Below are 118,190 nucleotides of genomic sequence, written 5' to 3'. Positions count from 1 at the left end.
AATTTGCAATTAGGAAAAAAAAAAATAGGATTGACTTTTCTTGAATATGATTTTGATTGTTTAAGATAAGATTTGTCATATTAACGACCATGATTAACGGTATGATAGTGAATGGTAATAATTATCTTTCTTTTCGTTTGACACATGTACACTAATGTATACTTTTTACGGTTTTACCAGAAGAATCTCCTAGAAGAAGGAAAGGATGGGACAAAAAGTAACAACAACAAAAAAAAAGAGTAGTCAAAGCTTGGTCAACATAAAAGACTGTGGTCCCCACATATCCGATGGTGACCTGAGAGAGCAGTGGAATCCGTGTGGGGACACACGGAAGTCTGAATACAGCTTCCCACTTACTACCACTCTCCACGTGGCTTTTTTGTTCTTATTTACCCACGTTTTTCTTTCAGTGGGCCTTCTGTAGCTTGGCGGCCCAACTTCCAGTTTCTCCTCACATCTCATCTCATATCGCCTGAGGATCTCGGGAGAATATCGCAATCCGCACGCGGTTTCTACGTGATATCCGTTTATATCGTGGCGAGATGGTTTTGAAGTGAGCTTTGATGAATACTAAAATGGAATTTTTATTGGCCGACTTTATTTTTAAATTTCCATTTGTCTGTCACAATCTGTATAACAAAACAATTATGCTAACGTCGGTTTACTAGTAAGAAAAAAAAGGCTTTGCCAAATCCATTAATTGCGTAGCAGTGAGATTGGAAGCCGTGCAGTTATCCTCTTCCCATATTTTATGTTATTATCGTACTATTTCATGTTATATAATTCCCTGCTCTTTGTTTTTGTATTACGGTGACTAAATAGTCATAATTTAAAATTATGAATTTGTAAAATAGTTAAAATTTATTTTAATTTATTGAAATAGCTAAAATATATCGTAAGCTGATTTTAAAAAAAAATTGAACCAAAGATTAATTTTTTTGAAAGTGATAAATTGCTTATAATAATCGTAAAAAAAAATTAATCTTTGTTGTCAAAAAATTTTGAAAACGTAAATCTGGCGACTTTGCTGAAAAATTGAAACTTTTGTTATTTTGCTAATCAATAAATTTCAAATAGTTATTTTGTAAGATTTTTCTTTTTTAAAAGACAATTCTCTGCTCGTTTTCATACTTTCTCTTTTTTTTATTAGAAGAGACTCAGCAACCATATTTTTGAAAGGCCAATTTAAGATATTATTATTAAAAGAATTTAAAATATCAAGAAAATCTTCTTAAATCGAATGTTGAAAAGTCCAATTTAAACATTAGGTAGTAAACATAAATAATTGGATATATTTTATTATTTTAATATATGATAAACTAAATAGGGAACAATAATAATTCACAAAAATTAAAATAAATGGGTATCGTTCTCAAAAGATTTAATTCAACTACTTAATGTGATGAGAAAAGTATGACCTTATAAATTCTATTTATTTGTTTTTTGTTTTTTTAAACCTTAACATAACTTCTAGAGAAATTCTCAATGATTTAACTTAGATGACACTATCTCTTTGTGAGATTTTCTCGTATGAGGACATAAGCTCGATTATCAACTTTATAAAAAAAATGTCTTTAATATTTAACTTTAATGGATTGTTTATACTTTGTGCTTAAATGTCAAATGTAATAATCTATACCCATATGTGTGATATATGATGTTGCATTCATTATCTTAAGTTTAAATTCCAAAAATTGATACGAATATCCAAAAGTCTCGAATAATGATATCTTATCATGATAACATCATGTTGAGTATCATGAATTTCTATTTTAAATGGCCTAAAAGACAAGCTCGTGACCTTTCCGTTAGTTTTCATTTTTTTTTTCATCGTGGGAATCCTTGCATAAGTGGGTCTACAATGTTAAAGTTCATTTAACTCATCAATTTGAATTTGAATAGAACATTTTATGATACACTGAACGGGTCTTGTTTTTTAATTTTTTTTTATCCTCCTTTCAAGTTCATTGCTCCGTAAGATATTCACGACACAACACTTGAGAGAGAAAGTGACTAGTATCTCTTTGGTGGTCCATCTAAATCTGTACGAGAAACACTACATTTTGGAGAGACACCACACCTTTTAAATTGACGTAGCCCTCTACATCAATTTAAAACTATGTGTTCTTATAATGTTACTTCTTGTGATCAAATGTTGACCACCAATCCCGTGGCGTTGACTGATCGATTGGTGGGAGAAAGACATTGTTAATGTCACCTCAGTGCAAAGAGGTTGGCCCGCAAATATCATCCCACCCGGAGCCAGGCTATTGTTATATCGTTGCACCTAATTTTTTTTTTTGTTTTTTTTTTATGGCTGTAATAGTATGAGGAATCATAGGAAGGTGGTGATGCATGAGACAAAGATGAAAGCTTTCATCAATCTTTTGATGAATAATGAGGTAGGTACATGAATTATTTATGAAGTGGGGTTTATAAAGATAAAGAGAGACTAATTTGTTAAGATTTCTGGTGATAATATACGTCAAGAAGCTTTTCAGTGTATTCTCCGAAAGTAAGAGATCCGCACGATGAAATCAGCTGGACAGAAATGACAGAAAAAGAATATAGTTAAATCATTAAAAAAAAAACACATTTTAAGAAAATAATTAAATTCATTAGCAGAAACGACAAGTACCTCTTTGTGGATATGCACGTCCTCTGGAAAATTGAGTTTTTCCTCCCTGTATAGCATGAAGAAATTGCAAATTGCAATGAATATTTTATATAAACGCAAAGCAAAGGCCATTTAATATATAATAAAATTATATATAATTGATTGGTACTAGGAATCTTTTTCATGATAATTTTCTGCAAATGCGTCAATGTGACAAGCAGATAAAACGTATTAATCAAACTGAATTTGATGATTTTTATTATTTATTTAAGTACTATTACACAGCTTGCACAATTAATTAGGTAGTAGTAGTAGTAGTAGTACAAAATGATAACTACGTACCAATCAGGTTGCATAAATAAAGCAAATGTTGACCTCTCAAGACCAGAAGCGTCCTCTCCTTCAGGAGCCTAAAATTATCAAATACAAAACCCATAAAGATTTACGAAAATTAAAAATTAAAATAGAAGATTGATTAAACATGAAATTTTTTTGATAATGTAAATGTAACTAAATACCCGAACACAGTGAGGTGTTGCACAGAGATATCCCCTCGAAAGTAATTCAGTGGTTTCGCCAATCTGGTACGCAATTTCGTCTTCCCCGAAAACGGCCTAAAGTAATGAGAAGCATATTTACAGCAAGATACTTTGATTTCATAACAAAAGCCTCAACAATATAATCTTTACTGAGGAAGACGATACCATTCCTTATTAAGTAGGACCACTTATTTATATCACCAAAAAATAGCATTCTGAATGAGTAATTATGTAGCACAAGAGGAAGCTTAATAAAGCGTACTTTGACGATTTGACCAGATCGGGTTTTGATATAAAGACCAGCAGTACCATCGGGACAAGTTATTTCTACATCACCCCTCTTATATATAGCGCACGTCAAACCTTCATAATGAGATGAGGCAAGATTAGAGTACAAAATTATGCGTTTTTCAAATCCCGACGAAGTAATAGAAAAGTAGAACTATCAACTTGCTTGTAAAAAAGAAACTGAAAAATGGCTACCTGTGAGAGAACCATGGTCTGTGTGCCAACCACACCAAGACGACATAGAGCTGTCATCGTTACTGCAAATTATATCCCACTAGTTAACATACATTTCACTTTGCTTCTCAATCAAGCTTCTAAGTGTGAACAACTTACAAAACTTGTTAACAAAGAACATACAAGTTCATACCCAATATATATATATTTTTTTTAAATCATGCACTTCAAGCTGTCTCGTTGATTGAGTGGCTTACTCTGTTTATTATTATTTCCTTTATTAAAATAATAGACATTGTCTCACCTCTTTTTGGTCGGAAAATAATACAGCAGACGTCCTTTATGACACCGGGAGCGGAGAAGTATCTTTTCAAGGCCTTCATCCTCGCTCATTTTCATCGCTTTCAAAACTGATCAAGAGCATATAAAAAAAAAAATCATGATCGTAAGTAACAAGAAGTAATCAAGAACTAAAAGCCAGTAATATTTTCTTAAAACTAAAAGATAAATGCATGACAGTGCCATTTTTCAGGAACTGTATATTCATGGACAGGTTCAAAGTTGAAATAGATTTAGGATATACAAAGCATGAAAGCTTACCATATTGATCACAATGGTATGCCAAGATGAGCCCAACATCATGCATCAACTTGCCAAGAGCTTTAAAGGCTACAAGTGAACGTCGATAATATTACTCTTATATGAAAACAAAAAGCTCGAATATCATCCAGATTTCAGTGAAGACCAATGAGCACCAATCAAATGTCTATGATTTGTGACGAGTGACTCATAGAAGCCAAACCACCGTGCTGTGACATACCTGCCTCAAACTCTGGCAATGAATCGTCAGGCCATATATTTGACCCACAATATGAAGGATACCTATAGTTAACAATTCAATAAAATTATAACTTAATAAAAAGGGTCGAATAGCTTCTTAAACTGGCTTCATACGAATGACCATATTATTCACGAATACTCTGCCAGTAGAATAAATTTGCAGCCAATCTACCTTTGGATTAGAAACGCATCTGTTGTAGGTCTATCCAATAAGGGATTCGCATAGAAAGAGCCTTTCAGCATATCTGTTTTTGAATAAGAAAAAACACAGATTTGAAGAACTTGACATGTTTCAACCGCAAAATATTGTTCATATCAGTACCCGAAGAAATCATAAAATTGCCCCTCAACAAGAGGAAAGACATCCACTATCAAGTTTTTCTTTTTCATAATACTTTATTCGAAAGAATGACAAAAAACACTGCTGATTCAAAAATAAGAGAAAATTTTACCAAGCTTCCCTGATTCAAGCTTCTCTTTCCCATGACTCCATCCAAAGTTGTACCTGCAAACCAATGGCAGACGAAATACAGCATAAATCATTTGTAGGAAAAACCAACACAAAAACAGACACTGTATCATTAATGAATGCATTTCTGTTCTAAAATCAAAATAAATCGATAAATGTATATATCAGAACCTATAGTCCATATGTCAAAATCCAAAATAAATATAAATCAACTTAAGGAATAATTAGAAAGATTATCGACCCGTCTCCATGTTCATATGAACATTCACATATGACTGCTAAAAAGCACTATTATATTACCTACTACAAGGATCTTCAAGCTCCCTTTTCACTTCTTCAGGCAGGTTGGCTAATCTAACAAAATGTAAGGAATGATTAGACAGAATAATTAAAATTTTGCATCTTTTGGGCCTGTTTAAAAATAAAGAGGAACTATATTTCAGTATGTTACTTTGGAGATAAACGCAAGAGATTTCTCCGCAGTGATGAGTATCCCGGCACCTACAACACATAAAAAAAAACCTACGAACTAAATTTACATAAATGTCATTGGTATTAACTTCAACGTTGAAACAAGTAACAAAAATGTATTTTTCAGAAAGATAAATAAGCGATAATAAAACAACTTACGGCTTAGTCACAGATTAAGGTGCCTAACATGCTCAACTACAAACATTTGAAGTTGGAGGAAATAAAAAGATTTAAATGAAGAAGTAAGAAGAATCGAATTAAGGCGCCGAATCAGTTTACATGACTCATTTCAATAAAATGACAGTCTCTCTATCAAACAATCAATGAGTCAACATAAAACTCTTCGTATCTAGCAAATTAGTGAGCCAAAAGCCAGTAAAAATAGGTATTGATTTCAACGTCAATGTTTATTGAACTTGTTCAACTTCAATGCTAAGGAAATAACAAAAAATGTCTATGAAAAAGAAATATCGAACATAATACACCGAGAGAGTACAGATTAGCATAACACAGGAAAACTGATTAACGAAATTCATGACATACACCGGTTACGGAGAGAATTCCAAGTCCGTTTGGTCCGAAACCTTCCTCAATCGTCGCGGACACATCGGCGCTCTTGTTCTGCTTCGATCAAACCGAAGGTCATTGAAAATCGTTAACAATCGCAGTAAACAAGAATACATAAATTTGCAATACAAATACAATGTACGTGTATGTTAAAAACAAGTATGTATACTGTTTGGCTACCGAGAGAACATATGAAAATTCACTTCGAAGAAGCAACAAAGCAAGGAACGGAAAAAGTCAAAATAAAGTCAACCGAGCCGAGAAAGGCCATGCAATCAGGAAATAAAACTTTGAATTTTGCTTTCGTTTTCGTTTTCGTTTTCGCTATAGACTCGGCAACCAAAAATTTAGGCGAAAAGAGAGAGCAATTGATTGCCTTGAGGTCTGAGTATGAGACGGTGACGGTTCTGAGGGTAGGACAGGCGGTTTGCGACGGACCAGTCATGTTCTGACACGTATTCGATATGGCGATTCGGCGATGGAGCTGTGACGGAGAAGACGATACCGCCGGGGCAGACAAGTAAAGAGGAAAAAAGGTATAGATATTCGTTTCGAGAGAGGTTTTGCAGAGAGTGAAATATGTTGATTCTGTGGGTTTCAATTTCAAGTTATTTCTAGAAATGGAATTAATTGAAATTTATTATCAGGTAGTGCTTTAGCGCCGAAAATACGCAAGTTGATATGTTAACGACGTGTCGTTTGCATTCGATTCTTTGTTTGATGACGATAAGAAAGGAAAGTAAAAGATAAGGCATTTCCGTGACAAAAACTAACAAAAAATAGCATAAAAACATATGATTAAGGGGGTATTTCATGCTATTTTTACAAAAAAAAAAAAAAAAATATAGACTACCATCCATATTCTATTTTTACAAAAATTAGACTATCATCCATATTCTATTTTTACAAAAATTAGACTATCATCCATATTCTATTTTTACAAAAATTAGACTATCATTCATGCTATTTTTCAAAGTTCAAAACGCAAAAAGGTATTACTCTTCAGGCCGTTCTTTATCATTATTTTTTCATGTACAACCGCACTAGTCGTACGTTACATCATCATACGTTATATATTACGTTACGTCCTACATTAAATTTCAATATTTTTTCATGTGTGCAAATATTTTGGTTTACTGAGTCTTGTGACAAAATAACCAAATATAGAATCACGTAGAAAGTGTCAAAAACATATGTCATAAACAAGAAGGTATCCAAAGATAGGAAATGAAAAATGAGTATTCTTCGTCAAAAAAAATAAACGAGTATTCTTAGTCAATGACATACAGATTAGTTTACCTCGGCATGCTGTTAATTAATGAGAAGAATCATCTCATTTATGTGATCATTCATGCTTGTAAATATCAAATATCCTATTTGATTCTACAATGATTTTTGCCTTCTTATGCAACTAAATAAATATTATGATGGACAAATAAAATTAATTAGTCTCTCTGCTATAAGTAAATTGAAAAATCGGTCCGCTTTCTGAAGAAAAAAAAATTGAAAAAAAAATGTAAAAAAAGTTTCTCGTTTTCTAATAATAAATTGTCCATCTTCGGGTGAAAATTAGCGTGTAAAATTTTGTGGACGAAAATAAGAAATTAAAAAAAAATAGAGAAATTTGTTTTTAGGAAAAAAAAAAGTCAAATTTCAAAATATCTTGATGATTTATTCGGATCTATTTATAAAATGAAAATTTCTAATTTTGTCAATTGGGCAAGTGCATATCAAACATAGCATGAGAAACGGAGAGATTAAGATTTAAGCATGCTTCAAGAGTTTGGTAGTATTTGTTATTGCTTTACATAATATTATTATGCACATTGCTTGGATTTCATTAAACTAGTTTTTGAAATGTAAATTTGTTTTGAATTCTACCATAATGAGTTATGTTGAACTTTTTATGAATCCTAAGTATCATTTCCAACAAAATTTTATGAACCGATATACAAAATACCTATTGAAAATTAATTGATTAGCAAGTCAAAGTTATAAGTATTAAGCAAAATAATCAAAGTCACGTTGTCACGATTGTTTGATTTTTTTCGTTAAAATTTTAATGTTGCACATAAAAAATTTACCACTTTCAAAAAATGTAATTACATGGTTAACAAAATTATTGAGACCTCGCATATTTTTGTAAATTTCAATATATCATTGATTTTAAATAAACTTTGGCTATTTAGAAAATCCATTCATTTCAATCAATGATCAAATATCGGTGACCGATTTCGTGTTCATGATACAAAAAATTTCAAATTATTGTGTCACATGAAATTTGAGACACGAAAATATTTATAGAAATGTGAAAAAAAATGTGTCCATGGAAGTTGTGGCTAAAAGAATATGTTGTGACTGATGAGAATTATGACGGAAATAAATTGCTGAATTTAATGAGCGAAATATATAATAAATTTCAAAAATCAAATTGAATGCACATTGTCATGTTCAAAAAAATTATATTTTGCCATGAAGGCAATGACAATTCGCGAAATTTAAAATATTGATGGGCCATTAAGTTATAACACCGATAAATAAAAACAAATGGAAAATTTCAGAAATAATGCTTTTAAAATGTAACAATTGTAAAATAGTGATTGTTTTAAGTCATTTCAAAAACAGTATTTTTTTTTAGAAAAAAAAAAAGAATTATCTGAGATTGTTTTTATTATAAATGAAATTTTAAACAGTAACTAAATCTTAAACATCAAGAAAACTATTATTTACAACTTAAGAACACTCATTAATAATAAAAATTTCTAAAAAATGAAAAAAAAAGGTGGTGTCTCTATTAATAAAATATGTGACACTCCTTTGGAAATGACAAGAGTTAAAAAAACGACGGTCTTTAATTTGGCAACTGAGACTGAGATTCCTCTCTCTCTCTCTGCGTTAAGTCCCGATGGCTTGTATCAGTGCTCATCTCTCCCACCGCCTACGACGCTCGCTCGCTGCCATCGGAGCTTCTCCGACCACCCTCGCGACGCCGTCGTTTCCTTTCCCTCTTCGCACCCCAATCATCTCGCTCTCAGCTTCTCGTTACAGCACTACCGCAAAAGCGACGACGACAAGCTTGTCTTGGAACGACATCGTCCGTATTTCCCAACCCCAATCCCAACCCGACGACCCGTCCGATCTCAGCGGCTTCTCCGACAAGGTCAACTTCTGCAATCGCGGCTCGGTAACTAAATCTCTCTCTCTCTCTCCAAAGTCCAAACACGTGTTTGATTCATTCAATCGCAGGAAACGCTGTTGGAGTTCATTCCATTCGTGGTCGAGGATCTCACAGTTGGCCACATTCACAACCTGTAAGCTTTTTCTTTTTATGTCCAAGCACTGCCATTTCTTCGCACTCTAAAATACCGAGTCCTTTCAGCTTCGCAGAGCACTTGAGGAAGTTTGAGAACGTGTTTACCTTCTCAGCAAATGGGCGTAGCCGAAACAGCGTATCGTTGAATCCGTCGCTTGGGACTCCGGAAGATCGGACGAGGGCTCTAGGAGATGTGGTTCGAAGCTTAGGGGAAGAACTCATCCCGGGTTTCCGAAACGAGGTACCGAGTCAAATCAAAGTCAATCAACCAACTAGTCTGTGTTGAGAATTGTAATTCCTTTCTCTATGTATATATATTGGTACACATATACTTGAATTGGAGTTGAAAGAAAGTTCTTCATATAGCTTTTTGCCAATCTATTTTACGGGCTGTCCTGGTTGTTTCATTCAGTTATACCCTGTGAGTTCTTCTTTTGGCGGACCAACCTTATTCTCGCTAGAGCGCGCTGCAGCTCCGTATTTTGGAATCAAGGTACGATTTTGAGAAACTTTTTTTTTTTTGGTGAATACTCGCCGAGGAAAGTGTAACCAACCTTGTTTTTAAAAATGACAGGCTTACGGAATTCATTTGAATGGTTATGTCGAGAAAGGAGGCCAAAAATACTTGTGGGTCGCAAAGCGAAGTGAGACAAAATCCACTTATCCAGGAATGCTCGATCACCTTGTCGCCGGAGGACTGGTTTGTAACTATTTATTTATTCACTCTGTAGATCACACAAGGCCTTCAAAGAGCCCTTTATTCCCGATTCATGATGAATGACGTGAGAAATTATTGATACACTTTTTAAGGCAGAGTCCTCTATGGAAGGTTTATTATGTCAGTTTTTTTTTATATTTTTTTTTATGTATTTCCTATTTTTGTATATTTAGCCTCATGGGATTGCTTGTGGAGAGAACGTCGTGAAGGAATGCGAAGAGGAAGCTGGGATTCCCAGATCCATTTCTAGCAGGTAGTTCCTGGATCACCATTAATTCTGTTTAGATGGGTTTAGAAAATACTCGTAGTTTTTAGGACTCATGGGTTTTGGTATCGTTCACGTCTCTGTGTAGTGCCATACCGGTCGGCGCTGTTTCATACATGGATATTGATGGGCACAGATACAAAAGGGATTTTCTATTTTGCTACGATTTAAAGCTTCCTGAAAGTTTCGAACCGAAGAACGAAGGTGAGCACTTTAGGACTCACATTTCTTGCGCAGCAAGTAATAACACTGCAATAGGTTCTCATCTCATGTACTCTTTTGTGTGCTTAGATGGAGAGGTCGAAAGCTTCAAGTTGATCCCGGTGACTCATGTTGCAAATATTATACGTCGGACATACTTGTACAAGCCAAATTGCAGCCTCGTCATTATTGATTTTTTGTTTAGACACGGGTCTCTCTCTCTCTCTCTCTCTCTCTCTCTCATCCTTGTGTTTTAAACTGATCTCATAGTCCGTTATTTGCATTCTAACCATTCTAATTTGGTTTAATTTTTCATAATCAATTGGCTCAGGTATATTCGTCCAGAAAGTTTTGGATACTTGGACCTGTTGCAGAGTCTGAGGAGCGGTGACTTCGCTTAGTGAAACCACTCAAATATCCTAGGTCATTAGTACTGATTTTTGTTTTTCTGCTATGAAATCTCAGAGAAAAAGGGTTTAGGATGTTGGCGGACTTTAGTGTGAGTCTAAACGCAGCTGCAAATAGGAGAGGTTTGAAACTTAAAAGAGCATGTTGGTGTATCAAGAAACTTCAGGCTGAAACATCAAGAAAATGCAATTATTTAATGTTAAATTTGTCATTACTCACTCTTAACAGATGACTGAACGGATAAATATGTCCTAAAAATCTCATTTATACGACACAAGTTGTAATAAAACAAAAGCACCTTTATTTCCAAAGTCGGTAAAATATTTCCATGCGGCAACTCTGTATGAAAGTGTTTCATGGAAAATCAGATAACCAGTTCATCAACATTTGGGCTCAGCGGTTCAAAGATGGCTTCAACTTTTCCGTAATCAACTTCCTCTAAGCTTTTAGGATCCCATTTTGGATTCTGCAAGAAGAAAACAATCAAGCTTTTATCTTTTCTTTTTTTGTACAGAAAAAAAACCCCCTGTAACTCCGTGCGAAGACAGAATGGCAGGGATGCCATAACATTGCTAAGTAATCATATCAATAATTTCCAACATGAAACCATTCATATCAACACAACTCCAGATTCAACTAGCTTATTTCAGACATTCAATTTTTAGTTTGGCATAGAGATTGAGCATGATAAGAATACCTGATCTTTGTCAATCAAAACTGCTCGAACACCTTCAGCAAAATCACTTCTCAAAGATGATCTTAAGGCGATGCGATATTCCGTTTTCATTACACCAGTTAGCTAGATCGTGTCGAAGACATAACACAAGCAACCTTAAGGTTAAATAGTATAACTATTGATTAAAAGACACCAAACAAGATGCGACATATATATGATGATGAAAAAAGAAAGCCAAAACTCACCGTAGACAGTTCATTGTCACTCTTTCCATGTGCAGATGCAACTTTTGAGAAATACTTCTGCGTTAAGCAGTGTGAAAATGGAGCTCCTTTTGCAATGCCTTGAAGGGCTTCGTTTGCCCACGCCACCACTGAAGGTTAAAATACAGAGATAAGCCACACCACTACGTAAACCAACTCTCATCATTTACATAAGAAATCAAATTTAGAAACACACCAGTTGGATCTGAACTCTGTGTCTGTCTTTTGAGTTCTTCAACCGTCTCAATGACTGACTTATTTAGGCCAAAGGAAGAAGTAATCTGAGGTAGAAGCAAACTCAGTTGGGGCTCAGCCTCAGGCTTGCTACTAAAATTTCCCAAAAGTGCATTGACGTCTTGTTGTGGGTCCTGTGAACTGGTTAAACAAGCTAGTCAGCATCGAATGGAAAGTGAAGGTGTAGGACGGAAAAAAGGGAAATCTGAAAAGATGAACGGACACGTACAAGGTAGTCGACAAAAGAGCTTCTTTCAGTGAAGGTAAATTTCCTGATGGAACATAATGTGATCCAAGGCCTACGTATAGAGCATCTGATGGCGTACTAATCCTTTTTCCAGTTATCCCAATGTAAGCACCTAGAGATATAAAATTCTCTTAAGACAATCACAACTTAAGGATCTAATACACAAATGGAAAGAAAGATTTTTCCAAATATCTCATACTCCGTGAACAAACAAACTACGAAGCAGAAACCATACCAACAGATCCTCCTCCAGGACTTTGAGCTGCTATATATGAAAACCCCACATCGGGGAACAAACCAATCCCATTTTCAGGCATAGCCATAACGGTTTTCTGGAGCATATCATAATGACGCACGGATTAAGAAAAACCTTCAGAAAAGACCATGAGTAGCTCATAATATCAGAGATATTATTTATAATGTAAAATACCTCTGTTATGATTCGATAGCGACCATGGCCTGATAAACCAATACCAAACCCCATTGTGATTCCATCCATAAAGCTTATATATGGTTTCTTATACTCGGAGATTTTGCATATCAACGAGTATTCAGCAGAGAAAACCTGCAATAATGCCAATTAACCTATCAAAATATGATTCGGTAACAAGGAGCATCTTAAATTCACAAATTTGAGTGAGGGGAGCAACTTAAGAAAGCAGAGCACCAATAATATTAAGAGAATGTTTGGAAATTATTATTATCTGCCATATTGTTTGGCAACATGCCAATTTAGTATTTGGTTTAGCCATATTGATCAAGCTATAAAACATCTAGAAGTGTTTTACCCATACTGAAAAATTAATAGAACCTAATCTTATTCTACATTTCACATTTATTTTCTTTCCTACTAGTGATTCCATGTTGTTATCTTATAGAACCCTTGACATTCTTCTCCCACCCCTTAAATCTTATAAATACTTTGTTGAAGTAAGTAGTCTAGTCGTAATTGATATTTCTATAAAAACAACATTTTTCAAACGTCAGACAATCGCACACGAGTCAACATCTCGGGTTAAGTCAAATAAAAAAGTAAAAGGTTATTAATCCAACAATATACAGTTTGAAGAACACAACAAGACCTCAATCATATCTGACAGTTGGTTTTTAGTGGAAATCTGCTTCACATCACCACCTGCAGATAAACTAAGATATGGGTTATCATAACAAACAACCATAGAAAATCTTAGGTTGTTCTCAACCCACATCAAACTAAGCAATCGGAAAGGAAAATGAAAAATAAGCTAAAAGTCAGATAATATACACATAACTTAAGAATCGCGATCGAACAACAGACCCGGAAAGAAATAGGCAACTAAACCAAAACAAGCGTTATGAAGAAACCTTTTGAACAAGAGGAGTGTTCTTGTCCTTTTGAATTTCAGCAACAACCCCTTTTATATCCATACCTGCATCACCCATGATTGATTACCCTGAACTTCTCTCTACCACTCGGCACCAAAATAATCTCTTTGAAAACAAGAAACATGCTCATCAAGTTTTATTCAAACAAACATAAAATAGTACTTGGGTCAAAGCATAGCGTCATTTCAAAATTCATCTATAACCAACATTAAAAAAAAATGAAAAACAGAATCTATACTATTGAGTGTTTACCGGCACAAAAGGCACGTGGCGAGCTGCTATTAACCAGGACACATTTCACGCTTGGATCCGACTCCCACTCGTCAAGATAACTTTTGTATTTCACATCCATATCTGCATTATTAAACGAATTCCACTTTATTCCGCAGTGCATTTAAAACAAAATTCATCGTCAAGTTGGTTCATTATTTGCCCTGGTTCTTGTTCCTACCCTAATTCACTCAAACACGGCTCAATTTCTACAACAACTGAACCTTAAATACGAATCTAAATCGGCGAAGTGATAGCCTTTTAACATGAACTCCCATTTCCACAAGTTATAATTTGTCTGTTAATGTAATATCAATATCATCAGATACAACACAGTTATAGTCAAACTTGATATTCATGAGGCAAAAACAAAAACCTAAGTTCATGGCGTTGAGAGCTTTCGGGCGATCGAGAGTGATGACGGCGAGACCGTTGGGGTGGACGGTCCCGATAACGAAGTCGCCGGACCCGGAAGCCATGGCTGAGAAGCTTCGAATCGAGGGTTTGCTAAGAGAAATATGCTTCGGAAAGTCGCTGGGCACGAAAAGAGAGGTCGATTTGGTGATGAGAAATCGGGAAGCTCTGAGCATTATTTCTTCTTCCAGATTTTATTTGATTCCGATATCAATACCTATTTGTCATTCTCATGTTGTGACACGAAAAAGAGGGGTGAGCTCGGTAGGAACGAGAAATGTATGACCTGACGTGTCAAAATGTAATTAGTTGAAAGAGTAATGCTATTTGTCCCGAATCGTAAACCGTGACGATCCACTCACGTTCTGACACGTGGCAACTAGTTGAAAAGAGAAAAATAAGCGGCAAATGTTTCGTTTTGTTTTTACTTTTTTATATTTTTTTATTTCTTATTTATCCCACAGGCAGGGATCAACCTGACTTATTGGAAATTTCGGCCTTCCAATAAGCCGATAATGACGGCTTAATGGCTTATCGGAAATTTTCCTTCCGTTAAGCCATTAAGCCGTTTCCGTTTCTTATTGGAAGCCATTATTCCGTTAAGCCAATAAGCCGTTTTGATTTCAATTAAAATGTAAAATCAAAAGGACTAAAATGTTACGTTTTTAATAAAAATGGTTAATATGCAAACTAAATTTTATCTTTACATACAAACTATATAATGAAAATATTTTCGAGACGTTTTTATTTTAAGTAAGAAACGTGGACGGAACCACGAAAATTTTATTAATGAACCCTCACTTGTGGCGGAGGAAAACCGTGGTTACAATAAATATCATAAAACGAAAGGATTACAAAAATAAACCGTGGTACATAAACTATATTTTAGAAACTATATTATATTAAACTATATAGAAAATTTAATTTAGAAACTATATTATATAAATTACATAGAGCTTGATGAGATTGTAGAGAGAATTGTAGAGAGAAGTTGATGGATGATGTTGTGAAAAATTGGATTGAAATGAGTTATATTTATAGAGAAAATGATGAAAGTGTAAAAAAATTAATAAATCCGTGTATAAACAATAAAATAACGGAAACCGCGGAAGCCGAATTTCCGTGTAAACGGTTCCGCGGAAGCCTTCTTTCCGTATAGACGGAAGCCGCTAAGCCGTTAAGCCGAGCCACGCGCGGAAGGAAGGAAGGCTTCCGCATTTCCGTCTCCAACAAGCCAGGTTGAGGCAGGGAACAAAAATAAATCAAAAGATTTTTTATTTTCTGTATTCTCACTTACGTATATAACCTTATAAATATAATAAAATTGTTTTCCTTAATTATAAATAAATAGTCATGCATTTTTATTCATATGACCAAATTTACGAAAATAATAATGAAGAATTTGTTACAACCAGTCAATTTTTTAGTTTTTTTTTTAATTTTAGCTCAAATTTTATTTTATTAAGAAAATAGTCCAACAGATCGAAGTAAATTAAATTAACTAAATCAATTAATTTAATCTACTTCGATCCGGTGAACTATTTTCTTGATAAAATAATATTTTGACTATTTTTTAAAAAGAGTGTGGGTTATTATACTAGTGGCCTAATTGGTCAAATAATAAATTTATTTAATACACAAAAAAATATATTTAAATGTTCGACTTAGATAATGAGATATCATACAAATAGCTATTTATTGGGGAATTGACACTAATAATACCATCTCAATTTAACTTATCAAATTTAGCCAAAAACCCACAAATTGATAAAAGTAGTACTTGTGATCAATGTTTAAAATATCGATACCGATACTCATACCGAAGTTCTGATTTTACGAATATATCAAGTATCGACGGATATATCGACGGATATTCTATAACAATTTTAATACCGACTACCGATTATATAGGTGATATATCGATGATATATCGATTATCGACGGATATATTGACAATAATCCTATAAAATGTATATATAATTTAATGATACATATAACAATTATATTTTAAATATATATATATATATATAACATATCTATATATATTTATATCTATATAGATATATACGTATATTTATATCTATAAATATACGTAATGAATGAATATATAACATTTATTTAGCTAACAATAAAGTTCACCTTATTATGAAATTAATAAATTTTAAAAAATCACTCCATATAAACCTATGTAGTTCTATGAATTTTAATAAGCAATAATGGGTCTTCATCCTCCCAGGAACTAAAGTTTAAATTTTGGGCCTGTTTAGAGCTATGAAAATAGGTATTTCAGGAATAAGTTTTCTGTTTTGACAGTTGTAGGAATTATTTTTTATAAAAACGGTATTTCGGGAAGAAAACGATATTTTGGCTGTTATATTAGTTTTTTACCGAACTTCTCATTTTTCCTTGATATCGTGGATATATCGTCGGTATTTTGAACCTTGCTTGTGATAGGTGAGAGAATTTAATTTTTCCCCAACTACCCTCAACCATACTATCTATTCACTTACGTTTTTTTCTTCTGAAAACCAAGTTTGGCCGATTTTTTTTCTCTCCTTCTCCCTCATTTGGGTTTGAACTGGAGAACTTCACGAAGATTGCTTGAGTTCTTCATCACTTCGGTCGCCGGTATCTTGCTCGCCGACGGTAAGTTTCCTAAACCCATTTTAAACTCATTTTGCAATAATGGTAAACTCATCTTAAACCCATTTTGCAATCATGTTTGAAGAAGTTTCCTACAAATCCAAGGTTATTCATCAAAACTTTAAGATCCAAAGTTCTTCTTCTTGCAAATCCAAGATCCAAAACTTCTTCAAACATATTTTGGTAAGTTCGTCCTATTTTTAGCATATAAGAACATGTTTAATTGTTTTCTTTCATTTTGAAATAGGTTCCATTGTGTTTGTGTGTATTTAGTTTTCAAAAGAGGCGTTTTTTTGTTGATTTCCCGATTTTTCCAAGGTGGACGGAGTGAATCCAGTTTGTGACACATGTGTCACGAAGTGGATTCACTCTGTGACACATGTGTCACGAAATGGATGTATTTCGATGTTAATAATCGTATTTTCTGCTTATGTTTTAGGTCTGACCTTCTGCAGTATACGAATTCGAGGTTTTAGACACAAATGGAATACCATGAACAGTGAACTTGATTGATAAGACGTGCTCATGTCGAGAATTTCAAACTGATCTATTTGTATATGCCCATGCTATTGGGGCTTGTCGCTTACACAACCTTCCTGTTGAGAGCTATTGTGCGCAGTACTACATGACCGAGTATTGAAAATTGATGTATGCATGGGTTATTCATCCTCAAGGAAGTGAATCGTCATGAAATTTTCCCGAGAAATCAAACAGATCAAAGTAAATCCGCCCAACTTCTTACGTCGTCCGGCGGATAGACCTAAGAAGAGAAGGATTCCCTCTCTAGGAGAATCTGATGCCTTGCTTCGTAAATGTTTCCGATGTGGAGGTGTATGCCACAATAGAGCTACGTGTCGCAACCCAATTCCACCAGAATTGAGGGCTCCAGGGATGGGTCATTGGTTTGGTTTGTAATTCGACACGTATCTTGTTTTATGTTTTTTTGTTTATCCTTGAACGTTTAGAACTTCCTTCGTTTTTTGGTATGTATTCCGTTTTGAATGTTTTGAATTTTATTGGTGTTGGGTTTATTGTTAAGAATTGTTTATAAAGCAACAAATCAATTGATTTCGAGACAATATATAAAGGTCTAAACACATACGTACAATCAAACACACATACATACAATTAGAAACACATACGTACAATCATAAATACATGTATATAGTCATAATCACATACGTACAGTTATACAAACATAATTTTAAGTTCAACGTTGGCGTTTCTGCGTGTGTGTAGTTTTATCGAATTTGAATTCCTCGTAGTCATCAACGACTCTAAGGAATGTAATCTCTTAGAAGTCTTTCTTCGTAAACTCCCGAGCTTGGCCTTCAATCTCAATTAGGAGCCCGTCTTTGGTTACTCCCTCGAAGCTCCCGGTCTTCAACACCAGGTGGCTTATAATCGCTGATGACCGGACTATTCGTGGTTGCCCCACAAACTGCACAAAATATGATTGGGCGAAGCCAGCTTGAGTTTCGGTGCTGCGGGCGAGTAAGAGAATGAGGAAATTGTCCAATCCTTCGTGGAAGTTAAACTTGAAACCTTCAATGTTGGCATCGGGTATACATTGTTTCCACTCCTACACATATGATTAGTGAAACAATTACATAAAATCAATTACATCAACTATGTGGCCCGAACTGATTGAGTTCGTGGCTGAGGTGTCATGAACTCGCCCACTCTGTGACCGATATGTCACAAACTCATTCACTCTGTGACCGATGTGTCACGAAGTGGGCGAGTCCGTGACACATGGGTTACGAAGTGGGTGAGTCCATGATACATCGGTCACGAAGTGGGTGAGTTCGTGACACATCGGTCACGAATTCAATCAGTTTGTTACCGATATGTCACGAACCAGGATCCAAATGGGTTTGTGACACTTACCTTTCGGGAGATCGGCGTTGATGGACTCTCCGAGGCCGCTGCAACGCCTGAAGTTTAGTCTGAAAATCTGACAAACAAAGTCATACCTAAAACAGAGCCAAAGTTCAAGTTGAAGCCATTCGAACCTATCATTTAATCTTAGACACTGGGCATCCATCAAAAACATGCTCCGCCCTCGAGCTCCAACAACGCTCATCACATGATCACCCATTCCAAACACAGCAAGCCCAAAGCTTTCCACGCAATCTCTGATCTTCACCAACATGAACCAAACAGTGACATTGAGGCCGTCTAATCATCACATTGGGTCGATGCTATGAAGAAAAAGTTACAAGTCCTCCACAAAAATCACACTTGGTCCCTCACCACGTAGCCCGCCAATCGGACTGTTGTCGGGCGCAAATGGATCTATAAAATCAAGCGCCATGTCGATGACATCATCGCTCGCTATAAAGCTCGCCTCGTGGTTAAAGGATTCCACCAAATAATCGGCTTTGACTTCGATGAAACTTTCAGCCGGGTTGTGAAGCAAGCCACCATTCGAGCCATACTCAATTGCCCAAGCTCGTCGATAGACTCTTCGGTAACTTGACGTCGACAACATGGTATGTTGGATGAATAAGTTTATCTCCAACAGCCACCATGTTTCTCAATGTCCCATCATCTGGCGCTTGTTTATCGTCTCCATAAGGCCATCTATGAATTGATGCAAGCTCCGCGTGCTTGGTTCGCTCGTCTTAGCACCTCACTCCACGGCCTCGACTTCACTTTCTCAAAAACAGACACGTCCTTGTTTCTCTGTTTCCACCAAGACTCCACCATCTTCATCCTCGTCTATGTCGGCGACATCATCATCGCCGACAACAACGACACCGACATCAAAACCCTCATTCGACTTCTTCGTCAAGACTTCTCCCTCAAAGACCTTGGAGATCTAAATTACTTTCTTGGAATCCAGGCCATTCGTCATGGCTCAGATAAGATCTTAGCCCAAGAAAAGTACATCACTGACCTCTTAGCTCGTGCCAACAGTGTCACCACACCAATGGTTACTGGTCTGCCCCTCTCAAAAACTCGTGGTGACCCCATCGAGAATATCACCGCATATTGTAGATTGGTCGGCGGTCTTCAATACGCCACCATAACTCAACCCGACATTGCCTATAGTGTCAACAAGGTTAGTTAGTTCATGCATAATCCACTGACTATTCATTGGAATGCAGTCAAATGGATCCTCCGCTATCTCGCCGACACTCGACCTCTCGGAATACGTTTTTTTCGATCTTCTCATCTAAATCTCATCGCATTCTCCGTCTCTGATTGGGCCACCGATCCCGTCAATCGTTGCTCCACCTCCGGCTTTTGTGTCTATCTTGGTCATAATCTTCTTATTTGGTGCTTTAAAAAGCAATCGATCGTCTCCCACTCAAGCACAGAGGCCGAATATTGAAGTCTCTGCAGCCAGAGGTCGGTGATGTACTTTGCTTGGACTAAATACACCACACTGCAACCAGAGTGCCAACAGTGTCGATCTTTAAAAAGAAATTGATCGTCTCCCACTCAACATTGTCTCTCTGTAGCCACTAGAATTAAAGGGGGATGCTGATAACCAACCGAAACTCAAGTTGACGATCCAACCCAAACAAACTCTGGCCCAACTCTCTCCGATCTGAGAACATAGAATTCTCTAGCAATGAAAACCCAACGTCGACACTTTGTCACAGTTGGTTCAAGGCTGATTAATAGCAGCAAGGCGTAACTATTCTATTATTTCTCTGATTGGATATTGTTGTGACAATGTATTGTCATTATATATTGCCATTATTACTTTCATTTTCAATGTCTTTTGCTTTGTATGTATACATGGTTATACCGTACTCAATGGGTCGATTTAATAGAATAAAAAGAAGCCTTTATCTCTTTCAATACCTTTCTACAAGGCCGTTCTGGTTTTGATGAAGGTTGTAGATCGATTGCTGCTCTGGCCATGGCCTCGCTCCGTCGCGGCGATGTTGCTCCGACAAACAAGATGGTGTCGAACAATGTTGCTCCGGCACGAGTTCGATCTGGTTTCGGTGAAGGTCGCAGAAAACCTCTAATGCATTGTCGGAGCAAATATGTATACTAGTCATGGAAAACCACCGAAGTTGAGATCGGAGATCTGTATACCTTTCCAATGCCTCTTCCACCTTTGCAATCATCTTCGTCATTCGTCACCAGTATCACGTGGTCGCTTCGGCGTCCTCGATCTACGGAGCTGAGATCCGATGGCTAACGAAGCGATGTCGCATCAACAAAAAGAATTTCTCTTAAATCACATCAGGATGGCAGCGCTGCTAAGAAAGATCGACGGGTTGGCCGTCGGGGCAAAGGAGATTTGTCTCGCATAAGTTTCCGGAGCTTCTCTTGACGTCGGAGAAACTACAGTTGGAGCCAAGGCACGAGGCGACCATAGATCCTGTAAGTCTCGCAAAAGGAAGGTACATAAGAAGAAAGCAGTAGTCTATACAATATGCAAATTTGTTAATATACAATATACAAACATATCAATATATAATATGCAACTATATCAATATAAGTTTTTTTTTTATACTGTTAACAGAGAATTTTTGTCTTAAATATAGTAATTCCGTTATTTTTGTAAGGTTTAAAAAAAGAAAAAAAAAAGAAAAATAGCTAATTTAAACGTTTGACATTGCTAAATAACCAATGTTTGCTAAATCTTAAGTAAATAGCCGTAAATAATGATGTGGCCTAATATTTGGAGGTGGCTATTTATCTAAAAGTTACGTATATAAATACATGACAATCACTATTTACCTAAGATTTATCAAACGTTAGCTATTTAGCAATGTCAAACATTTAAATTGGTTATTTTCCTAATGAACCTTTAAAAAAATTCACAGTTTTGGTAAGTTCTCATCTAAAAAGTAAAAACGGCTATTTTTTAGTTTCTCACTTTCTCCTATATAATGTTCATGAAAATATTTTATCTCGAAGTTATTTAGTGCCCTCAACAACACACAAAACTATAATAAATCATTCTATTTTTTTTTCCTAAGGATAGATGTCATTCTACTAAAGTAGTTAGCCAAATAAGCCACCAAAAGTCTAAGAATTGATAGATAGCCAACCTTTTTATAATAGTCAGCTCAACTTATTTACGACACTAAAAAAAGACAAAAATACACAAAAACATTCCCGTCTATTTTGAGTTTTTTTTTTTTGGTCTTTTTGAATGCCGTAAATAAGTTGAGGTGGCTATTTACAGAAAATTTACAAAAAATTGGCTATCATACAAAACGCTATAAGTCAAATGGCTATATAGCAAAAAGACTAGTGGCTATATAGCCATATGAAACTTTAGAAATTTCTAAATAGCCAACATTTTTTTAATTTTTTGTAAATAGTTACGTAAATCTATTTATGCAGAGTAAATTTTTAGTAAATATGTGTAAATAATGTTGGTTACGTCATATTTTTTGCTATTTACGAAATATATTTGATTATTTACGAAAAATTTACAAAACGTTGGCTAAAATACAAATGCTTATGTTTTTGTGGCTTACATCGCTAAATATTTGTAACTTCACTAGATCACATGATAAATTTTTAACAATTGATAAAACATAAGAGAAACATAATGTGGATTCATTATTAAATAGTAAATCGTTCCAGGAGAGATAGATCTTATCGACTTGAAAATGCAAACTATGAATGCAATTTAATATCTTATACGATTATAGGAAGGGCATTGCCATCACATACGCAAAATAGCTTGGATTACAGTAATTAACACATAATTTACATATCTTCGATCGCCCTAACCAAATCCCAATGCACACGTAACTAACTTAACTTAAAAAAAAAAAAAAAGCTAAAACTAAACTCCAACATACCCACTTGCCATTTATACTAATAAATCAAGATGCACATCAACTAAGCAAAGAACAGACAAAAAAAAAAAAAAAAAAAAAAGCAAGCCTGTTTTGAGAAGACACAATTTGTTTGACGAAATTATGAATCACGAAGCTGTATAAATTCCCAAAACAACGCTGAGCGCGTCAAGAAGCTCAAGGTGAGCGGTCAACATCGGGAAATGGCCGGTGGTGCTTCCGATGATCTCGACCGTAGATTTGGCGTTGACCATCTTCTTCTGCATGTAGAATCCGACGGCTTCCGGGACCACCACGTCGCTCGCAGACTGGATGATGGTGCAAGGGACCGTGACCTTCTCCAGCGTGTCGCGCTCGTCGCAGTAGAACACCACCTTGGCCAATGGCAGCGCGACATGTGGCAGCATCCGCGTGAGGCACTTCTCGAACTTCTCCACGGAGTGCGGATCCGCTGCGTCCACCACCATGGCAGCGAAGTGCGACGCCCAACCGTAGTAGTTTGACTCGATGCTCGATAGGATGTGCTCTATCTCTGACTTCTCGAACCCGCCTTCGTAACCCTCCGTGTTCGTGTACCTGTTTTGCAATTTTTTTTATTTCTTTTTAGTGATAAACAAAAAATTAAGTAATTATTCATAAAAAAAAATGGAATTGACTAGCTCAGCATAAATAACGCTAATTTCACTGTTTTATAGTTTTATTTTTATAAATTATATATACTGATTGGCTATTGCAATAAATTTTCAATCAATTGGATTAGTTTGCAGAAAGGTATTTAAAGTATAGTATGATCAGAATTAGGTCATGGTCCATTGGGAAGATAGAGATCTATACAATACAAAAAAAAGTCGTCTAAAATAGGAATGATTCTAAGGCTGGCCTGTAAATTAGAGTGGTCAACGAGAAGCTTAATAACTACAAAAATTAAATAAACGAGCCATGACCAACTACATAATAAATTAGCTCACAAGCGTACAAAAAGTCTTAAAGTGTATCGATTATCTTATTTTCAAGGAAAGGAAAGACTAATTATCTTATTTTCTTTTCTTGTTTTTTGTTTCCTAATACAAGCTTGTTCTTTCTTTTTTTTTTTAATCGAAAGCTTGTTCTTTTAATACTAAGAGTTGTTGAACAACTCTTAGTAATAAGTTATTGTGATTTGTGAAGCTCAGAAGATTTCCATACGTTCACATAAAATATGGATTTCGTTGTACATGAAAGCCACTTAAGTGTGTTAGGTCTTGTCTTTGCATTTTAACAGTGAGGTTATTAAATTATATGTCAATTGTCAAATCCAGAAACTTCATACATATATATATATACATATATATATATATATATATATATATATATATATATATACTGGCTTTTTTTATATTTTGATCCAAAAACTAGTTTGTCGAGCAATATACTCCTCAAAAAATACTTTAAGTAATCAAACATAATAATTCTTTATTATGAAATATTGCACACCTTAACAATTTTTAAGAGGCTTACAAAATAAATCGTTTGTTTATAACTTTAAAAAGCATCATTAAATTATTATATTACAATTGACTTTGTTTATTCTATTAGATTAACATGTTACTTCAAGTCGTAAGTATCCTAGGTGTTATTAAATAAAATAAAATTTTCGCTAGCATAATGGTTTAAATATAAATTGAGCTAAATTAATCAAACTATTATAGTCAGTAAAATAAAAAACAAATAAACAAATAAAAAGTAAAATTGTATACAGGTAATAAAAATTGAAATAAGGGCTTTTCAGGATGAAAACCACATCACTAAATGCACGCCTTTGTTTATATATATATATATATATATATATATATATATAATATACACATATATATATATTTATATATATCTTATACTATTTTTTTTATATTTTTTAAAATTCGATAGAAACATGAATTAAAACGAAAAGTTGAAACAGGATCAAGAAATGAAAATAATCTGATGAAAAGCAATAGGACAAGACATAACCTTCAACATGAATAATCATGAACTTATATATATATATATATATATATATATATATATATATAAATATATAATAGGTTTAAATATGTTGTTACCTTGGAGAAGCTCCAATGAGCGCAAGGGACTTAAAGAGATCAGGTCTTTTAATGGAAGCTATACATCCAATCATGGCAGACATAGAGTGACCAACGAAGACGACGGATTTGAGGGCCAACTCGTCAAGAAGGCACACCAAGTCATCGGCAAAGGCGTCGTAGGAACAGTACTTCTCCGGCGAGAAAAGGCCACCTTTCACGGCGGCGGCGCCGGAGAAGAGCCAGTCGAAGGCCACCACTCGCCGGTGCCGAGCCAAATACGGCCCCACTTTCTCCCACACCGATTGGTCCGCCCCAAACCCGTGGGCCAGCACCACCACGTCAGCGCTGATGTGGCACTCTCCGAGTATTGTCGCGTTCATCGCCGCCGAGAGGGGCTGCGCCGGGAGGTTCTCGATCATCCTTAAGAAAGAGAGAGAGAGAGTCGTGTGTGTGTGTGTGTAGTTGTGAGGAGTGATTATTGGGTATTTTTTTCGTGCTTTTATAGAGGGAAAAAGAGGAGGTTTTGTGCTGTGAATTGATTGTTTGTGGGTGAGGAGATAATAGTAATAATAGAGGATGAAAGGTTAATAATAATACGAGAGTTGATATGATATTGTCTGATCAAAGATTCAAAAGTAATAAAATATGGTTTTTTGTTTAATTATAGTTATTCGTCGTAAGTTTATTCTTTCTCGCTGTGTGTTCTTACGGTGTCCTAGATATACTTGTAATATACTTTTTAGTATTCATAAATATTTATTTATTTTTTGTTCAAAAGGATCAAAATTTGTCTGTTCTTAGGGGTTAATTTAAGAAGCTGGAAAGCGTCTTTGAAATTGCCAATATTACGGATTTTTGGCATTCACCGTTTTTTTTTTACTCAAACCCATCTCATTTTTTGGGATGAGGTCTTACCCTCACACTGAGTTAGTCTTTAATTAACTATACTACTGTATACAGTGACGGAGCCAGAAAAGCCCATCAGGGGGAGCTAATTTGAAAAAAAAAATTCAGGGGGGGGCTTGATTGTAAAATATTTATAAAAATTGGGCTAAAAGTATAAATTTTCAAAGGAAAAAATGTAATTTTTTTTAAAATGGACAAAAAGTGCAAATTTTTTTTTTTGAGGGGGGGCTTAAGCCCCTATTGGGCCTATACTGGCTCCGTCATTGACTGTATAAGGAAGAATTAAAAAATGACATGATTATATACTGCAAATTCCATCCATTAATTATGCTGTTACATATTTTTCAATAATAAAGAATTAAGATTTTAAGTTACTCTATCATACACCAAGTACAGTAGCTCAAATATTGAGGCCGTCCTCAGCCACACCCACACAAAATAAAAAATTTTACAGTTATGGATTCGAGTCACAATTGAGATAAGTCCTCCTATAAAAATACATTTTTTTTTTACATATGAAAGGCATCAAATAAGTATATATTAAAAAAAATCATACTAAAACCCACCTCGCATAAAATAATTGTTTTAAGGCCTGTGACCGTGAGTGATATGTCTAGGAAAATCAAAATTTTAAATGCCATTTTCGTTGCCGTTTCGAGCCTCTTGATTTACGGAAAATCGACAAGCCGATGGAAAATTGAACGAAAAAATGTGAAAAAGGGCATTCGATTTTCCGTTTTTAAATGCCGTTTTCCATGAAAAACGGACAAGCCGATGAAATTCGAACGGAAAAATATGACAAAATATATTTAAAATATATATATGTAATACATACATATATTTTTCAATTTTTAAACATATATAAAGAAAATACATTATGTATATAATTTTTTTTAATAGAAAATTATATATATATATATATATAATATTTTATAAATGTGTGCTATTAATGTATATAATATTTTTTATAATTTGTTTCAAAAAAACGATAGCAAAAAACGAAAACGACAACAAAAAAAAACTACAGGGAAAAATAAAAAACAACAACAAAAAAAAAACGACAAAAAAATGACAGCAAAAACGACGAACGACGAAAATCGATGAAAAATGACAAAAAACGAAAAACGGCGACGAAACGAAATAAAACTGCCTTCGTCGGCCGGACACCTTCCGACAGCGGCTTTTTCGCCGAAAATCGCCGAAAATCGTCGACATTTAGAACCATGAAGAAAATATGTCCTACACATGTCATTATCAGATAATATTATAATCAGTTGGTGGGTAATACCGAAAAATAAAATGAGCAGTTGAAATATAAAAACTCATAGAGCTGAATAAAGTGTAATTACAAGTTTTTCCTGTTTCGAATTTTCTTGTGCGGCAAAAATACATCCTTGTATTTATCTAGAATTAATTTTCATTGGATTTCTTCTTTATTCTTTTGACCGTTGAATTAATAATTCAAGCACTAACATCATCTCCAACCCACTCTATAATAGAGTAGAGTAGAAAATGACAAAATGAGGTTTGATATGCTCCAATTTAACCTCATTTTTCACTCTATTATGAAGTGAGTGAATAAAAAAAAACCTCAAATATGGAGTTTCACTATTTATTCTACTTCATTTTGGAGTGAGATTTTAATATTATTAAAATAATTAAACTAATTACAAAATAACCCAAAACTTATTATTATTTTATTATTTATTATATAATTTTATTAATTTATCACAAAATTATTTTATATTATATTCTAATTTGGTATGAACATCAATCAAAAGTCATTAAATTACATGACATATATACAAATTAAAACCCTAAAAAATAAATGGCTAAACATAATACATTGCAAAGTCATGTGCAAATGCATTGATAGATCATGTGTGGGAAAAGTATACGAATGAATAAGACTAAATAATAAATATTTTATGTTTTTGTATTTTTGTGATCAATAGTTTATGTTTTTTTTTATATGTAAAGTTTTAATTAGTATTTTAGTATGATAAACTTCACTTCATAATTGGTTGTCAAGGTATTTAAAATATTAATTTTTGAATCAAACATTATAATCTTACATTCATATGAATCTGATTACTTTAGAGTGTGTTTGGTTGCGGGTAATATTTATCACATTCCCATAAATTTTAATGATTGTATTATTTGGTGTGAGTTAATGTTAAAAAAAAACATTAATAGGAATGTAATTAAATAGGTAATGAGATTACCTTAAAATGAGGTAATCCTAATACCACCAAATATGTGTTATTCAGATTACAATCTCCTAGAATTTTTTCTTATTATTATTTTCTTTTATATGCGTGTATGCTTTTTTACCTACACATTTAGTTTGTTTGCTCAGACGTACGTGTTTTGTTTAAAATACATATATATTTCTAATATATTTTTTTTTATTGTTTAAGAATAATTTATTTATGTTTTTATTTAGTCTAATGTGTAATGATTTTTATCTAGTCTAATGATTATTAAAAATTATTTGATTTTGTCAAATCAAATACAATAATGTCATATTCTCAAGAATCTACTCAAAATATTAATTTTAGAACCAAGCATTATAATTTTACGTTTTCAAGAATCTAATTACTTTAATCATATTCTTAAAAAATGTGATTACCCTGCATCATCTTCAATCAAACACACTCTTAATAAGATTTTTGAGGATGTGATTATATTGCATTATCTCTGATTAAACACACTCGAATAGTTTTTTTTTTGAGCAAACACACTCGAATAGTTAAGAGTTAGGATTTTAAAAAGACAGTGTCAATGTATAATATTAAATACGGGTGGTGGAGAAAAATGACATATTTTATATTTTCCTCCTCGTCTCGTAAGAAAAAATATCGATGATGATACTGATCGGAAATAGTGGGACCCACGTGGCATGACACAGCGCAGAAACATGTGGATATTTGCGCGAGACGAGACAGAGCCAAAACCCACAAAAAGGACCATTTTGTCTTCTAGTGTGAAGCACTAAGTTACTAACAAAACAAATAATGCCTTTTCAACGCAGTATACTCCAAGATCTGCCTTTCTCCATTCATTAAAGCCATATGAGTGTATGACCCACCACGTTCTCTTCCATCTTCGCCTTTCTTTATAATATAAATATCTTAATATTTTATTAGAAAATTTTTATTTTCTGAACTTTAAAAGTGAAAATATATCAAAGTCACTCCATAATTGAAAAATATTTAAAATTCGACTTTTGATTCAAAATTCGAGCTTTGGACTCGATCGCATCGCCTCGTGTCTCTTCCGGAGAAGCTCGCACCGGTTCTCCTCACCGGTAGTTCCGAGGTTGATTATGACGTGATTGTCGTTTGGTTCGCCAAATTCCGGGTTAAATCGAGTGTCGAACTCGAGGACGGCGGACGCGACGGTGGAGGTGCGATTTCAGATTCTATGATTTTTCGTTCGACAGTTAATTAGATTAACTATCACAGTTAATTAGATTAAAATATTGGAATGTTATTATAGCAAATTGACTACTTTTTCTAAATATGTCAATAGTTGAACTATAATTTTAAAATATAAGAGTTGTTTGGATTAGATACCTAGTGTGTAAAAAAAAAATTGATGTTTTTAGTTTGTAACTTTCGCATGAGTTCGAGAAGAGAGAAAATGACAGGCTAACTAACATTACGTGAATTTATTTTCCCTTTTGATAATTACTAATATATGTCCATGTGTACCAGCCACGCAGTTATTGCGATAACGAATTCATAGAAGTATATTATCACACTAAGCATAAGGTTTTTATTTATATATATATATATATATATATATATATATATATATTATATAAAACATATATATTATTGATGGAATGCAATTTGAACTTTTCCTACCTCTTTAAATCATATAAGTTTTGTATCAAGTCCAGACCATTCAGCTGAGCTGACATTAGATTATATGTCCGGTGCTCCACATGACCGGTCAAAATCACACTCTCATAAGATTTTTATTTTTAAAATTAAAAATCTAAATCTAAAAAACTAAAACGTGTATTATTACGGTTAAATATGCATGTATATAAACTTAAAGAATATATCAGATCAAAATAACGATATGTTGGCGAAATAAATGGCGGCTGACACGTCTAATCACAGCAACAAGGATAACAGTATTTGTATTTCAATTTTCAACAATTCAATATATATACGAAGGAAAAAAATTCAATATGTATATGGTTGTGAGATATATATTGAATATAAATAATGTTTACAACGTATCCAATCAGTTTTTACAATTGCTCTTCATTTTAAAGAAATTTGAATCGGATGAATTCCAATAAATATCGATTAAATCCATAGAAATTCACATTTTTAAAAATAACGATAAATAATATTTTTTTTTTCAACTACTAAATACATATAAGTAATTTAGCTAATAACTATGAAATGCAGAGAGTGAAATTTCCTTTTTCAATTCATATTTTCAGAATTGCTATGCTATAGCTAATTAATTACTGGTAAATAAACATAAAATGGTAAATTTGTTTATGATTTCGTAATATGCCCGAGAAAAATTAGGAAACCGGTTAAATGATTTTTTTTCCCTACTTTAAATTAAAACCTAGCCGTTCTATTGTAAATTAACTCTTCCTAGTTGATGTTGATAACCAAAAATATCCGAATCATTTGACTCTGAAAACAATATATTGAATATATTATATTTATTTTGAGAAAGGTATGTTACATGAGATTATAAATTTCAAACTATTATAAAATTTGAGGTCAATAAACTACGACTCATCAACCAACTTCATTTAAGACTGACATCCATTTCTCCATGGATATATAATTCAGATTAAATATTAAAAAGAAAATCCCCTAAAAAAAAAAAAATTAAAAAGAATATACTAGAGTCTAGACCAATACGCTACAGCGATATAAATCAAATTTATTGATTGGCATTTATTTATTACGTATAATAATCGAGAGATAATCAGCTCATATTTTGGCCTGTCTCTTTGTGTTTTTATTGTTTTTGCTCGTTCCTAGCTAGCTAGTAAGATACTTTTTGTGTAAATTTCAGAATGAGGATATAGAAAAAGACAAAAATATGGACAAATATAAAGACAACAATTAAAAAAGAATATATGGTTTAAGTTTTGTTTTATCATTTTACGGCTCTACCCAATAATGTATGAGGTAGGCTAAATTCATGACAACTTCTCAACTATTAAAATTTGGGTTGGAGCTATATAGAAATCATAAATTTGCAAAATAATAAATACTTTGTTAATTATAGCTAATTTAGTTTAAATAATTCCCGCCTATTGACAATTAATAGGGGAGAGTTATTTAGACAAAATTGTTAATTAATTATTATTAATAGAATCAGTTGCTAATTATCTATACTTAATCGTATATTGGTTATTTAACAAACAATAAGTTTGATTTAAGTTAATTTTTTTTTTTTATGTATTTCTTAAAATACTAAGTGTAATTAAAAAAACTGGAAGATCTAAGTTTAAGTTCGACTAGGGAATCAAAATGGTAGAAAAACTTGGTAAACTTTTATAATTATGTATATTAATAACTTATTTTTTACACACGTTTCTATTATTCCGACACTTGATTTCGAGTGCCGATTGAATCTTCATTGTTTGCGTCAATAATTATCATGATTTCAATAGTTTTAGCTTCTCATTAGCAACTAAATAACTGAATTACCATGATTTAAGTAGTTATCGAAACACTTATGGTATATTTACAGTTAAAACTTAAAACTGCAATAGGCTGATACGCAATATATTTGAATATATATTCAATAACTGCATTTTGAATAAGGGTAGACAATGTTAACGCAATTACTACATTTGGCTTTAGTCTTATCTTATGGTCCGAATTTTATTATTTTTATTTTTTTCGAAAAGTTTTATGGTCCGAGATTTAATAAGAGAATCAATTTATATATGGAAATCTAGATACATCCAATCACAATTGCCGACACGACAGCCCTATATATATTAGTGGCCAAAAAAGTTAAGTTTTCCTCTGGAAGGGAAAAGTATCCTTTCTTTTCCTTCTAAAAAAGAATCCTCAACGACACTCTTGTTGTCATGTTTGTATGATATATCTATTCCAACCATCTAGATGCCTATAAATTTAGGCCACATTTTTTTTTCAGAGATTTTTGCCCATATTCTCCTCATAAGAAAATGGGTAAATTTATGTGGAAATAAAAATGTATATATTTGTAATAAGTGAAGCAAATATGGAAAAAGAATGAAGCTAATGAAGGTATAATTTTAAGTATGACATCCCTTTAAAGCATTTAAATGCCCCGTGAATTTAGGCCATATTTTTTCTTGATGATAATTTTTTTCCTTTTTTTCTTTCGTTTTGTATAAACATTAAAGTAGTATCCTCTTAAAAAAAATGGGTAAATGTGGGAAAAAAAATTGTTGTGTTTATATGTAGTAAACACAAGTGGAAAAAGAAGAAAAACTACTTTTTTTAATCGAAAAAACAATGCTACTTGATGATGTAGTATTGATGGCCCGAGAAAAATGATATAATGGCATATCTAGGACTAGCACGAAAAGAAATATAAAATGAAAAAAGCAAATAAAATGTTGGTCGCATTAATTATGCACCTAGCAAGTCCCAACCGACAAGTGGTTTTATTTACCCAACAATATTGTGTGTGTATATATATATACATATCCAACATATATAGTTAATATTGACCGCAATTATACCATGTGAGGTAAGGCCTTGGGTGCCAAATGGATAGCCAACAAAACATGCACTAGCCATAAATGATCAAAGTACTTTGGATAATCATATCATGACCTCAAAAATTTCCCATACATTACAACAGAATTTGACTTTTCAACCACCTTAAAAATATAGTTTCGAGTAACCACCGTTAAAAATTATCACGCCGGAAATTTGTGTATAGATTAATGTTAGAACAAGCCGAATACAGTGAAGATTAATTGTTCCCATAACAAACTAATTTAGTTACAAGAAAAGAACATAAATGAAAATACTGTGTGTGTTGATCTGATAAGTGAAGAATTCAATGGCTGGATGTGAAAAAAATATGTGTTTTTGTGTGAAAGGGATAGAGTTTTTTCTTGTCCCCTCTTTTCTTATGTCGATCGTTTTTTTTTTTTTTATCAGATTCTTTTGTCGATCGTTGATCAAGTTGATGATTAAGGCCCTCAATTTGACGGTTGTGCGGTCATAACCATCCACGTACTTGCGTAGCAGTTAATAATATAATAACTCTTTGTCTCGTGGCAAACAAAAAATTATCTTGTTTACGTAGTGGACACTTGGATATTTTATTGGTAAGCTTTTTATCTAATCGTTAATTTCTTCGATATTTTTAGTTTAGCTGGTCGATAATCACCTGTACTTTTTGTTCACAGTCATTTTTCTTTATATTTGGTCCTCGAGTTTTTTTTTCTCAGACATTGTTGTCAAGAGAATACCAAACAAAAACCACTTAATCTATTTGTTTACCCTTATAACAATATATATATATATATATATATATATATATATTATATATAAACTACTGTTAAATAGAATATTAAACTGACTAATTCTTTACTCATATTATAAACTCAATTACTTAAAAGCTACTTTTTGGCTCACCACGTGCGTTGAAAAATATGGGGTAGTTTCTTGAATCTAGTTTGCACTGTTAGATAGAATATGAAACTGACTAATCCTTTACTCATATTTTTAACTCAATTACTTAAAAGCTACTTTTTGGCTCACCACGTGCGGTGAAAAATATGGGGTAGTTTTTTTAATCTAGTTTGCACTAATGTCAACAACAATAATTTGGAGAGATCAAGACAAAGAATTCTCTAAATATTTGAATATGCATGGATATTAATGAGTCAAATATGATAGGCTATAGAGAAAATAATGATGTCACGATTAGCTCCTCTCTTAATAATGAGGGCCCTAAATACATTCACTGTTTCTGGTGTAGACACAAAAAGTCGATACATACATATATAGAAATCGTAACTACTTTCAAAAGAGAGTTCACCACTTAAGTATTACACGAATGTATAAATACGCCGATGGAGTTTCATATGTGTCCATACCTGAATCTGACTGATTATGATTAAGAAGATCGATTTTTGACGCTCAATCAGATTTGTGGGTCCATTTCTCAAACTTATATGGGGAACACTTGGAGATCTTTGATATTACAACCCATCTCTCATCATAGATATTACGAGACAAAAATGAAATAAGTAATCATGCAATAATGTTTACCCTAGCTGGATCATTAAGAGACGTAGTAATAATTACATGAAAGCTAGCTAGTGAATAATGTTCACGTGCAATTCTACTGTTGAGCATGCGTTAACTGATGATCAAGGTATACAAAAAAAATATGATAATTGTTGTAAGAAAGATAGTAAAGTAACATTCAATTTTAGTCTTCCATACACATAAATTCATAATACAGATACATTAAGGGTTATATTAAATTCCAGCCATGAATGGTACTACGTTATGTTAGATGTTCAAACATTTGACATAATGAATTGATTATGAAAGCGAAAGTCACCTACCTAAACCTATAATTCCCAAAAGGTTTTCAAGGGGGATATAAGATAAAAAAATTAGTTAAGTAGTTAACTAAAACGTTTGAGATTGCCAAATAACCAACGTACCGTAAATCTTAGGTAGATAGTCATAAAGATGATGTGACATTCTTGATTTTCTATTTTATTAAAATAAAAATGTAGAGTATTTACGTCAATTTACACGTGTACATGATTATTTATCTAAGATTTACAAAACGTTGACTATATAACAATGTGAAATTGTAAATATATGACTATATACCTAATGGACTTCTATTTCTATATTATTTAATTGACATATAACTCTTAGCTTAAAAGTTTAATGACGCTTCTTAATTATCGAATGTGTAACTTATTGGCACCACTCAAAATCAAATAATCCAACAATTGAATAACTAAATGCATGGTCATTAAAAAAAAAAAAGAAAAGAAAGAAAAGAAGTACTCGCTCACGCGATCATCACTTGCTCTTACAGATCAGATCAAACATAATTCTAAATAAACTAATAAGCTTAAATTATCACTATCAGGCAGGTACATATTAGTCAATGGTACTATTTTACAATGTAAATTTCTCCATCATCAAAATTTACTGTCGATTCAGTACATAAATATAAATTTTATTTTACGAATCTGAAAGTTATAAAAATATCAAAACTAGACCCACGAATTAAAAAATTAACTGTTGATTCAGTATATATATATATATATATATATATATATATATATATATATATATATATATATATATATATATATATAGCCTGATTTTCACTAAATAGTAGTAGCAGTAGTTTAATAACAATAATCAATATTATGTATTGATGTTTTTATTATCTACCCTTCTTTTTTTTTTTAAACTAATCTTTGCCTTTTCAATTTGCTAACTACAAGCTTTTGTCATTAAAAAAATCTAGATTTTTTTCAAAAGCTGTCTCAGGCGTGCGTTTTGAGCATGCACGATAAAGGAGGGAAAACGACCTTTAACAAGAAACATTAAATAATTGTTATGAACGTGAGAAAGAAACTGAAATAAGAGATCTAGGGGTATTAATTAGTCATATGGTTTGATAAAATAAAATAAAAAAATCTCAGTTATATAGTCCTTTGCAACTTGTATCTCCCCGTTGATATTGAACAAAAAGAAAAAAGACTTTTATTTCTTTCGAATACTAACACTAGTATGTAGTTATTGAAATATCTACTACTTAGTTTTTTTTTTTTTTTTTTTTTTTTTTTTTTTTTTTTTTTTTCTGTACTTGCATCTACCCTCGCAATTTTTATTTACAACATTTTTAACCACTCTAAAATCTCCATTGGTGGAAATTTACATATTTTAAGTTTATAACGAATAATTAATTTTTTTGCGAAGTTTCATGTGTATTTTTTATATTTAATAATAGAAATTAGTGATATTGTTAAATTACTAAAATTAATTACAAGCTTGAAACATTTAATTTTCCGTTGAAGATATATATATATATATATATATATATATATATATGTATATGCAGGTATTTCAACAAATTTTAGAGAGAAACTAAAAGTTCTCAATGAAAAGTTCCATGGTACAACATACAAATATAGGTTTTTGGGGCAAATAGTCTATGAACTGTTGTGATTGTACTATTTTAATTAGTCTCTAACTTTTTTTTGGTGCATTTAAGTGTCTAACCTATTGATTTAGTAGCTTTTATTCCAAAAACAACTAATGTTTGTTTATAAAGTTTAACAAAAATATATATATTTTGATCCTAAAACTACTAAATGAAAGTTAGATAATTTAAGATTTTTAGTATTATTCAATCTAAATTATACTTTTTTTAAAAGATAAAATTTTTACTTTAGTTTATATCTTAGTCTTACGTTGTTTATTTGTTTGATTTTTTTTAAATAATCAAAAGAGCTACTATATCTATATTAATAGGTTTAGGGATAAAAATGCTCTAAAGATAAACTTGAGGACCTATATATAACACAACCAATAAATTCAGGGACGTGTATAAAAAAGACAAATATATATATATATATATATATATATATATATATATATATATATATATATATATATATATATATGTGGGTCTTCCCAATTAATTTAGGTCAGCAAGTGTGGTGTAATAAAAGCGAAAAGATGCAAAGAACCTTCGCGAAGTTCATTCATTTGCTTCTCAGCAATCAAGATTCAAAGACAAGAGGAGGTAGTTTGAAATATTTATAATGCCTTTTCTCTCGTGGGGAAATTTAAGCCAAATATAGAAATTCCATATAATATGAGAGCGAGAGAAAGAAAGAAAAGTCTTGAAACCACATTTATTATTTGTAGGTCCTTGAGGCTTTCAGACAATAAATTACGTGTAGTTCAACGAGTAATATTATTTGATAAATCAAATCAATAAGTAATCTAAAAGCATGAGCGTTTTGACGATGTATGCTGATGGCACACACCGTGAATGGCGGCCAATGATCATGGAGCAAAGGAATGCGTAATTACAAGTTTTACAACCTGGAAAATCTAACGGGGAAATTACAAATAAAATAGGGTTATTAAATTATATAGCCACACGGTTATAGTGAATTGAGATATAGCCCACATTTCGTTAATTTCTTGTAAATAGCTAAGTTAATTTATTAACAGATTAATAAAAGACTTATTTAATCCAGCCAAACATATAAAAAAAAAGGTAGTCAATAGGCTGCTACGTATGCAAGTTGACTATTTATAAAGTATTTACTAAAGGTTGACTAATTTACAATTCCTATAATTTAGGTGGCTTAAGTAGCCAATTTTTTGAATAAAATATTTTAAAGCATAATATTTCTAAAATAGTGGTTATTTTAAAATCTTTTCAGATATAACATTTTTTTCAAACGGTAAATAGTTATTTTTCTTATAAATTTTTATAAAAGACTGTATAACATCAAGAGCTATTCTTAATATTAAGCATAAAACATGGCTACCATGATCAATTATCACAGAATTAACTGAAAGAAAAATGAGAATCCATTTTTTGTTTTGTTTTGTATTTTTTTTTTTAAAAACGAGGGAAATAAAATTAAAATAAAACGTATAACTAAATTTTATTTTTTTAGGAATTCCCAAAGTGGAGAACATATATGTCTCTATTCTTATTTGTTAAAAAAAATACCTTCAAATTTCTGCAATTGATATAATAAAGAATTTTGAATTTTAAATTTTCTATTTTTTTTAATCATAAAATTCCGATTCCAAACATGGTCAGATAAGGTTTCCTCATAAATAAAATGAAGGATGACAGGTACTGTCAAAGTTGGTGCACACATTAATAGGCCGGTTTCCAATTAAAGACTAAAGTTTGTCATTTAATAATAACAATAATAAACCATTTGAAGGGGCTATCAGAAGATAAAATTAGATAAATATATAGATAATGACGTAACTGGCAATTGGACTTGGACCATACTAAGTTTAATTCTTTCTTATCAACAAATTGAGTTATCACTGATAGAGTATAAAAAGCATGTGAAATTGTATTACAATCTCGGTCATGCTTTGTAATTTTACTTATTGTTAATTCCTTTTCTTCTGTTTGGCAAACTAAAAACTATAACTGTTAATATGCGATTTTTCAAATATGAGTTGATTTTTTAAGTTAATTTTTTTTATTTTTATGTAATAATGATTTTTATCGCTTTATGTGATATATTGAAAATTTTGAATGTAAAATAACTAACATAACATATAACAATCGTTGATTGATATCCATCGTGGTCAAAATGTCAAATACTCTTCATTGGTCCTCAGATGTTTGCAATTGAAACTAAACAATATATATATCAACCAATATTAACTTTTGAAATTGGAAATTTGAAGGATTTTTTATTTTTATTTTTATAAAGGACTCAGCAAAAAGATATATTGATAAAAGCTAAAGACTTAAATTACAAGAATAGCCCAGTAAAAATTCAAGATTTTCTATAAGAAGAAGATAAAAAGTGGATCACAAACAATCATAAATACAACAAAATAATATGTGAGTCACCTGTTTATGTAGGTAACCAATCATTATCATATTACTATACGAATTCTGAGCGGAAACGTCGGTATTCGCCTGTTGTAGATTACGGTTTTAGTGATCTTGCCCTACTGAGATCCACGCATAAAGAAAATCATATCTTATATATGAGATTTAGATCTGAAGAAATATTCAAAATCACTCCAATTAAAGATCGAGCGACACATAAGCTAGATCTTATAAGTCTGTATTATTGAAACATAATCAAAAGAAAAAGAAAAACATGAAAAATAAAATAAAGATAAAATAGTACCTTCTCCTAAGTTGAGAATATTCTATTGGCCGAGCAGTAGAGTCTCCATATCTCAAGAGAGGCGACGACACCGAAAATTGAGAGCCAAAGTTTTAGATTTTTGCTAGGATTTAGGAGAGAGAGAGAGAGAGAGAGAGAGAGAGAGAGAGAGAGAGAGAGAGAGAGAGAGAGAGATGACAATATAAAAGTAACTCAGTAATTTGAAGTTTTAAATGAGTTAGATAAATTTATCTGTTTTTTTTATTTGTTTCCGTATAAGACTGGTTATTTACTTATCTTCAATTTTTTTGTGATTTTAAAATTTTGAAAGTCAAATAGGTAATTTACTTTAGTTTTTTTTTTTATTTTCTTTTTTAATTTTATTTGGTACTTAATAACAACGGTTATATTGAAAACTATCCCGTTTATTTTGGCTAGTAGCTGTATACCCAATTACAAAACTCGAGTTTCAGTTTGATAAGTTTAGCTAAAAGCATCCGAAAATATATTAAAATCATTACTTTTCGACTTACACTTCTAAAGAGTAAATACCATGCAATATAAATTTCTACCTTGCATTGTACACTTTCTTGTACCATATTGTCACAATTAGCCATATAATTTAAAGAGGGGTTTATTAGGTAAATAGTCATATTTACAGTTTAACATAATCAACGTTTCATCAATTTTAAGTAAATAGCCACTTTCATATATTTACAGACGTAAATCTTAGGTAAATAATCGCTTCTATTTATTAGGCCACATTATCTTTATGGCTATTTATCTAAGATTTATGAAATGTTGGCTATATAGCAATTCCAAATGTTTTAGTAGCTATTTACATTTTTTTTTGTTTAAAGATAAGGTTGAAGAAATTAAGTAAATAGCACATCAATTAAAGGCTATTGCTAAATAGTTTGCTGATTACCATTTCCTGATTCAACAAATTAGCCGTCTTCATTTTTGTGATTAACATAATAGTCATTGTTCGTGAAATTACTAAACGTGATGTAAGACGATTGTTTAACTAGTGGGTGAAACAACTTATTGAACAACTAATTATTTTTAACAAGATTAATTAAATTAACAATCAAACAAGCAATCACAAACGGAAAGCAATAAAGGACAAACTAAATTGGTAACTATGTTCGGTGATAAAGAATTTGCTCAGGGGACTGATACGTCCGGTGGTGAAAAGCGATCCACTACCTCAATAATCAAAAGTACATGACTTAGGTTTGCAGACTCCCTCTCAATCTCATAGCTTCTTTGACTTTTCCAATAAATGACATTGACATTGTGTTTTCAGCGGCAGGTACATATACAAGTTGAGAGGGTAGGGCTATTTGCTGGGTTTGAGATGGTGACAGACCTAGAACAGGTGAGGTGCCTGCATCAAGAGAACCACAAATAGATGGACACGACAAGTTTTGCCCACACTGCTGCTAATCGATCAAGGGTGTAAAGCCAAAAGATGGAAGAACAACGTGTTCAGACTGAGATATGTTTTCATCAGGATCAAGAAAAAGAGTGAGATAAGGAAATTTTTGTTCATTAAAAACTGCATTCCTGGTTATATACAACCTTCTGAAGGTTGAAGACATTTATATCCTTTGTGAAGAGAGCTATAACCAAGAAAAATACACTTTGAAGGCTGGAATTGCAATTTATTTGTGTTGTATGGTCTGAGATGTGGAAAAACAGAACACACAAACACTTTTAGAAAAGAGTAGCCATGAGTCTTGTTAAATATGGGTTTAAAAGGACCAGACCCTTCTAGGACATCTATTGGAAGAGTGTTAATGACAAAACAAGCAGAGGCAAAGGCATCAAACCAAAACATGATAGACATATGAGCTTGAGTAAGCATTGTGAGTCCAAGTTCAACAATGTGTTTATGTTTGCGTTCTACTCTATCATTTTGACCATGCACAAGAGGACATGAGTGTCTAAATTGAATACCATGACCTCTCAAAAAAGGTACAAACACATGATATTCCCCACTCCAACGCCTATGAACAACACAAATAGAAGTGTTTAGGAATTATTCTACAAACCTTGAAATTTTCGAACACTTTTTAAGGCTTCAGATTTAAGAGTTAAAGGATATATCCAGGTGAACCTTAAAAAATCATCAATGAAGCTTATGTATTATTTATAGCCCTAAGTGAAGAATGAGGTGACGGTCCCCAAAAATCAGTGTGGACAAGTTGGAGAGGCCTAGTAGCTTTTGAATTTGACAATTTGAAAGGTAAGGAATGACTTTTTCCATACTGACAAGCATCACAAAAATATTGTGCATCTTTTATTAATTTATGAATTTTACATTCTTTCAAGACATTTGATACAACTTTATTAGATGCATGACACAAAGTCTATGACACAATTGAAATTGATAAGAAAAATTACTAAGAAAGCATTGAGAAACACGAAAGCAAGACTTGACACTTTGAGGGCTCAGTTTAATTGGTAACAAGCTTTGTATCTTTAATTGGCTCTCCGAAGGCATAAGCTTCATAGAGATCTCATATATTCTGGCACTAAATTCTCAAATCTAGTGATTAACATTCTGAGACGTTGAGACTTGACTTTATATGTTCCCTCATGAGCGACTAGAAGAATATCCCATGCTTCCTTGGCAATTTCAAAGTTGGAGATCAGTTTGAATATAGATTCATCGACAGCAGAAAAATATGGCGTTCATAGCTCTCGAGTTTTCCATGGCATCTCTATGTTGATCTGCTAACCGCTTTTCTTGCGTCAACATGGTCGTTGTTCCCTTATCATCAGTTACCGTGTGAGCAGTCCAAGCTTTCTCGATAGCACTCCAAGATTCCTCATATATTGCTTTGAGAAACGCTTTCATCATGGCCTTCCAGTAGCCATAGTTTGGTCCATCCAAAAGTTGAGGTCGACCAATGCTCTGTCATTTTTTCATGTTCATCTTACGAAAAACTAGATCACACTCTGTGAATCAAGTGATCCGCTCAAATACTAATTGAAATGACTAAACGTAATGTAAGATGGTTGTTGAACTAGTGGATGAAACAACTTATTGAACAACTGGTTGTTTTTAGTGGGATTAACTAAATCAACAATCAAACAAGCAATCACAAACATAAAGCAATAAATTACACACAAAATTGGTAACCATGTTAGGTGATAAAGAACCTGCTCAGGGGGAGACTGGTAAGTCTGGTGGTGAAAAGCGATCCACTATCTTAATAATCAAAGGTATAGGACTTATGTTTGCAGACTCCCCCTAAAACACCTAGCTTCTTTGACTTCTCCAATAGATAGCAATTTAAGCTCCCCGTAGATCAGAGACTCTCTCTCTCTCTCTCTCTCTGACTCTTCTTCTTGAAGATCGCACGAGCCTCTCCCAAAGATCTTCTCAGCGTATCAACGCAAAACACCCACCACAAGCTCTGTACAAATAAAGTACAACACCAGCAAGTTCCTTGAAGTAGTTGTCGATAAAGATCTCCTAGCAGAGAGACCGGTTCTAGGTTAATATCGGCGTGAATTGACCAAACTAGAAAAATAGTTAATAACCTAATTCGACCCACAATGAGTTTTATTAGGATAACACCAAATTTCTCGCTTTCTCGCGAATCTATTATTTTCGGAAACCAAATATCTGGGAATATCTTTTCTTAATATTCTGAATTGAAATCATTAATATTTCCAGTAATTTTCGTGTAAGAGGAAAGTACCTTTGAGTGACCCGAGTCTTGAACATCGTCTTTCAGTTTGTTCTGTACAACTTCAACAAAATTGTTTTGCCAAACTAAATCATGCCACAGAAGTACCAACCGTTTGAGAAGTTATTAATATTTTGCCACAAGTCATCAAAACTGTTTTTATTTGTCAATTGTTCCATTTGTTGATTAGAAAAGAAAACAAGATAAATTTGAATGAAACAATTTTTGGTTTTTTTTTGTTACCCTGTTGAGTGGATTTTCTTTGAATTATAGGGATTCAAAATTTTTATTTGAGTTACGCAGTATCCTTTGTATTTCTTTTTCATTTTTGTGGGTGATTTAAAGCACGGATTTAAATGCCGATGAACTTCCTGGATTTTCGCTGAGAAATTCGTTTCCGGTGGGTCAACGGCCGACGAAAGTGTATTGTTCGTTCGTCGTTTTTTACCGAGCGAAAGTCGTGGAAACGGCTTGTCATTTCGCTAAAAAACGACCGCCTGTTTTCGTTTAGTTTGCAGTATAAAACTCAATTATTTTCCAGAAAAATCTCCGAAAGTCAGAGAAAAAGGAAAAAAAAAACAAATTTCGGGTGTGTAGAGCAGTGAAGAAGGCGACCACTTTGCCGGCAACAAGGCCAGGATTTTCGTCGACTTTCGTTATTTTCGGCTCAGTGACGTTCAAAATCAACATTATTCGGGGAATTTCGAAGAACATCCAGGAAATTCGATTTCCTTTGTAATCACTATATCCGAATTTTTGGATCTTGATTTTACTGAGGAAATTGATTTTTTTTTTTCATAAAATTTCCTTCATGAATGTTGTTTGTAATGTGACGATGTATTATATATATTTTTTTCAGATTTTTTGGAGAACTACTGGAGAACCACTATTTTCCGGCGAACCACCATTTTTCCCGGCGAACCTCCATTTTTTCCGGCGACTAAAAATCCAGATTTCAACTTATTTATGTATTTAAATTTTATATTACATATACTTATGTTTTGAATTTATTTCCATATATGTTGTGCTGAACTTGAATTGATGTAGTTTGATTTTGATATGAAATTGTAATTCTTAGACTTTGAAATGAAATATTTAGACTTGGAATTTGTTACGTTTTGAAATTGAAATAAAATTAGTTTGACCTTTCCTTTGTACTCACTCAGACTCACATCATTTCCTCGGATATCGTGAAAAATAAACCCAAATTACCATAATTGGATAGAGGAGAGATTATATTTTGAGACAAAAAAAAAAAAAAAAAAACACCCCTCTCTAGTCAAATCTACAAATTCTCGGCTAAAAATCAAACAGAAAAAGACTACCCCAAATAAATTGATATTAAAATAAATCTATTATCATAGGACTCAGCAAAAAGATAGATTCTTTAATTGTTTAAACATTACATAAGAATAGAAGTTCAAATTTTAGTCTAATTGGAGTTTGACCTGTGAAGTAAAAAAAACATGTAACAACAATGAAGAAAGGAAATGAAAAGGAATAGGAATTTGATGCAAACCTTGACAGTGAAGTCGTAGACGGATTTGGGAGCGTTTACAGAGTCGGCCATTGGAAGAGAAGGGTGATAGTTGCGGAATTTATTTCCATATATGTTGTGTTGAACTTGAATTGATGTAGTTTGATTTTGATATGAAATTGTAATTCTTAGACTTTGAAATTAATTTATCATGTATGCTAGAAATTTGTTACGTTTTGAGTTGAAATGAAATGAAATATTTAGACTTTGAATTTGTTACGTTTTGAAATTGAAATAAAATTAGTTTGAATTGAATTTATTGACATGGTGAAAGAAATTTATTGACATATTGAAATGAAAGTAGTTAGAGTATGAATGGAAATTGTTTGAATTGAAGTTATTTGAATTGAAATGAAATTAGTTTGAATTGAAATGAAAGTAGTTAGAGTATGAATTGAAATTGTTTGAATTGGAATGAAATTCGTTTGAATAAAATTTATTGACATGTTTAAAGAAATTTGTTGACATATTGAATTGAAATTAGTTTGAATTGAAATGAGTTTGAATTGAATTTATTGTCACGGTGAAAGAAATTTGTTGACATATTGAAATGAAAGTAGTATGTTTGAATTGAAATGAAATTAGTTTTAATTGAATTTATTGACATGGTGAAAGAAATTTGTTGACATATTGAAATGAAAGTAGTTTGATTAGAATTTTTTGACAAGTTGAAGTTGGATTGAAATGTTGAATTCAATATGCAGGTATATCGAAGATGAGCGAGGAAGGAGATCGTAAGCATTGCACCTCCGCTGCAACAAACCCGAACTACTTCAGGTGCAACTATTGTGGGCTGTTACGAGGGAGGAGGGGAATCACACGGATGAAGTTACACTTAAGTGGAAACGATCCGAAGAAAAACGTGAAGAAATGTCCGAGTGTTCCTACAGAAGTACGCAAGGAGATGTTAGCGTTACAAGCGGCGACTCTCCAAAAGAAGAAAAGCAAGGCCGTCCTTGATGAAACTGTTGGTGGATCGAGCGCGCATCGGACACGAACGATCGCTCCGATGCGACTCGTTTAAGATGATTCCACCATATAACCATATTAATGCGGAAAAATAATTAATTACGCTGATCATAAGCTAATTAAATTATGGTTATAATTAACAAGATCTAGTTATGTTTAATTAATTTAATTCACGTGAGCATATAAGTCAAGCAACCGATATAAGAGTAAACGAGTACTTACATTGATTTTCGGTTCAGCTACAGAACGCTCCAATCCAATCGCGTACTCCTTGCGTCGTCTTGATGAAGGACTCGAGGATGACACCTTAGTCTTCCGAAACGTAATCTCCGAGACGAATAAGAAAGATGAGTGGGCACAGTCTTTATCTCACTAGATCACGAAACTAGGTGTTTCGAGATCTCTCTTATTTTTCTAAGAATGGAAACGAATTTCCGAGGGGAGGGAGAGGCAGATGCACGGCCAAGGGAGGCTAGTGATGCACGAAATTTCTCTCAAAAAATTCCTTAAAATAATTGCTTATTTTTGCCTTCTCATGAACCCCTATTTATAGTAGTAAAAAAGAGATATTCATGGAATCTTCCAGAATATTTTATTTCCTTTTATTGTGTTCACACTAGTGGATTAAATCTAGGCCATTGGATCTCAACAAGTGAATCCTACTTTTTCTCTCATCCTAAATACTTTTCTTTAAATAAGGAGAAAATATAGGACAATATCTTATATTTTTCTCTCTCCTTTATTTAAACAACTAAAGAGAAAATATTGGTAAATACCAATTATGTATTTTCGAATTTGATGGCACAAGGCCAAGGAGATTTGCGCAAACCCTAGTGCCAAATAACCAAATTCGAATTTTCCATGTGTGCAAAGTCCAATTGCTTAAAACCCAATTAATCATTTATTTACTTGGTCTAACAATAAACAAATAATTAATAATTGTTTATTTACTTGATCAAACAATAAATAAACAATTCTACCATAAATATTTATTTAATTATGCGAATACCCGTTTTCCAGAATTAATGCTGTCAATCACAATTACAGCAAGTGAGATTAATAATGATAAACATTATTATACGAAAGTTCTTATCCGCCTTTATCAGAGCCGAATCGGGGACTATGGACCTAGTAATAGGAGCTTAACAAATCTGATGAAAAAGACGAAATAGTCCTTTCTCTTTTGTCAATCGATTCGTCTAATCTTGGTCAAATACTCCACCTTGTAAGCCAAGACTGAACTCTCCTTTATACTGGAATTATATTTACTCATCGTGACGAGTGTCCACTGATATAGTCAGTTCGTGATCAAGATCCTCCAGGTTCAACTCGTGTCAAGAGAAGTCAATTTTTCCGTTATACTTCTCTTGATACATATCAGCCCTAAGCATTGTTGCTTCCCCAGCGAAAGATTCTTTCGAACGTTACTTACTTCGAAAGTGCTAGCAATCTATCGGTTTTGGAATCAATCCTTAGGTGAGTGAACATTAACCTTCTTTCAGGAAGGCTGGATTCCGTATCTGTAAATCACTTCCCACTCGAATCATGCTCTGAGAAAACTCCCAAGACATAAGCTATGATTAGCATGAATAGCCTTTTAGCGAATGAGTCAAAGAGCTCAGTAACATAACCCAGTGTCCATGATCACTTCAGGATTTAGATCAAGTCTCACTGTGACCATCATAGTGACCTCGGTTAGTGTGTCGTAACGGTCCTTAAACGACACATCTACAACCAAGACCTGTCCAAGTCGTACACTTACCACAAGTGTAGAATGCTCCCACATAGTGATCAGCCTTCACCTATGTGTTCCAAATATATGACTTTAGATATAGCTTTCCAGGCGTATATCAGTCATCGACCATGTTTTAGCACACCGCCCGAACTCAGGTGCCCAGCACGTGACTCAGTTAGATACGGAGACTATGGAAGATAGTTGTTATTGATTCTAATTGTTTAGAACTCAACCCAATAATCATATAATGCTAATAAAGTAATCTTATTATCGAATTTAGTAATCATTATCTTCAAGTGGGCAATATTTCCAACAATCTCCCACTTTGACCAGAGAAGATAAGTTTCCTTCAGCCAATTTAATTCTTTGCCATCATTATAGACGGTTTAGACTTTGACCCAGGATTGAGATTCCCATCATATGGATTCCCATTTTATCTATACTCTATCATTTATGTCGATCTGACATATGTCCCATTATTCTAGTTCATGCATTTTTGCAAGTGATCTTTGACTTACCATTTAAGGTCAAGTCAAATTGTCCATAGTAAATAAATTTACTTTAGAACAAATTAACACTTCGCATACCTTTAGATTATACACCAGACTTTATATCTAAAGATAACAAGTCTCTCTATCAAGGTGTACATCCCTTTTGTGCCAAAACAGGTTGCACCATTGCATGGTTTGATCTCATCACCACTTACTATAGTGTGATTTATTGAACGTGTTTAAATAAGAACTTTATTGACCTATTTCCATTACTTGGTTATTTATAGTTCATCCTTGTTTGTCGTGTTCATATTCAATATATACACAGGACTTTAAGGATTTACTATATTTAAATAACTAAGTATCTCAATATTTCCAAACATTACAGTGTTTACAACACATGTAGTTATTCTCGGAAATACGACATTGTCTAAGGTCTAATTATTAGTCCTTTTAAAGACAATGTTGATAGCCTCAACATTGAGCTCGTACCTTATATCAATAAGTATGTTTGAGACATAATGGAACGAGCATGTCGTTTCTAAATTTAATTTTAGAAACAGTTAGCTCAGTCAATTTACTTGTGTCATAATGAGGTCTAGAACTATAATAGTAATGACTTTATTCATGACACTTGTTTAGGAGCTATACTTATCGATCATTCTCAAAATATCGATTATAACAAACATCCATGTACAATCATGACTAGTTTGTTAAGTACTTAGGATCTACCTTTCATATTTCAAAATGTTTAGTAGTATAACTACTTCGATCCATGTCTTTATGTTATTGGAACTTCATCCTCAAAGGATAGTTCATCTTCAATTTTGAAGATCCCTAATGAAGTGGTTCGTGGTATCAGAAAGAAGAGTATCATTGATGATAATGTCTCTCCTTAAGGGCTCAATCCCTTACCTTATAGCTTATTAAAGCTTAAACCATTTCATTAATCCTTTTATAGATCTCTATATTCCTTTAAGCTAATAGCTTAACAGGTAGATCTTTTAAATATGGGCTAATGACTTTCAGACAAGTTAGTATGATCGAGAGTGATATCTCAAGATCATGTCTTTCCATTTAAGGAAAGTTTATTGTTGATGAGAGTGACAAGGATCCATTCTAGGATGCTCCCACTAGGTTATTGATTTTAACGACAAGATAATTCAAAATTATCCTTCCTTTCAATTCATTGATTTATGTGGCAAGGTAATCATTGATTACTCTTTCACTTTAATTATTGAATAATAGCATATACATTCCGGTTAAGGATGCCATCTTCAATGATGGGTTTAATCCTGTGAAGGATGTTGCTATTTATTGAACAACAAGTGGCTAGATTTCATTAAAGAAAGCTCTCACTCTTTTATTGAACAATAGTGACTAGAATCCAATTAAGGATGCTCCCACTCAATAATATTAGTTATTTAGTGGCTAGGTTCCATTTATGGATGCTCCCACTATGTCAATGAATAAGAGTAGCTAGGTTCCAGCTAAGGATGCTCCTACTCGATTATTGAATGTTAGACTGGCTAGGTTCCAATTATGGATGCTCCCACTCAATCAATAAATCTAGAGTGACTATGTTCCATTCAAGGATGCTCCCACTCAATCAATACGAATATTAGTGACTAGGTTCCAATTAAATAAGCTCCTACTAATTTAATTCATCATCAACACTAACTTTTAGTTGTGTCTCCTTTATTACTTATTATTCGCACAAGTCATTGTCGAATAATGGTAATATTTATTTAGACGCTTTCAAAGCTCTAAATAGTTCTTAAACAATAAAACATATTCAACATAAGAATTTAATGAAGCAATAAAAGCTAATTAAATTCTAACAGAGATAATAACTTAGAAAATATTTATATTTATTTATTGTGCTTCTATATAGCATATGAACGGAAAAACGTGACCTTCATATTCTATATCTTTTTCATAAGGACATAAGCATTCATGCATATTCAAATATCATAAAAGCAATCAAGGCATTCAATAGAAGGAAATATTTAAAGACACAACCTTGTGTTCATAAATAATGTAATAAAACATAAAGAAAGAAAGATTCATCCTTTCTGGAATAGCCATAAAGGCTACAATCCAGAAAACCTCGGATTATTAAATGAAACATCCCATGTTCAAAAAATAAATCCATAAATGAAAGTAATAAAACTAGTGGGAAATTAGATCTTCAAACGGAGCATGAGCTTCTCTACAATTCGGGCTTGAATCCGACATTGCTCAGCAAGCTCGTCTACACATGTGTGCTCCATCAGATCTGCTCTGCAACAAGAAAAGAAGTATGCTCATGAATAATTATCCTCAAAACATTTTTAGGATATCTTTAATCATGAATTTTAAGGTACCATACTAGCATTCTTCTTGTTTTTCTCAAGCTCAGCCAAGCACAGAGGACAATGCCTCTTCCAATGGCCTTCAATGTTGCAGTGGTGGCATTTACCAATGCTTTCACGCTTCTTCTCTTTTCCTTTCCCACTTCTCTTGAAGTTCTTCCTTTCCTTCTTAGCGGGACCTTTCCCCTTTGAAGTATTCGGACGTGCCTTAGATGACTCAGCACCAGAAGTCAACATCTTCTTGGTTTTATTCGAAGAACTCTTGTCAGCATAGAGAGCTGACCCTTTGTTCTTCCCATGTCGAGTGATAGACTTGAAAGTCTATAGTTCATTCAACAGCTGAGACAGTCCATACGTCCCACTCGAATCATGCTATGAGAAAACTCCCAAGACATAAGCTGTGATTAGCATGAATAGCCTTTTAGCGAATGAGTCAAAGAGCTCAGTAACATAACCCAGTGTCCATGATCACTTCAGGATTTAGATCAAGTCTCACTGTGACCATCATAATGACCTCGGTTAGTGTGTCGTAACGGTCCTTAAACGACACATCTACAACCAAGACCTGTCCAAGTCGTACACTTACCACAAGTGTAGAATGCTCCCACATAGTGATCAGCCTTCACCTATGTGTTCCAAATATATGACTTTAGATATAGCTTTCCAGGCATATATCAGTCATCGACCATGTTTTAGCACACCGCCCGAACTCAGGTGCCCATCACGTGACTCAGTTAGATACGGCTATGGAAGATAGTTGTTATTGATTCTAATTGTTTAGAACTCAACTCACTAATCATATAATGCTAATAAAGTAATCTTATTATCGAATTTAGTAATCATTATCTTCAAGTGGGCAATATTCCCAACAGAAACCGTAGACGAGCACTTGGCCGGACGCTTCGGTCCGACTCACGTAGAGCTTGACCCTGACCAACAATACGAACGTGATATGATGCAAGCTCTTAAAAGAAGCCATCAAGAGACACAATCGGATGCTTGAAGATCTGGCCCTGGTGGGGGTTCCGGGATTTCACCACCACCACCTCATTTTCGGCCAGATAGTGGATGACAGCCTACTATTCCGAAAAACACGAATCCTAAATTGAAGCAACGTCTAGGACAAGCCGTTAGCAGCTACGTCATCCACGAAAACATACCAGCGAACAAAGTGAAGTCGCCACACTTTCGACACATGATCAATGAAGCCGTGGAAGTTGGTAAGACTTGTGTATTTGAATTTTAAACTACCAGTTTTAATTTGACAAGTATTGTGGTGTCCAACTGTACTTTCATTTTCAAACTTCACAGGTCCAGGTATCCCGCTTCCGACTCCGTATGAGATTTATAACACGTACTTGAGAGCAAATGTTGCATCCGTCAAGAAGTACATCGACCAGCAACGAGAAGTGTGGAAAGAATATGGATGTACCATAATGTCGGACGGATGGACAGGACCAACGCGTTTAAGCATCATAAATGTTATGGTGTACTCGGCAGGTAAGACTATTTTTTTGAAGTTAGTTGATGCGTCAGATGAGATCAAGAACTATTTATACAACTATAAGATTCTGTCGCCCATGGTGAAAGAATTCGGAGAACACAATGTTGTTCAGATTATCACTGATAATGGTTCGGCTTACAAGAAAGCCGGAATGAAACTTGCTCGTCGATATAATTTGTATTGGACTCCGTACGCTATACATTGTATAGACTTGATGCTCGAGGACGTGGGAAAACGAGGGACTGTCGCCGAGGTTCTTAAGAATTGTAGAGAAGTGATGAAGTTCATCTACAATCACGGGGTACTCCTCTCAAAGATGCGAGAAGAGGGACAAGGAAAGCTAATCCGTCCAGGTCCCACGAGATTCGCCACGAACAACTTGGCTCTAACGAGTCTCATGAGCATTCGACCGGGGTTGAAAAAGATGTTCACGTCAGATTGGTAGGACCGATGTTCCTTCCGTCAAACTGCAGCTGGGCAGTTTGTGGAGTAAAAAATATTGGACAACAACTTTTGGCTCCATATTGATAGAGTGTGCAAGGTTTTCGAGCCTATATACTCTGCTTTGCGTCTCGTTGATACAGAAGTTGTTCTGACGATGGGTTTGCTGTACCACGTCTTCGATTTAATGAAAAAGAAGTTGGAAAGAATCACAAACAAGCAATGGGTGGTTGACATTGCGATTGAGAGATGGAATAGATAACTTAACCATCCGTTACACCAAGCATGTATTACTCATTTCACTTATTCTTTGTGAGCGTCGTTGTATCATTTTTAATTTATATATGTGATTATTTATCTTGTAGCTCACTACCTAATTAAATCCAAAATTTCAATATACTCCGGAGATCATCAAGCAACCCGAGCATCTTACGGCGGTTACACAAGTGTTTGAGCGGTTATTTCCGAACGATGACTGCGACAACATAGGGAACGAACTTCTAGCATCCCGCGACGCGAAAGGCATGTTCAGTAATAAATCCGCAGTAGCGGGAAGGACGAATATGACTTCTGGTAAGAACTATTTCTTATTCCCGAGTTTTTAATATATCATAGTTTCATATTTACGGAGTTTCTTCATTTTCTTAGGAGAATGGTAGGCGATGTTTGGAATCCAAACCCCCATGTTGAGAAATTTGGCGATAAGAATCCTTTCTCGGACCGCATCATCATCGGCGTGCGAGCAAAATTGGAGCACGTTTGCACTTGTCCACACTAAGCAACGAAACCAACTGGCATATAAGAGACTGGAGGAACTCGTCTTTTGCAGCTACAACATGAAGCTGCAATTACGAGATATCCAAAGCAACGCCGTCGACAAGAAGGATCTGTTGGATATGATCCAAAGATCAATGGATGTAATGGGCGACAACGTCGACGATGATGAACTCCTAAAATGGATCTGCCCAGTTCACCTTGACGATGAAGACCGGAACCCCGACCCGCACGTCGCCTCACAGGCCTGGGCGGAAGGTGTTGATGTCAACACCATATTGAGCGAAGACGTCGGTCACAGTTCGCATGGATCATCAGACGATGGACGTGATCCTAACGACGGTGACGATGGTGGAGACAGTGGTGAATTTGGCGGTTATCCTGCTAGTCAAGATGTTGGTGGTGGTAGTGGTGGTGGCCAACATTACGATCCGTGGACTATGGAGCAAGGTTATCAAGCCACGTAAGATTCAAATCACAGGTCATGACGTCAAAGATCTGACATGTTAGTGTATTCGCATTTATTCATTTCGGAGATCGCAAACAATGTACGTATGATGAATATGGAAAGTAATATATTATATATTTAACAGACCCGGAGAGAACTTCGACTTTGAGACCGGATCGTATTACGGTGGTGGAACACAGAGAGCACCAATGCATTACATGTCTTCTGGTAGTGATTACGGTAGTGACTTTCAACAAGGATATGGAGCGTACATGTCCTCTGGCAGTGAATACGGTGTCGATCACTTGATGTCTCAATTCGACACAATGTCATTCACTACGTCAGACACACAGAGTGACGGTTTGTATACTTGTCCTTACCGTTATCCTAATCCGATAGGAGTGCCACAACCACAAGTGAATCCGCAAGGACGTGGACGTCGTATATTCGGTGTACGCGTAGATCGGTTCGGTGCCGAGCACATTATAGTATGTGGTCCAGGATGTACACTAATAAGTGAAAGCTGTGGGATACGATCAAGCCGACTACGACAGGCATGTTCAAAACTTCCAACAATCGTACCAGGAGAATTTCACTTGGTCTCAGTATTGCGAGCTTCAAGAAAACCAACCGAGTTTTATCCAACCGGGACATCCATCGGGATTCTATTGATATATTTAATTTTATATTGTAACTATATGTTTGTAAAACATATTTATTTCATGAACAATTTAATTGTATTTCATTTATTATGGAACATTTACGCTAGATATGTATGATTTGAAGTGTTTTAAATTTGAACTACATTTAGAAATATATATATATATATATATATATATATATATATGTATTTGTTTATTTCGCCACATTATTTCCGTTCGGTTTTCCGTCGGCACGTCGGTTTTCCATCGAAAACGGCATTTCACTTGCCCTTTTCCACAATTTTTCTGTTTGGTTTTCCATCGGCATGACGATTTTTCGTAAATTAGGAGTCTCGAAACGGCAACGAAAACAATATTTTTTTCCTTGATTTAAAGTTGGCCTAATTTAAAGTTAGCAATTAGTAGATATTTTGGCCAGATTTTGGTTATATACATTGGTTGATGGCTAGGTCATGAACGTATTTGTAGTTGAGTGTCAACTGGTTCAGGGTTTTTTGGTTTACTTTTTGAACTTCTGGAGGGAGATTCATATAGGTAATTGATTTTCAGTTTTACATACTGGCATTTACCTTGATGATTTTATTTCTTTTCTTGTCGTCTATTATGACCTTTATAACCCCGTACTTTCTGATCTTTTTTTTAAAAAAAATTGTTGTAGGCTGTCCAATATTAAAGGAGAAACAGCTAAATCGCCCACATGATTATCACTGTAAAAAAATTGAGGCTTGAACCAAAAAATCTAATTAAAGTTGCAGTTCTTTTTCGTTTTTTTTTTCTTTTGTTCTGTGAGAAGTGTTGTAGTTAGACTGATCAATTTTCCGGAGCTCGCATTTTGGTCGACGGATGAAGCGTCCTAAGGTGAGTTTCCAAACTCCAATGAAGCTAAGGAAACTATTGGGATGTAGACTAAATGGTATTTGATTCAAGAGTTTAAATGAATTATTCGAGAATACCACCAAGACCATAGAAAGCAACGGAGATTTCGAGGCTCTTCAACCGTTCCTGGAGGTCGATTTGGTCGAGTTCTTCAACAATCATCCAAAGCTTCGAAGATTCGATATCCATGGAGCCATGTTTGCGGCCCTATGCCAAAAGAACAGCCTGAAAAACGTGCATAAATTAAAAAATGAAAAAAAAAACTATATATAGATTCCTTTTTTGGTGCTTAGTTTGTTTCATGTCCGATTTTCAGGTCGACGGTGGATTTGTTATCCCATGTTTGGAAGCGGTCGTTGTCACAGTTCAATCGCCTTTGAATGCCGAGCAGAAAATGAGCACGTTGGAATCTCTACTCAAGTATGGAAAGAATCTTAAGACATTGGCGATAAAGATTCTTCAGATGAAGAGTAGTCACAGCAGCGCCGATGATTTCTTCGACGAAGTTTGCAGGTTCACGTACATGAACCGCAAGACTGTACGGATTGAAATAAATTATTACATAAAACTGAAAACTCAAAAAATGTGTATGCACATTGAATCTCAAAAAATGTCCCTGTGAAGTCATCTTTTACAACATAAAGAAAGAAGCTAGAGGTCTACATTTAAAATAAGAATTGACAATGTCTTTTGGGTGGATCAGGGGCTCTTTTGAAAATGGACGAGATTTAAACATCAAAATTAAGGGAAGTTTGCTGTACACCACAAGCTGCTCGAGCCTCTCCGTCGACGAGACCATCCTCCGAACGACCTCGTCGGAGCTCTCTCTCCCCGTGTGGTTGTCGAACGAGTTCCGCGGGAAATAGAGGCTTCTGATGCAAGGCACCGAGTCCTTCCACCGCTTCGACACGCAGTTGCAGACCGCCACGTCACGGGCGTTGTTCATGTGCGAGAGTATGTATTGCACGATCGCATCGGGGAGTGATTCCATTCTGTTTCGGCAACATTCAATCGAAACTGGTCAGACTCAGGACTCAAGCTCGTAGCTTTGATTCAATAACAGGAATATTATCGAACATGTGGTGGGCATTGAAATGGGCTGTGGATAAGTCTACAGCTCTGTGGGGACAATTATCAAACAGGTGGTCCGCAATGAATCATAGACATGTTTTTTGGGGCATAAGATTTGCCATTTGTGAATCCTAGCTCAAATTGTTTAAAATTCAGAGCGAAATCAAGTTACCCAAATAATTAAGAGCATTATACAGCATAAAATCGAAGTAAAATCAGCTCAAATGCACAAACTGGTTCGCATCAAGTATCGTTTACGTCGGATTCGAAGCTTAAAAACAGAACACAAATAGAATCAACAAGATATCTCCATGTAAACACACAGAGATAGGCAAATGAAACTACCGAAAATTAATAGAATTCCCAGACTGAGTGAGAGAGAGAGAGATCTTACAGCTGAGAATTTGAATGAAGCTGAGAGTGGGAGAGAGAGTTTCTAGATTCGTCAAAATCACCGAAAGCCATCCTCAGTTATATATGTAGACAGATAAGTAAATAGACAAATCATAAATCTACAGTTGTAAATTATAAATTTTACAATGACTAATTTTTTTTTTTTTTTTTAGAGCAGTGAATGGTGTTGCACCATATTTGGCGCAACATTAAAATCATTTAAACTTTCATGCCATTTTGACGCGGGATATGGCGTACAATTCGACTCTACCCTGATGTCATTCAGTGGGAATGACGTTCGGGTGGAGTTGATCTTAGAAGCCTCTTTTTCTTCAATTAGCCCAAGGGAACAAATAAGGTACTATTGATACCTTACTTAAGTCATATGGTACTCAATAAATGAAACATTTTAAAAATCACTTACCCCGGTCCAATGATAACACAGAGCAAGATAATGATAATAAGAATGTATATACAACAAATGGCATACTTCAGCATCTCTCTCTCCAGCTGGATCTGCTCTTCAGCAGACCACTGGACCACCTCATCGCCGCTCGTCAACAGCCCCGTAACTGAATCGATTTGGAGCCATTTCGAACCTTCTTCTCCACCACGAGAGCCCATCGCCAAAGTGTATAGAGAGTGAGAGAAAGAGAGTTTCTTTGGCAACGCAATAGAAGTAGTGTGAATGAGAGAGTGTTTATTCGGCACTTTTAATAGAGTGTATGTGTGTGTGTGAGAGAGATTTTTTTTACCGAGGGGGTGATAATAATGAGAGAAAATTACCTTGTTGCTTTCTCTGAAGGAGTACGTCGTGAGGTGAAAAGTGTCTGTTGCTAATTCATGCTATGAAGAAACCTAGTCTAACAAATTAATACTTATAAATTTGATATGACAAAACCCACTGAAAAGATTCTGTCGCAAACCATTATTCCTTCGTTTCTTATTGATTTTATCGCTGACTAAGAAAGAATGGACCCAAAAAAATTCATTTTCATTGTGTAGTTCTTACTTTTGTTTTTTTTTTTTAACCCAGTATGCTTAATATCATGTAGAAATCTCCAATGCTTATGTATTGTAATTTTATTTTCAATTTTATTTTGTTGTATTGTGTTTTTTTAGTGTCTTTTTTTTTGTATTTCGATATCGTTGTAATGTAACTTCGTTTCGGTATTAATATTAATGTCATTTTAGTTTTTCCCAAACTCTAAATGTCAATGTTTTATTTATAAATAAATTTAAAATATAAAATATGAATAATTTAAGGATAAATATAATATAAACTATAAATTTTACAATGACTAATTTTTTTTTAATGTAGTGAATGGTGTTGCACCATATTTGGCGCAACATTAAAATCATTTAAACTCCCAAGCCATTTTGGCGCGGGATATGGCGTACAATTCGACTCCACCCTGATGCCATTCAGTGGATATGACGTTCGGGTGGAGTTGGTCTTAGAAGCCTCTTTTTCTTCAATTAGCCCAAGGGAATAAATAAGGTACTATTGATACCTTACTTAAGTCATATGGTACTCAATAAATGAAATATTTTAAAAATCACTTACCCCGGTCCAACGATAACGCAGAGCAACGTCCCGAACGCTTTTGTCGTCAAACACGGCCGCAACCTTCACGTACTGCTCGATGGTGGGTTGAGTACCATACCTAGAACTCACATAGAAAATCAACACATGAAGCTATGAAGCTAAATGATACTGATAATGATAATAAGAATGTATATACAACAAATGACATACTTCAGCATCTCTCTCTCCAGCTGGATCTGCTCTTCAGCAGACCACTGGACCACCTCATCCCCGCTCGTCAACAGCCCCGTAACTGAATCGATTTGGAGCCATTTCGAACCTTCTTCTCCACCACGAGAGCCCATCGCCAAAGTGTATAGAGAGTGAGAGAAAGAGAGTTTCTTTGGCAACGCAATAGAAGTAGTGTGAATGAGAGAGAGTTTCTTTGGCAACGCAATAGAAGTAGTGTGAATGAGAGAGTGTTTCTTCGACAATTTTAATAGAGTGTATGTGTGTGTGTGAGAGAGATATTTTTTTACCGAGGGGGTGATAATAATGAGAGAAAATTACCTTGTTGCTTTCTCTGAACGAGTACGTCGTGGAGTGAAAAGTGTCTGTTGCTAATTCATGCTATGAAGAAACCTAGTCTAACAAATTAATACTTATAAATGTGATATGACAAAACCCACTGAAAAGATTCTGTCGCAAACCTTTATTCCTTCGTTTATTATTGATTTTATCGCTGACTAAGAAAGAATGGACCCAAAAAAAATTCTTTTTCATTGTGTGGTTCTTACTTCTTTTTTTACCCAGGATGCTTAATATCATGTAGAAATCTCCAATGCTTATGTATTGTAATTTTATTGTCAATTTTATTTTGTTGTATTGTGTTTTTTTAGTGTCTTTTTTTTTGTATTTCGATATCGTTGTAATGTAACTTCGTTTCGGTATTGATATTAATGTCTGAAATTCTGATTAGTTGCAAAGGCAAGATGTCGCACACAATGTGTTGACAATGTGTCCGACAACTTGCTTGAACACAGATATGGATAAACAACAAAAGTGCAGTAAACAAAGTACACATGATATGGTTACCCAGTTCGGTGAATCACACCTACATCTGGGGGCACGCTGCCAGTGGAAAGGATTTTCACTATCTTGTAGTCAATAGTACACACAAGGTTATATCTGATTACAATCAACAAATCAATAAAACCTAGAGACTATTACTACCAGTGATCGCCTAGACAGGGACTCCCCCTGAATTTGAGCTCCGTCTCAATTCCACTCTTCGAGCAACCTCCTGGCTCGGATGACCTTCAGTCTTCAGTGGTACGTGAACCTTCAATCACGAAAAGCACAAGGACCCAACTCTCACATACACTCAATCTGTGGAATAGTGTGTGAGAGAATACACCACTTAAAACCAAAACACACAGCCTCCCAGTCCGCCGGTCTTGCACGTCTAAGAGCTCTGAGTGTTTGATCAAAAGTGTCAAGGCTGCTAAGGGAGAGCGCATGGCTTTTATAGCAGCTGGACAATCCTGGAAGATATCTCGGGTTTCCTTACCCGGCCTCAAACGAATATCACAAAGTAAAGACACATCAAAGTGAATATTCGAGCAATGAAGCTAGCAGCAAATGATATCTTGCAATGAAGGCTCCAGCGAGGCAGATATCTTGTAATGAAGACAGCAGCGAGGCAATAACTCTGCAGTAAGACGCCAGCGAAGCAAACTGACGAAACTGGAAACTTGCCTGAAATACTGTCTGCACACACGAGGAAAGATGTCAATCCAGAAGTGGAAACATAACACTCGACATCTTTCCATACCACTTGCACTAAAAAATAAAGCCAATAAAACAACGTAACAACAATCTCCCCCTTTGGCTATTTTTTAGGCAAGCACTTCCAAGACCAGTTCTCATACAAGCATCATACCCAGAAAGAGAGTCAAAATAAGTGACCTCATGACGCCTTTCCCCCTGATTGCCTCAAAAAGATACCAAAGGCAAGGATCGACGAACACAGAGGGAGGAACAACAGCCTGAAAAGGGAATGAGAACTAGAGAAAACAGCATAACATTCAACAGACAAAAGTACGAAAAAGCTTTCTTACAAAGCATCCAAAACGAAACACATCAGTCTGAAGCACAAAGGAAAAGAAGCAAAAGATGTCTAGAAAAGAGAATATTACAGACCAGAAACGAATCAACCAACAGTATCTTGATCATTCTCAGAGACATACACATCATCTTCAGAAACAGAGTCTTCAGTGGCTTCAGAGACATGAGATCCAGCGGCTGGACCTGGCTGAGAAGAGGTGGCAGAGCTCGGGGCAGTAAGGTCTTTGAGAAGAGCTTCACACTTGACTTTCCTGGATGAGAGAGTCTCGATGGTCTTTTTCAGAATCTCAACCTCTTCAAGGAGTTCCTTCACCACGTTTCTCTGAACATCTTCAGACATGGAACTCAAGTGAAGTTTGCTCGCAGGTGCGTCAGATGTCTCGCCAGAAGGTCTGACAAGATCCTGAACATGTTTCCCTTCAAATAATTTGGGACTATCTGAAATATGAGCCGAGCAAGATCTGCGGTGATGCTGGACCCATGAGAGGAGGGAGCCCAGTTGGCGATGCCGATGCGATACAGGACAGAGTACTTGACAGTGAGTTCGGCAGAGGGCAAAGTTCCCTTTGAGGGCCAGACCTTGGTCTCATTACCAGTAATTTCTTGCACGATGATGTCTAGAGAAGGAACTCGATCAGCTGTGATGATCTTCCCACGGCCCAAAAACTTGTTGATCACATCAGGAGAGACTTCGAAACAGTGACCTCTCACAATGACTTTCCTGAACTCTGGGTCTTCTGGAGAATCAAAGGAAGAGGAGAGATTAACAATGAACTCTTTAACCAGCGCCGGATAGAACACTCCAATGCCAGTGACAGTCCTCAGCATCTCTGCGTCGTGAAGGAGCTCCATAATTGCATCAATCTTCAGCGCCTCAGTGGACAATTCTTTTTCAGGAAAGATGGCGCGATGGTACACATATCTCCACTTGAGTACACCATCTTCTTTGTGGAAGGAGACATTATCCATGGGGGCAGCGGGGATATTCTTCGGCAGCTTTTGCCCTCCTACAGACCTCTTGTTTCCCAAACCAAGAGGGATTACAGAGTCTTCTTCTTCAATCACCTGGTCCTCAACAACTGGAGACAAGGGAGTCTGAGGCGACTTCTTCACTCGTTTCTTGATCATGCCCATCTTTTCCTTTTTCTTTTTCTGAGCCGGGATGGGGACAGCCGAAGAGCTTTCTTCTGGAGACTTCTTCTTCTTCCTCTTCTCAGACAGAAGAGTGGCTAAGCACACATCATCATCTCTCTGAGTCTTCTTCTTCAGAGATGCGAGAATGTCCTCTGCAGCCTCCTGGACCTGATCTCCCTTCCTCTTTAGCCCCAGGGAAGATGTGGGCACATCTTTCGTGACATCTTTATTCAAGCCCATCATCCCTCGAACAATCTTATGGGGGCTCTCGATAGGGGACTCTCCAGACCTAACTTCTTCTTCGCGAACAGCTTTGTCTTGTCCCTTTTCTGAGGAGGAACTGCTGGAGCTTGCTTCTCCTGTGATGTCGGCGATGGAAAGGGCAACTTTCTTCAGAATAGCGCTTCTGGCGGCAGAGAGAGACGGGTTCTTAGGAGGAACCGATGACCCAGCGTTCGCACCTCCGGCCTGACCATCGGCGCGTATGCTGGGTTTCAGACCTCGAACCCAGACACCATGCATGTTACTCTCAGCCCCAGGTTTCTTTGTGGCGACATGTTTCTTCTTCATCGTGGCTTTCTCTGACGGAGTGGTAGTACTGATCCCACTTCTTGTCCCAACCATTTTGAATAAGACTTTAGGGAAACTGCCACAAGGATAACTGTCAAAATGGGTAAGAAAGCAAATTCGGGAAACAAATCTTAAGGACGCCGAAGAAGAATAGGAAATTTCGAAATTCAAACAGGAAATAACTTCCCCTTCTTTCTCGGGAGAGTAACCGTCTGCATGAGAGAGATCATGGCAAGAAAAACGACGTCGCGACTTCAAGTGGGCTTTGATCGTTCCTAGGCTTAGAGAGACAACACTTGGCATTTTAGCCCGGCAAATCAGTCGAATGGGCCAACCAGATACATGGGCCCATGAGAGAAGAAACACATCAGTAACACAAACAAGAATCAGCGAAGGATTAGAACATAGGTTAAGACCAAAAAATCCTCCGATAAACAATAATTGCTATTGATCAATAACACATAACCCAAGAGAAGATCTGAGATTTTCAAACCGGTTAGCATCCAAAGCCTTGGTGAAAATGTCTGCAAGCTGTTTCTCGGTGTGAATGTATTCGAGTTTGATCTTCTTTTCTTCCACAAGATCTCGAATAAAATGATGTCTGATCTCAATATGCTTGGTCTAACTGTGTTGAACAGGATTCTTTGAGATGTTGATGGCGCTAATGTTGTCGCAGAATAATGTCATGACATCTTGTCCAACATCATACTCAGCGAGCATCTGCTTCATCCAGAGGAGCTGAGTGCAACTACTCCCAGCAGCGATGTATTCAGCCTCAGCTGTGGACAAGGAAACATAGTTTTGCTTCTTGCTGAACCAGGAGATGAGATTGTTTCCAAGATAGAAACATCCACCAGAAGTACTCTTTCTATCAACCGTGCTACCTGCCCAGTCAGCATCACAGTATCCCACAAGCGTAGAAGAAGTATCATAGGTATACAGTAAACCAAAATCAGCAGTTCCTGAGATGTACCTTATGATTCGCTTAGCTTGAGCTAGATGACTAGCTTTGGGGTTGGCTTGATAGCGCGCACATACACCTACTGAGTAGGCTATGTCTGGTCGGCTGGCAGTGAGATAAAGAAGACTGCCAATAATACTCCTGTAGAGGCTTTGATCAACAGATTATCCATGCTCATCCTTAGTGAGTTTGATGTGAGTAGCAGCAGGGGTCCGCTTGTGAGAAGATTTCTCCAGGCCAAATTTCTTCACCAAGTTTTTGGCATACTTACTTTGGGAGATGAAGATACCATCAATCATTTGTTTGATCTGAAAGCCCAAAAAGTAGTTTAACTCGCCGACCATACTCATCTCAAACTCTGACTGCATTTGTCGAACAAAAAGATCCACCATCTTGTTTGACATTCCTCCAAAGACGATGTCGTCAACATAAATCTGAGCTATCATGAGATTGCCATTCTCCTTTTTCACGAACAAAGTCTTGTCAACGCCACCTCGGGTATAACCATTCTGCATAAGAAATTGGGTCAGTCTTTCATACCACGCACGAGGAGCCTGCTTAAGGCCATAGAGAGCCTTTCTGAGTTTGTAGACATGTTGTGGAGAGCTGGGATCTGTAAACCCTTTTGGTTGTGCTACATAAACTTCCTCATTCAGGTACCTATTGAGGAAAGCACTCTTAACATCCATCTGATAGAGCTTGAATTGTAGGTGACATGAGATGCCAAGCAAAAGTCTGATAGCTTCAAGTCTTGCAACAGGGGCAAAGGTTTCATCAAAATCTACGCCTTCAACCTGAGAATAGCCCTGCGCCACAAGTCTAGCTTTGTTCCGAGTTATATTACCATGTTCATCAGATTTATTCTTAAAAATCCACTTAGTTCCAATGACATTCACATTGTCAGGTTTGGGAACCAGCTCCCAGACTTCGTTTCTTTCAAACTGGACCAGTTCTTCTTGCATAGCATTAACCCAGTATTCATCATCAATAGCCTCATTAACATTTTTTGGTTCAATCTTGGAGACAAAGCAGAGATTACCAATCATTTCCCGGTAGTTAACAGGAGGTTTTGGACGAGTCTTTATTCCTTCACTGATTTCGCCAATTATCTCATGAGCAGGATGATTTTTCTGAATTCTTCGAGAAGGAATTCTCTGTTCAGTCTCAGGAGGGGATCCTTCATCTGGAACAATGTCGCTAACTTTGTCATCAGCATCAGTCCTGACATTTTGATTTCCAGTGGAGATGTCGTCCAATGGGTTATCAGCATCTGTACTAGGAAAAACTTCATCCTCATCATTAGGACTGTTAGTAACATCATGATCATCATTTATCACCACATTTATCGATTCCATTATAGTCTTAGTGCGTTTGTTAAAAACACGGTATGCACGACTATTTCTAGAGTATCCAAGAAATATACCTTCATCACTTTTTGGGTCAAATTTACGCCGTGGATCTCTGTCAACAAGGATATAACAAACAGAACCAAAGATATGGAAGTATTTCACATTTGGCTTTCTCCCCCTCCATATTTCATAATGAGTGCTGGAAGTACCTGGACGAATAGTAACTCGATTGTGAATATGGCAGGCAGTATTGAGAGCTTCAGCCCAGAAGTGTGATGGAATATTCCTGGCCAACATCATTACTCGAGCCATCTCTTGGAGGGTTCGATTTTTCCTTTCAACAATTCCATTTTGTTGAGGTGTGATAGGAGCAGAGAACTCATGTGCTATCCCTTCTTCAGTACAGAACTTAGCAAAGCTCATGTTCTCAAATTCCCTCCCATGGTCACTCCGGATTCTGATCACTTTGCCTATGCTCTCTCCTTTTTCTCTCTGAACCTTCTTACATAGAGCTTCAAAAACAGCAAAAGTGTCAGATTTCTCACGAATAAAATCAACCCAAGTGTACCTGGAGTAGTCATCCACACAGACAAACACATATCTCTTCCCTCCAAGGCTCTCGACCTGCATCGGTCCCATCAGGTCCATGTGGAGGAGTTCCAGAACACGAGATGTGGTAAGATGTTGCACCATCTTGTGGGACTTCTTGACCTGTTTCCCAATCTGGCACTCACCACAAATTTTCCCTTCGACAATCTTCAGGTTTGGGACACCGATGATGGCATTCTCAGAGACAATTTTCTGCATACTTCTGAGATTTAGATGGCCAAGCTTTTGATGCCACAGCTTGGTTTCGTCAACTTTGGTCAAGAGACAATTGCTGGTTGGTACGGGGGACCACATATAGCAGTTGTCACGAGATCTGTTTCCTCGCATAAGTTCATCCTGATCTTCATTAATCACCACACACTTATCACGAGTAAAGTTGACATGTAAATTCAGATCACAAAGCTGACTAATTCTAATAAGATTAGCAGTAAGTCCTTCTACCAACAAAGCCTCAGTCAGACAAGACATACCATGATAGTTTAATTGACCTTTACCCACAATTTTGGCTTTTACTCCATCTCCAAAGGTAACATGGCAGTTGGAGTAAGGTTTCACATTGGTCAGGAAAGTGTGATCCTCAGTCATGTGACGAGAGCAGCCACTGTCGAAATACCAGTCATTCCCGGTGGAAGCACTCAGAGATGTGTAGGCAATATTTGCACGATAAGAGGCATTTTTCACTCTTCATTCCAGCCGAGTAGCAGGTTGTTGGTGAGAAGAGACATTCCTGTGGATGGACCTGTGCTGACGGACATTCCTCCCATACAAACGATAGCAAAAAGGACGGATATGTCCCTTCCTACCACAATAATGGCATACCCAACGAGGTCTGTTGACAAGAGACCTGTTTGGTCCAAACTGATGATATCGAGAAATGTTATGAGACTTGTTGTTACCAGATGGTTGGGACAAGTTTCGCGACATCTGGCTAGTCTGCTTTTGAGGAACGAACGTAGTCTGGGATGATGAAGCTCCATGGGTATATCCAAGACCCTTCATGTTCTTCGCGGGTTTGCCGATGGTGAGGATTTTGTCAAGGCTGTCAGTTCCAGAATTCAGCATTCTAACAGTTTTAGTCATGTGCTCGAGTTCGCCATTCAGACGACTGACTTCCTTCTTCAGATCCACAATAGTCTCCAGAAGCCTTGCCTTATCTTCAGTCAGGGTAAGGATGAGAGCACTCTGTTTGTCTAGAATCTGGGATTCCTCAACCCATTTGGTGTGAAGGGTATTGTAGGCTTCATTCATAGCATCGTCAGATAGTTCATCATCAAGAACATATTTCTGAGAGCATTCACCAAATTCATTAGTAGACTCATGAGTATGGACAGAAGCAGTAAAGGCTACAAAATTACTTATCTGATCTGAGTCGCTCTCTTCATCTTCTTCATCCGAAAGAGTAGCGTTGTATCCCTTTTTCTGCTTCTTGAGGAAGTTGGGACACTCCTTCTGAATATGTCCAAAACCTTCACACTCGTGGCACTGAATGCCTTTGCCTTTTCCAGATCGTTCACCACTTTTATTATTCCCGTGAGGATAAGTGTTTTTCTGGAAACGTTGTTGGAAATTGTCCTTGACATCTTGTGAGACATTTTTCCCATTCATCTGGTTGAGTCTTTTCATGACCCTGCCATAGTTTTTTGCAAGCATAGCAATAGTATCGTCAATATCATTATCAGAGTCTGAATATACCTGATCCCTTGGTTCATGAACAGAACTTTTGAGGGCCATCCCTCTTTGTTTCTTTTCCACCTTAGGAAGGGAGAGCTCAAACGCCATGAGAGATCCCATAAGCTCGTCGAACTTCAATGTCTTTAGGTCATGAACTTCCTCAATGGCCGTGATTTTCATCTTGAACCTAGAGCTCAAAGCTCTCAGGGTTTTTCGAACAAGATCTTCATCTGTCATTGGTTTTCCGAGAGAATATGATTCATTGGCGAGATCACGAATGCGAACGTTGAACTCGGCGACCGTTTCATCCTCGAGCATCGTGAGGGCTTCAAAATTGGTTGTGAGATACTGAAGTTTTTGTTCACGGACCTTTGTAGTTCCCTCATAGGCAACAGCGAGGATTTCCCAGGCCTCATTGGCAGTAGTGCAAGTATTTATCAATCTGAAAACATCTTTATCGACACCGTTAAATATAGCATTGAGAGCACGAGAGTTACCAAGGGCCGCCTCATCCTCAGTGGGGGTCCAGTCCTTTTCGGGCTTTGTGCCAGTACGGGCTCCTTTGTCATCAGTAGTCACAGGAGCTTCCAACCCATGTATCACAACTTTCCATGTTCGACTATCCAGGGACTTCAAGAAGGCGGTCATGCGTGCCTTCTAATATCCATAGTTGGCTCCGTCGAGTACTGGAGGGCGATTGACAGAACCTCCTTCTCGGGAACTATCCGTAATAGGCAATCAGAAAGAAAATACAGGAAACCACCTAAGAGATCAAGGTGCCTGCTCTGATACCAATTGAAATTCTGATTAGTTGCAAAGGCAAGATGTCGCACACAATGTGTTGACAATGTGTCCGACAACTTGCTTGAACACAGATATGGATAAACAACAAAAGTGCAGTAAACAAAGTACACAAGATATGGTTACCCAGTTCGGTGAATCACACCTACATCTGGGGGCACGCTGCCAGTGGAAAGGATTTTCACTATCTTGTAGTCAATAGTACACACAAGGTTATATCTGATTACAATCAACAAATCAATAAAATCTAGAGACTATTACTACCAGTGATCGCCTAGACAGGGACTCCCCCTGAATTTGAGCTCCGTCTCAATTCCACTCTTCGAGCAACCTCCTGGCTCGGATGACCTTCAGTCTTCAGTGGTACGTGAACCTTCAATCACGAAAAGCACAAGGACCCAACTCTCACATACACTCAATCTGTGGAATAGTGTTTGAGAGAATACACCACTTAAAACCAAAACACACAGCCTCCCAGTCCGCCGATCTTGCACGTCTAAGAGCTCTGAGTGTTTAATCAAAAGTGTCAAGGCTGCTAAGGGAGAGCGCATGGCTTTTATAGCAGCTGGACAATCCTGGAAGATATCTCGGGTTTCCTTACCCGGCCTCAAACGAATATCACAAAGTAAAGACACATCAAAGTGAATATTCGAGCAATGAAGCTAGCAGCAAAGGATATCTTGCAATGAAGGCTCCAGCGAGGCAGATATCTTGTAATGAAGACAGCAGCGAGACAATAACTCTGCAGTAAGACGCCAGCGAAGCAAACTGACGAAACTGGAAACTTGCCTGAAATACTGTCTGCACACACGAGGAAAGATGTCAATCCAGAAGTGGAAACATAACACTCGACATCTTTCCATACCACTTGCACTAAAAAATAAAGCCAATAAAACAACGTAACAACAATGTCATTTTAGGTTTTTCCAAACTCTAAATGTCAATGTTTTATTTGAAAATAAATTTAAAATATAAAATATGAATAATTTAAGGATAAATATAATATAAATTATAAATTTTACAATGGCTAATTTTTTTTTTTTTAATGTAGTGAATGGTGTTGCACCATATTTGGCGCAACATTAAAATCATTTAAACTCCCATGCCATTTTGGAGCGGGATATGGCGTACAATTCGACTCCACCCTGATGCCATTAAGTGGATATGACGTTCGGGTGGAGTTGGTCTTAGAAGCCTCTTTTTCTTCAATTAGCCCAAGGGAATAAATAAGGTACTATTGATACCTTACTTAAGTCATATGGTACTCAATAAATGAAATATTTTAAAAATCACTTACCCCGGTCCAACGATAACGCAGAGCAACGTCCCGAACGCTTTTGTCGTCAAACACGGCCGCAACCTTCACGTACTGCTCGATGGTGGGTTGAGTACCATACCTAGAACACACAGAGAAAATCAACACATGAAGCTATGAAGTTAAATGATACTGATAATGATAATAAGAATGTATATACAACAAATGACATACTTCAGCATCTCTCTCCAGCTGGATCTGCTCTTCAGCAGACCACTGGACCACCTCATCCCCGCTCGTCAACGGCCCCGTAACTGAATCGATTTGGAGCCATTTCGAACCTTCTTCTCCACCACGAGAGCCCATCGCCAAAGTGTATAGAGAGTGAGAGAAAAAGAGTTTTTTTGGCAACGCAATAGAAGTAGTGTGAATGAGAGAGAGTTTCTTTGGCAACGCAATAGAAGTAGTGTGAATGAGAGAGTGTTTCTTCGACAATTTTAATAGAGTGTATGTGTGTGTGTGAGAGAGATATTTTTTTACCGAGGGGGTGATAATAATGAGAGAAAATTACCTTGTTGCTTTCTCTGAACGAGTACGTCGTGGAGTGAAAAGTGTCTGTTGCTAATTCATGCTATGAAGAAACCTAGTCTAACAAATTAATACTTATAAATGTGATATGACAAAACCCACTGAAAAGATTATGTCGCAAACCTTTATTCCTTCGTTTATTATTGATTTTATCGCTGACTAAGAAAGAATGGACCCAAAAAAAATTCTTTTTCATTGTGTGGTTCTTACTTCTTTTTTTACCCAGGATGCTTAATATCATGTAGAAATCTCCAATGCTTATGTATTGTAATTTTATTGTCAATTTTATTTTGTTGTATTGTGTTTTTTTAGTGTCTTTTTTTTTGTATTTCGATATCGTTGTAATGTAACTTCGTTTCGGTATTGATATTAATGTCTGAAATTCTGATTAGTTGCAAAGGCAAGATGTCGCACACAATGTGTTGACAATGTGTCCGACAACTTGCTTGAACACAGATATGGATAAACAACAAAAGTGCAGTAAACAAAGTACGTAGGATATGGTTACCCAGTTCGGTGAATCACACCTACATCTGGGGGCACGCTGCCAGTGGAAAGGATTTTCACTATCTTGTAGTCAATAGTACACACAAGGTTATATCTGATTACAATCAACAAATCAATAAAACCTAGAGACTATTACTACCAGTGATCGCCTAGACAGGGACTCCCCCTGAATTTGAGCTCCGTCTCAATTCCACTCTTCGAGCAACCTCCTGGCTCGGATGACCTTCAGTCTTCAGTGGTACGTGAACCTTCAATCACGAAAAGCACAAGGACCCAACTCTCACATACACTCAATCTGTGGAATAGTGTGTGAGAGAATACACCACTTAAAACCAAAACACACAGCCTCCCAGTCCGCCGGTCTTGCACGTCTAAGAGCTCTGAGTGTTTGATCAAAAGTGTCAAGGCTGCTAAGGGAGAGCGCATGGCTTTTATAGCAGCTGGACAATCCTGGAAGATATCTCGGGTTTCCTTACCCGGCCTCAAACGAATATCACAAAGTAAAGACACATCAAAGTGAATATTCGAGCAATGAAGCTAGCAGCAAATGATATCTTGCAATGAAGGCTCCAGCGAGGCAGATATCTTGTAATGAAAACAGCAGCGAGGCAATAACTCTGCAGTAAGACGCCAGCGAAGCAAACTGACGAAACTGGAAACTTGCCTGAAATACTGTCTGCACACACGAGGAAAGATGTCAATCCAGAAGTGGAAACATAACACTCGACATCTTTCCATACCACTTGCACTAAAAAATAAAGCCAATAAAACAACGTAACAACAATGTCATTTTAGGTTTTTCCAAACTCTAAATGTCAATGTTTTATTTGAAAATAAATTTAAAATATAAAATATGAATAATTTAAGGATAAATATAATATAAATTATAAATTTTACAATGGCTAATTTTTTTTAATGTAGTGAATGGTGTTGCACCATATTTGGCGCAACATTAAAATCATTTAAACTCCCATGCCATTTTGGAGCGGGATATGGCGTACAATTCGACTCCACCCTGATGCCATTCAGTGGGAATGACGTTCGGGTGGAGTTGGTCTTAGAAGCCTCTTTTTCTTCAATTAGCCCAATGGAACAAATAAGGTACTATTGATACCTTACTTAAGTCATATGGTACTCAATAAATGAATCATTTTCAAAATCAGTTACCCCGGTCCAACGATAACGCAGAGCAACGTCCCGAACGCTTTTGTCGTCAAACTCGGCCACGACCTTCACGTACTGCTCGATGGTGGATTGAGTACCATACCTAGAACACACAGAGAAAATCAACACATGAAGCTATGAAGTTAAATGATACTGATAATGATAATAAGAATGTATATACAACAAATGACATACTTCAGCATCTCTCTCTCCAGCTGGATCTGCTCTTCAGCAGACCACTGGACCACCTCATCGCCGCTCGTCAACAGCCCCGTAACTGAATCGATTTGGAGCCATTTCAAACCTTCTTCTCCACCACGAGAGCCCATCGCCAAAGTGTATAGAGAGTGAGAGAAAGAGAGTTTCTTTGGCAACGCAATAGAAGTAGTGTGAATGAGAGAGTGTTTCTTCGGTAATTTTAATAGAGTGTTTGTGTGTGTGTGTGAGAGATTTTTTTTTACCGAGGGGGTGATAATAATGAGAGAAAAATACCTTGTTGCTTTCTCTGATGGAGTACGTCGTGGAGTGAAAAGTGTCTGTTGCTAATTCATGCTAAGAAGAAACCTAGTCTAACAAATTAATACTTATAAATATGATATGACAAAACCCACTGAAAAGATTCTGTCGCAAACCTTTATTCGTTCGTTTATTATTGATTTTATCGCTGACTCAAAAAGAATGGACCCAAAAAAATTCATTTTCATTCTGTAGTTCTTACTTTTTTTCTTACCCAGTATGCTTAATATCATGTAGAAATCTCCAATGCTTATGTATTGTAATTTTATTTTCAATTTTATTTTATTGTATTGTGTTTTTTTAGTGTCTTTTTTTTTGTATTTCGATATCATTGTAATGTAACTTCGTTTCGGTATTAATATTAATGTCATTTTAGGTTTTTCCAAACTCTAAATGTCAATGTTTTATTTGAAAATAAATTTAAAATATAAAATATGAATAATTTAAGGATAAATATAAAATAAATTATAAATTTTACAATGGCAAATATTTTTTTTAATGTAGTGAATGGTGTTGCACCATATTTGGCGCAACATTAAAATCATTTAAACTCCCATGCCATTTTAGAGCGGGATATGGCGTACAATTCGACTCCACCCTGATGCCGTTCAGTGGGAATGACGTTCGGGTGGAGTTGGTCTTAGAAGCCTCTTTTTTCTTCAATTAGCCCAAGGGAACAAATAAGGTACTATTGATACCTTACTTAAGTCATATGGTACTCAATAAATGAAACATTTTCAAAACCACTTACCCCGGTCCAACGATAACGCAGAGCAACGTCCCGAACGCTTTTGTCGTCAACCTCGGCCGCGACCTTCACGTACTGCTCGATGGTGGGTTGAGTACCATACCTAGAACACACAGAGAAAATCAACACATGAAGCTATGAAGCTAAATGATACTGATAATGAAAAAAAGAACTTATATACAACAAATGACATACTTCAGCATCTCTCTCTCCTGCTGGATCTGCTCTTCAGCAGACCACTGGACCACCTCATCGCCGCTCGTCGACAGCCCCGTAACTGAATGGATTTGGAGCCATTTCGAACCTTCTACCCCACCACGAGAGCCCATCGCCGAAGTGTATAGAGAGTGAGAGAAAGAGAGTTTCTTTGGCAACGCAATAGAAGTAGTGTGAATGAGAGAGTGTTTCTTCGGAAATTGTAATAGAGTGTATGTGTGTGTGTGAGAGAGATTTTTTTTTACCGAGGGGGTGATAATAATGAGAGAAAATTACCTTGTTGCTTTCTCTGAAGGAGTACGTCGTGGAGTGAAAAGTGTCTGTTGCTAATTCATGCTATGAAGAAACCTAGTCTAACGAATTAATAATTATAAATGTGATATGAAAAAACCCACTTAAAAGATTCTGTCGCAAACCATTATTCTTTCGTTTATTATTGATTTTATCGCTGACTAAGAAAGAATGGACCCAAAAAAATTCATTTTCATTCTGTAGTTCTTACTTTTTTTTTTTTACCCAGGATGCTTAATATCATGTAGAAATCTCTAATGCTTATGTATTGTAATTTTATTTTCCATTTTATTTTGTTGTATTGTGTTATTTTAATGTCTTTTTTTTTGTATTTCGATATCGTTGTAATGTAACTTTGTTTCGGTATTAATATTAATGTCATTTTAGTTTTTCCCAAACTCTAAATGTCAATGTTTTATTTGAAAATAAATTTAAAATATAAAATATGAATAATTTAAGGATATATATAATATAAATTATAAATTTTATAATGACTAATTTTTTTTTTAGTGTAGTGAATGGTGTTGCACCATATTTGGCGCAACATTAAAATCATTTAAACTCCCACGCCATTTTGGCGCGGGATATGGCGTACAATTCGACTCCACCCTGATGCCATTCAGTGGGAATGACGTTCGGGTGGAGTTGGTCTTAGAAGTCTCTTTTTCTTCAATTAGCCCAATGGAACAAATAAGGTACTATTGATACCTTACTTAAGTCATACGGTACTCAATAAATGAAACATTTTCAAAATCACGTACCCCGGTCCAACGATAACGCAGAGCAACGTCCCGAATGCTTTGTCGTCAAACTCGGCCGCGACCTTCACGTACTGCTCGATGGTGGGTTGAGTACCATACCTAGAACACACAGAGAAAATCAACACATGAAGCTATGAAGCTAAATGATACTGATAATGATAATAAGAATGTATATACAACAAATGACATACTTCAGCATCTCTCTCTCCAGCTGGATCTGCTCTTCAGCAGACCACTGGACCACCTCATCGCCGCTCGTCAACAACCCCGTAACTGAATCGATTTGGAGCCATTTTGAACCTTCTTCTCCACCACGAGAGTCCATGGCCAAAGTGTATAGAGAGTGAGAGAAAGAGAGTTTCTTTGGCAACGCAATAGAAGTAGTGTGAATGAGAGAGTGTTTCTTCGGAAATTTTAATAGAGTGTATGTGTGTGTGTGAGAGAGATTTTTTTTTACCGAGGGGGTGATAATAATGAGAGAAAATTACCTTGTTTCTTTCTCTGAAGGAGTACGTCGTGGAGTGAAAAGTGTTTGTTGCTAATTCATGCTATGAAGAAACCTAGTCTAACGAATTAATACTTATAAATGTGATATGAAAAAACCCACTTAAGAGATTCTGTCGCAAAACTTTAGCCAGGTACTCAATCTCCAATTCCATCTGAGTTTAATAAATAAATTGTTATAATAATTATGTAATATGGTCTAACATTTTTTGGGAATGAGTTTTAAGTCATATATACCAAAAGTATGAATGCATTTAAATCGACTACTAAGATTGAAGTTGTCCTCAAAGTTGTAAGATTAAGATCTTTAGTATCCTTCAAAAATAGGTTTACAAAAAAAAAAAGTCATATATTTAGCGTAGATTTAATATACTGAAATTCCGACCAAACTCCGCAATTGAAGCCACTTCTCGGTAAAATCGTTTCTTCTCATTAGGGTTTGTGATCCTTGATGCCGATTTTTTTAACCAAGGAAAACATTTTAAATAGTAAATAAAATAATGTAACAATTTCATTGGCTAATTTAATAATGTTATAAGATAAGATTGTATTTTTTTTTAAATGGCAACATGGATTGAGTTTTAGTTTCATAGAGGCATTATCAAATCACCAATATACTACTACTTTTATGGAGTAAACTATGCTAAATGTATAGCAAATAAAATAATTTAATTGCAGAGTGTGAGAGATGACTCTCCATGGTCTTGGTGAAGCAGAATTCACCAAGTGTTGGATTGTTCACCCACCAATAGGGAACGTGAGCTGGGTTTAGACCGTCGTGAGACAGGTTAGTTTTACCCTACTGAAGCAGAATTAAGGCATACACCCAAAAGCCGACCTCCGATGGTTATAATAATTATTTCACAACCTTATTCTAATAGCCAACCTCCGATGCCCCGAAAGCCGCGACTTGCGGAAGACTTTAAGGGCTACTCATCGTTCACGTATTACTACACCCTTCAAGTCATTTCACAAAGTCGGACTAGAGTCAAGCTCAACAGGGTCTTCTTTCCCCGCTATAAGGTAAGGGATTGAGCCCTTAAGAAGAGACATTATCATCCATGATACTCTTCTTTCTGATACCACGAACCACTTCATTTGGGATCTTCAAAATTGAAGATGAACTGTCATTTGAGGATGAAGTTCCAATAACATAAAGACATGGATCGAAGTAGTTATACTACTAAACCTTTTGAAATATGAAAGGTAGATCCTAAGTACTTAACAAACTAATCATGATAGTACATGGATGTTTGTTATAATCAATATTTTGATAATGATCGATAAGTGTAGCTCCTAAACAAGTGTCATGAATAAAGTCATTACTATTATAGTTCTAGACCTCATAATGACACAAGTAAATTGACTTAGCTAACTGTTTCTAAAATTAAATTTAGAAACGACATGCTCGTTCCATTATGTCTCAAACATACTTATTGATATAAGGTATGAGCTCAATGTTGAGGCTATTGACATTATATAGATCATTATCAACGCCATTTAGACCAGTTTTGTGACCACAATCAGCAGTTCGAATGTTGGGACAGACATTTCCATCCTCGTCCCTGATTTGAGTTATAAATCAATAGATAAACCTAAATATATGACTTTTTTTTTGTAAACCTATTTTTGAAGGATACTAAAGATCTTAATCTTACAACTTTGAGGACAACTTCAATCTTAGTAGTCGATTTAAATGCACTCATACTTTTGGTATATATGGCTTAAAACTCATTCCCAAAAAATGTTAGACGATATTACATAATTATTATAACCATATATGAATTTGTCCACCCATCGACAACTAAGATTGAAGTTGTCCTCAAAGTTGTAAGATTAAGATCTTTAGTATCCTTCAAAAATAGGTTTACAAAAAAAAAAAAAAAAAGTCATATATTTAGCGTAGATTTAATATACTGAAATTCCGACCAAACTCCGCAATTGAAGCCACTTCTCGGTAAAATCGTTTCTTCTCATTAGGGTTTGTGATCCTTGATGCCGATTTTTTTTTAACCAAGGCAAACATTTTAAATAGTAAATAAAATAATGTAATAATTTCATTGGCTAATTTAATAATGTTATAAGATAAGATTGTATTTTTTTTTAAATGGCAACATGGATTGAGTTTTAGTTTTATAGAGGCATTATCAAATCACCAATATACTACTACTTTTATGGAATAAACTATGCTAAATGTATAGCGAATAAAATAATTTAATTGCAGACTACTTCATTATATACTTATTCCCAAAAAATGTTAGACCATATTACATAATTATTATAGGGTTATTAAGTTATATAACCACACGGTTATAGTGAATTGAGATATAGCCCACTTTTCGTTAATTTCTTGTAAATAGCCAAGTTAACTTATTAACAGATTAGTAAAATATTTATTTAATCCAGCCAAACATCTAAAAAAGGTAGTTAATAGGCTGCCACGTATGCAAGTTGGTTATTTACAAAGTATTTACCAAAGATTGGCTAATTTACAATTTCTATAGTTTAAGTGGCTTACGTAGCCAATTTTTTGTTTAACCATTTATTTATTAAACTCAGATGGAATTGGTGATTGAGTATCTGGCTAAAGGTTTGTGACAGAATCTTTTCAGTGGGTTTTGTCATATCACATTTATAAGTATTAATTTGTTAGACTAGGTTTCTTCATAGCATGAATTAGCAACAGACACTTTTCACTCAACGAAGTACTCCTTCAGAGAAAGCAACAAGGTAATTTTATCTCTTTATTATCACCCCCTCGGTAAAAAAAAATCTCTCTCACACACACATACACTCTATTTCCATCTGAGTTTGTTTATTTATTAAACTCAGATGGAATTGGAGATTGAGTACCTGGCTAAAGGTTTGCGACAGAATCTTTTCAATGAGTTTTGTCATATCACATTTATAAGTATTAATTTGTTAGAAGCACCATGGACAACCGATGGTGCATACACGATAGCGGACCTGTGGGTGGATCTGTATAACCGTATATATGAATTTAATGTGATACATGACACACCAGCAGTCGAGCAGAATAAAACTGAAAACTCAAAATTGATCACAGAAAATCGGCAATTTGGTTTGTAAAAGCAAGAATTTTTTGAGTTTCATGCACTTTCTTATGCACTAGATATATACACGGTTTTTTTTAGTTACATCTATTTTGACCTCTTTAGATATGGTTTTTCAATAATGAACTGGCCAATTCTAGTATATGTATGGTAAACAGAAAATTGATGGTGTATATCATCAAGAATTTTCAAGAGCAAGCATTCACAGTGGCGTTTCTGATTTTTTTTTTTTACATAGCGGCGCTTACACTTCGATATCCTACTATGCATTTTTGGTCTTTTCATCTTTCTTTCTTTATTTATAGAACAGATGACACCGATGCCCCCTGAACTTTTACGTGTGCAACAATATGCCCCCTGGTTAAAAAATTTTATACACACGTTTACCCTGAACTAATGACTGATTACATAAATCATCCTTCCGTTGGTTTTCACTAAAAATCATTTAATTTATGTACACGTGATTATCACGTGAGTAATTGCTCAAGGTCAAAATGGTATTTTTGTGTTAAAATGGTATTTTCCTGATTGTCGCTAATTCTTCATCTTCAAAAAAAGGAATCGCAACAGGTCTTCGTTTCTTGTTGCAGACGAGAATTGAAAAAAAAGGGTCTGACAGAATGAAGCAAAAATCTCCACCGAAGCCTGTGAAGGCAAAAACTAACATAAAAATGCCTTAATACCCCATAAACTCATAATACCCCATAAGAATTCATTTCATGAAAATTCTTACATCGCTTCTTGAATTTTGAATATATAAAAAAGCTGGATCCGACCATTATCAACGCCATTTAGACCAGTTTTGTGACCACAATTTACTATCCTCGTAAGTTTGTTGTCTAAAAGGGAAGGTTGAGTGGGATAGATGTAGAAAAGGCAAAGAAACATCGAATAATTTTGGGAGGTATTCATATAAAACAAATGTAGACTTGTGGGTGTATGGCCATTTTTACTTCAGTACAAGATTATCTGATAATTAAAAATGGCCATACACCATTGATCTATTGGATTTGGGAGGGTTTAATTTATTTCCCCATCATATACAACAAATGTAGACCTTTGTAGTTTATAAATCTCTCTCAGCATAAACCGATGTAAAAAATTTCTTATTAGAGTTCTACAACTCATTTCATGGAATTTTTATTTGAAAATTCTTAGTGGGCTTTTCTTATGTTGTTATGAACAAATGAAGAAACATCTAGAAGCATGTTCTAGAGCCCTAAATTTCGTCCAACCTAAGAAAAGAAATAGAGATTATTTTGTGCATTAATGTATGAAGATACTTGCCAAAAGAAAAAGAGGAAACAAATTTGCTTCTAGAAGCATAGGGTAATTCGGCCAAAGAGGGAGAGAACAAATGAGGAATCAAATCCATGTGGCATGAGTAACATGTTAGACGCCCAAATGAAAAAGGAAACAAAGGATTTGCTCATGAATATGTGATATTCAATAGAGAAGAGGAAACTACCTTTTGAAGGTAATTTTTCTCCTATAAATAGAGCCCTTATTCCTCTCATTTTATTCATTCCAAAGATTTAGAGATTGAGAGCTTCTCTCTCTAGACTTGGCCGCTAGACATGAATAGTCTCACTTCAATCGATGGAAAGAGTTCAAGAATGTATTATTGTATCTTGGTATAGCTCTCAGAATGATGAGCTTTTGGGGAGAAAAAGAAGAAGAAGAGACAACCATCTTATCCACTGAACTGGGTCGAAGCACTAAAAGAAAAGGACCGGGAAACGCGGCGGCATAGGAACCACGGGCTCTCTTTACACGTATTCTCCCCTAACTTACTTAACTAACAACAACATGAACTCCCTAGTTAGTTTAGTTCTTTTTTTATTTAAATAAAGGGAAGTGGCTCACGGGTTACGAAATGGGGCACTTTCCGAGCATCTAACAACTAATAACCAGAAAGCAGCGGATTGAGTCTGATACGGTGGATACGGAGGACTCGTAGTAGGCTGCATCTGCAGCCGAGAGAGGGCTGCCTTTAGAATAGAAGAGAAAAGAAGCAGTAAACCAAGAGAAACCACTAAAGACATTGAACTTAATTATGGCTCTTTCATGCAATGCAGTAAAATATGATAACTCTTCGGGAGCCTTAATGCTAGGAACGAGTTAATGCACAGGTAAGATGTCAAAGTAAAAGAGTCATCTTCGAGTATCTCTTTCTGGTATCACTTCGTTATCTCACTGCGTCATTATCTCACTAAAATCGAGCGTTCGACCTCAATACCTTCGGTATAGAATATCTTCGCATTTATCTCACTCCGTTATCTCACTGCGTTATCTTCGATACCTTGCATTCAAGGTCAGACCTAATTTGTTGGATAAGACTGCAAAGAGTTAATAGAACAGTAATATCAAAAAGAGATGTGTTGCCAGTCTTTAATAAGAGCATTTTCGGTGCCAGAACCTAACAATCGTACTGAGATCAATAGTCTTTTGATCCTTAGATTGCAAATATATTGTTTTAAGAAAATCGTGAAGAGTTTGTTCATGCAAATCTACATTTGTCTCTTCATGTGTTGTTGAGCAATAAACTCATGACTCGGCCGGCCCGTTTTAAGACTCGTGAGGCTAACCTGCAGGGCGGGGCTTGATCACGGTGAGGCTGTGGGAGGCAGGAGGAGCACGGCGGGGCTACGACGGAGCTGGAGCATGGCACGGTTTTCCTAGAGCACGGCACGGCAGAGCTGAAGCACGGCACGGCACGGCAGAGCTGTGTTCTTGTACCTGCAAAGAGGAAGAAAAAAAAGAGGAAGTCGGAGTTTGGCGAATAGTCGGGGTTTGGCTGGCCGAAAATTAAAGAGGAAGAAAAAAAAAAGGGAGAGGAAACTCACCTTTGGACTCCATCGATGCGTATAAGAGACTGGAGGAACTCGTCTTTTGCAGCTACAACATGAAGCTGCAATTACGAGATATCCAAAGCAACGCCGTCGACAAGAAGGATCTGTTGGATATGATCCAAAGATCAATGGATGTAATGGGCGACAACGTCGACGATGATGAACTCCTAAAATGGATCTGCCCAGTTCACCTCGACGATGAAGACCGGAACCCCGACCCGCACGTCGCCTCACAGGCCCGGGCGGAAGGTGTTGATGTCAACACCATATTGAGCGAAGACGTCGGTCACAGTTCGCATGGATCATCAGACGATGGACGTGATCCTAATGACGGCGACGATGGTGGAGACAGTGGTGAATTTGGCAGTTATCCTGCTAGTCAAGACGTTGGTGGTGGTAGTGGTGGTGGCCAACATTACGATCCGTGGACTATGGAGCAAGGTTATCAAGCCACGTAAGATTCAAATCACAGGTCATGACGTCAAAGATCTGACATGTTAGTGTATTCGCATTTATTCATTTCGGAGATCGCAAACAACGTACGTATGATGAATATGGAAAGTAATATATTATATATTTAACAGACCCGGAGAGTACTTCGACTTTGAGACCGGATCGTATTACGGTGGTGGAACACAGAGAGCACCAATGCATTACATGTCTTCTGGTAGTGATTACGGTAGTGACTTTCAACAAGGATATGGAGCGTACATGTCCTCTGGCAGTGAATACGGTGTCGATCACTTGATGTCTCAATTCGACACAATGTCATTCACTACGTCAGACACACAGAGTGACGGTTTGTATACTTGTCCTTACCGTTATCCTAATCCGATAGGAGTGCCACAACCATAAGTCAATCCGCAAGGACGTGGACGTCGTATATTCGGTGTACGCGTAGATCGGTTCGGTGCCGAGCATATTATAGTATGTGCTCCAGGATGTACACTAATAAGTGAAAGCTGTGGGATACGATCAAGCCGACTACGACAGGCATGTTCAAAACTTCCAACAATCGTACCAGGAGAATTTCACTTGGTCTCAGTATTGCGAGCTTCAAGAAAACCAACCGAGTTTTATCCAATCGGGACGTCCATCAGGATTCTATTGATATATTTAATTTTATATTGTAACTATATGTTTATAAAACATATTTATTTCATGAACAATTTAATTGTATTTCATTTATTATTGAACATTTACGCTAGATATGTATGATTTGAAGTGTTTTAAATTTGAACTACATTTAGAAATATATATATATATATATATATATATATATATATATATTTGTTTATTTCGCCACATTATTTCCGTCGGCACGTCGGTTTTCCATCGAAAACGGCATTTGAAAACGGCATTTCACTTGCCCTTTTCCACAATTTTTCTGTTTGATTTTCCATCGGCATGACGATTTTTCGTAAATTAGGAGTCTCTAAACGGCAATGAAAACAATATTTTTTTTTCCTTGATTTAAAGTAGGGCTAATTTAAAGTTAGCAATTAGTAGATATTTTGGCCAGATTTTGGTTATACACATTGGTTATGGCTAGTTTACAATATGAACTCGTCCTTGGTTGTTTTGCAAAAGTTAAATTTCGATATGGCTCTTTTTTGCTACTGTTGACTATTTTTTTCTAATATCTTTAAAGAAAAAAAAGAGGAGAAAATATATAGTCAAATCAAATTAAAAGTGATTTTTATAATACCATGAGATTCTAAAAATGCGTAGGTTTCCAATAAGTTATAATGACGCATGTTAGACCGTCATTTTTCTTATGGTAAAAACGACGCCTCAATTGCTAAAACGACCGCACAATGCAAAAAGAATAACTCAGTCAAATGGGCCAAAAATATGTTTGACCAAAACCGAGGACCAGTAAACATGCTTGCAGGCTATTTCATGATGGCACTTGGCCAAGCGCCAAGCGACAAGCGTCACGCACCAAGCGCCAAGTGTCAAGCGACAATATCCTATAAATAGCTCACTCACATTGCCAGAAAGTAAGTCATTTTCGACTCAGAATTCTCTCAACTTTGAATTCTCTTAACTCTCATTCCTCTCTCTACCCTCTAGAAACGAGATGAGACCCCCCACCTCTGCTAATGTTGAGCGTCGGAGCGCGTCGGGGGAAAACCCTCCGTGCCCCCTAGTTCATGTTTCTTGATTCTCAGGTTGAAGAATGCGAAGAACACGATGGCCGACTATTGACGAAGTGACGAGGAGCCGGAAACCACTTTTCGGCGAGGCAAAGACGACGAGAATAGAATAACTTCACCACACCTAACCTACGTGCGGTCATATGGTCCGACACTAGATCGAACCACAGATGATTCTGAATGCTAATCCAAAAAAGCGATTAACATTGGCGCTAGAAGGAGGGGATCTCAAGAACATCCACGAGTTCTCCACCGGCAAACTCACTTCCCCCGCAGAAGACCACAAGACTCACCAACAATAAATGGCTAGTCATCTTGCCATCTCCGAGGCCGACGCCCCTCTTGTGGGAAGAGTCGCATTCAACACTCGGGCTCGATCCCGCCAAGCCCAAGAGAACGATGCCCCTCGAGAGGAGGCTCTCCCCGCACCCGTTCAAGGTGACCAAGATTCACGAATGGAGCGAATCGAGGCGAATATCTTCCGTCTCACCGGCATTGTCAGGAGACTCGAAGGGCAAAGCGCCCTCATCGACGACATCTTCAACGATCAAGATGCACTGGAGTACATCCCGTTGGGACCCGAGATTGAAGAGTCCGAGCAAGGCGTCGACGACAACCCCGAAGGAGGAGCACCCGAGCCCATTCAAGAGGAAAGAAACGATGACCCCGACCCATGCATTCGGGACATCGCCCACAACCACCTCGAAGGGGCACGAGGAGTTTGTGAACAGCACCACCGTGAGGCTCGCCAAACAATGGTTGCGCCAAGGCCACGAAACCACCCGGCCGCCTCACAAAGCTCTCGCTCCTTCTTTGAGGAGCCACGCTTGTCCGTCTTTGATCGCCGAGACCACAGAGAAGACATGACGGATAGCGGCGGTACTCGAAGGTTTGCTCCACCGAGATGCATCCACGACCCGAGACCCGCGCCCCGCCATGACGAGAATCGAAGGCAACGACTCAACGCCCGATGGGAGATTCCATAGAATCCATCCCCTCTCGAACCAGCAAACCCTTGAGCGGGAACGGGTCCAACCCCGTACGACCCGACTCTATCACACATCACACCTCTCGACTAAGCGTCTAACAAGAGAAGACGGACGATAAGACTTGCCCCCGCGGCAACCCCCACTGACAACACAGATGTGATGACCCTATTCCAAGAGTTGAGGGACGAAGTGCATAGTATCAGAGTGGCCCAAACCTTTACGCCCGACGTCCGCAACATGATGGAAGACGTTGCATCACCATTCACCACGAATATACTTGCAGAGGATTTCGCACGCGACTTCCTTCTGTCACGCATCCTCCCTTACAATGGAAAGACTGACCCCCTCTGGCACATCCAACAGTACCAGATGTGGATGAGAGTGGGGAGACAATCATCAGCAATCATCTTCAAGGCATTTTGCCTTACTCTGAGCGGCCCCGCTTACCAACGGTTCCTCAAGCTAAGGCCCGGGACCATTCGATCTTTCGAGGAGCTGCAACAGAACTTTCTTGCCGCTTCAGCGGTTCTAGAGATAGAAAACTAGGAAAAAGCCACCTCCGGACAGTCAGGCAAAGGAGAAGCGAATCTCTGCGCGAATACTTGTCACGTTTCACTGAGGAATCAAACAAAGTTGACAAGTTTGAAGACGGCGACGCCATCTCAGCCATTCTCGATGGCCTCATACTCGGCGACTTCCTTAACTCATTGATCAAGAAAGAGCCAAAGACAATGACTGAGCTCACGACCCGGGCCAGAAAATACATCACTCTGGAAGAATTCGTCCAGATCTGAAGGACAAGCGAACAAGGAAATCGCCGAATGGAGGACGACGAGTCCGACGATTGGAAAGGGAAAAAGGCGCGTAGAGACACCTCCGGACGACTCTATACCGACTCGAATTGTCTGTTGGTGGAAAAATTTTGAGACCACTTGACCTTTACCCCGTTGAACGTCCCGCCTGAAAGGATCCTCGCGTTAGCTCGTGACAAGTTTACCGATCTCGCACCTCTAAATAACGATCCTGCTAAACGAGATCGGTCCAAGTATTGCAAGTTTCACCAGTGTCACGGGCATGTGACCTCTGGATGCATCGATCTGAAGAGACAGATCGAGTCCTTAATCAGAGGAGGAGAACTGAAAGAGTTCGTTCTCAAAATGGTCAACAACGCCGAAGCCTCGACAAGCCAACACGGTAAAGCAGTAGAGAATGGGAACAATGAGAATGGGCTCAAAAGGCAAGAGCCCCTCTCAACGTTGTCGCCTAAAAACCAGGAGCCGCCGGGCAAGAGCGATCCGCCACATATAATCCCCGCGAAGGGAAACTTTTTGTAATCCACCCAGTGGAAAGACTTTTATCAATGAAAAACAACTCTGTTTATTGCCTCTAGCATGATTAAAGCCCCCATGGCTCCAAAAATCTCAACCCCCCGTGGTTCTGGGTTGGTCGATCCCCGCGATCGAGTCGCACGGCCCCCGTGGCTCTGAAAATCCCGACACCCGTGGTTCTGGGTCGCTCGATCCCCGTGATCGAGTCGCACGGCCCCCATGGCTCCGAAAATCCCGACCCCCGTGGTTTAGGGTCGCTCGATCCCCGTGATCGAGTCGCTTAAAGCCCCCGTGGCTCCAAAAATCTGACCCCCCGTGGTTCTGGATTGCTCGATCCCAGCGATCGAGTCGCACGACCCCCGTGGCTCCGAAAATCCCGACCTCCGTGGTTTAGGATCTCTTGATCCCCGCGATCGAGTCGCTTAAGGCCCCCGTGGCTCCAAAAATCTCGATCCCCGTGGTTCAAGGTCGCTCGATCCCCGTGATCGAGTCGCTTAAAGCCCCCGTAGCTCCAAAAATCCCGACCCCTGTGGTTTAGGGTCGCTCAATCACCGCGATCGAGTCGCTTAAAGCCCCCGTGGCTCCGAAAATCTCGACCCCCGTGGTTTAGGGTCACTCGATCCTCGCGATCGAGTCGCGTAAAGACCCCGTGGCTCCGAAAAATCCCGACCCCCGTGGTTCTAGGTCGTTCGATCCCTGCGATCGATTCGCACAGCCCCCGTGGCTCCAAAAATCCTGACCCCCGTGGTTTTGGGTCGCTCGATCCTCGCGATCGAGTCGCACAGCCCTCGTGGTTCCAAATAACCCAACCTTCATGGTTCTAGGTCGCCCGTTCTCCGATTTCAGATGGCTTGGGCAAAATCATCACCAAGTAGTGTAACACCTCGTACCCAAAACGCCACGTGACGATCCAAAGATAGGCAAAGCCCTTGCCCCGAGAGATATGAGCGTGCTTAGCCTAAAACCGAGATCGTCTCTGACCGTAAGTGGTTAAGGTTGTTATGCTACTTGGAGTAAATTTCACCTAAACTTGAAGAAGATCGACTAAGACTCGGCCCCGAGAAACACAAAGGCCATAACTCCAACGATACGGAGACAAATCAAAGTTAGGCCCATCACGGTCCACACGAACGAGACAAAAAGCTCAAAGTCAGACCACTCATGGTTCAGACAAGCATGGCTCCAAAGAGCTCAAAGTTAGACCCTCGCGGTCCAGACGAGCACGACCCCAAATGACTCAAACAAGACTCCTCGTGGTCCATACAATCACATAGGCGGTCTCGATACAAATCAACCCAAAGGCAAAGAAATATCTCCGACAAGACTACAAAGTTTCATGCACGACAAGTCGCACGCGAAACTGAGGGTTAATGTTATACCGTCATTTTCTTATGGTAAAAACGAGGCCTCAATTGCTCAAACGACCGCACAATGCAAAAAGAATAACTCAGTCAAACGAGCCAAAAATATGTTTGACCAAAACTGAGGATCGGTAAACATGCTTGCAAGCTATTTCATGATGCCACTTGGCCAAGCGACAAGCGCCAAGCACCAAGCGACAAGCGCCAAGCGCCGAGCGACAAGCGCCGAGCGACAAGCGTCGAGCGTCAAGCGCCAAGCGTCAAGCGCCAAGCGCCAAGCGACAAGTGACAAGTGACAAGCATCAAGCGACAAGCAATAAGCGTCACGCACCAAGCGCCAATCGTCAAGCGCTAAGCGACAAGCGCCAAGCGCCAATATCCTATAAATAGCTCACTCACATTGCCAGAAAGTAAGTCATTCTCGACTCAGAATTCTCTCAACTCTGAATTCTCTTAATTCTCATTTCCTCTCTCTCTACCCTCTAGAAACGAGATGAGACCCTCCACCTCTGCTAATGTTGAGCGTCGGAGCGCGTCGGGAGAAAACCCTTCGCGCCCCCTAGTTCATGTTTCTTGATTCTCAGGTTGAAGAACGCGAAGATTACGAAGAACGTGAAGAACACGAAGGTCGGCTATTGACGAAGTGACGAGGAGCCGGAAACCACTGAACTTTACCACACCTAACTTTCGTACGGTCATAGGGTCCGACCCTAGATCGAACCACGGACGGTTCTGAATGCTAATCCAAAAACGCGATTAACAACACATATATTTAAATATTAAAGAAAATGATAAAATAATAGCAACATAAATCATTTAATCAATCAAAGATGTGGAAAGTACTAGGGTAAACTTGTTTTCAAATTTTTTCTTATAATATCTCCGCTTCTCATTTTTAATATGAGAATTCCTTGTTCATTGTGTATGTTTCATACTATGCACTTCTTTATCTTTGCCTAAAAAAGAAAGCGAGTTCATTTTCAGACAATATCACAATCTAAATTTATGTTATAGATATTAAATATAATTTTAATGGTATATTTGGAAATTTAGCTTGTGATGTAATTTCAAGAATTATTTGAAAAAAAAAAAAAAAAAAAAAAAACATGTATTTATTTTTACATAATGTCTCCATAGAAGATGCCACATGGCTACTTTTTTAAATAAATAATTAAAAAAAAAACTGACTCATCTACTATAGGTTTAATTGAAACTGACATATTTGGTGTCCATTCTCTTTTTTTTTTTTTTTGGTAGCATCATGTATTACACATTAATCACGCACAAATTATAATCATATATAGCTTTTGGTGAGATTTGAATTACACAAGATAAAAGAATCGCACAAGACAAGAGGAAGGTAATGATTGAAGTTTATTCTCACGCACCTTTCTTTTCTATCAGATATTTGAAGTGAAATGCCAATGATACATGAATAATTTACCAAGGATTCAATATTCTATCGCGTTACTTTATTTACTCATTCTTTTTGCTCTTTTGACTTTCTGTTTGGCTAATGAGTCGAGATCTCTTAGCACGTGGTCCTTCAATTGATGATTAATTTTGGCATTTTTTCTTTGACGTGGATCAAGAGTTTACTAATTGCATATCTCCAAACGTCAACCGTATTTATGTTCCTCTCCAAAAAGTCAAACATCACTAGATATTTATTGAAAAGAAAGAGGGACATAAAATCTGGTATAAAAATATTTCACTTTTGAATGGTCTTATACAAAGTTTACACACCTACAATCTACAAACGGATGTATTTTGAAAGAGATTTTCTCAGCCTCTTTTCATCGAGTAACTAAATGAACATTTTTAATGAAAATAATAATTGATTTTGATTTCTCTAGTCTTTATGTTGATACCTGCAGCAAGAAAAAAAGAAAGAAAAAAGAACTACATTGAGTTCTGATTTATTTCATATATATAAAGATATTGAATAACGCACTAAAATTATATTTAAAATAAAAATACTTTTTATAAATAATAGTATATTGCCTGTTAAGCAGTTAGCTCCGGAACTTCGACTAAACGCTCCATTGTTTGTAACTGATCATACGGTGCAATCTGCACAAACATTATACATATAATATGAGCAATCATTCATTTTCATGACAAAATATCGAATTCTAAACACATATATTTTTAAATCTATTGCGGCCTGTAATCTAAGTTATGAAGTTAAGCCCAGCTACATTGCCGGACTAAAAGATGTTTATTTAAGCGAGTTCAAAAGTCTACTACAGACATTAATATAGTTTTATTAACAAAAAATTGAAATAATAAATATATAAGATTGGGTTAACAAAACATTTTAGGTATATGCTATCCGTTATACAATTGATTCATGCTTTTGCACCAAGTAATGCAACAAACTTTTTAAATAATAATAATTATAGTAAAGATAGTAGTGATTAAATTTCACCTGGCTGAATCCATCGGGCCACGTAATCGAGACGGCGTAATTTCCCATAGGCCGAATTTCCTCGGGCTCGATGTCTTCTGGGATCTCGTTGTACTTCAATTTCTGCTCTCCGGTCCACTCATCCTGATTTCTCAAATACAACCACAAAATTTTAACCACGGGAAGCTACAACAAAGTGATCTTGAGTTCTCGTATTATCTTTCTAAATTACCACTCTTAGTTCTTAGTTTTTCTCACATGAAGACATTGAGCTTGGAAGACCAAATATTTACATTTCTATGGTTTTCAAAAAAACGGGTTTAATGAATGACGGAGAAAAGGAAAAATGTTTGGTCGTACCACGCTCTGAGCGGAGCGGTCATTCCGTCTGACAGTTGCCGGGTGGAGATAGAACTCTTCGTCTGAATGCGGTATATTTACTCTGATTGCCTTCATGGACTTCTCGTACGTCACAGCCGTAGCCACTGATTCAACACGGAATCAAATCAATGTTGTACATCACATTCACAGCACAGGTCTTCGTTTCAAAACCAATTGGGATTGGCAATGAGAGGGATGACCAATGATCTTATATTCCCTGCTAAGTCCATTCATTTTTTTTTCTTTCTTCTGATAAATTATCCCGGGGTGGGGCTAATTTGTAAATTTTTAAGGTAAAATAAACGAAAAAAAAGTGAATAATGACAAAAATTATAAATAAATAAGCAAATTGAGGGGAGGCTATAGTCCGCCCTTGGCACATAGTGTCCGTCACTGACCTCAAGATGGCAAAATCTCATTATTTTCGGACTGTTTGCTCTTTGTAGCTATTGGACTCTGATACCATGTTAACTATCTTGGGGTTCTATCTCAAAATCAATTAACAATGCGAGTAGTAATCTATGACCTTATATATATATATATATATATATATATATATATATATATATATATATATATATATATATATATATATATTGTTTTTGTAGAGGTTTGGTTTGGGAAGTGAGACCTTGTTGACGAATCTTAGCGCATTGTTGGACGATGCAAACCCCGAGTCCTTGGAATGTCTTTGCCACTTCGCTTAGAGGATCAGCCACAACTTCTGGGACTCCACTGTCTCCTGAAGCTGATAGCTACACAAACACACAGATTAATAAATAAATCAAACTAAAAAAAAAAAGAAAAACCTTAAATTCACTCGATGGAGAATATATGAAAGTCCATCGGGACTTACAGTTGGTCTAATTGGCAGATCAAATAAATGAGGAATGCCAAACTGTTTCACAACCTGCAACGCCAATGCAATGATTTGAAAATCATATCAGTGATTTATCTTATTTAATATAAATTTGATATTTGATTTGGTAAAGCTCTCCCACACCTCAGCTCCTGAGCCTCTACCGAACGGGTAGTAACGTTTTCCATCAGCATCGAAGTGGCACATGTTCTCAACTACGGCCACGCACGGAACCTGATCAAATATGGGATACATTAATTGGCAGAGATTTAAATATGAGAACCACAGACTGAAACTTATTTGTGTGCTCACTTTTAACTTTGAGAACATTCTGACTCCTTTGGCAACGTCGATGAATGCGAGCTTCTGAGGCGTGGTGACAATGACCGCAGCAGTCAACGGGACAACCTGAAATGAATCGCGTTAAAAAAGAATGGTTAAATTCATTCCTAAACATATCGATCATCAGATAAGATAATTTCTGAGGTGTAATAATGAACCTGACATAAGGTGAGCTGAATATCACCGGTACCCGGAGGCATATCAACAACAAGGTAATCCAACTCTCCCCTGCATTATGAACTATAAATTTGTTATTCTTCTTTTTAATTAATTATAATAATAATAATAGTAGTAGCCTTGTTGTTTATAGGTCATACCACTCAGCAGTGGTCAGAAGTTGATTGATGACCCCGGAAACCATGGGGCCTCGCATTATGGCGCGGCCTTGTCCGGCGAATCCAAACGACACTAATTTGACTCCCAAATACTCTGTGGGGATTATTGTCTTCTTCACAGGGTTCTACACAAACTCGGAAAGTCAGGCTCGGAAAGAACCGTAGACCTCATTCAGTTCACCAAATACGTGAAGAAGAAAAAAAAAATAGTTACCATTTCGAGTAGGCGGTTATCGGGGGAGACCATAGTGGGCAAGCTCGGGCCGTAGACATCGGCATCGAATATTCCCACTCTTGCCCCCATATCCGCCAATGTGTATGCCAAGTTCACCGCCACCGTCGATTTCCCAACCCCTCCCTTTAAAAAAAAAAAACAGTTGAATTGTGGAGCCTAAAATTATAAATGTAGGAGTATTTCGTGGCGGGTATTTTTGGGCTTGTATTTATTAGCCCTAGTATTTTCTCTATCTATACCTTGTGCACCGATGTTCTTTGTAGTGAACAAAAGAGAATTGCAAACAAAACTCCTGATTCGAGTTATATTGAAATACGCAATAGCAACGTTGGCGTATCTCTCGCATTGAGAGTGAATCACTATGAATCCTATCAAAAATACTACTACACATTCAATCTCAAACTAAATCATCAAAATGAAGATATGTTAGGACCCCGAATAATACAACACTGATCACTAATACTAACCGAAATTGCTCTTCCGTATTGTAACCTTAATGTCTTTCTAATCACGTAGTTATACTCGAATATGATCACATAAATAAAAATTACTAAGTTATAACTGAGAAATATATCTACCTTGCAGCTTGAAACGGCGATGATATTCGATACTTTCTGTAAGCCCAGTGGAAGCTCCTCAGCGTATAGCGGTTTCGCTGGCTGTGCTGACATAGTCACATTCACTTTTTTCACCCAAGGAAGACTCTCCACAACCTCGTTTGCTTGTTTTTCAAACTACCATGAAACAAACTTTCACATTTACACGTGTATAAACAATCTAAAATTACGAAGAATAAAAAACACTAGAGTAATTTGTGAATCATTTTCGTTACTCCGAAAACGCCAATGTTTTTGTAATTCACACTTGTCCATGTTAAGAAAAAAAAGAGTACCCTTTCATTTTCTAAAATAAACGGGCTTGTCATTTACCAGGTCCTTGATTGGACATGCCGGGGTAGTTAGCTCTAACCGAAATGAAACCTGAGATGAATAAAAAAAAAATGGGATAATGTTGTAGTAAGATAAAATCTGTTGTTACATGTATGTCATATAGTTTTTATAAATTTAATTTTATATATCTGTGCTCTTGTATAGACGACCTCTCCCAAAGCCTCATCGATGTTCAGATCCTTGACGAAACCACACGAGACAATGTCGGTCCCAAAATCGGGGTCGATGATCTGCGACAGTGCTTTCAAGACGTCGTTCGCCGCCGTTCTGTTCGATATTGTAGTCGGACCAGCTACCAAAATAATAAATAAAATAAAAACGATTCAAGTATAAAATGGATTTAATTGAAATATGAGGAGGCATGGTACGTATTCAACACTTATGTACTCCTCAATTTCAACCCTATTGAAAAGCTGAGTCACATGGTTTGGTAAGTACACAATAGTTAGTATTCGATTCAATTTGAATACTTCCCAACTCTTCTAAGGCTATACAACTACAAAGTTTGAAATTTAACTCTCACTTAAGCTAAGTTTCTTATCTTTTTAAAAAAAAAAAAAAAAAAAAAGGTTTAAAATTCCGAAATGCAAAGTCAGGAATTTCAATCTCATTTGAGCTTAAAGTAACAAACTAATTAGGATGCCAAATTCTGAAGCTGAAAGTAAGTCATTATTATTTTTACCTTCTACAGAAGAAGCTTTTGCGGTGTAAGAGCTCAAGATGGGTCGACCACGATAAGCCCATACGGAATTTTCAAGTCCTTTGGAGTTAAAACAGGAAAGACTTGAGGATAAAGGTAAATTCAGTTTCTCAGGCGAAAGCAGTCCTGCAACAACGAAACCAGCTGATTTGTGTCAGTCAGCAATACGTGTATATATATATATATATATATATATATATACACATATATAACCACGGAAATAGAAGATAAAACACAACGCTGAAACCAGGTGATTCTGTATAATGATGGACCTGTGCATGGGTGTTGTTTTGAACATAACACACGCAGTGACGACGAAGAATGAAGAAGCTGCATTTTAGAGAGAGAAAGATAAGAAGAGAGAGAGTGAGAGTTAGAGAGTGTGTATTTGTGAGCCTCATGTTTTTTTCCCCCTTTACTTTTTTGTCAACCGTCAAGGAACAAGATCATAGGGAATCCAATCTCTAACCACAACGACGACGTTTTGGGGTCGTTTTGGCTGATGTGGCAACCGTTTAACCATTTTGGCCGTTTTATTTTTTTCAGTGCACTTTCCACGTATGAGGCTGTCAATGCTTTCATAATTTAAAGAACGTAAATATTTTATCAACAATAGTTTTCCTTATCTTCATCTGCACATGGAAAATTTTCTTATTATTTGATTCTGTATAACAATTTTAATTTCCTTCTGTTCAAATGTTCCATAGGTGATAGAACTCTTGAGCATAACATTTATAGTAAATATTATCAATCATGTTTTTATTCAAAAAAACTTCAAAATACTACAATATATTCCATTCATAACTCAGCGTTGGCATTCAATATATATTCAAGAAAATGGTCAAGTAGGAGAAATTATGTAACCATTTAAAAATATTAATTCATGATCTATTCATGTACCCTTCTTTGAATTCAAGAAGGCAATAATATCAGATTACAACGCGAGATCTAAACAATTAGAAAGTAGCTAAAGAAATACAAATAAAAAGTAAAAATTCCCCTCCCTAAATGTTGATGAAACCTTACATCAAATATTCCAATGGCCTCCAAAGAAAAATCAGACATCTTTTTTTCTTTTCTTTTCTTTTTTTGTCTCCTGTGATCAGCAATCGAATTTTTAGCGGGACAATCGTGCCCATGATAGCCAAATTAATACCTTTCCGAAGAAGATTAAGAAATTAAAAAAAATAGCCTGTACAGAGACTTTTAAAATGATCAGATATTCAGAGGTCATTTACCAAAAGAACGTTGTTCAATGCCAGAGCTTGCTACAAAATCCATTCTTTTGCCTCTTGCTCGAAATAATATCGGTGAAGGAATCCACCAACTGTCCTGCCAAGCTGCTCGGATCATCGATCATGGTCTGGATAAACGTGTTGACCACTCTCCGTTCCTGTTCGGTTGACCTCAAGCTGAACCAGGTCAACAATTTCAGACGAAACTCCTGGGCAAGGTGACCCTCACACTCGAGCCACCGGATAATCTTGACACAGTACTCGAAATTTTCGTCCAACGATCTACAAGCCCCGTTGGAGATTCTGATAGGTGAAGAGCCGTTGATCAGCGTGCTGTCGCAATCATGTGCCTCATCGGCCAAAGCCCTTTTCCGGCTAAACTCGGTCCTGGAATCGACGGCTGGTACTTCTCCGGCGGGCCTGCGTGTCCACGTCTGTGAGTCACCGCTTCCGTGTGATCTCGCCAATCCGTCGTTATTCTTCAACACATCGTGAGAAGCGGAGTCGTCTTCTTCCCTGGAAGACTCGAACGGAGGGGTTAGTTCTTCATTGAGATCGGGGACGGAAGCGACATTAAGGTCAAGCCCGCGAGCCGAGGGTAAGCGTTCTTCCTCTTGGACCGTTTCCGGTTTCACCGTTTTGCTCATCGGGGCAGCGCTGCAAAATCCCTCGAATTGCTGGCCTTGCTCTTGAGCCCAAGCAAGGTGGAGTATTTTCCCTAGATCGCGGACCTTGAACTCAGAGCAAGAACCGGGCTCTTCTGAGCTGCTTTTAGGACTTGTTCTTGCGGGGCCGCTGGGTTTCTTGCTACCCAAGTCGGGCACCTTTTGCATGAGCTCAACGCTCTTGGTAAAGCACTTTGCCTCTGAGTGACCCACGTCGCCGGCGTCAGCATATGAAATTATCCGAAATGTGTACTCCGTGCAAGGCTGTAGATTAGATATCACGATCCTTCTCTGGGCTCTCGGAAATACGCAATGAGGCTCGTTCGAGTGTGTTTCGTCTCTGCTCTTGAAATACCAGAGCTTGTATCCTTTGACATTGTCTATCACCGATGATTTCAAGAGTTCAATTAGAATTATTACGACCGAGGACGGCGTTACTTCTTCAAAAAGAAACTTGCAAGCAGAAGGAATCGAATCTTCTGCGGAAGAACAAAGAAAGCATGAGTAATCAATCACAAACTTATCTCTACCGAAAACAGAACAGTTATAATCATAATGAAAACAAAGAAAAAGAAAAGGCCCGGACCTCTGCAATTCGGATCGACACTAGAAATGGTGGCCAACCTTTCATCAGCTTTCTCGATCGCAAGAGAGCAAAGCTTTTGAACATCAGCGGCAATAGAAAGTCTGCTGACAATCCCGCGTGCCATCTTGGCAGAAACTCCATTCACCGGACCCACCTCCGTTTCTAGTTTAGCCTTGGCTTCTTTAACGATGTCGTGGAGCTCTTGGAACCTTGAAGTTCCGTCGAGGAGCCTGTAACTCAAGTACGTCCTGTAACAAAGCACATCGAGACGGCGTGCATCTTTGGCCACAACTAGTTGCTTCTTCCAACAACTGCACACATTATTGTAATTCTTAACCATCAATGGCCAGAAACAGTAGTTTTAGTATCAAGTAAGCATGTAAATCCTTTGGATGCAATATACCATAAAATTACCTACAACAGTCTCGTTGGAATTTATAAAATGTCATATATGTTCAACACAATGCAGAATTCTATATCTCGTGCTATTTTAACCTGAAAACTGAGACCCACAACTAATAAAGTAAGCACGGGGTACACCAGCGTGTCTTGTATCACATTTGGTACTATGCCATTGTTTCAGATTTGAAATCAAAATTTAGAACTAGGAGCTTTTACTATCAGATTGTTTTATGTGCTATATCAAAAGTTCCAAAGGTCAATAGAGAGTCAAGAGATTAGCCAGAACGAAAAACATGTATACAAAAACAAATATATGAAAATTATGAACTCACCCCAGTATTCCTGAGACTTTACCACAAGAGGCACAGCAATAACTACCATCGAGCTTCATCAACTGTCCGAGATCAACAACCCCGACCTTTTCACGTTGAAGAGCACACTCGATGTGACAAGACAACCCGCAAGAGTCTCTTGGGCCAGAATCTGATGAGCATACCAGCCAGAGACTGGGATCCTTGTTGTCGTCGAACAAGTGGCAAATACAACAAGAGCACCTCTTGCAAAACGTGTCATCTATTGATAGGACAGCCCTACAGGCAGAGTTTTTACATATCCACGAGTTTGAGCATCCAAATTCAGAAGATTGCTCTGAAGTTGGAGGGAATCGAACGGGATTATCTCCCTTTCTGTTTTGCTTCTTGGTTGGCTGATTTCCCTGACTAGAAGAAGATTTCTTCGGGTCTTGCTTCTTATTTATCTTGTTAGTAGTCTTTGCTATGTCTGCCGCTTTGCTTTTTGATGAGACGGGGTTTTTTTTGTCCTTGTCAAAGCACGTCTTTAAAAGTTCCTTCTTGGGTCCAGATTTCAGGAACTCTTGAAGCAGCTCCGGACTTCTAGAAGCATCATCAGAATGCCCATTCTTCTCGGGAGTGCTTTGTACACTGGAAGACAGGCTCTGAACCTCTGAAACTGGCCACACAAACACAGATTACAAAACTGCACTTGAGAACATATTGAGCATAAACAAGAAAAGGGCACAATATATAATGGAAAAGGGCATAAAGAATAATAAGATGTTGATACTCGCAAACTAAAACGCGGCTTGCTCCAAAGTGATGTCTGTGTTTAAGCCACAGCATGGTTTTCAGTATACGAAACAGTTGTCACTGAGTCTCAGAGGGACGTTAGTTGCTAAAATGTCAACCAGAAAATCAGATTAACATTTAAAAGCTTGCTTCTTAAACATGCGTACATCGGAACCTCTTGTTCAATTTCATTCCATTGTTTTAACTTTACGGTAATTATGTCCCGCGTTATAGGAGAAAACGGATCGAAAAACAATTGCAATGTAAACAAATAATTGGATAAGAAACAATACCTCTCGTTACCAATTTATCTTCCAGATCCATACTTCCAATTGCAAATTATTTTTATCAGCTAGCAATCCTCCCTGGAATAAAACGAAATGTAGACTAGCATTGCACAACTGTCCCGGTAAATGGGTAAACTTTAAATCACAGAATTATGAATTTGCACAAACATTAAGTAGAATTTGACCGTCCAGAATTGGTCAAACCATGCATAACATAATAGAATGCTCATGGCCAAGTCTGGTATATATTTATATCAAAATGCTTGGTGAAAGGAAGAAAAAAAAAAAAAGGTATCTTTTGATCTCCTTTTATAATTTTGCGACAATGTAGCTCGTGACTATACCTAAACCAGCTTGAACAGAGTTCATTCTACAAAATACAGAAAGAAAGAAGCAAATTCTTATTCATCATCACCAAAAAAAAAAGGCTACTTTAAAGCTCCCCAAAAAACCCAGATAGTAGTCCCATGCAAAGCAACCAAAACAGCATACAACTTTTTCTTTTCTATCATATTGAAGTATAAAGAGATATATATATATATATATATATATATATATAAATACATATATATATTGAGCTAGTATCACGGACCAAAATGTATACCGTACTGAACCAAAGAACCAACTATTCACCAGATAAAATAAAAAGAATCTCGCTCGAAAATGCATTTGGGGAAATCAAAACAAAGCTAAACAACAAAATATATAAACAGGTAATTAAAAAAAATAGATGTTCATGTATATAAATATAAATATATATTTATAAACACACGATATGAGCACATATAAATAGTGGTCTAAAGATAAACAAATTCCGATAACGTGATATAAATAAAAAGCTGAGAAACGAAGGCATAACACGAAAGAAGTAATGGATCTGCGTTCAAAAAAGCGTTTCACAATGCCAAACGAAACCCCAAAACAAACCAAAAAATAGCAATAATTCGCACCAATATGTAAACAAATACACGAGAGCGATAACAAATCTGAGAAACGAACCTCCAAGCAATGGCCGACGAATCTAGGGTTTTTTCGATGCCTGAATCCAAGGAAATCGCCAATCAGAGAATCATGAAAAAAAAAATCCCCGAAGAGAGAGAGAGAGAGAGGAGAGAGAAACTCAAACTCTCGTCTCTGTTGTTAGTTGTGAAGGAGTCTTGGCGAAAAAACATAAAATAAAAAAAAGGTAAATAAATAAAATATTTTTTATTTTCCGTTTTCGATTGAGAAGACTTAAGCGGTGAATACCACGCTTCAAGATATCGCGTGAGCGACTTTCGTACAGTTTGAAAGTAGGTTTGTTCTGCGACGCATAAAAAAGTACATGAACCACTGTTGCACATCGCAAGTGGTGCGTGATTTCGTACTCTATCCCAACGCGCGTGAAAGTAAATATTCTATCCATTTTTTATAATTATTCCAATATATAACAACAACAAAAATGTGCAATCTCTTTCCTTATTTTTACTCAAGATACCGTGTATTTTTTTCCTAATTTATTACGGGAACTTTTTTGTTCGTATTAGAGGAAAAAAAAAAAAAAAAGCAAAAGCGTAATTAAGTCCATGTCATTCAGCGATTAGTCTTTACGAGCGTTCGAAACGTCAAAATATTAAATCTCCTACGTAGGATTATAGAAAGAAAAAAATAGTGTAATTAATAAATCAACGTTTGGGTCAACCAGCCCAACACAGCGCAATAATTATTTTTATATTATTTTTACATTTTTTTAATATTGTTACCATTTTACTTAATTATTAGGCGATTTTATTGATCAATACGCGTACACACTAGAAAGGAAAGGAATCGTGGGTTTCATACAAGACATCGAAATGGCTGAACACGTGTCAAAGAGAATCTTAAACAAAAAATTAAGATGGGAATTGGTCAGCCCAGCCGAAAGATGCAACGTCAAATAATACAACTTTAATATATATTTATAAAAAAAATACTATAAGCTTTATAAATAGGGTTAGTTTTGGTTGGTTGATATTTTTGTGATTTGTTCAACCTCGTTTGGTGGTTTGAATTTGAAACAAAAAAAAAAAAAAAAAATTGACTTTTGTAGCCTTTACTATTATCTGTACTATGGTGGTTATCAATAATTATTTATTTTAAATCGGATTATTAATTATTATATACCAACCATAAAAATGATTAACGATATAAGCCCAATACGTGTGGGAAACATTCTTAATTCGAAATCTCGAATTAATTTCAATGTGATTATATTCCTCTTCTGATAAAATATTTTTCTAATTAATATATATTATTATGATACATGTTATCTTTCGTAATGACTATGGATCATTATCAATTTCTCGATCCCCAATATTTATATTTAACCATACGATTTCCTTAGGGGGTATGAAGCAGTTAAAATTTACCATTAAATCGTTATATAATATATATATATATATATATATATATATATATATATATATATATACCATTAAATCATTCATAGTAATATAGTCTCTCTCGTAAATAAAAATTATCATGATATGGATATAAATTTATAGTATTAGTGTGCCAAGCTCATGCGTAGGTGGCAAAAATGTGCATGAGACCTTAGTTATCGTTTTTTATTTAGGAAACGGACTCGGAGCCTTTTATTAGAAAGTGAGTATAACACTCGCAAATACAACTTTAGATCTTTTTGATCCAGAGACAAATTGAGACCGAAATCGGAAAAAATCTACCACTAATGTCAAATACAAATAATAGTTCAATTTGTGCACAAGAGGCACAATAAAAATAAAGCATAAAAGTGTGGTATATAGTTTGATCTAGTTATAATCTCACACATATCTCGTCTGAGAGGTCTTGGGCACAAGCTTCATGGGTTGCAGAAAATGCCCCCTTAAGATTTATCATAAATCATGTAATCTTGGCCAATAATATCACATGCGTTTGCACTGTTAATATATCATGTAATCTTAGTCAATAATGTCACTTCTAAAAAAAGAATAGAGCATAAATCAAGCTCTTTCAGATAACTTTTGATGAATGGTGGATAGATCCAACCCATCGCGGTCCATTGACCACGATAAAGATAAGTCTTCAGGCTTTATAGGCAAAAGTCTAACATAAATTCTCAGAGCGGGAAGGTGGACGACGGCTAAACCGTCTCCAATCCAACACATAACATAACAGTACCAACTTAACTTCCTAGCACATAGAAAAAAGTGCAAAATATAAATAAAAAATAAAAAAATAGCACCGACAGGGCCATCCCCAATAAAGACCCGAAACCAGATCTATACTATAACACACAACCCATGTTCGACACGACTCCTCAGAAGGCAAGGACCACCCGACGTCGAGAACCACCGCCGCTGGAGACCACCTTGAAACCAAGAGCCATCGCTTCCTTGAGCTAAACGAGGTTGGACAACGCATATCGAAAGCCCGTCGAGGCTCTCAACCATGGCGACTCGGACCAACGGTGAGTGAACACCCGGGATGCGGCGTCGAAGGAATCATGGGAATCGGACATGGAGGCACCGCGAGGGTTGTCGCAGAGGTTCTTACAAGACGAGAGGCCGATGAGCAAGCGACGCGTGGACCGACATTGTGAATTCGGAAGCAGCAGAGGTACTTGAGTCCGATGGCGGCCTGAGAAGCGGAGAGGCGATGACAATGCGGAATGGACAACAGAGAAGACCTCCGGAAAGAAAGGAGACGGGAATCCCCCGGTTCGGAGCCATGTCGCAGGTTTGCCTAGTGACGACCCGAAACTCAAAAGGGCGGCGACAAAGAAAAGTTAGGGTTTCTTCTCTTCTGAAGAGAAAATGGGTTTCATGAGAGAGAAAATAACAATCGAGACCTTAGTGATCGTTATGGAGTATTGAAAATGAAAAGAGATTTAGACTTGAATATGTAATAGATCAAATTTAAAGTTCAATAATAGTGGAGTCTCTTTATGTCTCTTGCTTAAATGGAGAGAAAACTAATGTTGATTATTATTTTTTATAATAAAAAATATTTTAATTACTTTTGTTTGATGTATTTTAAACATGATAATATATAGTTCTATATAAACTGATAAAATTAGTGAGTCAAATTCTCAATGCACGTTGTTCGATATAGGATCGGACTTTTATGAACGAACATGAGCCGAATGATGTAGAAATCGTCTAACATCTAATTCCCGATCATCCCTTGATCGGAAAAAAAACTTTCTCATCATCACCTAAGAAGAGAGAAAAGTCAACTAAAAGGACGTGGATAGATTTTCACTGACGCATGCTTTGAAGCTAAGTGATCAAAGGGTCTATGCCTTTATTCTAGAGTAGGAGACATTAGGTGTGTTTAGTGAGAAAAAAAAAAGTGTGAAAAATAGACGCAGACTTTTCCCTGACTGAAATAATTTACTATTGGCTTTTAGGGTGGCTTGATATTTATTAGTTAGCATTTGAGATTTTAGGAGAAAAGGGGCCGTGTGGTGAGACAATGAGGAGGTTTCTAAAGAGATTTGGCACTTTAAGGCCCGGCGAAAGAAGGCTTGCCAAAGAAGAGATGGTGAGAGGAAGGCGCATGCAGCACCCGACTTGGTCTCGACATGGAGGTCTCCGCGTGAGGAGCTCATGGCGTGCGACTTGGTCTCGACGGAAGGTCTCAACAATCACGAATATATATGGAGCTTAGCCAAGCATGTAAGAACGCGTAAGGGTCACCGAGCACATATTTCCAAGTGTGAGCTGAGTGTGCCACACTTAGTGCATCTTGCATAGTAGGAAGACACGAGGCCAAAATGACCAAGTGCGTGCGAGGTCATCGAGGCCAAGTGCGTGCTAGGCTAAGTGTGCACGATGAAGAGGCATAAAATCGGCTTCGCGAGCTGCGCATATCTTGTTGGAGTCGTCAAGGCTGGGAATTGGGGGTTGTTTGTCGATACATGTATGCGAGTATGGCATGTCAAAAGGAATGCGCTCGTTGAGCTGGCTCCTTCTAGTCGAGTGTGGTACCGCATTTATCGAGACATGGTTGAGCGCTCGGAGATACAAAGAGGTTGAGCGTAATATTGATAAGCTGCGCCGCTTGGAGGCTTCGTCGAGTGGATATATAGCGATTATGTAGCGTTGAGGATGTGCTATCCGAGCGTAGTGCCTCGCCGAGGGGAGGACGCGAGGCCACCGAGCGTGGTAACTCACTGAGGAAGTAGACACTCGAGGAAAGCTTGTTGAGTTAAAACCTTGCTGAGTGCGTTTGCGATGCCGAGGGAATCAGCTTTTATTACCCATCGAGACTCTAAATTACCCACAAAGTTTTAATTAAAAACGTTCTTGGTTTGAATCCATGACCGTCGTTTACATTATGGTTGGCATATATGTATAGACACGTACACATTGTGTTTCAAAACAGTAATTTTGGGGCTACGTAGGAACTCCGTCGATAAAGTCCAAGCTCTTAAGTTATGGACAAACCGAAAATGCAATGACTTATCTATATTTAGCATGTACATGAAACATTTTCTTTAATTTGTTCTTTGGAGTCTTCTTCCATTATCTTTTTTACAGATCATCCTCCAAATTTACCAAATAATTATCATTTTAAGTTAGACTGTTACCTTTTTATCCTCAAATTATGTTTTTTTTTTCAACTCAAATCATGTTGTTATCTCAGTTGTTGCGTGATAACAACGTAAACCGTATACGTCTGTTTTTTTTCGTAAAGAACGTGTAAAATGTTTTAGAAAATTTTATGGAAACCTATTTTTTTTTCCAGCACATTCATACTCACATCCAACCCATATTAATATAGTGTTTTTTCCTTCTTTCTATTTTGAAATATAAAAATTTATGTTGTTTTATCTTTTCACAAAAAAAAAAAAAAAAGAAGTGGATATATTAGCTTTCCAACTCCAAGTCACGTAAATAACTTTGCATATATCGCTTTCGTCTTTACTTCATTTATTGGGAATGGCTGGATATATAGATAGGGTAGTTGGTAAATGCTATGCAATGTAGTATATGCAGGATTTATACGTACCAAATATAATAAATAAATTTAATTTTTCTACCCAGTAATATCTCAAATTATTATACATATAATTAAGAAACTACATTTCCCTTCAATTTTTTTTTTTTTAAGAAACTACATTTATTTATTTATTCAAATACACTCAATCCTAATTGCTTCAGATTTTTCTCAAGTGTATTTTCGCTCTTTATCACGTTGATCTCTTTCGCTGTCTTTATTACATATCCTAAAGTCCATAATTACATTTAAAATATGCTTTCGAGTTAATTACTAAAGTTTAAAAAACAATATTTCGACTTAATAACTTAAGTTTGCTTTTGGTTCTTCTTAGAGGTACCAATCAATGAGTGAGTTTATTTTATCTTACTCTAGTCGTTATTCAAGTTTCAACCAATTTAGTTATAAATTTTGAATGGATCCGTACCGGCTTATTTAGAATAAATCATCTCTTCCTATTAATAACAAATATAAAAAATAATCTCTTCTGACAAATTTTATGTGTGTTTGTCAAGTATTTTCCAAAAGTTATAACCAGAATGAGATTATTTTGTTGGGTTTTATACTCGCAAGTGGATGCGCTCATTGGCAAAAGGGAAATTTCATTGGACTCAATAATTTATTAAATATCAAGATTATACTTTAATTTTAAAAAATATCTAAAAATGAACTTTTGACCCAAATTCGGACAAAAATACATTTTTGAACCCTATACATCTCTTCATTTTTCTTCATATTTATCACTTCAATCTTCTCTCTCACACTCAAATCCCCTCTACTTACGCGGATTTCAAAAGAATCATGGGTAAGATTACTAACTTAATCATTTTTACAAAGTTTATGATTGTATATTATAGAATGTAGCAATAAAAATCGATCAGATATGAAACATAGTCCAAAATCTGAGTTTTAACTTTTTTGTACGATGGTATACGATATGGTAGGATGAGATTTAACTTTTTTGTACGATGAAATTTGATTAAAAAAAATTATGGTCTGTACGATGCTGTACGATTATGTACGATGTTGTACGGTGTTGTACGATGTTGTACGATAGATAAGCTAATTTTGCATAGTTTGACTATTTTTTGCAGTTTTTGTCATGGTTAACGGCACTTGGGAGAAGGAAGGACACCTATGGATGTTCACCAATGCATATACGCGTGCATTCGAAGTTTCGAAAGAGGTAACGTACACGGAGTTAGTAGATTTTTTATACGATAAGCTCGAGTTAGACAGATTTGGGTTCGACTTAAAACTCGAAGTCTCATACACAATCGGTATAATTCCGCTGGGTCCTGCCGTTTTGAAGGACAATGGTGATGTTTCGCATTTTATGAAGCACAAATATCGTAATAGATTTCCACTTGTGTAAGTTTGGTACCGAAACAGATCATTGCGCCTATTGCGTATCGAGAAGTATGTAAATGGAAAGATGTGGAAGTTGGAAGGGTGTCTCGCAATGAACCGAAGAAGAGACAGAATACTCTTGTTATCGAGGATCGACAAAATGATCCTATAATTGAAAACAAAGACGGTGGCTGTGACAATGACTTGTTTAACAAGTACAAGGGTGCCGAAAACGGTGACGAAGTATACAGACGTGATAGAGATTGTAATTGTTAAGCCGTTTTTTGGATTAACACTTACGGACACATGACGTGAGCGGACTTGGTCACGTGTCTTCGAATCCGTGGAATTAATGGTAAAATATTCCTCTTATCAAGTGAAGAACATGAGAATCGATTTCTCAAGTTCTTGGACACTCTTGTAGAAGGAATACAATTTGGCTTGGTTAGCCTTTGTAGAAGGACGCTCGTGGCGTGTCGCCTCACCGAGTATGTATATCATGTCCGTCTCGTGACGTGTCACCGAGTACGTCTATCATGTCCGTCTCGTGGCGTGTCACCTCGCCGAGTACGTATATCATGTCCGTCTCGTGGCGTGTCGCCTCGCCGAGTACGTATATCATGTCCGTCTCGTGGCGTATCACCTCGCCGAGTGGTCCGTAGCCTGTCGCCTCGCCGAGTGGTCCATCGGGGACGCTCTCTCGTGGCCCGTCGCCTCGCCGAGTGGTCCGTAGGAGCTATCTCGTGGCTCGTTGCCTCCCTGAGCGGTCCGTAGGGGACGCCGTCTCGTGGCCTCGCCGAGTACGTCTCTCATGTCTGTCTCATGGCATGTCGCCCCGCAAAAGTACGCCTATCCTGTCCGTCTCGCGGCGTGTCGCCTCGCCGAGTACGTCTATCATGTCCGTCTCGCGGCGTGTCGCCTCACCGAGTACGTCTATCACGTCCGTCTCACAGCGTGTCGCCTCGCCAAGTACGTCTATCCTATCTGTCTCGTGGCGTGTCGCCTCGCCGAGTACGTCTATCATGTCCGTCTCGTGGCGTGCCGCCTCGTCGAGTATGTTTGTCATGTCGTCTCGTGGCGTGTCGCCTCGCCGAGTACGTCTATCCCGTCCGTCTCATGGCATGCCGTCTCGTCGAGTACGTCTATCACGTCCGTCTCGTGGCGTGTGGCCGAGTACGTCTATCCTGTCCGTCCCGTGGCGTGTCACCTCGCTGAGTACGTCTATCATGTCCATCTCGCAGCGTGTCGTCTCGCCAAGTACGTCTATCATATCCGTCTCGTGGCATGTCACCTCGCCGAGTGGTCCGTAGGAGCTATCTCGTGGCCCGTCGTCTCGCCGTGTGGTCCGTCGGGGACGCTCTCTCATGGTCCGTCGCCTCGCCGAGTGGTCTATAGGAGCTATCTCGTGGCCCGTCGCCTCACCGAGTGGTCCATCGGGGACGCTCTCTCGTGGTCCGTCGCCTCGCTGATGGTATCGCCGTCGACCACGGAGTTGGCGGCAGAGGGGTCCACCGTCATGGTGGTGACTTTCCGTCTCGGGCTCTCGGTGGTTTGCCGGAGCTCGTCGATGATGGCTTACGGTTGACCACGTTCTTCGCGGGAGCTCGCCAGTCTCGGACTCACAGCGGATCGCCGGCCTTCGCGGTGCTCGTCGACCACGTCTTTGCAGTGCTCGTCAGCACGGGTCTTCGTTTGGCTCTCCGGATTAGTCTTCGCGGTGGTCTCCAACCACGTCTTCGCGGTGCTCACCGGCACGGGTCTTCGCTCAGCTCTCCGGACCGGTCTTCGTGGAGGCTCGCCGACTTCGGACTCACGTTGGTTCACCGGCCACGGACTCGCGGTGGCTGGCCGGCCCACATGTGCTTCGCGATGGTTCGTCGGGACGGAGCTTCGCGGGGCTCGCCGGCCCGAAGGTAGATGGCACTTAGTCTCCGGCTTCCAGAGTCGCCGACATGAGGGTCGCCGGAACGTGGTCGGATTCTTGGTGCGGATTCGCCATGGCGCGGTGGCTCGCGGTGTCGACGACGGCTCGTTTTGGCTTTGCTCACGAGTGGGAGTTGAAGAAGATTTTATTCTTCTTTTCTTTTTTCTTCATGGTTGCTGTGTGTGTATCGTAGAGAAATGTTTCCTCTTTTTTGTGTGTGCATTATGATCTTTGCTGGACTCTGTGTGTTGTGCTCTTGGCTGGAGAGAAAGTGCTCGGAAGAAGACAAAAAATTCCTTCTCTATTCTTTGTTTTTTTCGTTGCTGTTGTGTGAATACAAGAGGGAGACTTTATCTGCGTGAGAGAGGCTGAGAACAAGTAGAAGAGAGAGAGATTGAGGTCTTTCCTTATTTCTCTTCTTGTTTTTTCATTCATGCGGCTGTGTCCATTTTTTCAGCCCATCCTCCAATCTTTTCTTTTTTTCTTTATATGTCACGGTCAATCTCAATGAGAGAGATAGGTCAAGCAGGTTTAGGGTTTTGTTTTTAAATTTTGTCAATGGCCCAGGCCCATTTGTTTTTGTGGGCTAGAGAAAATCAGGTCGAACAGTAATCACAACAGTGACGAATATGATGGACACAATAGTGCCAAAGGTGATGAATACGAATGTGGCGAATGTGATGAATACGAATGTGGCGAATGTGATGAAGTGAATAGTGACAGATATGATGGAGATAACAATGGCAGAGGTGAAGAATTTGAAGAATTCGCCAATCCAGAAGAATATGAAGAGTTTGTTGAAACGTTTACAGTACCAACGGGTCATTGTGAACCATCGGATCAATATCAGCGTGAGCCTCCGATGATCGAATCACCTATTGTTCCTTATTCATGGAAAGCACCCGAGTTCACCGCCAATGATGTTGTGAATGAAGAACCGAGTCATTATCCAAGTCATTCTTCTACAGGTAATTTAAGTGGATTTAAATTTCCAAGTATAATCTGTTAAATTATTGTTTAACTAACTTTTGAAAGTAACAGGTAGCTCAGAAGAAATATATATTGGGCAGCAGTTTGAAAATAAACTTGAATTGAAGAAACATATCCACCTGTACGCGTTGAAAAATAATTTCGAACTTAGAGTGAAATCTTCTTCGAAAAAGAGATGGTATGTTCTATGCAAAGACGAGAAATGCACATGGAGGTTGAGGGGTGTCGTGAAGTGGTCTGAGATGTGGGAGATTACGTCGTACGAGGGTAAACACTCATGTGCGCGTGTTGTTCAAACAGAGGGCAATCGAGAAGCTGCACCATGGGACATCGGTCACGTATTTAAAGACAAGTACTCAATTAACTCTATGGCGAAGTATTCGGCGTATAACGTCAGGGAAGAAGGGTGTGAAAATATTGTATCTGAAAGCTTGGAGATCCAAAGATAAAGCTATTGGGTACGTGCGAGGTACACCGGAACAATCCTACCAGAAGTTACCGTTTTGGTTGTACATGTTGAAGCAAAAGAATCCTGGGACGTTAACAGACTTTGTGCAAGATGGTGACAAATTCAAGTATGCTTTCTTTTCTATTGGGACGTGTCGTAGACGCTTCAAAGCATGTCGGCCGGTCATATCATTGGACGGTGCATTTCTGAAGACAAAATACGGCAGACAGTTGCTTTGCGCAATTGCAATGGATGCGAATTCACAATTATATCCACTTGCATTTGGAGTTGTAGATAGCGAGTGTCATGTTTCTTGGATTTGATTTTGAGAAGATTGCGAGAAGCTATCGGTGAAGACGTACCTAATTTGGTGTTCATATCAAATCGCCACGTTAGCATCATACATGGTGTCGAGGTTGTGTTTCCTGGTATCCCTCACAGAGCATGTTACCATCATTTACAACTGAATGTCCAACACAAGTTCAAGACAGATCATTGTCGCTTTGAACTGTACGATGCTGCTTACACCTTGAGTAAAACAGCATTCAAAGCTAATTTTAGACAGTTGAGACGGAAAGATGTCGAGATGGTAAAGTATCTCGAAGAAGTTGGTGTCGATCGGTGGGCCAGAGCTTTCTTAAAAGTCTAGAACTTATTGTGTACTGAATTTCAATGTCGTTGATTATATAAACGTCGCTGTTTTTATGGAGGTACGACCTAATGACGAGCAACAACGCAGAAAGCTTCAACAACAAAACAAGGAATGCTAGGACGTTTCCCATTACGACGTTGCTCGAGTTTATTCGATTCACACTCCAAACTTGGTTTTTCGATCGAGAAGAGATAGCGCAGAAACAACGCTTGTAAGGACTCCTATTGAAACCAAGAAATATAGGCCTGCCTGCCACCCACACCAGAATAAATGAAGTTTTCCGAAAAAATCTAGTAGTGGAAGAATACCTCATAAGGATAAGAGACATAGGGCTAAAGAGAGAGCCAAAAAACGATCTTTCGTATCGATTACGATAAATTGGATCGGATTTTGCAGCTTTTCTTCTGCAGTACCTCGACGTGACATGAGCGTGAAAGGGGTTCAATAATCAGTTTTATTTTTATAAGGGCTAAAATCATTTATTTTGGCTTTTTTACCCCATATTGTAGGGTGGATCTTGAGTTGAACACAAAATTGACACCAACGTGGCAAAATGATCTCGCAGAGCTAAATAATAAGGCGCAGTTCGTCAATGCGTACGGGCTTGGTCTATTTGGATGTCATGTCAAAGACGCAAGAGGTACTTTCGATATAGACTTTATGGCGAAGATATGCACTTGCGGACTACCACAACAATTGAATATCCCGTGCGAGCATTCCATCGCAGCAGCCCAACATCGAAGCGTGGACGTGTACTCGTTATGCAGTGAATTTTATTTGAAGGAGACGTGGATTGAAATATACAAGGAAGCCATATAACCGGTTGGCAATGAAGATCAGTGGGATGTCCCAGATGAGATAAAAAAACATGAAAGTTTCGGAATCCGTTGAAAAGAAGCAAACCGGACGACCGAAGAAAAGTAAACAAGGAAGAAGAAGGATTAATCGATACCCATCTCAAGGCGAAAAGGTTGTTATCCAGCGAAAATGCAGGAAATGTGGTGGTAGGGGACATTACAGAAAAACATGCACTTGGAGGGATTAAAATTTTAGACGTGGTGTTATTTTTATTTTTAAGTTTAAAACTTTAACGTTTATTAGAGTTACATGTTTATTTTCTTTAAAAACTTTAGACGTTGTGTTATTTTTATTTTTAAGTTTAAAACTTTAACGTTTATTTGAGTTACATGTTTATTTTCTTTAAAATATTTAGACGTGGTGTTATTTTTATTTTTAAGTTTAAAACTTTAACGTTTATTTGAGTTCAACAATAACTTGAAGTTAATATACAAACTTGTCAACAATAACTTGAAGTTAATATACAAACTTGTCAACAATAACGACGAAGATCTCAACTCGCTTTTGTCCCAAGACTTGTTTTCGTCCACAAATCTTCTCGAGTTCTAAACCTTTTTTTTGCTTTTGTTTTTGTGTGAAATTTGCGATGGTGTTTTTTTTTTTTTTTTGTGAAGGGCTTTCATTAAATATTGATCTAGTCTTTGTATAGGGAATGATGATTTGGAGAAGAAATGTCTATTTCTTAATATTACCAAGTTCCGAAAAATAAAAATAAAAATGGATGACGGGTCAAAGCCAATAGTCAACAAACCATCTCGATAATATGTTTATAAGGTACTATTACATACAAAACCAAAAAGATTTAAAAAAAACATCCGAAAATACAAAATCATGGGATAAGGTGGTTGTAGAATAAGTCAACGCACCATTTCTTCCTGAACGTTCTCATATTGACACTTTGAAGAGTGTCAAATGATTCATTCAGTACTACGTGCTCGACATACTTCACTGCGAACATCCCGCAATCACCGCTACAACACAAAAAGTTCAATTAACTTGTCAATTTTTTTTTAAATAGCCGGTACAACACAAAAAGTTGTAAAAAAAAACTTGTCAAAAAATAAACTTGTAAAAAAAACAACCTTGTAAAAAGACTTCTCAAAAAAAACAAACTTGTAAAAAAAAACAACCTTGTAAAAAGACTTGTCAAAGAAAAGTTGAAAAAAATAACTTGTAAAAAAAACAAACTTGTAAAATAACTTATCAATAAAAACAAACTTGTAAAAAAAAGTTCAATTAACTTGTCAAAAATAACTTGTAAAAAAATGTAAACATGTTTACCTGTATGCACATATTGTGGGACATTTTGATCGACTAGCCATGTCAGGTACGTAAACTTAATTTCACCGTGCTTAGTCTCTCGGTAAGATATGCGATAGTTCTTGAAGAAACCACATATGGCCGCAATCCTAGCAAATGCTCGAGTCCATGATTCGGACGTCTTGTTGATATCCGTCGAGAGCTCGTTGGCGAGCCCGAATCATGTGAATTATAGCATCAATATGCTGAGAAATAACAAACATATAGCGTTACTTTATATTAAACGAGAATGCGAAATATAATAAATAATGTACCGAATCATGTAGCCATTTTGTTTCTGTCAACATCGTCTCGAAGAAAGTCGTGTCTCCGTCGCAAGTCTTCCGGCGAGTAGAATTCATGAATTTGCCGTCCCACTTCTTTGTCCGCAACCACTTCACGAAATTATTCAACTCATTTAGCCTCGCATCCTTCAATGGGTTGAACTTGGGGATCAGCTTCTCTGAATACTTGGGCCTCGTCGGATCACTGAAATCGGCCTAACGCGACGACCTCTGTCGCCCTTGCCGATCTGGACGTGGCGGGGTAAGCTGTGCCTTGTCGCTTTTCCTTTTAAGCGGAGTCGTCAGCGGGCGTTGCTTATATGGAATGTCATCTCTACGAGGACTCGACGAAGACGTCGACAAGCTCGGCGAAGTCACGGGCATGTTCCCCGATTGCTTCGACGACTCGCGATGCGAAGAAGACTGCGCGTGCGATGAAGACGCCGGCTTTTGACCAGACGGATGAGGAGGATGGGTCTGGCGTCTACGATGACCATCAGCTTGGGTCGTGGGAATCTCACCTCCAGGCAAGCCCGTTTGTTCCTCGAATAAAATGTTAAGCCTCGTCCACATCGAAATCTGCAACTCAAAGTAACAAAATATGTCACAAAATTTAAACTGGTCACAAAACTATAAATGAAATTTAAACTTAACCCTAAATTTAACTCTAAAATGAAATTTAAACTTAACTCTAAAACGTTAAATTAAATTTAAAATTAACTCTAAAATGAAATTTAAACTTAACTCTAAAATGTAATTTAAACTCTAAAATGAAATTTAAACTTAACTCTAAAATTAAATTTAAACTTAACTCTAAAACGTTATTTAAAATTAAACTCAACTCTAAAATGAAATTTAAACTTAACTCTAAAACGTTAAATTCAATTTAAACTTAACTCTAAAACGTTAAACTAAATTTAAACTTAACTCTAAAATGAAATTTTAACTTAAACATAACTTGAATTAAATCTAACCTGGTCTCGCCTAATTCGCGCGATTCTACGCCCGTTCGTGTTAAGAGCGTGTAAGACCATCCCTTGTGATTGCAGCAATTGTTCTTGGGAGGCTCGCATTTCTTTCCACATTTCTCGTGTTAGGACAAATGGCTCGGGAACGTCGGTGCGAGGGGTCGGTATAGGCCTCGATCCCACTGCGGGAGTGCTCGGTGTGGACCTCGATCCCATTGCGAGAGTGGTCGGACTACCAAGATGAACACGTGGAGTGTCTGACACATGTTCGTCGTCGGAGTCTCCGACGATGACATCGGCCTCGTCTGCGACAGTCGCGACTCGATCTATTTCTTCCTCGATATCTCGCGGCTCTTTCGCATCTTCTCCCTCAACGTCTATGGGATACAGACATTTGCTCGTCTGCGTCTCGAGGAGAGTAAAAAATTCTTTCTCTGCTGCCCTTGGTCTCAGCATTTAAAGAACACCCACCTGCAAAATAAAAAACAATTATTAATATTCCAAAATAATGTAACATACCTTTAATAAAAGTTAAATAATAAAAAGTTATCGTTTTCTTATTCAGGACGGCCTCGATGTCTTTGCCCATGATGACGACATTACTCGACCACGAGTGCATCCTGGGCACACGAATCCCCTGGTTCGACCCGAACCTCATCCCGATCTTTGGGATAGCCTCGTACGCCCAATAATGAAGGGTATGAAGATTACCCGTCAATGTGTACTTGGCCTCTTTATGAGCCACGTCCGGCTGGTCCTTCAACTTCTTCTGCAACGTTTCGTGATAATGCCTTAGGTTCACCGAGAGGCTAGAATATCTCTCCGCTCAACTCAAATTTCCCCAAGGTATCTTGAAGAAGAAAGGGAGGTCTTCAACGATGTATAGAAATTTTTGCCACCTTTCTTCGATGACTTGGTTGGCTGGCTGCCCCAGAAGATACCCATACACAAATACGAGCAGCCCGAGCTTGAACGCATCGTCATGGCTCTGACATATGGTGAATGCGTTGATCAACGCGCTCAACTTGCATCCGACGACGCCGTTCAAGTGGTCCGTGATCAATCGGTCGCTGTTTCGCTCGTCTTGTTCGGCTTTGGTCGGACCGTCTTCATAGCTCATCCCCGAGATGAGTGCGTACTCGAGGCATCCGAATCTTACTCGTTTTCCTCCGATACCAAAATGTATCTCCCCCCGTGACGTCGCCTCGATCTTCTTTTGAAGGATAGTATGTACGAGCACCGGTGAGAAACCGAGCTCGCTCTCCGAAAAAAATTGCTCGAACGGAGTCTCGAGGATTCGATCTTTTATCCCGAGCTCATCGGATCTCCTCCATACCAGCTTCAAGATCACCGTCCCACCGTAGGTGATACGACCCGGAAATGGGCCGTTGTATATGTAGTTCAAATTGTCCTAAAAAAACGATAAAATTAGGTCAGAATCATAATTCATCGTATGACATCGTACAGACTTGTATAGCATCGTATAAACAAAAAACTTGAATTTTTTTAAAACTATCGTATAGCATCGTACGACAATTTTTTTTTGGAAAAACTTAAACTCATCGTACAGCATCGTACGACATCGTACATCTGTATGAATTTCATCGTACGACATCGTACGGCATCGTACGATGCATCAACCTCATCATACACTTGCCCTAATTTCAAACCCTAACATTCTAAATCCGACCCAAATCAGCTCAAATCAACTCAAATCTATTAATAACTAAGTTCTAAACCATATTCTAACTATTTTCAATGAAGTTTAACAAGAAATTACATGAAAACTTACCTTTTTACTTGGTTTTGAAGCTCAGGATTTTTGAGATCCAACGCCGCCGGAAACTCCATCGTGCGCCATCGTATAAGCTCGTATGGACTCATATATGCTCGTATGGAATCGTATAAGCTCGTATGGACTCGTATGGAATCGTATGAGATCGTACAGGTTTGATTTCGTTTTTCTCGTTTTTTCTCGAGTGAGGTAGAGAAAGAGAGAGAGAGCGAAATGTTAGAGTGTTCAAATGATCTAGGGGTATTTTTGTCCGATTTTGACCCAAAAATCCATTTTAAGATATTTCATTAAGTTAAGATCCAAATTAGATATTTAAACCATTTTTAAGCTCAATTAATGAAATTTCTCTTAGGAAATGAGTCTTTACTTGTACGTTTTTATATAGAATGAAATGAAATTGCTCTCCTTATATATACTATTTGAGGTCAATATGATTGTTTTCGACTAGATGATAGTCAAGATTAACAATTCAAAAACAATCATAAAATGGGATTATTCCTAGTCGATTGATTTATCAATTTTGTAAAAGTTCACTTGCGCAATTTAAAGATTCAGTAGGCACGAGTCAAGCCGATTCTTACCCGAGGGCATGTCGAGTCGATCCACATCCCAATAAGAAAAGTATCTTGGCAACTCTAACATTGTCCCCATTGCATAATGATTTGATTTACAAATTATATAAGCGCATATTTTTTCATGGTCAAAGTAACCGCAATTATTTGGATATTTCAATCAACTATTGAATGTGTATTGAAAGAGTCAAATAAGTGCTTGAATCCTTATTTCGGTTTGAAGTATAAGAATAAACAAACACTTGTACTTAGTCTTTGTTTCATTCTTATTTAAGTTTGTGTTGTACCTTGCATTAGAATGTTCTATGACTATATATGTTAGTATATCTTACTCATATTCTAATAGAATGCTCGTGTAGTTAAAAAAAAAACATAAAACCTTAGATATTGAAGTTTTACATGGCTTAATAGAAAAATTATGTCAAATTTGTTAGTAAACTATATAATATGAAATAAAATAACATGAAACAATTTGCCCGTGTAGCTATAAAATAAATTGGGTACACAATATGAATAGTACCTAAATTTGATGACAGATTGTAATCGAGACATTGATCACCACATCGTGTGAAAATTGAAGCGCGTGTTTCGCGTACGTATTCTATGTCCGCTACACAGATTTGCGAAGTTGGACCACAGATTTAGCCAGCGACTATGATACATACAAATCAATCAAAAGAGTTATTCTAAAACCCCACAAGATTTGGCCAGAGCTAAACTTGTCGAGACTTATCAAGTTAAATGAACAACTAAACATGCAATGTACTACCAAGGTTTTAAATATCGGCGATATATAGGGATATATCGCCGATATATAGGTTTTTTTGAAGTCTCGGTAAAAAATCATCAATAATCGTTATCGTTTTATAAAATATCCATAAAATATCGGTGATATATCGGTATATCCCTATATATCCGTGAAAAATCACCGGACGATGAAGGATTGTTATGCCATATCGCCGATATCAGCCGATATATCTCTGGTATGAGTATAAAGTTCGGATATTGTTGAATTTTTTTTTTCATTTTTACATCGATTTAACTCTAGTTTTGTTGAAATTTTTTGCATATTTGAGATTAGTACTTGATTATTTTTTAGATCCCCAACTTTTTTTAAATTTCCGACGAGTTTTTCAATTTTCCGACGACCCGCCACCCATTTTGACGGCGGCCGGAGAATTTTCCGGCGACTTGAAAATTTTCAGAATCTTTATAAAGGTTAGTGTAGAAATTATGATATTCCAACGTGTGAATTGGAATTTATGATTGTGGACGGGAATATGTGATATTGAAATTAGGATAGATAAATTGGAATTGTCATGAACTTTGTAGTATTTGATTTTGTATTTTCATAATTTGGATTCCATGATATATATATATATAAATATATATATATATATATAAATATATATATATATATATAAATATATATATATATATTTGGTTATTTAAAAATATCTACTTGTTATAGGATTTATGTCGATATATCCGTCGGTAATCGATATATCATCGATATATCACCGATATCATCGGTAGTCGGTATTGAAATTGTTATAGAATATCCGTCGATATATCCGTCGATACTCGATATATCCGTAAAATCAGAACCTCGGTATGGGTATCGGTATCGATATTTTAAACCTTGTGTACTACCAAATACAAATATAAGTAAAAATAAATAAAAAATAACTTGTCATTCATTACTTGCTCTCTACGAGGTCCTGAAACTTATAGTTATTTCTAATGGACCACTCAATGATTCAGACATACTGGATCGCATCGGAGAGTTAGTAGCCTTGTCAAATTATTTTGAGTAATTGATCAAGAAAAAAGAAATAACAATAAACAAATATGCATATATTGGTCTCTAAGAAAGGTTGTAAAATACTGCAAAAATACTTCAACTAAAGCCGGACCCATGTGTTGAGTTAAACCTACAATATTTTTATTTTTAGCTAAATTTATATTAATTTTTTTTCACTAATGCCTCCTATAAAAAAAATTCGTGATTTATCTGCCTCCTAAAATGAAATATTGGCTCTGTAAAAAATTTCTCTAGCCGCCGCCTTTTCGTCTTGGCCTGAGGTGAGTTTCTTCGTCAATATTTTCAGGTTGGGAAGGCTCCAGAACTTCCTTTGTTTATTTATTTATTGTATTGACTACTTTCACCAATGCAATTTGCAACTCAAAATCATATCAAATTCAAAACATGTCTTACTTAATTATACAAATCCCGTAAGATTGACAACCATGATATAAGATATCACAGCCGAGAATTGAATTCTGAAGACACGTGAAATATAAACGAAGCATTCCTGTATTTGCCCCTAGTCCATACACATGAAAGCAAATAAAATCCAAATTATTGAGATAATATCTAACATTTCATTTTATTTACTTTCGTTCTAGTAACGTATTAGATTCATCATCCATTGCCTAAACTGTGCCTGCAAAAAAATGCAAAAAGCGACCGAATTAGTTCGATCGAATCAGTATAGCACAAGCTGAGATACTTGAAAACAGTTCATCATCCATGAAGTCTAACTGCCCTATATATTCTTTGAAGATACACAATCTACTTTAGGCAAAGAAGTTGGAAAAATAAAGAATCAATGAGCTGAGAGGATTCCCTCTTTCAAGTTGGGGAAAGAGAATCGTAGCTTCAAGGTAAAGCAACCTCTCAATCTCAAAGCTGATGTCAACATTACAACTCAAAAGCTGATCTCAAATTGAAAGAATATTTTATCACAGTAACCAACTCAAAATCAAATGCCTATAAGAGAACTAACTCGTGAATTCATTAAGCTTAAGCTATGATACCATTTAAGTAACAAGTGTTATTAGGTCTAACTCAAAGCCAATTGACACTAAGAAAGTAATTCATGACCTTATAAACATTTGTAGTGTGAACGTGTAATTTGATGCTAATTATGATCAGGGCACAGATCAACACATTTTATAAAAAAATAAATAATGGGATTCCAAATGACATTAGCGCATTGAATATGGTATTTTCAATTGGTAGTTTTTAAATCCTAGTTAAAAATAAAGAGCCCACAGATTATTATTCCTTGTATGTATTCCAAAACACTCAACTCTGCCTTATATCAACTGTTGCTAAAAACTATATGCAAGTGAACCCAAACAGCCTTTACAGACTTAGTGGTTGCTTTCAATGCGGAAAAAAAAGGGAAATCTACCAAACTGTGCAATTTTAAAGATCCATCCCAACAAAGTCTGTTATTGGCCATCTTCAACTAGCTATACCTATATACAGTGATAACTCAGGGCAATTAAAAATTCTCAAATCTTCTAATAGTAACTCTGCAAGTAAGGCGACAAAAGCTTTTATCGAGAATCAATTAGATTCAATTTATATGCGGTGCCTTTATAATCGAAAAGGAAATCTAAAGAAATATATTCGTAATAAACAAACGGAAAAGAGAACCATACCTATTTAGGAGGACGAGTGTTTTCCTTCACAAGGAAGAGTCGAATCGAAGTTCTTGATCGGATATTTGACCGTGATTCCTCCGACCTCGAACACCAAATTGTCGCCGCTGGAGCGAATCCCGGTGATCGACCACCACTTGAAGAAAGCCCTAACTGAAATTCCTTTGAGCTCCGCGATCTTGCCGTGGTTGATCTTCCCGGTGATGCTCTTAGAGTACGTCGCGAGGTAGTTGTCCGGCGGGAGAAGGATCTTGCAAGCTCCGTCGAGAGCGACGGCGAAGTGGCCGGAGGTCTTGTTGACGTCGTAGCTCAGATAGTTGGTCGATGGAAGCAGGCCTATCGGGAGGCCGTAGCTGGTGAGCTCCGCGTGAACCGGAGACGATGATAGCTTCTGGTCAGGGTTAGGGTTTTCAGACGAACCTTCGACGACGAACAGAAGCAAAGCGAAGACGAAGAAGAAGCGCTTCATCGTATATTTTCCGGCGGTCTATCTGAAAAGTTTTCTTATGAATATTATTTTATTATTATCAATTTCGGTTTGTTTTTTTGTGTGAAGAGGAAGAGAGAAACGTGGATAAGAGGAAATTGACATTGTCAAAGAGGGAGATATTCGGCAGCGAAAAAGACAAATCATACGACGTCGTTTCGAGGAAGTATGAACATCTTTTCACGCTATACGGTGACATCAGTGTCGTTTGTCAACTTATTTTCCGAGTCAAAAGGGAAAGCAACAAAAAATAAAAAAAGTGGGGAGAGGGAAAGGAAAACAAATCCAATAAATCTATCACCTAGATTATCTATGTGTACTACTTGGTCCAAGAATATATTTTATTTTTATATTAGAAAGCCAAGAATTCATCTAGAGCAATGCTACATAGAGCAATGTTATTCAACACTACTCACGATGTTGAACGATCCACTCACAACGCGACACGTGGCACTGAACATCCACGTGTCGCGTTGTGAGTGGATCGTTCAACATCGTGAGTTGTGTTGAAAAGCATTTCCGATGCTACATATCAGCGCTGAAGCCTTTCCCATCTATTAATTACTCTCTCAAGCATATAACGAATATAGAGTAAGGTAAGATTTCTAATTTTTTTTTACATTATTAAAACACTTCATGCAAAATTTAGCTAGACAATTTCAAGTGACACCTCATTTCAATTTTGAGATTAGTCATCTCGAGCTTTGATCTCTGGACGTTCATTAATGATCAACTATACATGAGGTATCACACTCAATCTACAATTTTCAATTAAAACACGTTGACACTCAAATCATTAGAATTCTCTCCTGATAATAGTGAGGTATAAACAATCATTTAATATTATTGCTATACCAATATTAATTTATATATGAAAGTAACGATCCAACGTAGAACGATGTCAAAAGTCAAAGAGGCGATTAAAAAAAGGCTAAGATCCATTTCGAACAGTCGAGGCTAGTTCGCCTATCGGATCATCTTGTCTCAAAGATCGTTTTTCATAGAAGAGTGTCTCGTCTAGAAAGCTATCTCCCTCACCCAAAATATCATTTCGCCTTCAAAAGTTGTCTCGTCCGGGAAGATCATCCCACTGAGAAGGCCATCTCGCCTAGAATACTCCCTCGCACATAAGTCCACCTCTCCTTGTACGCCGTCTCGTCTAGAAGGCCATCTCATTTGTCCCATTGTCTCGTTAGAAAGGCTATCTCGTTTGTAATATGTCCATTAGCCCAAGTTCCATCTCACCTAGATGCACTACTATGAATATTGCTTTTAAAAGCAATATTCTTCAGTTCTAAAATGGATGTCTCTTAGAAAATTCATTTACAAGCGATATTAAAAGCAACAAGTATTGTTTCTAAAAAAAATTCTTCTAAATTCTTTAGAAGTAACAACTCGCTTCTAAATTTTAGAAGTAACACTTTAGAATAAACAAGTCGCTTCTAATGACTTGTCTATATGTGTCTTGGAATCGACATATTACTTCTAAATGATCTTTCGCCATTTATTGAAAAACCATTTAGAAGCGACATATGGCTTATAAATTCGATCATAGAAAACTGTAATCAAGGATGAGACTATAACTTACAATTTCATATACCTACAATTTCATATACACATATCTATAACTTATCCATAACTACCAAATCTATCCTACTTATAAACTACCAAAAAAATCGAGCATCAATGACTCACTCATAATAGTCCATAACTAAAATGTATTCATCGTAATCATATACTTACTTTCTGGGGTTATGCATTGAAGACTGCCATGTATATCTTAAATCAAGTTCCTTCAAAATCTGTATCCGAAACACCAAGTACTATGGAATGGAGCACCTGAAGGTTTGCGTCACTTCCGTATTTGGGGTTGTCCCGCTCATGTCTTGAAAAAGAAATCGAGCAAGCTGGAACCAAGAACAAACGTTTGTTTCTTTGTTGGTTATCCAGAAGGTACAAAAGGAGGTATTTTTTTATGATCCTATTGATAGGAAAACATTTGTTTCAACTCATGCTA

The 118,190-nt window shown here is 36.9% G+C and overlaps 9 protein-coding genes across 17 annotated transcripts; 2 read left to right on the top strand and 7 right to left on the bottom strand.

The window, feature by feature from the left end:
* Window positions 1-1,665: 1,665 nt before the first annotated feature.
* Window positions 1,666-6,558, bottom strand: LOC149400925 (2-oxoglutarate (2OG) and Fe(II)-dependent oxygenase superfamily protein). Of its 2 annotated transcripts, none has more exons than XM_089610511.1 (15): window positions 6,342-6,532; window positions 5,942-6,019; window positions 5,379-5,428; window positions 5,228-5,281; window positions 4,911-4,963; window positions 4,631-4,703; window positions 4,439-4,500; window positions 4,219-4,287; window positions 3,923-3,995; window positions 3,640-3,701; window positions 3,419-3,519; window positions 3,136-3,231; window positions 2,960-3,027; window positions 2,639-2,684; window positions 1,666-2,541 (listed from the first exon to the last, which is right to left on the bottom strand). In XM_089610511.1, the coding sequence occupies exons 1-15, from the start codon at window positions 6,408-6,410 to the stop codon at window positions 2,461-2,463; spliced, it is 1,035 nt and encodes a 344-aa protein (XP_089466637.1). In that variant the 5' UTR covers window positions 6,411-6,532; the 3' UTR covers window positions 1,666-2,460. The 2 variants fall into 2 exon arrangements, with proteins under 2 accessions (XP_089466637.1, XP_089466638.1); XM_089610512.1 differs by having other exon boundaries at window positions 1,667-2,541; window positions 3,923-4,028; window positions 6,342-6,558.
* A 2,241-nt stretch (window positions 6,559-8,799) lies between these two features.
* LOC149400924 (nudix hydrolase 20, chloroplastic-like) lies at window positions 8,800-11,074 on the top strand. 2 transcript variants are annotated; one of them, XM_089611773.1, is made up of 9 exons: window positions 8,800-9,125; window positions 9,212-9,276; window positions 9,345-9,519; window positions 9,691-9,771; window positions 9,853-9,978; window positions 10,170-10,249; window positions 10,350-10,465; window positions 10,553-10,673; window positions 10,794-11,074. In XM_089611773.1, the coding sequence occupies exons 1-9, from the start codon at window positions 8,871-8,873 to the stop codon at window positions 10,861-10,863; spliced, it is 1,089 nt and encodes a 362-aa protein (XP_089467899.1). In that variant the 5' UTR covers window positions 8,800-8,870; the 3' UTR covers window positions 10,864-11,074. The 2 variants fall into 2 exon arrangements, with proteins under 2 accessions (XP_089467899.1, XP_089467898.1); XM_089611772.1 differs by having other exon boundaries at window positions 8,800-9,149.
* Window positions 11,032-14,594, bottom strand: LOC149400923 (ATP-dependent caseinolytic (Clp) protease/crotonase family protein). 3 transcript variants are annotated; one of them, XM_089611771.1, is made up of 11 exons: window positions 14,302-14,594; window positions 13,908-14,009; window positions 13,655-13,699; window positions 13,373-13,425; window positions 12,721-12,855; window positions 12,526-12,622; window positions 12,273-12,402; window positions 12,006-12,184; window positions 11,792-11,919; window positions 11,568-11,669; window positions 11,032-11,336 (listed from the first exon to the last, which is right to left on the bottom strand). In XM_089611771.1, exons 1-11 carry the CDS (start codon window positions 14,513-14,515, stop codon window positions 11,235-11,237), a joined length of 1,287 nt encoding a protein of 428 aa, XP_089467897.1. In that variant the 5' UTR covers window positions 14,516-14,594; the 3' UTR covers window positions 11,032-11,234. The 3 variants fall into 3 exon arrangements, with proteins under 3 accessions (XP_089467897.1, XP_089467895.1, XP_089467896.1); XM_089611769.1 differs by lacking the exon at window positions 13,373-13,425 and having other exon boundaries at window positions 13,635-13,699; window positions 14,302-14,593; XM_089611770.1 differs by lacking the exon at window positions 13,655-13,699 and having other exon boundaries at window positions 14,302-14,593.
* A 7,996-nt stretch (window positions 14,595-22,590) lies between these two features.
* Window positions 22,591-25,341, bottom strand: LOC149400922 (alpha/beta-Hydrolases superfamily protein). Its single transcript, XM_089612626.1, has 2 exons — window positions 24,847-25,341; window positions 22,591-23,344 (listed from the first exon to the last, which is right to left on the bottom strand). Exons 1-2 carry the CDS (start codon window positions 25,245-25,247, stop codon window positions 22,897-22,899), a joined length of 849 nt encoding a protein of 282 aa, XP_089468752.1. The 5' UTR covers window positions 25,248-25,341; the 3' UTR covers window positions 22,591-22,896.
* A 16,428-nt stretch (window positions 25,342-41,769) lies between these two features.
* Window positions 41,770-51,614, top strand: LOC149400921 (uncharacterized). The gene is made up of 6 exons (XM_089610548.1): window positions 41,770-41,806; window positions 44,563-44,825; window positions 50,519-50,627; window positions 50,719-50,907; window positions 50,998-51,343; window positions 51,443-51,614. Exons 1-6 carry the CDS (start codon window positions 41,770-41,772, stop codon window positions 51,612-51,614), a joined length of 1,116 nt encoding a protein of 371 aa, XP_089466674.1.
* Window positions 51,615-54,688: 3,074 nt separating this feature from the next.
* LOC149400920 (F-box protein At1g10780-like) lies at window positions 54,689-55,661 on the bottom strand. Its single transcript, XM_089613311.1, has 2 exons — window positions 55,578-55,661; window positions 54,689-55,104 (listed from the first exon to the last, which is right to left on the bottom strand). Exons 1-2 carry the CDS (start codon window positions 55,646-55,648, stop codon window positions 54,744-54,746), a joined length of 432 nt encoding a protein of 143 aa, XP_089469437.1. The 5' UTR covers window positions 55,649-55,661; the 3' UTR covers window positions 54,689-54,743.
* Window positions 55,662-86,322: 30,661 nt separating this feature from the next.
* On the bottom strand, window positions 86,323-91,256 carry HCF101 (ATP binding protein). 2 transcript variants are annotated; one of them, XM_089613553.1, is made up of 16 exons: window positions 91,124-91,256; window positions 90,834-90,977; window positions 90,301-90,443; window positions 90,131-90,181; window positions 89,780-89,935; window positions 89,181-89,324; window positions 88,949-89,091; window positions 88,790-88,859; window positions 88,602-88,697; window positions 88,434-88,523; window positions 88,287-88,340; window positions 88,062-88,185; window positions 87,410-87,534; window positions 87,071-87,193; window positions 86,621-86,712; window positions 86,323-86,510 (listed from the first exon to the last, which is right to left on the bottom strand). In XM_089613553.1, exons 1-15 carry the CDS (start codon window positions 91,185-91,187, stop codon window positions 86,647-86,649), a joined length of 1,593 nt encoding a protein of 530 aa, XP_089469679.1. In that variant the 5' UTR covers window positions 91,188-91,256; the 3' UTR covers window positions 86,323-86,510; window positions 86,621-86,646. The 2 variants fall into 2 exon arrangements, with proteins under 2 accessions (XP_089469679.1, XP_089469678.1); XM_089613552.1 differs by having other exon boundaries at window positions 86,644-86,712.
* Window positions 91,257-91,697: 441 nt separating this feature from the next.
* VRN5 (Fibronectin type III domain-containing protein) lies at window positions 91,698-96,262 on the bottom strand. 4 transcript variants are annotated; one of them, XM_089611797.1, is made up of 6 exons: window positions 96,111-96,262; window positions 95,118-95,189; window positions 94,072-94,708; window positions 93,338-93,648; window positions 92,090-93,230; window positions 91,698-91,947 (listed from the first exon to the last, which is right to left on the bottom strand). In XM_089611797.1, exons 2-5 carry the CDS (start codon window positions 95,146-95,148, stop codon window positions 92,104-92,106), a joined length of 2,106 nt encoding a protein of 701 aa, XP_089467923.1. In that variant the 5' UTR covers window positions 95,149-95,189; window positions 96,111-96,262; the 3' UTR covers window positions 91,698-91,947; window positions 92,090-92,103. The 4 variants fall into 4 exon arrangements, with proteins under 4 accessions (XP_089467923.1, XP_089467922.1, XP_089467925.1 ...); XM_089611796.1 differs by having other exon boundaries at window positions 91,698-93,230; XM_089611799.1 differs by having other exon boundaries at window positions 91,698-93,227.
* Window positions 96,263-114,410: 18,148 nt separating this feature from the next.
* Window positions 114,411-116,277, bottom strand: LOC149400917 (DUF538 family protein (Protein of unknown function, DUF538)). Its single transcript, XM_089613658.1, has 2 exons — window positions 115,687-116,277; window positions 114,411-114,680 (listed from the first exon to the last, which is right to left on the bottom strand). Exon 1 carries the CDS (start codon window positions 116,153-116,155, stop codon window positions 115,691-115,693), a length of 465 nt encoding a protein of 154 aa, XP_089469784.1. The 5' UTR covers window positions 116,156-116,277; the 3' UTR covers window positions 114,411-114,680; window positions 115,687-115,690.
* Window positions 116,278-118,190: the final 1,913 nt, after the last annotated feature.

The sequence above is a fragment of the Urtica dioica genome, chromosome 4 (assembly GCF_054948205.1).
Source record: "Urtica dioica subsp. dioica isolate 48M chromosome 4, U.dioica_male_clone48M_v1_H2, whole genome shotgun sequence".
Taxonomy (NCBI): Eukaryota; Viridiplantae; Streptophyta; class Magnoliopsida; order Rosales; family Urticaceae; genus Urtica; species Urtica dioica.
The sequence above is the reverse complement of the archived record's forward strand: the minus strand, read 5'-3'. Positions and strand labels throughout refer to the sequence as shown.

What these genes read in the sequence shown, in the direction of transcription:
- LOC149400922 (XM_089612626.1), bottom strand. Translation starts at nt 25,247, where the DNA reads ATGATCGAGAACCTCCCGGCGCAGCCCCTCTCGGCGGCGATGAACGCG. An exon ending in CTCATTGGAGCTTCTCCAAG is followed by an intron (nt 23,345 to 24,846) that starts GTAACAACATAT and finishes ATTGCAAAACAG; the next exon opens with GTACACGAACACGGAGGGTT.
- LOC149400917 (XM_089613658.1), bottom strand. Translation starts at nt 116,155, where the DNA reads ATGAAGCGCTTCTTCTTCGTCTTCGCTTTGCTTCTGTTCGTCGTCGAA.
- LOC149400921 (XM_089610548.1), top strand. Translation starts at nt 41,770, where the DNA reads ATGTTAGGTGATAAAGAACCTGCTCAGGGGGAGACTG. An exon ending in CAATGAAGCCGTGGAAGTTG is followed by an intron (nt 50,628 to 50,718) that starts GTAAGACTTGTG and finishes CAAACTTCACAG; the next exon opens with GTCCAGGTATCCCGCTTCCG. An exon ending in GGGTTGAAAAAGATGTTCAC is followed by an intron (nt 51,344 to 51,442) that starts GTCAGATTGGTA and finishes CCATATTGATAG; the next exon opens with AGTGTGCAAGGTTTTCGAGC.
- LOC149400920 (XM_089613311.1), bottom strand. Translation starts at nt 55,648, where the DNA reads ATGGCTTTCGGTGATTTTGACGAATCTAGAAACTCTCTCTCCCACTCT. An exon ending in CTTCATTCAAATTCTCAGCT is followed by an intron (nt 55,105 to 55,577) that starts GTAAGATCTCTC and finishes TTGCCGAAACAG; the next exon opens with AATGGAATCACTCCCCGATG.
- HCF101 (XM_089613553.1), bottom strand. Translation starts at nt 91,187, where the DNA reads ATGCAGCTTCTTCATTCTTCGTCGTCACTGCGTGTGTTATGTTCAAAA. An exon ending in AAAACAACACCCATGCACAG is followed by an intron (nt 90,978 to 91,123) that starts GTCCATCATTAT and finishes TCGTTGTTGCAG; the next exon opens with GACTGCTTTCGCCTGAGAAA. An exon ending in GAATGTTCTCAAAGTTAAAA is followed by an intron (nt 88,524 to 88,601) that starts GTGAGCACACAA and finishes ATATTTGATCAG; the next exon opens with GTTCCGTGCGTGGCCGTAGT.
- LOC149400924 (XM_089611772.1), top strand. Translation starts at nt 8,871, where the DNA reads ATGGCTTGTATCAGTGCTCATCTCTCCCACCGCCTACGACGCTCGCTC. An exon ending in ACTTCTGCAATCGCGGCTCG is followed by an intron (nt 9,150 to 9,211) that starts GTAACTAAATCT and finishes ATTCAATCGCAG; the next exon opens with GAAACGCTGTTGGAGTTCAT. An exon ending in GATTTTTTGTTTAGACACGG is followed by an intron (nt 10,674 to 10,793) that starts GTCTCTCTCTCT and finishes CAATTGGCTCAG; the next exon opens with GTATATTCGTCCAGAAAGTT.
- LOC149400923 (XM_089611771.1), bottom strand. Translation starts at nt 14,515, where the DNA reads ATGCTCAGAGCTTCCCGATTTCTCATCACCAAATCGACCTCTCTTTTC. An exon ending in GCCACGTGCCTTTTGTGCCG is followed by an intron (nt 13,700 to 13,907) that starts GTAAACACTCAA and finishes TGGGTGATGCAG; the next exon opens with GTATGGATATAAAAGGGGTT. An exon ending in AACTGTCAGATATGATTGAG is followed by an intron (nt 12,856 to 13,372) that starts GTCTTGTTGTGT and finishes GCATTATTGCAG; the next exon opens with GTTTTCTCTGCTGAATACTC.
- LOC149400925 (XM_089610512.1), bottom strand. Translation starts at nt 6,410, where the DNA reads ATGACTGGTCCGTCGCAAACCGCCTGTCCTACCCTCAGAACCGTCACC. An exon ending in CAACACCTCACTGTGTTCGG is followed by an intron (nt 3,028 to 3,135) that starts GTATTTAGTTAC and finishes TGATAATTTTAG; the next exon opens with GCTCCTGAAGGAGAGGACGC. An exon ending in ACGTGCATATCCACAAAGAG is followed by an intron (nt 2,542 to 2,638) that starts GTACTTGTCGTT and finishes ATTTCTGTCCAG; the next exon opens with CTGATTTCATCGTGCGGATC.
- VRN5 (XM_089611796.1), bottom strand. Translation starts at nt 95,148, where the DNA reads ATGGATCTGGAAGATAAATTGGTAACGAGAG. An exon ending in AGATAAATTGGTAACGAGAG is followed by an intron (nt 94,709 to 95,117) that starts GTATTGTTTCTT and finishes TTGTGTGGCCAG; the next exon opens with TTTCAGAGGTTCAGAGCCTG. An exon ending in TGTCGATCCGAATTGCAGAG is followed by an intron (nt 93,231 to 93,337) that starts GTCCGGGCCTTT and finishes GTTCTTCCGCAG; the next exon opens with AAGATTCGATTCCTTCTGCT.